Source organism: Corvus cornix, chromosome 5 (assembly GCF_000738735.6).
Source record: "Corvus cornix cornix isolate S_Up_H32 chromosome 5, ASM73873v5, whole genome shotgun sequence".
In the NCBI taxonomy this organism is placed as follows: Eukaryota; Metazoa; Chordata; class Aves; order Passeriformes; family Corvidae; genus Corvus; species Corvus cornix.
Window position 1 is genome coordinate 45760268 of NC_046335.1, and position 141022 is coordinate 45901289.

At 45.2% G+C, this 141022-nt stretch overlaps 4 protein-coding genes across 10 annotated transcripts in view; 3 read left to right on the top strand and 1 right to left on the bottom strand.

Annotated features, from left to right (window-relative positions):
- The first annotated feature begins 502 nt into the window (after positions 1-502).
- On the top strand, positions 503-29885 carry CRACR2B (calcium release activated channel regulator 2B). 2 transcript variants are annotated; one of them, XM_019281026.3, is made up of 18 exons: positions 504-570; positions 2912-3167; positions 4600-4711; positions 7211-7382; positions 9530-9676; positions 9975-10065; positions 10197-10289; positions 13224-13411; positions 14050-14121; positions 14552-14606; positions 18511-18590; positions 20943-21237; positions 21416-21557; positions 21786-21867; positions 24218-24332; positions 25815-25922; positions 26630-26706; positions 27733-29885. In XM_019281026.3, exons 1-18 carry the CDS (start codon positions 551-553, stop codon positions 27815-27817), a joined length of 2190 nt encoding a protein of 729 aa, XP_019136571.3. In that variant the 5' UTR covers positions 504-550; the 3' UTR covers positions 27818-29885. The 2 variants fall into 2 exon arrangements, 1 of the variants encoding a protein (XP_019136571.3); XR_002043673.3 differs by lacking the exons at positions 26630-26706; positions 27733-29885 and adding an exon at positions 25226-25330 and having other exon boundaries at positions 503-570; positions 25815-25901.
- A 2865-nt stretch (positions 29886-32750) lies between these two features.
- CD151 (CD151 molecule (Raph blood group)) lies at positions 32751-68844 on the top strand. Of its 4 annotated transcripts, XM_039553295.1 has the most exons (10): positions 32751-32856; positions 45809-45929; positions 48538-48638; positions 51187-51290; positions 52282-52473; positions 57012-57086; positions 59536-59640; positions 60492-60647; positions 61540-61626; positions 62396-68844. In XM_039553295.1, exons 4-10 carry the CDS (start codon positions 51207-51209, stop codon positions 62453-62455), a joined length of 759 nt encoding a protein of 252 aa, XP_039409229.1. In that variant the 5' UTR covers positions 32751-32856; positions 45809-45929; positions 48538-48638; positions 51187-51206; the 3' UTR covers positions 62456-68844. The 4 variants fall into 4 exon arrangements, with proteins under 4 accessions (XP_039409229.1, XP_039409228.1, XP_039409230.1 ...); XM_039553294.1 differs by lacking the exon at positions 48538-48638; XM_039553296.1 differs by lacking the exons at positions 45809-45929; positions 48538-48638 and having other exon boundaries at positions 32836-32856.
- Positions 68845-79616: 10772 nt separating this feature from the next.
- POLR2L (RNA polymerase II, I and III subunit L) lies at positions 79617-83126 on the bottom strand. Of its 3 annotated transcripts, none has more exons than XM_039553307.1 (3): positions 83035-83126; positions 82714-82821; positions 79617-80083 (listed from the first exon to the last, which is right to left on the bottom strand). In XM_039553307.1, exons 2-3 carry the CDS (start codon positions 82806-82808, stop codon positions 79975-79977), a joined length of 204 nt encoding a protein of 67 aa, XP_039409241.1. In that variant the 5' UTR covers positions 82809-82821; positions 83035-83126; the 3' UTR covers positions 79617-79974. The 3 variants fall into 3 exon arrangements, with proteins under 3 accessions (XP_039409241.1, XP_039409240.1, XP_039409242.1); XM_039553306.1 differs by having other exon boundaries at positions 83028-83113; XM_039553308.1 differs by lacking the exon at positions 83035-83126 and adding an exon at positions 82913-82937.
- Positions 83127-83305: 179 nt separating this feature from the next.
- Positions 83306-141022, top strand: part of TSPAN4 (tetraspanin 4) — a 428081-nt gene continuing 370364 nt past the window's right edge. Inside the window, exon 1 of the mRNA XM_039553304.1 lies at positions 83306-83434. The gene's annotated coding sequence lies outside the window, so the exon portion shown is untranslated. The remainder of the gene's footprint in view (positions 83435-141022) is intronic.

The window sequence follows — 141022 nt, forward strand, 5'->3', positions numbered from 1 at the left end:
GCACTTGTTAGACTGAGATGTGCTTTGTGCCCCACCTGCACCACTCAGTGCCCTTACAAACAGGGATAGAGAGGAAGAACTTCTCAGTCACAGGCTTCTGGGAGAGAAGTCCATCAGAGCTGCAATGTATTTTGCTTGCTGGGGCTCTCTCTTATTTGCTGCTTTGTTCTCTACAAGTGCTGTCTCACCATTGAAAAAGCCACATCTGGCTTGAAGCCACTTGAAGGAGCTTGGACAAGAGACTTCCTGCTCTGAACATTGAATTAATGGGCTTGGTCTTTTACACGAGTGAAATCCTTTCAGACTTTTGTCCATGTCAGGCTCCCAGCTCTTCTAATTAAGAGGCTTTTAACTCAGCCAGTGTTTGGGAGCTACAGTGCAGCTGGGCTTTTGATAAAAAGAGGAAATGCTAGAGGTAGGGATGTAATGAGTTGGATTTCAGCTTCAAAAAAATGTCTCAGAGAGAGAACACAACATCATCCTTGCACCACCTTTTATTTGCTGCAGGAAAGATGGGGAGACGTCAACTGCATGGGCTGCTCTAGAACTGATGGAGATGAAAATTAAAAAGTAAGGTCATCTTTACTTCTGGGGACCTTGGTGTCTCTTAGGCAGCTAGAGGGATGTTTTAGAAAACATTGCTTACTCGTGCCTTTTCTTATTCTGGCTATTTTCTACAATCCTGTCATGGCTCTTGCTTTGAAATCCCTTTTGCTTTCCACCCCTGCTGCTGTCTGGTACAGGGTGTTGCTTGTGCTGAGGCTGTATCTTTGCAAAAGGAATGGGTCTGGAAAAAACCTTCAGGAAGGTGGCCTGTAGGAGCCAATAATTATCATTCACTAGTGTGGCTGTTATTCCTCACCATAATCACCTGTAAAATATAGTCAGCATAAGAAATTTGGGTCCTTTTTTGTTTTTCTTTCAAGGCCAGCTTTGCCATTTTTACTTGAACATGAAAAGCAAGCTGGTGTTGTTTCTGACTTCTTTACTGCTTACACAGACTTGCCATCAGAAGCAAGCTGACTGTCCAGCTAATGTATAGAATCTAACTTTAGTCTCCAAATTTTGCTGTGCTGGCTCCATAACACAAAAAATGCTTGGTTGGAGGGTTTGTTTGAGAAAGAGCAAGAGAGAAAAATGTGGTCTGCTGTCTTATTTTTTATGCTTTCTTCCTTTCTTTCCACTGCTGTATTCCCCAAAGCTTGGGTCCAGCTCTGTGTCCGTTGCTTGCCAGGGGTGTTTACTTGACTAGAAACATATAATAGTACCCATTAATAGGTAGTCTTCTGCAGAGTTTAGTGTCACTTGAGCAGATATTTATTTGAAACAGAGGCGCCCTGGAAATACACTGATTTGAAAGGGGGAATGAAGTGTTCTGCTTGTTCTGTGAAGCAGAACCACCCGCTGGCTCGCAGAGCTGCAGTAATAAATGGAGTCAAATAGCGTGGGGCATAATTGCCTTCTCCTTTTGTGTCAGCTTCATATCGTTCTCACATGTGACATTCTTCCTGGCCATCATGCTCTTTATCCTCCCATTGTACCAAGAGTGCAAACAGAATTAGTTTGTTTGTTATCGTGGCATCTCTACGTGGCTTTTAATGTCTTGGAGGTTAAAAAACCCCAAGCAACCCAACCCTCAAGCCCTCTTTGTCCAGCACTGTTTAAATCTGCTCTTAGCCTGCTTGCACAGCTCACTTCTGCCCTGCAATGCAGAAAACAGGTCTGCATAAGGAGAAATCTAAAGCAATCAGTGCAACAAGGCTTCAAAAATGTGGTGGTGTTGCTGAAGAGGAGCTGTCTGGAGAAGCTGTCTGATTCCATGAGATCAGTAAGTCAGGAGGTGACTTGGTGTAGGGATGTAGGCATTTTTACAATCACAGTACTGTGCTTAAATGGGTGCTCCCATTCCTTTTTGCTTTAGGTACTTGTAAGCGATGGGAAATATTTTCTTTGGCCTCTGAAATGTCTCCATAGTTTTGTGGTTTCCTTCCTATAAAGGTGAACGTTTCAGATTAAAATTCTGTTTGGCAACTCATAAGTTCTCAAAACAGAGGCTTGAAGGCAAGGGGTCAGGAGTGTCCAGCTTATTAAATTTTTCCCAGTGTAGGAATTGTCTGACCTTTCTTTGTTACTGTAACAGCATTAAATAAAGATGTAGCTACTATTTGGAAAGTGTTAACAAGAAAATGTCAGAGGTGGAAGGCCAGACAGTGGACCTGGCTGGGAGGGGGCTGGGAGAGACATTATTCTTCTACCACTTGCACAGATTATCCTGCTATCTGCTCTCGTCCTGCTCTGGGCTTTTGGAGTTTTGATGCAGGTTTGGTGCTCAGAGGTGTGGTGCAGAAAAGCAACAAGAGGAGGAAAAGTATGTGTTATTGCCAGAGGAACCAAGACCAGAGAGGAGCAGCTCGCAGTGTTTGGGCCCCGTCTCAGCTGATATGGGACTATCACTGTGCTCTCACGCAGATTTACCTGTGTGCTTTAATATTCCCTTCCCACCCTCTTGTTTCTGCTGAAACCTTCCCTTGGTACCTGGCTTTCACCAGCAAAGAACTCGGACTGCCCTGTAGGTCTGAGGCAGGGGAGGAGAGATGGCAACAGAGCCTCCTTGCTTGGTGGAGGGTTACAGGTGTGTGGAAGGCTTAGGTACACTCATGTTGCGTACAGGGTGTTCCTACATGTGGTGTGTACCTCAGTGTGGTGTCTGACACAAACTCCCTTCCCCCCTCCGCTCACTTCATAGAACCATGGAATATTTTGTGTCAGAGGGGACTTTTAAAGGTTATCTAGTCCAGATATGGATGCTGAATGTTGTTCTTTCAACCACTGAGGCATTTAACTATATCATGTGTGGGTTGGAAGTGGAGGGTCATGTTTGACTGTGTTTTCTCTGTTTCCTGCGCCACAGCTCTTCTGTTTGGCCCTGCCCTGGGGGAAAAGACTTTGAGAAGATGGAGAACCAGAGTGGAATGCTCTTGGGATACGTCCGCTGGGAAGGAAAAGAGGAAGGGGGTCAGGAGGATGAGGTGGCTCCTCATCTTTCTCCTCCTGGCCAAATGAGCAAACTGGAAGATGTGCAGGTGGAGATGCTTGAGAAGGCAAGGGAGCTCTTCCAGCTGTGTGACAAGGATGAGAAGGGTTTTATCACCAAGGTGGACATGCAGGTGAGGGAAAAAATTCTTCCTCTGTCCTGGGAGGATCTGTAAAGTTGTGGGTGGCAGAACAGGGGACAATGTGGCATGCCTTCACTCTTGGCATGTGTGGGTGTGCATGTGGTCTCTGTCTTACTCAGATTTCTAAGACCAAACTCTGGCACAGCCAGCTGTTAGGAGCTAAAAGTCCCAGGAGGACCTTGCACCTCCAGGGAATTCCTGAGACAAGTGGGACTGCAATTCCAAATTTTTAAGGAATGCATAAAATAAAAAATGTCATGACAATTCTTACATCAAGCATGCAGTAGATAGGAAAGCTGGAGGGGAAAAAAAATCTTTGGTTTAATTAAAAAAATAAAACCTCAAACAACAACTCCCCCCCAAAAAACCGCACGATGAACAATCTATCAACCTCTCACAAAAAAAGTTGAGACAAAAAAATTATACAATCATAGCTAAAGCCCGATCCAAAAACTCACCTTAGTCCTGAACTATAATTTTGCTCTACAATAATGTGTTTTGGTGCATTCTGTTAAAAAAAGTACTTGTTAGCAAAAGCCCTGTAGTTCTTTGTGAGTTTTGTTTTGAAGGATTATCAGGAAGGTTACATGTGGATTGTTTTTCTCCTGCCCCATCTCTCCCCACATCTGTAAATAACACCTGACAGGTTCATGCTGCTTTAAATATTGACTCACTTTCTTTGGGTTGTGTGATGCCTAATTTTTATAGTTACATTAATAATTTTTTATTGCACATTTAATGGACAGTTACGAGGTTTTAGCCTACACCCCTTTGTTATTTGTTTCTTCGGGTGTCCCTCCACACTGGGTGCTCTGCCCATGTATTACCAAGGGGAATTGCTCTGCTCCCTGTCCATGTTGTGGGAGTAGTGATACAGTCCCAGAAGGCAGAAGGTGACAGAAGAAAGCTAACTCGCTGTTATGGACCGAACATTTCCCTTAGGAGCTGCAAGATTTCCTGCAAGAGCTTGGAACTGAATCCAGATACCCACAAGTCTGACCTCCCTCCCTGGCCGAAGAGATGGAGCTGTACCTGATGTGCCCAGAGAGAGCTCTCCTGGGAGCAGCAGTGGTCACAGGAGGCTGGCAGTGCCACCTTTGAGCAGGAATGGAGGGAGGCAGGCAGTGAACTAGAGGCAGTGTTTCTGTAGTGGGGGAGGAAACAGGCTGAACTTTCTCCAAACAAAATAATTCCCTCTCTGAAGTCCTGGTTGAATCATCCAGTAATGGAAAAAGTCAACATATCAATGGCTCCAGACAGGTGTTTGTGTCGTCACTCAGCTGTGCTGGCAGACTGTTGCACCCTGGGCAGGATGCAGTGCTGAAAGGGCACATTGCCGTGGGCCAGAGCTGAGGATGGCAGGGACAGTCACAAGGAAGACTTGAGCCATGCCTCAAGTTTGTTCATTCTTTTGTCTTTGCAGCAGCTCCAGAGTGAACTCCCCCTAACCCCTGAGCAGCTGGAGACAGTTTTTGACAGCTTGGAACAGAATAATAAGGGATACCTGACACCTGTGGAGTTCAGCATGGGTCTAGGTAAGGACTGTACAGAGGTAGAGGAAGGAAAAAGCCCACCTGTGACAGGATGTTTTTTGGTAAGAAAGTGCAGTGGTTCTGCTGAAGCTGCACCAGCTATGCAGGACAATGCCCCATGCTCATGTGAGCATCACTGGAGAGGGTGGGTGTGTATCCTCCTCCTGGAGGCTTTGTGCTGCCTTCTCCCACAGCTGTTACCTGCCTACCTAGTAGAGCCAGCCACAGAACATCTCCTGCTGGAGAGGGTACATGCTGTGAGCTGTGCCTGGCTATCTGATCCACAGTTGTTCATCTGCATGGAAATATGCCTCTTGGCAACAGTCTCCAGCTGGTAGCAGTGCTGTTCAAGGACATTAACACTGGCAAATAAGCCTTTATCTTCCTTTTAATGCTGTCTTTTCCAAACACTAGGAGAATACTAATCCTTGGCCAGAGTCCTCACCCAGCAGCACACGTGCTCAGCTGCCTTGTCAGCTCTCAGAAAATCTGCACCTGTCAGTGCTTTCCTTGGACATGCAGAGGTGTTAAGTGGATCAGGTCAAAGCAAGTGAACACAGGTGGTCTAGGGTTTTCAGAAGTGATGGAAGAGGCTCCTGAATTTTGCTGTCCTGATTGCTCAGGTTGTGTTTGCTCCTGGATTTCTCACAACCTGGGAGTGAGGTCTTTTTAGTGCTGCAATTTGAATGCTCAGGAACAGCCACCGTGAGAGGAGAAGTTGCAAAGTTTTCCTCTAAAAAAACCCAGTAAACTGTGTCTTGGGTCAGCCTGTTCAGGGACTGTTTTAACCCACTGAGTGCTTGCTCACTACAGCTGTTCCTGCCCTGTGCTTCTGTCCTTGTTGGCTGGTTCCATTGCTTTTGGCAGAAACAAGAGTTCTGTCGGGAGTGGGGGCTTTTCAGTCCAGCACTATGTAGCAGGTGAATGGGCACCATTTGGGCACCTTGGCATCCACAGTGCCCTCTATGTTATGACTTGGTTATTCCCAAATCTCATTGCATGAGGCATTTGTCCCATGGGCACAGCCTCAGATGGACATCATGAGGGCATCTGCCTCAGTGCCATTGCTGGGAGAGGTAGGCAAGTTTTCTCTTTGTGTAGGCAGCCTGGCTCCATGGCACTTGCTCCAGTCTAGGCAAAACACTTAATTTCTGTATTTCTTTTCTTCACGGTTATTCTTCGTGTGTTGCATCACTGAAATCCTTTTCAGACTTTTCCCCTAACTCAAGACTTTGGCCTGGCTGTCTTTTTTCTGGAGTGTGCAGCGGGGAAATCAAGGGAAGCAGTTCAAGCTGCAATCAAGTCTGCTTCTTGAGATGGCTCCTTGCTTCTTCTAGGATATCAAAACAATCTTCAGATCATTCTCCACCTCAATTTTCCCATCTGCAAAAGAGAGATAATGAGACATAATGACTCTTTCTCAAAAGCAGACCTCAAAAGTGCCTGATCTAAACCCTTCTCCTTAATTAACTGTCTGATTATCAGGTTTTAACTAAGTATCTATCTCCACACTGCAAGTTTTTTTTACAGCACATTTTAGGAGTGGGAGAGAAGCAGCTAAATTCTGGATTTATGGAGATAAGAAGAGGTAGAGTTGAATCCTCTGAAGTATAATAATGGTGAATATATTTCCCCTTAGAGTAGTGTCTTGTTCTCATCTGTGCTCTGTGAACATCCTTGACTCCTGGTCTTAGAGTTGGGAAAAGTAATTTCTGCCTTTTGAACCAAGCAGATGTATTTTGGAAAGGAAGAGTAGCTGCTGCTGAAGACCTGACTCTGTATACAAGATGAGGGCCTGTGTTTCGGATAGGATTGCTTGATCTGTTTCTTTGAGAAGAATTTGTTCCCAGCACCAGTATTTGTCACATGCCTTGCATAGCAGGATGTTCTTGTGGCATTAGCGTCTCAGCATGAAACAAAATCCAGATAGCTGGAAGCTATCCGTACGTGGGATGGGGCAGGAGGAGGTGCTTAGAGGGCGAGTTCATTCTGTTCTACACAATCCCAACAAGAGGCTGTCCTTGTGTAGCGCTTGACTCAGAATGGATGTAGCACATGAGGAGGGAGGGGTAATGAGCCCCTCCTCTCCAGTTTTTAAGCTGAGGAACTGCAGCATGGTACTATTCGGGGCCGGCACGCAGTCCCGGAGAGAGCCTGTGGGATCGGTGGCGCCTGAACCCACAGCGCCGCTCTGTGGGAGTGGAGTGACCGCTCGCCACATGCTGAGCGCCCCGGGCCGAGGGTGGCAGCTCAGATGTGAGCAGAGCCCGGCAGCCTGTGGCTGGGCTGGGAGCCAGCTTCAGCCCCAGCACTGTGGAACGGCCACTGACATCACTCAGGACGTCAGAACAGAGGCTCTTCACTGACCTGGAGCTGTATCCTACACCAGCAGCATGCAGGAGGCTTCTCATGGAGCTCTGTCAGGCTGCCATGTAAATAGCAGCGTATTAAATGACATCCAATTTGACTTTCTTTATTCTTCTTCTCTTCACCTTCCACCAGGAAAGTTAATAGGGATTGAATTGTGCCAAGGGGCTGGGAGAATGGATCACTCCAGACACGAGGAGACTTTTGAGTCAGGCTGGTCAGATGACTTGGACCCTGCAGATGATGATGAAGAGAAACGATTCTGTTCCATGATAGAGCAGCTTGGAGCAGCCCAATTGTTTGAAGAGTAAGTAGGGGAGTTGCATGGCATTGCTTCTACCTTGTTTTGGTCTTGCAGTACCAAAACTTCAAAGTACCAAAACAGACCAAAGAGGTGAACTGAGCTGCTTGTTCTCTGAAGCACTGCTTGGGATTTCTGTACTGCTGCCTTGGATTTCCAGATGCTTGGTAGCAAATGCAGTGTGGTCTGGGTTTGCTCATCGGTTACCAATTACATTTAGCTCAGTGCTTTTCGCAGTTTCCCAAATTTGAGTTCATAACACAGCTGTAAAATGGAACAGCTGGTGGCATACAAGTCCAGCCCAGGCAGCAAATGAAAAGAAGCATGGGAGGGTTAGATGAGGTAAGGAGGATGAGTGTGCTCTCTGTTGCAAAATGGTGTGTGACTGTTCACATATTTCCAGACAATCATTTGTAAGAGTCTCTGTGAAGGATCTGTGTTCAAGGAGCTGCTTGGGGCTGGGCTGATCTTGAAGAGTGTGAAAGGATAAACTGGGAAAAGGGGTGCTCCAGTGAGATGCCCTTGCATGTAGCCCCAGTAGAGTCTACTGGCCCCAGTGTCATCCAGCCTTTTTTTAGGCTTTCCAACATGAAGCATTATGCATAACTGGTTCTTACTGAGGCACACCTGCAGGGCCTGAGGTGCCCAACTGCATCTGGGCTGTCCTTCTTTTCAGGCACTGTACTCCAACTGTGTTGCCAGTTTGCAGGGAGCAGTCCAGGTTAGGGAAGGAGGTGGACAGGATTGGAGACAGAAGCTGAGAGTGATGGAGTTTGCTGCTTTCAGAGGTGCATCTGTCACAAATCAGACATTTTTTCCCCATATTTTCATTGTGATGCAAAGCACCTGCATGTTTTTAGTGCTAAACAACTTCTGTCTGGAAAATATTCTGGGAAGCTGTTATGTTTTAAACAACAGGATGACACTGTGAAAGGCCATGCTACCTTTCTGGGAAAACAGTGTCTACTGTTTATAACTCTGCTTTGACAAGCAGAAGTCTTAAAGTGGAATTATCTTGTGTTTTATTTTGACCGTTTACTGGCAGTTTTATGCAATGAGTTCAGTAGCTACTTCATGTCACAACTTTGTGCAAACCAGCTGTTTTAAAGCAGTAATATCAAACAAGATAATTGGGGTGAGAGCAGGAATCTGAAATATTTTCACTGCTTTCTCTAGAAAGAAATGGTTTAATTTACTAACAGGACTCAATATGTTCTTTTATCTAAAACATGAAGTTTTGATGAAGTGCTATAACTTTTTTAACTTGGTACAGAAAAAGAAGGCTGTCATGCAATACTGGCAGAGGAAATCAAAAGCTTTTTGGTTGGTTTGTTTTGCTTTTGTGTTTTCCCAAAGAATACTAAGGGAGACAAATACATAGGCAAAGAAAAATACCTATTTGGATACTGACTATAATTATTCTGTATCTTTCAAGGCAGTTTTTCCAAAGCGTTTCATGATCTAAAAAAAAAAAAAAGCTCTTCCCTAAAAAGAAACATGAAGTGATGTCTGCAGGCTTACAAGACACTTTGGGAATGCATAAGTTTGTAAGTGCTGTGTTCAAGTTGCCATGAATTAAATGTCAAAACAGTGTAATCATTATTGCAGGGTCAGAAAAAGACGTCTTTGGTTTTCCAGGGCTTTCTCCACTGTTATTGTATTGAGCAAATCTGCATCTTTTTTTTTGCCTCAGTTTCCAAACCTGTAAAAAAGATGAGGACAGTAGCAGCCAGCAGTACAGTCTGAGTGTAAGAAAAACACCAATGATGTGTGATGTGTGCCAAACTCTGTGTGCTGTAACAGTTTGACCATAACACAGCAAATTTGCTGAATATTCATTTCTTCAAGTCTTGATGTAGACACCAAATGTATTATTGATGAATACTTGGAAAAGCAGTCATTCCATGTTTGCTTCCTAGATTATTTTTCTTTTCTTCTTTCAGATGACTTCCTTTATTTTGACCTCACAATAGATCCCACTCCACATGCATGTTCTGTCACCGTCCAATTTCCCCCTTTGCTGTAATCGTGTAACAGAGATCATCACAGGAGAATGGCAGTTTGTCCTGAGTGCATGCTGGAGTTGGAATAACAGTCCATAAGATGACACAGTAACTCTTTTGCTTTCCTTCTCTTTTGTATGCTTGCTCCAGCCCACATGAGATTCGGGAGCTCTGGGCTCGGCTACGAAAGGAGCGTCCAGAGCTCTTATCCAACTTTGAAGAGTTTCTGTTGCGTGTTTCGTCATACATAAAGGAGGTGAATCATGAGAAGGAGTCTATGGAACAAGCACTGAAGAGGTAAGGAGGATATCATGGCCATCTGCTGCCAGGAGCCAGCTGATGCTTGGATCCTGTCTCAAATGCAAGGAGAGACTGGGTTACAGGATGCACAGATATTTCTTGCTGTAATAGAATGACTCTATCCTGGTCTGATCCCCATGGGTTTGCTCTGCATCTGTGCTCCCCCATAACCTTCAGTCTGGTTAAAATCCCACTCAATGCCACACAGCTGTTAGTAGGAATCTGTTTCCACCCTCCTCTTTCCTTTCTGTATTCTCTTTTTCTCTCCTGACCTGCATGCACCTGTCTTTTGTAGGAAGGAGTCAGATCATGATCGAGAAGTCAGGTGCCTTTATGAAGAAATGGAGCAACAGATCAAAGCAGAAAGGGAGAGGCTGGTCTGCCAGGTACCTTCTCTCTCTCTCGGCTTGAAGGCAACGTTCCTTTGGTCTGAAGTAGAGGTGGCGGCTCATCTGGCCAAGGAACAGCTCTTACTGTGCTGGGTGTTGTGCACAGCTGTGTATCTTTACCTCTGCAGGAAGCACTGAGGCATGACAGGAGTAACCTGCTCCAGAAGGAATTGCACAACAAAGAGCAGGAGCTGGAAAAAATCCTCTACCGCCAGAAGAAGGTATGGGATCCAAACCTTTTCTAACAAAGCACATCCCCTCTTCAGTCTTTCTGCTGACCTGTTTTCTGATGGACAATGGTGTTCAGTGCTGAGGGTTGGCACTAGATAATTTGGCTCTGGCTAGTGTAGTGCTCTCGTGCCTCTGAAGGTGTTGAGATGGTTTGTCAAATAATTGGTTTGTCTTCAGCTATAATGCCTTTCTGTGAATGTTTTGTGCATGCATTTTCTTACCTGCTTTGTGTTCTCTTGGCACAATCTTCCTATCAGCTGTACAATACTGGCAAGGAAGATGGGGTAAAAATTTCAAAGTTATGAGTTTGAAGCCTTTTGTCGTTGTGTAGGGAAGATGTGTATGGACATAAAAGAGACAGATTTCTCTAGTTTTTGTATTCTGGCTGCTCCAAAATGACCTGGAATGAACAGTTCTGTGACACTTAGAGGTACATATTGTACACTTGCATTTGGGCACTTGATGACATACTGATTAATCAGTCACATAAAAGATCAAAGCACAAGCTTTCCTTTAGCCTGCCATCCTGGGCATGGACATTTGTATGGGATGGTCCATTCCAGATGTCTTTTTTCACTTGGTATCTCAAGAACTGAGATGTGACCCCCACAGAAACAAGTCATGGCAGGTACCAGCAAGATGCTGGAGACTGGGGGTATCCCAGTTGGATACCTAGCTGTGATGTGGATGAAACAGCACTTCTTTGAAATCACCAGCTCATTGTGCAGCAGCTGGAAAGGCCAGCACAACTGAGGTGCCATCAGGAAGGATATCAAGAATAAGATAGAGGATGTATTTTTCCTGCTGCCCACATCTTCGATGTGCCTCATTTAGTGTGTGCAGTTCTGGTCTCCTCTAATTCTACTGTGTCCTTCTCAAGTATGAAGGTACAGAGTGCTAATATGATTGAGCAAACAGAAAATTTGCCTTAGGAAGAGAAACCAGGAAAGTTTAGACTTGGTTTTGGAGAGAAGGGAACTGAGGGAAGAGACATGTGAGATTTATGAAGTCAGAAAAGTGATGGATAAGGTCCACACAAAACTGTTATTCCCCAAATCCTGCAACAGCAAAGGTGAGGGACACTCAATGAGACCAGTATGAATTTGATTTAGAAGAACACACTTCTTTATACAGAGACTAGTGCTGGATTTTTGGCCACAGGAGGCAGGCAATATCAGCAGTTCAAAAATGAATTGGACAAACAAATGGACAATAGGCTTGTAAATATTCATTGAAAGGAGGAACAGTCAGAGGTGTGGCCTCTAACATCCCTAGTCCAGGGACCTTAGATGGGAAGGCTGTATGAGGGGAATGGACCATAGTTAGGAGCCCAGGCATGCACTTCCTAGGTAGCATCTCCTCTCGCTGAGGGTCAGGGCAGAACACTTGGGCTGCATGTACACTTTCTGTTACTCAAATGGTCATTTCTGGTGCTCTTAACTCTTGAGGCTTGTACTGAGCTGTGTGGATAATCGGGTCCCTCTTGTGGCCTAAGACCAGTACTGTGATGGTGCTATTCCACAGTATCACTTTCAAGGACAGACCACATAAACGGGAGAGTTGTACGTGATGGAGATTTCATAGGGAGGGGCAGGTGTGCTTTATTTAAAGCCTGTTCCTTGGCTTATTGCAAGATCCAAAGGCTGTAAGCAGGGGTTGCTGGTTTTTAGTCTCAGCTCCACTGCTCAGCATATGTAGTCTTGCTGAAATATTCCCCAGTGTCCACAGGCCTGGAGGACTCCAGACAAAGCTGGGTGTGGCTTGCTCTTCTAGCCTCAGTGGGGAGATATAGGTAGGGCTTGTGTTTCAAGGAAGCTAGGAAAGGTCAGATCCATTCATTCCTGCTCTTGACTGTTGTACATGTGTGCTGGCAGAGAGGAGGGTGGTAGCAAGAAAAAAAAAAAAATCTTCTGCCATGGTGTGCTGCTTTATCTTTCTTTTGAGAGGGAAAGAAAGTAGGCTGAGAGAAAAGGCAGGCTGAAGGTGTAAATGTGGAGGCTGACTCTGCCACCTGCTACCCTGATCAGACCTGATTTCTGGTGCTTCTATAAGCATGGATTGCATACTTTTATTTTGGGCTCTGAGTTCTCAGATGGGTACTGCAGTTTCTATGTAGCAGCAGCTTCAGCAGAGGGCCCTGGTTAGCCAGTGTGGCTGGCTGGATGCTGCAGTGTCAGTATGATCTCCCTTGGAATGCCCTACTTGTCATCTGAGATGGGCAGCTTTGGTGGCTCCCTGTGACTCTTTCCCAGCCTATGCCAGCCGTCTGTAAGGAATTGAGTCACTGGCTGAGTACACGGCAGCAGGCTTTGAACTTCCCAAATCAGGCTCTGTTAGTTGTGCTGCGGGCTTGTGCTGCCTAGAGTGCAGCTGTGCCGTGGTGGCATTTAAACAACATCTCTAGCCCAAGGTCCTGTCTCCAGCAGTAGTAAAGGCCACCCAATCACTTCACTTTCCAGGTGTAGTGTGAGATGCCCCTAGTACCTCAAGATATCCTCCTCTCAGCTGCCACGGGCTCAGGAAAGCCCTAAACCAGAGGATTCATTTCAGCAGCTGTGCTTAATAAGTCCCAACAGACACAGTCCTGCTTCCATCCAAATTTTTCCAGTCCACCTTTGACCCTCATTTGCACTGTGATTCCTACAGTACCTGACAGCATCAGGCTCCTCATGCTGCCTGAAGCACTTCTTCAGCTGTGCCTAATTGCATTGCTTGGTTCCCCAGTGCTGGTGTGATGAGAGAGAATTCCTTCCAGTTCATCTTCCTGATGCTGCTGGTGGCCCTGTAGACTTAAGTTGTGTTTACCCCCTTCTACCTCAATATTTACATATGCTTTTTCAGCTTGTTTTTTAGTTGTGATTGCAGCACAAACCGCTTCCTCTCTGTGTTTAACTCCTCCTCATCCTCCTCCTCTCCCACTGCAGCTGGAACATCAGCTACAATCACTGAACTCGGAGCAGCTGGAGACCCGTGTACAGAATGAAAGGCTCCGGCACCTGAATGAAAACCTGCTGGAAGAGCTGGAGAAAAGCAAATGGGAGCTGGAGGCAGTGAAGGGACAATTACAGAAGCTCCAGAAGGAGGCTCAGCTTGAGCAAGAGCAAAAGGACAGGTGGGGAAGGGCAGGAAAGGGTGGGTGTTGGGGCAAAGACACAGAGAAGGAAAGGTGGCCAAGCAGTTAAAGAATAAGTATCCCTAGTTAGGAGCCTTGGTGTCATTAGAGGATTGCCTGTCTCTTTTTGGCAAAAAGGAGAAACATCCCAATGGTCTTATGGGCCTAAACAGAGAGTGATACTGCTACCTCTTGCCTACCTTTTGTGGGAAATGAATATGTTCTAGAAAATCAGTACAAAAATACAGATGTTCCTCAGCCTAAAGGAGGCTTCTTCCAGTTCACCATCACCTCTATAATGCTCTTGTTAAAGATCCTCTTCTAATCACTTGTGTTCTCATTTCTGGGTTATATCTAATAATACATATATAAAACATTGGAATGTTTCAGATCCAGATGGCAGTAAGCATGCTCCCCATCTTTAGCAGCTGAGGAAGTGGAGAGGATGAATTGCCTGCTCTCATGTTGGAGGAGAGCTGTGGTACAACCCAGCCATCCCAGCTCCCAGAGCAGTGCTGTTTCCTCTGAATTCTCCTAGCATAGAGCAGGCCCTTATCTTTGAGTGCCCCTGAGAGAGGGATGTTTTTATTTTCTCTCCCATTAATTTATTTCCCCTTTTTAAAATGCCTTTTGCTCAGGGATGTGTTTAGAGTCTCCAAGAACATGCAGAAGGAGAAACAAAGCCTCCTTCGGCAGCTGGAGCTCCTCAGGTGAGAACTGGGGAAGGCTGGAGGGAAATGCCAAGCTCTTATGCCTGTAAGGGGCGGAGGTTTCAGTATTGCACTTGTTTCTCCCACGGAAAGCTACAGGATTGTATTCAAGCAGTGTTTAAACTCTGCTTGTTTTTCTGGGTCCAGACAGAGTTGTGCAATTTGGCCAGCTCTGGCACATTACAGACTATGTTATTTCATTAGATAATCCCTCCTCTGGAGGAATTTTGTCTTTCCTGCTGGCTAAGGCAACCATGTAGAGCCCTTTACCTCAGCTGGGTTACATGGAAATCCCAACATGTCTGGCCATAAATAACATTTTTATCTCTGTTCCCAAGCTCTCTTTCTGTTCTCACTTTCAAGTGTTGGGGTTTACTTCATTTTTCATAAGCATCTCATTGTGTCTTTCCTGTGTCTTCCTTTTGAGCAGGGAAATGAACAAGAAACTTCGAGATGAGCGAGATGCTTTTGAAGCCAAGAAGCTGGTTAGTCTAAGAAAGAAAACCCTAATTCCCAACCACCCTCCTTTCATCTGCTGCTGTTGCTGTCACCACTCGGGGGCCTGTCACTTCCACGGGGGACAATGACAAGAGCTCATGGGCCTGGTGTTGTGCTTAATACAGACTTTGCAGCACCTCTGTGTCCCTGCTGGAGGCAGGCTCTGCTCATTGCTGCTGCCAGCTGCCCGGGTTTAACCCAAGGCACATTGGCTGGGGACTGTCACACAGCCCTGTGCAGGGCTGCAGTGGGTGCTGCCTGCTGCACACGTGGGGTCTGTGTGTTGTGCCAGGTACTGGGCACATGCAAGGGAGGGAAAGAAGCTGGATGCATCCTGGAGCTGGGTGGTGAGGAAGAAGATGGATTCCCAGATGTGCTGCTGGTTGACTGGCATGGAGTGGCACAGGAAGGTTTTGGATTTTTTCTGACCCCCTGAGTTTGTAGCAGATGTTTTCAAAGGTTTCTCTGGGGCAGCTCCCCATTCCTATGAGCTCTGCTGGGTACAGCAGTGAGCCTTGTGTCAGAGAACCAGGAGAAAGCAGGATCTCTCTCATCTGGAACTGTCAATCTGGCCTTTCCCAGTCACCAAGATAAGCACAGTGGTCTATTTTTACTTCTTATTATTTTTTCATTAAAAAGTTTTTGTATTCCCAAATGTCACTTGCACAGCTGCTCTGTCCTCTTGGACCCATCCCTGCCACCATGTCTTTGCCTGCTCTGCCACCATGCCCCATGTGCAGATCTGGAAGTAGGTGACTTGCAGGAAGGACAGGCAGTGATAGAATGTGAGAGCCTTTCTGACTGGTGTGTAAGGGACTGTGGAAGGAAACACAGGGATTGTGCCCAGATAGGAGACAAAATGCCCTGCTCTATCCAGAGGCTGGAGTTCTCCAGGTGGAGAGCTGTATAAAATAATGTCAGTAACAATTTTGGATAGAGGTGACGTGTGTGTGTTTCTGAAATCTGGAGGATTTTTTTTTCTTCAGTCTTGATTTTTAAAGCTGCTAACTATGTGTGTGTACACCAGAGCTTCCTGCTCCCTCTTGGAAAAGCCATAAACACAATCACTCTAGCAGAGTCCAGTGCAAGCAGGCAAAGAAAATGGTTTCTTCCCCTCTTTCCATGTGTTGTGCTTCATCAGCTTGTGGGTTCCTATGGGCGGGCAGGTGGCCTGTGGAGACCACTCAGGTATGTACCTCTGTGTGTGCAAAGCTTGTCTGCTTCTCCTCTATTCTCTTCTCCCGTTCCCTTGCTAAGACCTGCTGCTGCAGGTGGACCCAAGAGAGAGCCTAGCAGAGAGAGTCATAGCACAGAAGGGGCTGCTTTCTCCCTTCTCCTGGCACTGGCAGCAGGGAATGAGGTGCAGGGTGAACTCCTCCTACCACCATTGCTCATCTACCAAGGCTGTGTCTTGCTGGGCAGTTGAAGCCTGTACTGGAGTAAGGTTTTTTTTTTCCTTTGGCCACTCTCATTTCAGCCTGCAGGGAAGCAGGGCTCCAAGGGCTTGCAGAGATGCTGCTATCATCATACACCTGCAGAAGATCTGCTCTCCAGCCTGTCTCACAGTAAGGGGGAGAGAAAATGGCAGTATTTCCCTGCAGAAGCAAAAAGGAGAGTCCAGCCTTCTGATGGGGATCCCTAGTGTGCGACACACTCTGCCAGACACTATCAGTGCTTTTACAGGCTAAAAAGAAACCCAAGGCCTTAATACCCTCTCTTAGTGCTGGGAAGAGTTATTTCCATGAAATTAAGGTGTGGTGAACAGAGGTTCTTTCATAGCAAAGATTTTGAAGTGGTTGGAAGGAGGAGTTGGGCTATATGTGGCTGATAGCACCCAGTCACTGCTCCTTTGCTCTTCTCAGTTCCCAGCTTAATACCTTGCTCTTCATAAGAGTTTCTGGCCTTTCCAGGGTGGGCAGACCCTGGCCCCGCTGCACTGTGGGGCACTCTCTTGTCCCAGATGAGAGGCTGGGTCACAAATAATGATATATGGCTATTTCTGCCTATGTGCAAACCACTGATGGGTATTTTTAAGACCCAGGGGTTCCAGGTTCAGTTTCACACCCATGACCCATCTGGCTGTGGAGTTATGCTTGCATGCTTTATGTTAACAGAGCAAATTTCATGTCTGCTCATCATGAAGAGTGGTTTTGGTACTTTGACTATATTTGACGTGTATTTTTATTTCAGTGGTAAACCAGAATCTTTCCCATCCAAAATGCTTGTACATGTGCTGTTGTGGAATCCTTGTCATTGTGTGTTACACAGCTGTGATGTCGCATCTGTCCCTTTATCATCCCAGTGAAAAGCCAAATGTTACACAAACCTGGCAGGCCAATAAAGCATGGCAGAACCAATGGCAAAACATGCCCCCTTTGTTCCTCCTTTCTTACCTGAGTACGTGCTCTGCAGGCTGTTCCCTCTCCAGGTAAGGTGCCAGAGCAGATTGTGTGGGAGTCCTTTTGCTCCACAGGTGACTTGAAGGTTGTGAGTCTGCTCCAGTGGCCTGTGACACAATTTCCTTCTTTCTGTGTGGCTAGAGGGTGCCCTCGAGTGAAGCTGCTCAAACACTGAAAACTTCCTCTTCTGTCCCTGCTGGAGAACCACTGGTTGTCTGTACCACAGCCTGGCTGTGTTGACTGGAGTGTTGTTATACACTTGGGGGTCGTTTGCCTTGGAAGATTTGTGCTCCCCACTTGTGAGCCTCTCAGTGCTGGATTGTTGCTGTGGCTGGAGGTTCTCTTGAATATCAGTTATATATGTAAAAAATGTTTTGTTCTTTCCCTGCAAAGTTCCTAAGTGGGTCAGGCCCTTTGTGGAGCCCAGTGTCTCCTTTTGTTAGACTGCATTGCAGTAAAGGTGTTCTGGGAGTACTGACCAACAGAACAGCTTCTTAATTTTTTTTGCCTTTTAAAATAAGCCTTCAGTAAGGGTTATTGAAGAAATAATCTTTGTAGTCCTCCGGGCTGTGGGAAGCATGAAGGAAGGCCTGTCCAGAGCTGCCTGCAGGTGTTTGGTCAGTTCAAAACTGCTGTGAGAAGCAGATCTGGCAGACTGCAAACCCTTATTTCTCCACCTTTTCCCCCAGAAATAACTTGTAAGGACGTGTTAGAAATCTTCAGATTCGCAGACTGAATGCATCTCCCTTTCCCCCAGTGCCAATGCAATGGACACCTTTCCATGCTGTCTCTCACTTCATGTTTTGTGTGTGTGTGGCCAGAGCAGTGACTCTGCTGGGAATGGCAAAGCTGCTTGTATGGGGGGGAAGAGGGTTGGGAGAGAAGTTGTCCCGCTTCCTCCTTCTCTGGGGAGCTGGTAAATACTGGCTGTAGGAAGTGTTCAGTCTGAGGTAAGTAGGAGGAAAGCATGGAGAGAAATGTTGCTGTAAGGCAGAGCATGTGCATCACCCTTTGCAGAGCTACCTCCTTCCTTTCCTGTGGTTTGTGTGCAGCTCTAGGTGAGTACAGGTGGAGGAAGGGTACTAGTGTCTTCTGAGGAAGGGGCAATTGGTCTGTCCTGCAAAACATCAGCATAAGAAAGAGGCAGGTGGGAAAGAGAGATTCAGCTGTGAGACCAAGTGGAGAACCAGCCATAGAAATAACTCAGGCTGGCTAGAGGAAGAATTCAGTTTGGGGCATCACCAATTTTGATGGATTTAAAACTGAAGGAGAAAGCAGCAACAGTGATGGCTTCTTGCAGGAATTAAATTATCTGAACCAAGAAAAGCAAGCCCTGTGCTCACCTCTTGGAGCCTTCTAGTTAGGCACTACCACTGCACAGTGTGGGGCTGCCAGGGCTCCAGCCTTGCCTCCCGAGTGCTCTACAGAGGTGGGGAGTGGTTGAACTGGGGCTGCAATCACATTCTTCATTCCTTCTCTTTTCAACTTGCAGGTGCCTCAGAACCAAAAGCCCCTGCTGAAGAAAGAGTCAGTGCTAGGCAGTTCCCTGCTGGAGGACAAGCCTGTCAAACGGTTAGATGGGCGTTGTGTCGTGTCCATGGTGTCAGCCCGTGCCCACTGCAGTACCCTGTCGTCAAGCTGTGTCCTGTGTCTGGTTCTCCCACCTTGGTGCTGGCTGGTTTTGGGAGCATGGTGGGGGGTGCAGTTTTTCTGTGGCTCTAGCTGTCTCCTGGCATCGGGTGGTGTTGGCTCAGCATGAAGCTGAGGATACTGTTCACTAATTTCCACAGGGAGGTGGCCTCGCTGCTGCTTCTGCCTGCAGCAAGGGGGGGGAGCAAATCTAAATCTCACCAGAAAGTTTGGGACTGTTCACAGGCTGGGAGTCACAAAGACTGCCTCTCTCTGAGTCAGACAGCTCTTTGAAATGACTGAATCAACTCCCAAGTGTTCCAGTTCATCCTCAGGCACAAATCCTGTCCGCTGGTGCCTCATGCCAGAGTTCATATCCCCGGGGCATGGGAGAGGGCAGGAATTGCACACGGGTTGGGTTCTTTCTGGCAGCTGAAAGCCTCGAGGAGAGGACCTGGCTCCAGATGGGTTCATCTTGCCCATCTCCCTCTACACCTATGCAGGTGCTCACCTGGTACACCAGGCCTCCCTTCAGCCAGGGCAGGCAACACGTCTTTGTGGCCAAGGCCTTTTCTTTTTTTTTTTTTTCCACTCTACGTGCAGAATATACAGTGACCTGGCTTGGAGCTGGATCTCACAACTGCTGGCCCCAAACAAGTTTTAAAGGCAGCACGTTCCTCTGTTTCTTACCAGGTCTCTGCAGAAAGTTCCATTGCTCCCCAGTTTCTCCTGGTGCCAGCCAGAGACACAGGTCTAGGCTCAGTTTCTTCCAGCTTCAACTCACCTTTAATGCTTGCAATTCTGGTAGTGGCACTTAAGAATTTAGCTCCAGGCTCCTTGGCTCATGGACTGATGGAAAACCAGGCGGACTGTGGAGGAGGGGCTGATTCTTGAGCCCAGGTGAGAGGTTGCTCGGATAGGTCTGAGGCAGAGCTCTTTCATGGTTGTGTGACTGACACCCACTCAATATCCATCAAATCAGATAACCAACTTTTCCCATCTTCCTCCCCAATTCTTTCTTGCAAAGATCCTTCTAACTGCTACTGGCATAAACCCACTGGAAAGGCTTAACAGCTGGAGAAGTTTGGCAATGAAGGTGATCACAGAAGAAGGGGAGAAGTAGTTGTTGGTCCTGTCTCTGTCCCAGCGCTGTGTCACACCACATTGCTTGAGAAACATGAAAAGAAATCCACTGGATCTGGGGTCACTGTTCAGAGTTTTGTGTTTGTCCCTTTGCCCCTACTAAAGAGGCTTTTGAGGGCCCTCATTGTGTGACTTTGCCAGCCCTGGGAGCTGGGCACCATTCCCCTGGGACTATGTGTCCATTTTCAAGAGAGAACAGTTCTAGCTGGCCTGGCTCTGGACTTGCATTTGGGGCAGATGCAGGGAGGGAAACCAGGAATGTGAGCTCCCTTTCATGGAAAAAAGTGTAGGCATGGCAGCAGGTGAATTTTGCAACCCAGATGAAATGTACTTGCTGGAGTGAGAAAGAATAGCCTTGATTCCTGCACTAATAGCAAGAGAAAAATGTTGCAGGGTGGGGTGGGATGTCCTGCCTCTGAAGACACTGAGTGTAGTAAGCTCTGGTCACTCTAATTTGCTTCGAAATGCAATCTGCTGCCCAGTGAAATCAATGGAGATATCTGTGGTGGATAAATCCCTCTGGTTGAGTTCTAGGTCTTCTCACTCCTTGTCTAATTCTTTAACAGTGGAAAACCAGTGATGCTGCCTTGTTCCTCAGCAATAATTCCAATAGTTTAAATTGGTTATTCTAGATGTTCTTTTGAAGGTTGTTCCTCTACCTACCATGTCAGCTCTACCCTCAGTGAGCAAGGTGCATCAGCCTGCTCTTGTGTGGGCACAGTCTGTTACTTCTTTTTGTATTGTATTTAGTAACAAAAATACAGGGGTAATTGTTACTTTTTTTTAAAAAAAAAAAGAAAGGTTTTCATTTTGCTACTTTTATATGCTTTGCTTCATTTTTTTCACTACTGGGGAAGTGGAAGGCAGAAAACTCTTGAAAAATCCAAAGTGGCAATTTTTATTAAAATTAATGACATATTTGTCAGTACATATGAGTACAGCACAGCTCTGGTGAGCTGTCTCTCTTTCCTTAGGGGAGCCACCAATGTCTTAGTCACAGGGAGTATGGGGAGTGAATATATGGAGTTCCTGCAAGAGCTTTATATGCACTAATTGGATTGTGTTGGTTATTTGGGAATTTGCAACCTCCTTCTTTCCCTATCTCCTCACCCCCTCCCACCCTACCTGTGCTGCCTGTGGGCTTTAATACAGACAACTGGCCTCTGCGGACCCTCCCTTCACCTTCCCAGTGGATGTGGCAGTGGAAGAACCCAACAGAAAGAACTGTAAATACTTCCCAGGCAATGGGGTATGGATGAAGACAGGAGAAGGAGGCAGCACAAACTTTGGAGAGAGCAGCAGAGATGAGGAGAGATGGCCCTTGGCAGCAGATCCTGAGTGGTTTAAGATGACTTGGAAGGGTGACTCTGACTGCAGAAGAAATGCAGATGGCTTGGATGCTGCTCCGCTGCCTCCTCGAGCACAGCCTGTTGGCACCGAAACCAGGGTGAGTGCACTTACCTGGGGTTATTCCTTAAACACCTGTGCTAGGGCCTTGAGGGTGTTTGACTGTCTTCCCATCTAACTCCAGTTCCATAGGTTTATAGTGCCGGGGTCCAATGCCTAAATCAAAGCACCACCTGCAACTGTGCTCTTCAAAACCTCATCCCTTTTTTCCATTGCAGCTCCCAGCACTGGAACGAGCCAGCTGTTTCCCAGATCGCATCTTTAAAGTGGTGTTTGTAGGGAATTCTGGTGTTGGGAAGAGTTCCTTCATCCACCGCTTCTGCTATGACAGGTTCCTGGCTGAGCTCAACGCAACCATTGGTAAGTAATAGCGTGCCTGGCTCATCTGGATAAGGAAGGTGGGAAAGTCAGCCTGGGCAAGTGTTTTTTTGCCTGTATTATAGCCCAGATAGAGGTAAAGCTGGTCCCTCTCCCGATATTGAATCAATCTGGCAATTTCCCTGAACTAAATGGAGTTGGCCTGGCTATTGTAATGGTGAGCTGCTCTCGCCCCATACTACCTTACAGTCATTGTTACCTTCCCGACAGGTATCGATTACCAGGTGAAGAGTTTGATGGTGGATAACACCCAGGTTGCCTTACAGCTGTGGGATACAGCTGGACAAGAGAGGTAAGATTTCTGCCAGGCTCAGTGGAGGAAAGGGAAAGAGTACATGCAGCTGGTTTCTGTCCCTGGGAAAACTGTCAGCTTCAGAAGGACCAGACAGGTTCATGACAGCTATTCCAGTGCTGAACCTGCAGCAAAGGTCTGCTTTAGAGATTTCTAGAAGCTGTGGCTGTGAAGCAGGGCTCGGGGATATCGCTCTGAGGATTGACAGAAAAGTAGTTTTCCATGTGTCTGACCTGCATGCTTGTGGCTCCAAGCAGTCTGTCCATAGATGTATTCCATGGGGTTCAAAGGGTGGAAAGGACTGTGAACCTTTGCAGATCTGATTCAGCTGTCAAAGCCAGCTGAATTAGCATGACCCGTGGGGAAGGTGATTTGAACTACCCTGCTGGACTCTATCAGTGAGGTTATCAACCCCTTTCACATTCACCCCTTCTGCTGACAGACTTGTGGAAGTGATAATCCTTGGTAGAGGGATTGCGCAGCTTTTTGTGACAGTGAACACTGGTTCCCCATTTGAAGGCCTCTAGTTTCAAAAGCATGGGATATCTCTAGATGTTACCAGCACTGTTGGTGAGGATCAGAGTAGCAGAGGATACATTTGACCCTTATCTGCTACCAGAGGTGAAGGCCCATCACTGCCTCCATGTAAATTACATTTTATTTGGGATACAATTTGAAGCTTAAGATGAAAAGCTATTTCAAGGGGACCATGAACCTCAAGGGCCTGACTAAAGTAAGTACTGGGTATTTTGAGCTAAATACGTTATGGGGGCAGGCCTTCAGGGGGCAGCCAAGGTCATGGGAATATTCTAATCCTAAACTGTGCCAACGATGCTGTCTGTCTCAGTCAGCTAGACCATGCAGAGCTGGTGGGAATGTACTAAGTAGGAGTATTTATTGAAAAGTAACTCTCTCTTCCAAAATTAAGCTTCATGCTGAAGAAATAATTATTTCTGAGGGGACTCCTGTGGTTATTTTGATGCTGAAACAGAGCAATAAGGGGAGTTGCTATGACATAAAATGTGACATTTTATTGAGTCCAGATTGCAGCAGAGGCCAAATTCAAGATATTGTCTCTGCAGAAGGACCTTTAGTACAGGCCCCTGCAGCACTAGCAGGTCTTAGATGTGTATCCACAAGAGAGAGCTTGACTCAGTGCTGATACCAAATAGGAGACCTGGGAAAAAGCAAAAGCCTTTTCTTCTGGAGAAATATTAATTCCTTCTAACTAGAGGTGTCCAACAGTAAGTATCCTAAGGAAGAGATAGAAGAACCCCTTGGAGCATGTAAGACCTCCTTGGTGACTTCCCTGAGACTGATGCATGCTACCTTTGATGTTTCTTGTGGAGCATCTGGCGTGGCTGGCAGTTCCAGAGGTGCACCTTGACTGCCAAAGATACAGTCTGTGCTTTCTCAGTTGGGTAGGTGCCAGAAAGTTGTGTCCTTATTGTACTGAGAAAGACCAGGCTTCAGGCAATAACCTGAAGAGTTCAGGAGGGTAACAGCTGTAGGTATTCTTGGCTCCTAATAGGAGAGTCTGTTATCCTGTGCAGGGCTGAAGTACATAGCTCTTCAGTGAGATCTCAGTACTTTTGTTGGAATTTATTCCATCAGTTTGCAATCAGTGCAGTTATATCATGGCTCTGTCACGAAGTACTTACAGATTATAAGCTTTGGGTTTGTTGTTTTGGTTGTTTAGTTTGGTTTTTGTTTGTTTGGTTGGCTGGCTTTGGTTGGAATTTATTCACAAAAGACAAGTCTGTGGTTTTAAGTGGTACAGACAGGAAAAAGTAGATGTCTGGCAGGAGTTTTTCCTGGAAATTGTGTCTAGCTCCTGATTTGTTATGTATAATGGGATTGGTTTATAGATTCAGTAGTGGAAACAGACTGTACTGATGCTGAATTCTTAATTGCTGTTTTGGCAGCACTGGGGCAGACATTATGCATGCCTAGTTTGTACTGTGGTACAGCTTAGTCTGCAGATTCTTCCAGACCATAGAGAAAGATCATGTTTTCTCCTTCAGTTTCCCTTTTAATAGGAAATTACCTTTTCCTATCCCACCTAAACAGATTCTTCTACTTCTTTCTTCCTGACCTACAAAGGCCTTCCTCCTTGCTTTCTCAGCACCATGCATTTGGCAAGATTCCTGCTCACCTATGGCTGCCTGGCCTGTCTCAAAGGTGGAGGGGTCTGACCTGTCACCTGTGTGTAGGCACCGGCCCTGAGGGACACACCATGCACGGGGGCTGCCAGGCCTTGCAGAGAGCCTGCACTAACAGATAATCCCATTCTGTGTCTTGTCATTGCACAAGTGGTGCTGAGAGTGCCTTTGGTTTTGTCTGGGCTCAGGTTTCGGAGCATTACCAAGCAGTACTTCCGGAAGGCAGACGGGATCCTGGTGATGTACGACATCACGGCCGAGTGCTCCTTCGTGGCGGTGCGCAACTGGATGAGCAGCATCCAGGTGAGAGCGGGACCTGGGCTGCTCCAATGCTGCTGCTGCTGCTGCTCCCTTGCTCCAGACCAGCTCCAACAGTCTGTCTGGAAGTGACATTTTTCAGTGCCCCGGGAAGTCCTATTGACCTTGTGAAGCTGAATTATCAAAGCACATGCCTGTGGTGGTCAGCTTGGGACCAGGGGCTTTGTGTTGAAGGTAACAAAGCCAGTGGTGGCCCATTAAATCAGGGAGAGCTGTTTCTGTGGCAGAATGTGGTGGGACCTGCCAAAACAGTAGTGTGGGTTTGTAAGCAGCTCATGTGCCCTGGCTACATCTCCTATACATGGTCACATCCCACCTGTGCTCAGGCAGGGAGATCTCCTTGTGTCTGGCCTATGCACAGGAAAGGGAGGTGGCCCTTTTTATTTCCTTTTTAATCTTAAAATTTGGTAACAATGTGTTGATACTCTTGGTTTTCCACCAAACACTCACTTAAAGCATTTATCTGTGGCTTATATCTTCTTGGGGAGACAAAAATACCTTTCTTTATAATTTAAATTAGTTGTGTGTAGATGATCAAGAGATGAAGGGAAATTTTCAAGGGTGGTTTTGTTTTGATTGTGCTGAGTCTCAAAAAACCAAGATCTTAGTGAAATGAGTAAGTATAGGTTGGAGGTTTCTAATATGATTAATTTCCACAAGCCTGTTGGGGAAAAAACCGAAACAAACAACCACTTATGCCTTTGGACTCTGAAAGATCAATGGTTAAGATCTTTAAAACTAACCAGGCTCTGAAAATTGGGTTCCTTTCAGGAGGAAGGTTAAACTGAGCCCACAGAAAATCAAACCACATGAAATCTGTAAATTTTAATCTCTCTCTTCTTTTCCTCTCCCCATCTGTGTATTTATTTTGTTTTCAGGTTCTGTATGTCATCCAGGGCACTAGAGTGTGGAAATATGTTTGAGCCCTGTTCTTCTGCCCATGTTTTAGTGAGCCAGTGGAACTGTAGAGAGTTTGACCAGAGGTACGGGGGCTCCAGGAATTGCCTAGGAATAACAGTTCCTGCAGAGACAATTTACAAGGGTTCAAGGTTGCTTAACTTGCTTGGCCAGTGGATTTTCAGCATGGGATCATTGAGTTTAGGACAGCACATTAGACACAGTAATGCACATACAAAAATTACTGTGCTTATTAAGAAGCTCTGCCTGATCCCAAATTCTGAATAGCCTATGGGGCAAGCTGCTTTTTTTTTAGGCATTTTGTTATTTTCCTGAGAGGCACTTATGTCCTGCCTCCCCTCTGTCACCATCCCAGCTGAACATACCAAACATTTGGAGTATGTTTCCCTAGTTCAAGCTTCCTTCCACAAATCCCTGGGGCTATTGAAGGAATGGCCCTTTAATGATCTAATGGGCCTGATCCTGCTGCCACTGAAGGTCTTGTTTGCTTGAGCTGGAAGGATCTGCTCTGAGTTGCTGGGTCTCTAGCAGTCTTTATTTCTCTTGCAGGAAGGTATCGAGGACGGAGCTGTGGTCTTTCTGCTTGGAAACAAATTGGATGCTGTGCAGAGGGAGACCCGGAATGTGCCCAAGGTGGAGGGGGAAAGGCTGGCAAAGGTGTGACTCAGTGCTCTGCTGCTTGACCTGCTCTGCAGCCACCCTCCAGCTGGCAGATAGCCCTTCTTGGAGCCATCTTCCAGCATGGTACCTTCCCTCTCCGTCCCACCCCCTGTTTCTCCAATGTGAACATGTACCAAGGTCCCTCTGGTACCAGGGAGGATGAGGTGGTGGCCTGTATGTGGCATACAATGGCCCTTGAGGGAGGCTCATGTATTTCTCTTGGGGCTTGATGTCCCATTACAGTCTTTCTGAGAGCAACATGCATGGCTGATTTCCCATTTGTGGGCTCCTTAATGCAACATTATCCTGCCTCTTTCCTCACTCCCTTGTCTGCCTGCCTGCTGGCACCTTGGCCCCTGGGTGGGGGGAGACAGGGTTTCAAAGGTGTTTCCTGCCTTCTGGACTCACAACAGAAAGGTAAGGGAATCAAAGTACCCTGGATGGATGCTTTCTCTTCCCAAACAACTCCCCCAGTGCTCCCTTTTGGACACTCTGGCTTGGCTCCAAATGCTGAAAAAGCATCTCCTTTTCCTGGGTTGGTGAGCAGGGTGTGCACCCCACCAGGGTAGCAGCCACCCTCCTGGCTCCAATGGCTCTTGGCGGGGTTCCTGGGGATGAGGGTGGGCCAGCTCCCAAGGCTGTGGGTGAATGGTGCTGGTAGAGAGCTGGCAGTCACCGTGGGTGCTTGCTGTGCTCTCTGGCAGGAGTACAAGGCTGTGTTCTACGAGTGCAGTGCGATGACTGGCTACAACATCATGGAGCCCATGCTGCACATGGCCAGGTCAGTGAACAGGAACAGTCACCCTGGGATACTTCCCCAGCTGGAGGTGACTGGTGTGGGCTCTCCTGGGGAATGGGCCCAAGAAGAGAGGGGCGTCAGAGATGGACTTTGTCACATCCCAAAAAAGACCTGACTCCTCTGACTTCAGGTCCTTGTCTTTTGTGCCTGGAGAGCACCAAGTGTAGACTGGATGTTTTTGCATACAAAGCTTCACCTGGTAGATCTGGCTGTTGCAAGATTAGTAGTTTAATTTGAATATTTCATCAAAAAATCCTTGCATACTCCCCCAGATTTTAAGCTGGTGTTTTCAGTTTGAAGTCTGCATGCAGCTCTAAGGGTTCTTTCTTCCCTATCTTAATAAGCATTGTACAGACTGAGCTATTTCAGTGGCAATAGTTTAAAAAGGAGATAAGATACTGTTTGGCTGAAAGAAGTTTGCCCTAAGATTTTTAGTTTTTTAAAAAACAGGTAATTTTGGGGAAAAAAAGGTATTTTAAATCTTGCATGAACGCTATCATTTTGTTTTCTTTTATCCCTTCACCACCTCCTGCATCATCTCTGTTATAGCCACAGCAGGACTTAGCTGTTCATTAACTGGGAGGATTTACTTATCAGCTAGGTGAATTACATCTCCCATAGCACGTGCCTTCAGCATGCTTTATTACCACGCTGCTGCCCAAGATGGCCCACACAGGTGGAACAAACAACCTGGGATTCTGACATCAATGGGGGAGCTTGGGAATAAGGCACAGGCCACTCACATGGGTGCTCTGATTACTACGCCATGGTGCCCCCTCTTGTATGTGTCCAGTTGCTTTCCCCATTCCCTGGAAATTCATGCTCATTCTCTGTGTGTTATTCATCTAGCCTGACTTCCAGAGAAGTCAAGTCTTTGGGCCTGTTACTTCTTGCAATCCTAAATGTAAATCCTAAATGGCTGGTGGAGAGCAAAGAGCAGAGGCAAGCGTCTTGGAAGGAAGATCTCAGTAACCAGGTTGTGTTCTTGCTCTGTGCTGCTCTTTCCAGGTTGCTGACAGCACAAGAAGACAGGCAGAGGGAGAATGCCCTGCAGCTGGAGGATATCAGCAGAAGGAAAGGGTGCTGCACATAAAGCACACTGATGTGCCAGCAAGAGACATGTGCCAATGGTATATCATGAAGCTGGGGATTCCTTTCAAGCAAGCTGAATTTGATGGTATCAGCTCTCTAGAGACTTGGGGAAGGTTCAGCTTTTCCCAGTCTGTGAATTTTGAGGCACAAATCAGGCCAAAATGTGCATATTATCTGCACTGTTCTACTTCCTAACTCTGCATGCAGCCCTGGTCTCTGGAGGCCTCTGCTTCTTTGGGGGAATTTGACTGGTCTTAGCTAGTAGCACAGATTGGGCCTTCTGTCTGGAGAGGTTGATTCCCTGTAAAGGGATGAAGTCTTGTTCCTGTTCTTTTTGGCAAAGAAGTGGCCTAGTAGCAGTGAGCAGAGGACACAGTGGGTCTGTATTAAATAGAATTTCTATGTAAGAGATAAAGAAATTATTTTAAGTTTGGGCTAGCTCTAAGTAGTGATCCAGGTCCCAGAGAGTAGCATCATCTCTTAGTTCTGCAACAGCAGCGCTCAGCTGAGAGCCCGCTGTGGTGAGCGAGAACACTTCCACCACTTCTGGCAAGATCTGGATCAGGCCCTGTATTTACTGCAGGATTTGGTTGGGCTTGTCAATATTGTAGTTAACAGATTCCATGTGTGATTATAGTATGGACTGATAGGACTAGTCATCCCAATGGCTTTCATGGCTTTGTCACCCTAATGGACATTTTCGCTGTCCTACTGTATATTTACGGAACACAGAGCAGTTGCCCTGGGACCCGCAGGCACTGGCATGTGCTGCTGATTCATAGCCAATTGCAGGAGCTGTGCTATACAAACCAGGGGAGCCATATATAGCCTGTTTTAAGGCTGAATGCTGCCTGTTTCCTCCCATTCTCTTATCCTTTCCTGAAGAATCTCCAGCAACTCGGAACTGCCTCACCCGCAGTCCTGAAAGATCCCACCGCAGTGCTTTCAAGTGCACTTGGGCTGGAAGCACAGGGCAGCTGCCTGTGGGAAATGTACCTTTTTCTCTTGCAGTGACCTTGAGCAACAGCCTCACTTTACTGGTGAAGGGCCTGAGAAAGAGCTGGATTGAACCTGTTCCCATTGGGAAGAGGCCTTCTTGTCGCTAAGGGGTGGGGCAAAGCAGGGGGAGGAGAGGCACGGGCAGAGGTAGAAACTGTCCCCAGAGGTGCTCCTGTCGGCATAGCTGCCACTGTGCCTGGCCGTGGAGCTTCTGGGGTGCGATGCTTTCGGGTTTGCAGCTCAGTGGCTCTCAAAGCCTTATTGGGACTAAGTGAGATTTTTGGTAGTGCCCTTTTCCCTTTTGTTTTCGAGGCTGTTTCTGTGTGTGACTGACATTTTAGGCACAAGATGTGATACTGCAGCTGTGAAGCAGCCCCCCAGCCTTGCGGCATAGGGAAAGCCCGTACTTTGCCATGGTCTTTCCTCTCTTGGGATAAGGCGGCCACTCTGAATGTCTGTTTATTGCACAAATTTCACTGGGAGTATCCCATGCAAGTAAAGTGCTCTGAGTCATTTACAGCCCATCAGTATTACAAAGAATTTCCATGGTTCCTCCTGGTACCCTTTACTTCTGATAGGAAAGAGGAAGTTTTTCTCTGGAAGAGCAGGATTTCTGAGTAAAAGGAAGAGCTGAAAGTAGTAAGATCCTGCTCAGTCCTTACTGTTGGCTGGCTGTGACTCACACTGTTTAACTGCACCAGCATCTTCTAGAGACTGGGAATCAGAAAGCTACAAGAGGTCCAGAAGGAAGCAGGGTAGCTGGTGTGGAGCCTGGAGTAAGACCAACAGTGCTGCCAGGGAACTGCTCGTGTTTGCAAGGAGCGATGTTTGGGAAGGGAAATCCGTGCTAAGGTGTTCTGAACATGCACCTCCCACACTCTGTACACAGCACACCCGAGACAAAGGCGTGAAATACAGCTGACACGCAAATACGGGCCAGTGTGTGTGTTACCTTTATCAGTGCTGTCATACTGCAAAGGCAAGAACCATCAGGTTCTTTTAATGTACAACCTTGAGTGGTTTTCTTAGTGTGCAAACAGTACAGACAATAAAGAAATGCTGTCTTAGAAGCGGTTGTGTTGAGAGATTTTTTTCCAGGCACCGCAGGAGATTCAGCCTCCCATCTTCAATCACTGATTGTAGTGTGACCTTCCCTTTTCACTGCTCAGGAAGTGGCCTGTCCCCCATGGTGGTACACAGGGGTTCTTACAAATAGGGAGAGAGTTGACCAGGACCCCACGTTTTGGAGGCAGAGGCTGTTTTTCAAGCAGCCAGAGTCCAGCTGTTCAGGGAAGGCAGAGCATGGGGGAGAAAAAGGTGAGACACTTCCCCAGTGTCGGGGGGGTAGTGCTTTCAGAGAGGGCAGGTTCTCACCTTGTTACCTATATTCATAGAACTAAATCTTTATTTTGTTAATATCCCATGCATCCTTTTCACTAGAGTTAGGAATTTGGTTGCTTTTAATCCTTGTGCCCTGGCATGGCTCCAGCTTGGATGTTCATGCCTTACAGAACTAATCACTCTGCAGTTTTGACCAAACAAATTATTACTCATTTCCCCTGCTATAAACTGACAGCACAAGTAGTTCATTGTAACATGTATTTTTTTAAAGCAGGAAGGGTGGATTTTTGTTTCAAGGATGACAAAATGGCACAGAATTTGAGCAGGCTGAGCTTGGACAACGATAAACAGCAGGGAGGGGTTTATTACTGGAAGGTCTTTTGTTGTCTCTCAGCACAATAATTAAATATCCTGTTAGAAGGCCAAGATGCGGTCTAAAGGGGCATGCTGCTAGTTTTTAAACCTGTCTGATCTCAGACCCAAACTAGACCAGAATTTCCAATAAATTCATTTTACTACATCCTTCTTTTTTACCAGAATCTCTCCTGCCTCTAAATGGAAGCTCTGTGAGCAGCCACCCTTTGTAAGTGACTGCTGGAAACTGCAGCATAAATGCAAGTAATGGGATATCCTGAGGGGGCATGAGATGAGGGAGGATGCAAAATATGACTGCCTGGGGGCTTATTCCTTCACCACATTGGCTCCAGCCTCTTAGTGAACAAGTGACTTTTTGCACATAATCTGTAAGGTATTTTGGAATCATATCACAAGAAAGTACTCTTCTTATAGCCTGGGAAGCCTTATCCTGGCACATGCAACAGTGCAGCTGTGTACACAATCAGGTTGAAGGGCAAAAGCAAAAAAACCCAGCTGCTCTGATAAGCAGCCATGGTCCCACAACTCTCTGCAGGCCGGCAAAGGGACCTCACTCTGCTTTGCTTCCACTTGTCTCTTTCATGTTAATATGCTAAGGGTAAGCATAAGAGGATTAGGCTGACAGCATCTCTTTGAAAAGCCAAAACAGGGCTGAAAAGAGAGCATTAAGCCACAGTGTAAAGTTTAAAGCTTTTCCACAGGACAAATGCAGGAATTGCAAAGGTTTGAGATGTTGTTTTCCACTACCTTCTTTATTCCAGCAGCCTGAACTCCAAGGGACACTTTCCATATACACACAATTAATGAGTTCCTGCTATGGGGATCATGCAGTCACTCACACATTATTTTCTGTCCTGTCACCTTCTGTTTGTGTCTTTTCATGATCTTTTTACTTGTTGATTGCTTAGACTATAAATATATATAGACCAAGTACTTCATCTCCAATTATAAATGTACCTCACAGCCCATTATACATCGTCACATGCTCTGTTTGGCGATCTCCCTCTCAGTGCCAAGAGACCCGCGGCGCTGCAGTTCAGAGCTTTGCTAGAAGGCACTCATTACTTACCTGGCTGTTGATGAGTTACACGGAAATTTCGGCTGGCGAGGCTACAATAACCCGACTCCAGCCTCTGCAGCCTGCGGGGCGTGTTTATATACGTATATACGATGCTGCAAACACAAGTGTAGCTGTGTGCTACTTCTGAATATACTAGTCCACAGGAGACCTGACCAGGTACAATTAGTCTTCTCAAGGTAAACAAGTATCTGCAGTAAGTATCTATTACTCCAGCAATAAGCTGAGGATGTGGAGGTGGGGGGGGCCTGTGGTGTATCTCGCCTTTACCTGCAGGCTCTCCCAAGCGCAGGAAGCACTTGTGCACGGTCATACCCATTTGCTGACCCAAATCTGCCACGGTGGGAGGGTTCTGTGCTTTCCTGTTTGTGCATGAAATCCCTGGACATGGCAAGAAGGCAGTGGCTCCACCAAGGAGGGCCAGGACCTGAGCAGGGGCCAGCATCTCTTGCGGCTTCCAGGTTCTGCCGCATATTCCCTGCAACAAACCTTTCAGTGTGTAAGCAAGCTGATCCTCCAAGGCTCTATTTGACCACTTGGTTCTCCAGCAGCTCTGAACTAAAGCTTAGGCAGGATTCTCATGCGCTGAGAGAGAGACTCCTTGGGAAGGATGAAGTGATTTTTGAATTGGGCACATGGAGAGCTTAAGGCAAGCAGGAGGTTCTAAACTGGCCTTTTCCTTCCCTGCCCAGATCTCCTCTCTCCATCCCGCCCCTGAAAAAGCATGTGCGGCCACTCAGCCGTGGAGTGGAGAGGGCGTGGGTCTTTTCCTGGGAGCATCCCCCGCTCAGGGCTGCTGCTTAGCACAGAAGTATGTGGGCTGCGGCTCAAGTGAGGTAATGGGAGGATGAGACAATGTGCCAGTCAGGGCTTGATTTTAATTTACAGGGTGTTCCATGGAAAACTCTTTTAACAAGCGGGTCTGACGCCTTAAAGAAAAAAAAAAAAAGCCGCTCCAGCAGCAGTAGTTCGCTGTAAGGTGTTGCCTGCGGCAATGGAAATGGCAACGTGAGGCGCGGGAGCCGAGCCGGGGCTGCGGATGGCGCCGCAGAGCACGAGCAGCCCCGGGCGCAGGGGGCGAGCCGGGCCGGCCGGGAGCGGGGGAGGTGGCCCGGGCTGGGGTGGGCCGGGCAGGGCCGGCCGCGCCTCCCTCCCGCCCTCCTGAGAGTGCCTCCCGTCCCTGCCTGCCTCCCTCCCGCGCAGCGCGGCAGGTCGGGGCGTGCGGCGGCGCGGAGCGGCGGCCGACGGTGAGGCGGAGCGCCCGAAATGGCGGCGCCGGGGGGACGGCGGGAGGCGGGGGGCGCGGCGGCCCCGGGGAAGCGAGGCCGGGGAAGGGGCTGGGGCGGCAGCACCGGAGAGCGGGGCCGAGCGCGGCCCCTGGGCCCCGTGTGCGGCAGCGGGGCCCGGCGCTCCCTCCCTGCCGCCGTCCCTGCCGGCAGCCCGCACCCGTGGGGACCTGGCCGCGGCCACCCAACCCCGGCCCTGCCGCAGCCCTGCTTTGCTTCCCCTGCACTGCCCTGTGGCATTGCACAGCTTCGCAGGGGCTTGGCCCGTGTACGCTTTGTTGTGGTTCTTCTTTTTTTTTTTTTTTTTTTTTTTTCATTAGAAAAGTGTTTTAACCTGTTGCAGGTGGTGTCATAAACTTTGCACAGCCCGCGGAATTAGTGAAGGTGTTCTGAATATTGCCATAAATCTTGTGAAACGATTATTATCCCCCTCTGTCTTTTGTTCAGTTAAATTTCCCTGTTGTACAAATAAAGACTTGGCCTTTATGCTGGGCTTGCAGGACCCGAGGAGGAGGAGGAGGGAGAGAGTGAGCCCTTGTTTACCACGCAGTCCAGGCGGTGTTCTGTTCCCTTCATTTTCTGGAAGCTGCATCAAATGGGGAGCTGATGACGATGGGTTATTGCTGCACCGTGGTGCTGCTTGGCATGAGGAATCTTTACAAGTAGCTGCTTCTTCTTGTCCTCTCATGAAGAACATAAACTGCTGTAATTTTTTAAATCTGACTTTTCCTGAGAGCTTTTGTAATCAACTTGTTGCAGTATCCTGTTGAATTTTAGCAATGACATGTCTTTATTTCAGGCTACTGTGTAGCATCCCTTAAATTGTGCTGCTTCACTTCCTTTGTCCTCCTACAGCGCTTCCTGGCTTTCCCTGAGGGTTCATGTGGTGCCTCGTAGAACAAGGGTTGATTGAAATAGCATCACCCGTCAGAGGCCATTTAGTTCAAACAGTTTTGAAAGATGGTCCTTTTGCAAAAATGCATTTCCTTTGCCACCTAAAGGCCATTGGCAAGGTTCTAAGGGAAGCTTTTGGTTTGGTGGATGGTCTTACTACCTGATCCTGTGGAGGCCGAAGAGCCTCTTAGCATGCCACCAGTCAGACAAAGTCCATCCCAGTCCTCCTGGCTGACTGTTGTTGCTGCCAAAGGGCTGCCTGTTGTGGAGGGAGTGGAACGCCTGGCTCCATTGAGCTGTTGCTGAGCTCATGGTAGCTAGAAAAGTCAGTGCAGAAGTTTCAGTGTATTTATATTCTCTGAAGCATTTTGCGTGCCTAGGACAGGCAGTTCCCGATCTGTGGATTGCTGGAAGCTGGCCAGTGGGGAATTGGACTGTTGGAAGCTGGGGTAGCATCACTTACGCTTTATGTGGCGTGTCTGGTGACAGGTCCCTGTCAAAGGCACAACACTGGCTTGCACAGGTGGGCCTGGGCTCTGGTTTGCCACAGCTGCTCTGGGCTGCCAGTACTTCTGAGTCAGATGTCCTTGCTGGAAGCTTGAGCTGTGAGTTGAAGGAGGTGGCAGCTTTTGAGTTCCTCTGTGTAATTCTCCTCAGATCACATCCTTGCTCTGTAGTGTGCTGATGATGTATTTTGAGTTCCTGGCCTGTATTTCCTTCTGGCCATGTGCTGTATTTCTGCAAAAAGCATGTTTTATTCCAAACTGTTGCATGTGGCTTCTGCAGTGGAGGAGAATGACTTCCCCTGTTGCCTGGTAAAAGTCCTGGCACTCCCTGCTGTATGCTGGCTTCAGGAATCAATAAGAAAACACCTTTTCTGAGTGCTTGAAATAATGTCCCATGTATAACACTTCATTTTACTCTGGAGTCTGAGGTGGTTAGTCCCTCCTGTGGTACATTTTGTGAGAGTTTAACACGTTTTCTTTCTCCTAATTCAAGGCAAGTGTGTTAAATGGGGTTTATTTGCTACTTTCAGTGCAGCCTCTGAAAGTTTGTCTTTGGGTGTGAGAGATTCTTCAGTAAGGGGTGGAAGAAAGCTGCTTGTACTCCCTTGTCAAGCAAAAATGCTAGGTGGGAGTGGCTGATGAAGGGCTCTCTCTCCCTTTAGGAACTTTCCAGCAGGCCTATAATTTCCAGTAAATAAAAGTTGTATCTCGATTCTGGCTGTTTCCATTAGACGTGCACAGAAGGCAACAACTCCCCTTGCTCTTGAGACAGCCTGAGGGGGTTGATTAGAGAGCTGTGTCTCTTCTAGCCAGGCCATCCCACTGGCAAATTCACTTGTTCCTTCTATGTAGTTTGGCTTCTGCTCTCAAGAGTGCATTGGACTATTGGTTATGCATGGAAGGAAAAAGTGTACTTGCATGTGCTTGTTTGTGTAACATCTCTGTCACCGTGTGTCCCTGTTTGTGGCAGACTGTCCTGTCTGGCATTTCCAGGTAATTTGGTCATTTGTAAAGCAATCATACTGTCCCTCTGTTCTTTTTGTGCCTTCTGTTTAAGACAGAAGCTTAGAAAGAAAAAATTGACAGACTCTGAAAAACAGAAAGGGTAGCTGTGCTTTTTCCTGTCGCAGTTTACCATTACTGTCCCCAGTGGCCTCATCAGCCTTGTTCCTTAGGCCTCCTGAGAGGATGTTCTACTCCTCACTCTACTTTCTGCTCCTGAGCTCAACAGTGGGTTATCTCCAGCTCTCCCTGTGTGCACTGACAGCTGAGGTCATGAAAAGCCTGAGGAAGGGGGACTCCTAGAAATGACAGCTCATCTCAGCTTCCTTGGCTGGGAGGAACAGAAGCCTAAGTCTCCCTGGTTGTTTAAAAATCTTCAGATCCTAAGGGTGAAGGTCTCCTTCTGTCTCACTCACTCGTCCTGCCTTTCAGACTCTGATGTGATTTTTCTTTTGTCACAGCAAAGCTGAAATGAAATGAACAGTGTCACTGTAAAGTCATCCCATTTTCCCATCCTTTTTTGTACTTGCATTTTGACAGAGCTTTCCCCAGGATGGTGCCCATCTTCCCAGTCTGTGAGAAATGTGCTTTTCCTGGCTACCCTGTGTCTGAAGCCAAGGTGTGGAGGGAGAAATGAGGAATGGCAGGCATGTGGAATGGAGATGAGGTGTTCTGTCAGTTCTGTGGAGAGTGCCTCATTCCATCCCTCCCCACGGCACAGAAATTGTTGTCTGCCAGGCCCTCTTGGCAAGGATCTGCCCTGTAATAGCAGCACTGCTGATGGGCATCTTTCTTCAGTGTTTTGTCTGTCCTGCCTGCCAGACTCCTCTGCTTGTGATCTCAACAGCCTGGGATCCTGGGGAATGGATTCAGGGAATCCTATTAAGTCCTGTGTCCTGGCTGCTGACAGTAATAAAATTCTTGGCAAAATGAGCAGGAGGGTGATGACTGTTTTGCACTCCTGGAATTGCATGGCTGAGTAAGAGGTGTGTTTTGGGGTCTGGTCATTTGTATATGACCAACTTGGTCCACGTTTCTAGCCTGAGTTTCTTGTGCTGGTTGGGTGGTTATGACTCCAGCCCATGCTGGAAAACTGCTGTGCAGCTCTGTAGGGCAGGAGTGCAATAAGCTCAACATGGGACTGAAAGTGTGTCCAGCTCCTTGGAAGGATACAAGCATGAATTGATGCCATGACATGCCAGCTGGGCTTTTCATGGAGTTACACACACACACATATATATATGTGTGTGTGTGTGTGTATTTCATGCATGCTTTTGATGCCAGTAGTGGTGGGCATTATTGGAGGCAGGATACTGGTTTAGTGGGATAAGGAAGGACATCAGGAATTATATTCTGCAACAGTTGAGGGAAGGTCCTTGGCAGCTGTTTAAATTCATTTGGGTGCTGACCCACAGGCACTGTCTCGAGGGTGCAGCCAAGCAAATACACACTGTGCAAGTCTTGATTAACATTGCATTGCCTGCATCCCTGTAGGCTGCTCTGGAGCCGCCTCTCCTACCTGAGTGCATCCCAGAGAGGGAGTGTGGAGGATGTGGGGTGTGACATGGTCTCTTAAGAGAGGTGGAAATGAGACATGTGGGAGGTGCAAGAGAGGATGTTGCTCAGACCCACAGGTTGTTCCTGGCAGCGGTAATGAGGCTTCATAAAGAAAAGCTGAGGCAGAAGTCAGTGACAAAAAATGTTTGGCATTGACCATTGTTTCTTATCTGTGGCTGGTGCCAGATCTGAATACAAAAGGAGCAAAGTTCACTTATTCAAGCCAGGTTTTCTTTACTTTTGTAAGAAAGACAGCAGCAGTGGGGAGCTGGGGCAGTGGGAAGAGTTGTAAGGGTAAGTGCCTCTGCTTTGGTGAAACTTGTCCTTGTAGCTGTGATGTGGAAGACAGATGCTCCTAAGAAACAGTGGAGTTGGGCTGAAATTTGCAGCATGTTTCCCAGATGTCTTTGCCATTGTAGGAGAGGGATAGGTTTAAAGGAAGAAACACCTTTTGGAGATACTATGGAAGGAAGATCTGCTGTGCTGTACAAATGGACAAGGTGAAAACTTGTCTGATACCTCACCCTGGAACACTTCTGCTCCTATGGGGAAGAAGTGGACAGGAGAAAGATCGAGCAGATGATTGCTATTTTGCACTATTGGCATTGCATGGTGGAATGGGAGGTGTGTTTTGGAGTCTGGACTGCATTTGGGTCTTGCTGGTTGGGTGGTTATGACTCTCCAGTCCCAGCCAGAAAAGCGCTGTACACTTTGGTAGGTGCATCTCAGGCAGGAGTGGAATCAGCTCAACACAGACTGAAAGTAGTCCTTGGCAGCTCTTTCAGTACAAGTGTATGACTTACCAGCATAGCTGGAGGATGAACAATGGATTCATTGGCTCCTTCACTAGTGAAATTCAGTTAAAAGTGGGACCAGGAGTGGTTTGAGGTAGGAATTACTGTGGGAGAGGTTTCTCTTTTGTCTGGAGTGCATCGCTGACTTGTTATCTGCTGGAGTAGGAGCCACAATGCCTGTGGGGTTTTTAGGGAGTACTCTGATCCTCAGTGTCAACTGCACTGCAACAATAAAGAAAATAAGGGGGAAGGATGGTTTTGGTCAAATTTATCTGCTGTCAGAGCCAACTGGCAGATGCCAGCCACGCTGACATTTTTGGCATGCCAGCCAGTGAGCAGGACTTCTGTAGTGCCTGACAAGGCAGGCGTGAGTCATGGCTTGTGAATGTCAGTATTTCTTCTTAGCTTTGGTGGAATCCAGAAGGGAGGAATTCATGTCCCACATCTCACCCCCACACTGCCCTGGGAACAGAGATGGTTGGCTCTTTTTCTCCATGGTCACTGTAAGCTCCATGCAGAGCTCCCAGGGAAGAGGTGGGGAGCTGTGTGTGCCATCCCAGGGGTGTACAGTGAGTGTAGAAGCCAGGCACGTGGGAGCAGGAAAGAGTCTTGGGTGTGCGTGTTGAGTGCTGTGTGCAAGAAATGTGCATATTGGAAAGTGTTGGGCTTCGTGCTTGTGGTTTTGGCTGTTGAAGCATAGAAAGGGTGAGTCCAGTCCTGTGTGGAAATACCACTTGGTGAGGAATTGACCTGTGGCTGGTTGCAGGTTCCCCTTGCAGTGTGGAATAGCTTCTTCCATCTTTGTTGAGAGACTTGGCTAAGGCGAGAGGTCTGCCGGCGGTGAGGAGACATTTGGTGTGGTCTCCAATGTACCTTGTCCACTTGGAGGGTTTTTTAAAAGGACATATTTCTTGTTATTGGGAGGACCTGTTTCTGTGTTTGGGGAGGAAGAACTGTCAGGCTAGTTCCTGCACCTCTGAGTCTCAGCTGTCTGGGGTTTTTCCTCCTCCTGAGCAGGGAAAGAGTGCAGGTGTCCAGCTGAGCTCATGTGTGGGGAATGAGGTTGTGCTCAGCCCAGAGATGGGCTTTGGAGAGCCAAACAAAAGCCTGCTCTGTCCATTGTGCGCTCCCCAGAGCTTACCTCTGATGTATGCAGTGTGTCCAAGACAGAAAAAAAAGGGAACTTAAACCGCTGTGCTTAGGCCAGGATGAAATCCTGGTTGCTGACTTCACTGGGCTGTTTGCCCTCAGGCCCTGGGGAAGTGTGGATCCTAACTCACAGGTGTGCTGCAAGAAGCCTGGGAGGAGGGAAAAGCAGATAGTTGCAGAGGGAAACCTCTGCTTTCACTGATGTCATGAGCTTTACTTTGGCTGCATCTGTCTCCATGTGAAAGAGGACCCCCTTGTAGAAAAAAGGGTTTTATTGTTTGTTACTTCATCAGGAATTTTAACAGTCTTTTAAGAAAAAAGGAGGGGGTAAGCCAGCTTGGGTGAGAGCAGTGAGAGTATCCAAAATCAATTATTGTAGTTAAATCAATATGATTCTTATCAACATTGCATTTACAAGTGTGTAAGTGGGAAGCTGATTTCCCTGTGTACGAGGGCACAACTGCTGTGGATCAGCAGTATCCTCATGATTTTTAACACTGATAACCATGTGTGGCCAGCTCTGGTTCCCTCTCCTTGCATTATCCTGCCCTGGGCAGTCAGAGCTAGAACACCCTTTTGGCTGAGTTGAGTAATAGGAAGATTATTTTCTGTGCCAGAATTAACTTGGTTACTTCCAGCATGAATTTTAGATTTTTTTTCTAAATGCTTCAAAAGCAAGGGGGGCATTTTGTTTTCTGGGTTCCTCTATGCCTTTATATCCAGGAGGAACCTCATTTTCACAGTGGGCATTGAGTACTGAAGGTAGTTACTCAGTTTCTTCAGAAACTTGACTGTGTTGTTCCTGGATTTTCTCTTGGGTGTGTTTTGCTTTTAATACTTCAGGATGTCCTGAGAGTCTTAACCTACAAGTGCGCCATGCTATGGACTGCTTTTCCTCTCCTGCTCACTAATGGCATTGGATGAATTGAAAGATGGATAATGAGTCTGCCCAGAGACTGAGAGCAAAGAGCTCTGCTGCTTTCTGCTGAGCTCAAAGAAGTCTGAATGCTGGGGATGTGCCAGTTACGTTTTTAGAGGCTCCTGAGGGAGCAAAATATGTGATTTCTCCCATCTCCTGAAGTGTTCTTGGGTCTTCTTGGGATTTGAGGGTTAATCCAGGGTAGAATGTGCTACTGTAGAATGTAGACTGGACTACTTGTAGCCTTTAAATTTTAACCTTTAAAATAACAGGAGATCAGATGAGATGGTAATGGTTCCTCTTGACTTGAAAATTGACCTCCAAGATGGAGGGGTGGTTGTGGGGAGGATTAAGTTTCAAAGTAATTTTAGGCTTTCCTTTATTGAAGCTTCTTCATAGAGTGCTGAGGTAACAGGAGGGTGGGTTGGTGGAGAAATCCCCTGCAGGATTTTCCTGCTTCGTTTGAAGTCCAGCTGTTTTGTGCTGGCGTCTGTTAGAGGAACCTGTTTCCAGGTTCTTTTCCTTGCCAGCTCTAAATGCAGTGGATGATTACACTGTCATGGTTTAACCCCAGCCAGCAATTATGTACTACCCCTCCTTCATCCCCCTGCTCATGTGCGATGGGGAGGAGAATCAGTAAAATAGTGTAAGTTATGGATTGAGATAAGAGCAATTTATCAATTGAAACAATGTAAAATAAAATAACAGTAATAATAATTTTAATAGTAACAGTAATAGTAATGCAAAGGAGAGCAAGAGAGGAATAAACATCAAGAAACGCGAATGATGCACAACACAACTCGGTAGCTCGTCCCCCAGTGGTGATCAGTGGCTCCAGGCCAACTCCCCCCAGTTCATATCCTGAGCATGACATTCTGTAGTAGGGAACATCCCTTTGGCCAGTTTGGATCAGCTGTCCTGGCTATGCTCCTTCCCTTCTTGTGCACCTCCTCACTGGCAGAGCGTGGGAAACCGACACGTCCTTGATCTAGAGTAAGCACTACTTAGCAACAACCAAAACATGTTTGTTACCGACACTGTTCTCATACTAAATCCAAACCACAGCACTGTACCAGCTACCAAGGAGAACACTGACTCTATCTCAGCCAAAACCAGGACGTACACTGACACAGCCTTGCCAAAGTTGCTGTACTGGTTATGGCTTTGTACCCTTCATGGAGAGCTGCCCTTTGCCTGTGCCAGCTTGAAGCTGCGGAGAGGACCAGAGCAAGCGCAGCTCCCCATGCAGCCGGCGAAGTAAGGTGTTTCGGGGAAGTGGTTGTTGGCACGGGGCTGGGGGATTTCTTTGGAGCTTCGTGGTGCGTGCTCTGGAGCCAGAGACTTCTTTGTATCTTGTCCCCTGTCGCCAGCCTTGGTGAAGGGCCAGCAAGTAATTGCCTGGAGGCAGCCCTTGCCTCCCGGTTGTTTATTCACATGCTGGTGCCTCCCTGTCAAGTTTGCAGGCTGCTCCAGAAACAGCTGTGTAGATGGTTTTGGTGGAGTCACTAAAATGTGCTACACAAGGGCAAGGTGGAAGGGGGAGGAATGTTTGTTTTTGGCCAGGAGTTGTTTAATTTTACTGGAAGAACGATCTTTTTCAAGGCAGCCTTACGCAGCATGGATTGAGCATTGTTTCCAGCACTGCTCCTATAGCAACAGGAGAGAGACAGCTCCTATGAACTTCGACTTACAGCTCTGGGAAATGAAATGTCATTTAATTGCCCTTGACTGTGCTTGATATTTGATCTGACTCTAATAAAGTGATTTTAGCTGTGGAGAGGAATATAACTCCTCAAATCGTTCAGTGACTGCTTCAGAACACCTCCGGAGACAAGGATACTGGGGATATATAAGGACTGATGGTCAGAAGAGATTTCTTGGCCTTTACTGGCACTGCTGTTAGCAAAGTGGGTATTTCCAGGTGTGAGTGTTCCTACATGAGGATGTTCTGGGTAGAAAGGGAGCCTCCTGAAGTTGTCACTGGCATCTGTGGCTGCCATAGTGAGGTGAGAGTTGCTGTTGCCCCATTCTTTGTCTGCATGATGTTCCCTTTATCTCTTGGTGTGCTAGGGCACTGCAAAGTGCATCACCCCATTCCTGGTACTGCAGGTACCTGCTCCGCTTTCTCTGGCATGGCTGGCGCCAGTCCTGAGCTAATCAGCAACAGGTCTGAAGCAGTAAGAACGTTAACCTTGGTTTCCACTTCCAAATCCCTTTGTCAGCTGCTTTTAAAATACGATCTTAGTGGAGTTCAAATTGAGGCAGGCTGCCTGGGGAGGATGTGTGGGATGACTCCAGAGACTTTGGCTTTGCTTGTTTGCACCACAGAAAGTGAGAACAGGAACAACCTGCTCAAAACAAAACAAGTTTTGTAGAAAAGTTAAAGCTGATGTGGTATTTTGTGCACCTCTTGCTTTGTGCTGTTTGCAGTCAGGTGTCGTGGGCACAGGCAAGGCAGTGCTAACAAGTAACTTGAAAACTTTGTGTTTTATAGCTTTGTGTTCTGTGTTGACAGGACAGCTTAGCCGCTGGAGGATGAATGTTGAGGAGGGCAAATTCACCCCTTCTCTGTGCTGGGAGAGGCACTTAATCTCTCTGTGCTCCTATTATAATCTGCTCCCTTTTTTCTTTATTGGGGTGCTTTGAGGAGGCAGAGGATCTTTTAGGCAGTGAGATTATAGAACACTGTGTGATTGAGAGGCTGGAAATGTACCTTGTGGTGATACACCAGTTGCCTGCCCTCTCTTCCAAAAACTGCTGCATATTTTTGACAGTGGGATTTAAAGTCCCATGATTTGTTTGTGAGTTTGGTGCAGTGAAGATGACGGCCTGCCATGGGATATGCACCTGATACGGTGGGGAGGCAGAAAATCTACTGGCTTTTAGCTGAGCACCTTTTCAATGTAGAGATTTGTAGGGAACAAAAGTGCACTGAGACTGCAGCCAAATTCTGAGTGACTGTGTAGCAGCTACAATGCAGCACGTGTTCTTTGGTTAGTGTTTGCCCTCAGTTCAAACCACTGTGTAAAAACCCAGCTCTTTGTAGAGTGTGAAAAAATGATTGTCACTGCTGCATTATTTGGAGAGCACTTTGAATTTGTGTACAGAATTGCCTGAACAGGCTTTGTGGAGTCTGGGAGGATTTCTATCTTCCCAGGACTTTTAGTGCTTGTTGACTTGGTCCTAGTACTGGCATGGCTACAGGTCAGGGACGTTTTGTGAGCACTCTCTGAAAACACTGAGAACCCAGTGGCTACGCTTCTGAGAGCTGGGATGAAAATGAATGTGATGAATAGGAAGATAATGAATAGGAAGGGATCAAGCAGCATGCTGATTTGGCACAAAATGTTTTGTTTAGAAATGTGGTTTAATGCTACTGGTAAATTCTCCAGCACAGACAAAGCCCTGCTTACAAAAAAAAAAAAAAAAAAAAAAAAAAAAAAAAAAAAAAAAAAAAACCAAACAAAAAGAACCCCACAATGCCCATGAGCAGAGTTGGGAAAATAGAATTTAAAATACCAATAGTAGGCTGCAGTGAAGAGTTTGCCTTGTCTGTTGGCTGATCCTGACCTATCTGAACTATTGCTCCTTGTTGTGTCAAACCCTCATTGCTATGAGCTCTCTGCAAACACAGCCAGGCACTGATTTCTGGTGCTTCGAGTGAGAGAAAAGAGTGGGTTATTGTTCCTCTCCTCAGTTCAATGACTAGTGAAGTGGTTCCTGTGTATAAATAGTGTAAAGTGCTTTGGGATCCTTCAGGATAAAGGAGGCCTTATGGAATACAAGAGGATGTTGTTTGACGCAGAAGGAGTTTCCCTTGGTTGCACAGTGGGTGCTGGTCTCTGGCCCGCCTTCCAGCTCCCAATGGGGACTTGGAGGGGCTGCTTGCTTCCCTGCTTATCCACTTCTGGGAGCAGGAGATGTGGGCTTTCTGCTCTCACGTTGTGGCTGACTGCATATGTTTTGCCAGGGAAGGGTTTTTTGTTTGCTTTGTAGTGAAACAGTGCTAGAGTATGAACACACAGTCCCAGGCATGCTCAGTCACTCTTACCTTTCTCTCTTATGCTTTCTTTTCTTAATGGTTGTAAAATTGATTTTGTGCCAAGGTCCTTGTTATCCTCAAGGATCCCACAGCCAGGCATTGCCTCGCCCAGTTTGGCTAACCCCCTCATAAAACACTTAATTTGCAGGTATGTGGGTGGTGCTGAATGTGTAAATCCTTACTGAGTTTGAAATTTATGCTTATTGTTATTTATGCTTCAGTGAGCCCCTCCCCTGGGGAGTAAACAGTATTGAAAATGTGAGTGGAAGGGGTGAGTGCTCTTCTCCGGAGAGACAGCTCTTGTCTCAAAGAGCAGGCGACTCCTCAGGTGTATTAGGCATGCAGATCCTCTCTGGATACCTGGCTCTCATCCAAATTAGCAGGACTTAAGGGTCTCTTTTGAGGGGTCTATTCAAAACACAGCAGCTTTAGCCAGGGCAGAAGAAAGGAGGGATTTGGCAAGCATCCTGAGGAGTGACATCAGGGCTCTCATGTGCCCATGGAGATGTTGCCTAGACACAGTGTTGATATGACATCCTCCCGGAGTCCCAGAATGGGAACTTAGCCTCTCTCACTTCTTTGGAAGAGTGCTCTCCCAGTCAAGAGGTGGGGTCAAGCAGGGTCTGCCAAAGATGTCAGGGAGGAGGGGTTTTGACCAAGATCTCTTCTGTGTGCCTGCTCCCCCCCCCCCCCCCCCCAATTTAAATGACAATTCCTTAGAAGGAGCTTTACCTTCTCAGTGGATGTCTGACTTTGTTTTGCATTCTCCCCAGCCTTAGGCACAAGTACTTTGACTTTGCAGCACGTTCCAACATGCTGAGATGGAAAGCAAAGCACTGAGCTTTGTGTTCCGGGTCAGCTTTCCCTTCTGAAAAGCCAGGAGTGTGGGAGCTGCATGAAGCAGATGAATAAAGGACAGGGCACTAGGGCTGATCTTGGAGAGTTTGGGCCCAGCCTCAGCAGGATGCTTCAGAACTACTGCTTGCCTTATAGATGACTGTGCCTTCCCTCTTCTCCCTGGTTCCTCAGAAAGTTCCCTTATATGATCTTTAATTAATGAACCCAGTGAAATTTTTTTGGCCTGCTTCCCAGTGTTTGAAATACCAGAATTTTCACTTGTTTCTCTGAAGAGATGTTTTTGTGGTGTAGAGGCTGTGTAGTAATGTGAATCAACAAGTTTCTGGCTCTTATTGGCACATTTTTCATAGGGAATCGAAGCAGGGGTAAATCCAAGCTGGTTATAAATGAAGGTGTGTTATCCATACTGTGCTGGGTAAAGGCCTGCAGGAACCACTACTTGAATATAATAGAAAGTTAAAATGGCTAGGAATTGTGAAATTAGATCTGCTAATAAAAAGTACCCTTTTTCTCTTCCCAGGTGGTTTTCAAATGCTCCATTATCCCACCCAGGCAAGTCAGGAAGTATTACTGCTTTTGTATCTCTGTATGGGCAGTAGATAGGAGCTTAAGCCTTAGACTGTGAAGTAAGTTAGTGTCATGGTGTAGATAAAAGGATCATTAATTCAGCATCCAAACAGGCTAAGGAGGAAGACTTGTTATTCTGTCAATGGCTACAGGCTGTTCAGAAGGGAGAGCTGAGGAAGGAGAGAGGGTGGGATTGCCCATGACCAGGTTGAGAACTTGATCACTTCAAGGCACTAACACCAGCTAGGGCTTCGCACTGCACAGAAGGATCTTCCTGAGCTTTCTCATGGAGATGCTTCCAGGCCTTTTGCAGCAGGATCAGCTGTCATTTTGTGTACACAACCTTGACAGAATTGATAGCAGCATTTACAGGATGCAGCAGTAAATACAAACCTGTTCTGACAGCTTTCTACCCGCAGAAGATGTTCATGCTGCAGTTTGGCTCTTCCCTGTTATCCAGTGCATGCTTTGCAGTTTAATCAAATGCATTCACAAGGTGTATTCTGAAATCATGTGCTCTCTACTTAAAGGACTTGATGGCAAAGCATATAATCATATATTGATTTTAGAATGGCTTTTGACATAGTTCATGATTCTCTGCATCTCTCTTCCTTTTTTCCTTCAGCTTTCTGCTTTCCTAAATCCAGCAGCAGACTAGAGCCAGCAAGAAGAGAGGGGGTGAAAAATAGCCTTTGAAGAGGACTGAACGTTTGCACTGGTGCTGTGAGCTGCGTTGGTGGTGAAAGGTCAGTGTCAAGGCTGCTGTTCCATGTTGGCTATCAGTTTGGGGGTGGATAATGGCACATGGTGTGAATTTGAGCTCTTCACCTGCAAACTTTAGAATTCCTCTCCTGGGAAGGCTTTACTTAAATTACTTTTAGCTGCTTTCTGGAAGGTGATAAGCAGCTGGAGGCCCTTTCTGAGGATGTTCAGTGGAGTAGGTAAAGTGTCAGTGGTAATGTTTTTATCTTACAGAGAGGGAACTCAAGAGAGGTCATGCTTTCAGAGGTTGGAGTTTAGCCTTGGTGGAGAATGTCAGTGAGTTTGCTGAAGATTAAAGTTATTGGCCCACACCTGCACTGCACATACCAAGGGGAGGACATCTGCTTTGTTTGCTAATGACTACCAGGGTTATCTGGCCCAGCTCAGATAGTCCTCAGTGGAACATTTCCCTCCAGGCCAGCAGAGTGCCACGTGGTTGCATTAGGGGTCTACTTTTGTTGCAGCATAGGTGCAGTGGGATTTCCTGCAGCAAGTCTTTCTTGTGTGCTTTGGTGAAGATGTTAGAAGTTATCTAAGTTGTGGTGTATGAGTTATCTGTGAAATAGTTGTCACTGATGTGTTGGATACCAATTTGTTTGCTATCACTCAAAAATCAATACTTTTAAATAATGATGATTTTTCTGGCCTAGGAGCTATTTAATTTGCTTTGGCATTGTTTCTTCCCGATCTATCAGATGCTGCTTTAGGGCAGGTTGTGCAGAAAAAGCCTGCAGGCCTGGCTTTCTTTGCTGTTTAATTAAGTGCTGTTACTGTGCAAGTTGAGGCAGATGTACCAAGCAGTGTCTGGGGTGACTAAATGAATGTCTAGCCAGCAGGAGTGTGTGTGTGCATGTCACGTGCTTTCTGAGCTGGGCTGTGTGTGCATGCCTACGTGTGCCTTTGGGTCTGCAAAGAAAAGTACAGTGGTGTAATGTGGAACACCCAGAGCAAGTCCTGCCATTGAAACTTTAGGTTTCACAGCTGCTTGTGCAGTGCTTGTGTTCCTAGATGCTCAGCACCCAGAACTGGAGTCATACCACTCAGCTTCTGGTGAGTTCTTGTGGTGCAGTTTGTCCTAAGGGTTCAATCGCAGTAGGATGAGAGCCCAAGAAAATCAGACCATGGTATGGTTTCATTTGTGAAGTGATCCCAGCCTTGCCTGGCAGTCATGCACTGTGTATTCTTCCCCTCCTAGGAGTGAGCTGACGCTTAATCTTTTTTATCTTTTCGAGATGTTTGCATAGGTTCCTCCTTGCTTCACTGTTATTCCACTGTTATTCACTGTTATTCTTGTACTTCATTATTAGCATCTCAATCTCTGATGCATTTGAACCAGCAAGGCTCATAAATTATTGCCAAAATTGCTTTGCCAGGCAGTCCTCTTATTTTAAGTATGTATTTTATTAATCACGAAAGAGGTTGTTCCAGTTCACTGGACAAAGTAGTCTTTGCTGGCAAAAGCACTTTTGAGTCTGTGAAATCGTGTTGCTGTCAGGCTTTTGCCAATTTGCCAGTCACCTAGAGCCTGTCGTGCCCCTCAGCTGGCATTCCTCCATCAGCAGGGCTTCTCGGTGCAGATCCTCATAAAATCACTGGGTTTAGAGAAAGGTGAGGGTCTTGCACTGGGGAGGAAGAGAGAGGCAAGGGTCATACTGAGGGACTTGCTCAAGTCCATGCACAAAGTCTGTGTCACAGTGGAAAGTTGGATTCAGGCTGTTCAACTCCCAGTTTCTTGAATTAATCTTCAAGCTGTTACCCCTTCCTTTTTATCTACAGGTTCTGTCACTTGTGTTTTCCTCTCAGCTTAATGCATTTTGTTTCCCTAGAGAATTATTTGTCTCTGTCTCTTCTCTTGCAGTGTGTGTGGGCATAGTAGGAACCCTTGATTCTTGTTGATTCTTGTGAATTACATAAAAATACTTCTTTCCATTGTGTGACTAAATTTCACAGCCTGTATTCTGTGATTGCTTGCTGAAATTTAACTTGCTGATGAAACTGCTGTCTGTTGGACTGGACCAAGTGAGCTTCATTATGGAAGTACTTTTACTCTTCTAACCACTTTGTCATTTAGCAAAATACTTCCCATTATGAAGCTCATGTTTAATTAATATGTTTTTATGTATTTGTAAATACACCCCTGTGGCAGAGCTTGCCATTTCCTGTTCATCAGAGAGCTCATTTGTAATTACTGATAATGATTCAGAACAGGTCTTTACCTCAGTGTTTAAAATAGAACAGAATTATGTGTGTTAAGTACTGTTGCTGCTTCTTGTCCAGTTTCAAGAATGATTCATATCAGTTCTGAGGGTTTGTTATAAGGATGACTGATGGCAAGAAACCCTGGTTATGTCAGTGAATTCAGGATGACGCTCCCATATTCATCCTGGTGCTGTGACGCTGACCAACACCTCTGTGCTTTTTGGGACCATGAGGCTCAGAGCCTGAAGTGGCCCTAAGCTTGTGAAGCAGATTGTGGCTCCCTGCTTCCACTGCCGGGCTCCTTGGGAAAAGTGTTTCACTGTAGTCTCCTGCCCTCACTTGCTTTCCCTGAAGACCAGGATAGCTCCCTGAAGCCTGACCCTGTCTTTGCAGGTGATGGGAGGCAGCAGATCGCCCTGTGTGAGGCAAGGAGCACAAACACGACTTCCAAAAAGAGGGTCTAGAGAGCTGCCTTTCCCTGAATAGTTGGCTGGGTGAGTCATTAAGCATGCAGAAGCAGCCAGTGCCATCGGCTCTGCTCCTGGCTAGGAAGGATAGATCAAACAGGAGACAGCCCTGATTGCTTTCTGATTCATGGTCTGCCATCCCTGGTGATTCACCCTGCTTTATAAACCTGCAGCTGTTCCCTGCCAGCTCTCTGGAAACAGGCGTATCCTCTCCTGCCAGCAGTGAAGCCAGGCTGCCTGAAAGGCCTGTACCCAGCGCTGCGTGGAGCGGGACCCGCAGTCTTGAGGGGGATTTCAGACTGTTACCTGGTGCAAGTGCAGTCTCAGCCGTGCGTCTGCCCAGTCCTCACGCAGGACGAGATGGAGCTGTGACTGGGATTTCTGAGCTCTTGGATCAGAAGGAGGGACATGTTAGTATCCATTTCTGGGGCCCAGCACCTGCTCTGTGGCGATATGTGAGGGAAGGAGGGAAGGTTCCTAAAATCCTCGGGAGCAAGAGGGAAACTGGGTCAAGGAGTCTTAAGGACAGAAAGCATTGTTATCATCCCCTGGTCAGTGTCTGCAAACCTGCAGTGCATGTTCCTCTACATACAGCCCTGATGTTAGAAGGGGTGTGGAGAAGACCTTCTACTGGAAGGCATCTCTCACGTCAGGGCTGAGGTACCTGTTAGGAGTTGTGCAGGCGTGTGTGGCTGCCTTGCTGCTGCTGTTCTTGGTCTGTGGCTAAATGAAGCCTCTGGCAGCTGTAAATCTGTCACCTTTCATGAATGTTGTGTTCTTGGGGCGTCTTCTCATGGAGAACTTGCAAGCCTGATCAGTGCATACAGTACCAGCAGCATTCATTCCTTCCCAAAGCCTGGGCCCCTTTTGTGCTGCAACATGGTAATTAATCTGAGCATTGCTGGAGGTTCTGATCTCTTCTGAAGATAACTCTGAAGAGTTGTTCTCCTTGATCTGTGCCACCATCTCAGAGCTGCTCACTTTGCCAGTGAAGCAGCATTCTGCTGCCAGCTGCTGTTGCCAGATGTTAATTCTGGAGAAAAATGTTTCCATGTGAAATGGTGACGGGGATAGGCATGGGTGGGACTGTTGGCTTGTTCACACTCTTGCTTTCCTTGTTGGCTTCATTTGTTAATTTCTAAAGCACAGGCCTGGCTGGGGTTGTTGAGTGAGCTGGCATGAAGCACAAGGAAATAGTTTCCTGCAGATAAAATACAATTATGCTGCAGAATGGGCAGCTGCTGTTCCCAGCCTTGGTTCATCTGGCTCTGAAGCCAGACATTAGAAGTGTGGTGACAAAGATAATGCTGATAGTCACCTGATGTGCAGCCTGGCTGTGTGTACCTGTTTCTCAACTTCCTTTGCTGTCAGGTGTTTTGCCAAGGTAGTTGAGTGTCTTTACTGTAGCTGGGTGCAGCTGCAGTGGGTCCCTGGAGGGAGCTTGCATCACTTGTGTGAAGAAGTTTTGTAATTTAACTAAGCATGAACTCCATGCCTCTGGGAAAATGTAGAGGCTGTTTGCCTGCCTGCTTCCAGGGAAATTGCTGGTTTAGGAAAACGTTGCACTCTGACATGAGTGCACAGTGCTTGCATCATTCCTTGCTGCCTGGTGGGGGACAAAAGGGATGATTTTTTAATTGAATGCAAGTGGTGAGGACTTGGTTGCACTTCTGCATCCTGCCTCACACAGGTTATGCCGGCAGTGATACTCTGGGCAGTGCCTTTGTCTTGTCTGCCCATCAGGCAGTGATGAGAATGTTTTTTTGAGAGGTTCAGACTTTGAGGTCTGAACAACAGGCAGTGAAGTGACATGGAGCTGTGCTTGCTGCAGACCTTCTTCTGAGGAACCTTCCCCAGGCTGTAGCAGATCTGTAACACTGCACTGGGACTGACTCACAACAAACTCCCATTCCTTACATATCTGCAGGGGCATTTTATGCTGTCAGATCATCTGAAGCTGATGGTTGTATTTCTCCCTCTTAGTAGCTAGGAGAGTCTCTTTAGTGCCCAGGAGGACAGCTAGCCAGTGAGAAGGGCCATGAAAAGTATGCGGTGAAGAAGAGAATTAATTACTCCAACAGACTGCTGGCATTCAAAAAAGATAGGAGATCTGAACATATAACAAGTAGATTCCCAGTTCCAGTTGTAAAGATTAAAAATAGCCCAAACTTAGAGAAGGTTCTGTTTAAGGCAGTTGTAACTAATGCCAGTGAGAAAATAATATTCTTTGAAGACAGTTTATTCCATAAATATCAGAGACCGAGGTTTCTGTTGCTGCCTTCAGAACAGCCACTACAGGCTGTAGTCAGGAGCCAGACTGGGATTTTCTGGAGAACAGCTCTGGGATTGTGTGAACTCTTTTGTGTAGGTCACCCAGATGGATACGAGAGCTCTTTATCTGAGCACTGTCCTGTGTCCCTGAAGTCAGTTGAATGGCTTGTTCACTGGCTTACTTCAGCAAAAGATTGGAGGTGTTAGATCTTGCAGGAGGAGAGCAGTAATGCTGACCTTCTGGGAGAAGTGGTGTGATGACTGACTCACTCAAGCTCTCCTGGTTTATTTATTTTTTTTTTAGGAACTTGGTGAACCAGAAAGATGCGTGAGTATACAGAAAAGAAGGAAACATGTGGGACCATCTGTCTCAAGTACCTGCTCTTCATCTTCAACTTCTTTTTCTGGGTAAGGAAATTCAGTCTGTGTCAGAGGCAATGAGATGGCACTGCAGTTTTGGTGTCAGGGATGCAAAAATGGGTGTGATGAAGTCTTTGGGAAGAAGTGCTGATGTCAGTAGGACACAAGTCTTGTCCTGTTGGGTGAAATGCCACCCCTTGGGCTTGCCTGCCCAGGCAGAAGTTATGGTTTGACACTGTAGCATGTGGCTGTTTCTAGGTCATGTTACCAAGTATAGAAAATTACAGGAACCCTGAAAATAAACTTTGGTTTTTTCACGTGGTTTACTTTTTCAGGGAGCATAAAGGCTCTACTGTGTTGCCGTTCCTCCTCTTGAAATAGCAAGAGGGAGTGCTGGCAGTGAAATGGGACAGCTAGATAACGCACACCCTCTTGCAGCTGGTCCACACTAGAACTTCCCAGAGTTGTGCTTTCCACTAGAAAAGTTACTGATGCCAAAGGATTGTGTTTTACTTTGGTGTATGGGACAGAACAATGGAGTGTCCAGGTCAGACCTTTAAGGAGAACTGTCTGAGTTTATCAGAAGCTGCCTAAAACCCTCTGGAAATGGAAGGCTTACAAAGATGAAGTGGACTGCTAGGGGTGTGGTTGGGTTCTCTGCGTTCATTTGCTACCAGGGTAAGAGTTTAGCCAGCCAGGCTGGTCGTACAGATTTGACATGTTTTATTTGCCCCAAACCCAATGTGGCTACATTTGGGAAGACTCTGGTCTGAGTATGAACTGCTGTGCACAGGTAGATGGTTTAGAAAGCTTCCATGTCAGGCTGCCTGGGGTGCTGAACTGGGTGCCTTGAAGCTCAGTCTTTCCCACTGCACTGGGATTTGTTCCAGTCCCAGTGAATCCATCCCTTAATGTAGGTCATCTTTGGCTCAGCTGATAGGGCTGTGGCACATCCTGCTGTCCCTGTCCAGTTGCTCTGAGAGGTGAGGAAATTCATGCCTCAGACACCCTTCATTTTCTTGCTTTTTTGTCTCCCCAGCTGGCTGGTGGGGCTGTGATGGCAGTGGGTACCTGGACCCTGGCTGAGAAGAGTGACTACATCAGCCTGCTCTCCTCCAGCACATACTCTGCTACTGCTTACATCCTGGTGGTGGCTGGGGTGGTGGTCATGGTCACTGGCATCCTCGGGTGCTGTGCCACCTTCAAAGAGCGGCGGAATTTGCTAAGAGTGGTGAGTTTTGCTTGGTTGTTTTGTTTGAGGGAAATATCTTGGTTGTGTTGTGTGCAGCCTTATTTGTTTGTCCTAGAGCAAATATCACTAGGGTCTCCAGCTCCTGGCAGCAGTGCTGTCCATGTTCCAGGGGACAGGTTTTACTGCAGAGCATTTCCTCTCATCCACGCAAAGAATGTGCTGCATGGTCCAAGAGTAAAAAGTGTAGTTGTAGTACCTATGCTTTGTGTAAGAACATCTATTTGAAACTATTCAAAGCAAAAGCTTGTGGCTTTTGTCTCTTCCTTCTTCCTTGCCCATTCTATATTCTGTTTTGGAAAATGGGAAGAAGGAGGAAAATATGAGAGACCTGTAACAAAACCAGCTTTTAATGACATTAGGTTCGAGCCAGATTAACACACTTTTTCACTTGGTTGTAAAAGATCAGAACATTTCCAATATTTTCTTCAGTTGCAAAAAAATTACTTTAGTCTTGCTTCCACAAAAAAAGAGCCCTACTGTTTTGATAATCTGCTGCTGCTTTTGCACCGTTCTCTGTATTACTTCCTGAGCTCCCTGCTCACCCACCTACACTGAAGTTTTCTTACTTGGGGTTTCTATTTTGCTTGCTCTCTCTCAAATCTCCCTTTTAGTCTGGAGTGTGGCAGCAGTCTGTTTTAGTGTCTGGGCTGCAGTGGTGAGTGCAGTGACTGAAATAACTATCAGCAGCTTTTGGCTTTCACAGGTACAGAAAAAGATACTTCAGCCGCCAGCTCCTCCCTTTGCAAATCCTCGTTGACCTGACCGGCCCCATTTCTCCCCTTTAGTTTGGATAGAGGAGCAGAAACAGGAGCTGTGAGCAAGCCTGATGCTTCACTGCTGTGCAGACCTGATAATCCCTGTGAGAGGCAGAGCAGGGCCAGGAAGGGAGAATAAAATACAGAGGGAGACACAGTGAGTGCATTGCTGATGCTTGTTCAGTAGGCTCCTGATCTGTAGCAGTTGGTTTTGGCCTTGCTTCACTGACTCTCCATGCCAAAGAGATCTCCCTTTGTCTTTTTCCCTCATCCAGAAGCTACATATGAAAATCCAGGGGGGTTTTCTTTGTTATTCTGCCATAGAAAACTAATAATTGTCTCTAGGGAACAAAAGGTCACTCTGTCTCCTTATACCACTCGTCCTTTTGGAGTGGCTGCTTGTGACAGGCCTATTGTCTCTTCTTGCTTGTGCTCTGCTTTGGTTGCCCTGAGTAATCTGAGACAGGGCTGTGCTTGCCAGGGCTGGGTGAGCCTGGCTGGGGCCCTCTGCCAGCTCTGAGCTCAGACAGTAATCCTGACAGCTTCACAGTCACCCCAGGGGCTGTGCCAGCCGGTCCCACTGTCTCTCTGTACAAGAGACCCATGTAAGTATGGGAGGCAGCAGTATAAGCAGCACTCTCTGCTCTCCTTAGTGATGCCTTGGTGCTTTTAAAAATCGATTACTGACGGCTTTGGGTGCTGTTTGTAAAATGCATATCTGGTTTTTAGTTTGTTTATCTCTTTAAGAGTTGGGAAGCTGTGAATTATTTTGCTGCCTTGTATGTAACTGTGAGTTTTATAGGCCCACTTCTAGGCTCGTTCATAGTATTTCACTCATCACTCACAGCTGTGCTACTTTTTTGTCATTTCTTATCGGCCTTCCTTAAGCATGTGCTGTGCTGAGGCTTGGGCAGCAGGGGTGGAGTTTCTCTGGCTCCCTGAGTAGGCAAGGCAGTGGATCTGCAGCCTGGCTGGCTGTGATGCTGCAGTCCAGCTCTTTACAATGACAGACGACTGTTATATCATACTTCAGTCAAAATGCAGCAGTAGTCCCAGGGAAAGATCTGTCAAATAGAAGACCTTGCTTATAAGGAGAGAAAATGACTTTCTATAGGCTTGGCCCCTCACATTGCCGCTTCTAGTCAGCTACCTTGAACAGGGAGAAGGGAACACACGTGCTTTAGGATTTCTGTTCCTGCTGCATTTCAGCCTGGAACCCTCCCACTGAAATGAGGTTGCTGGTTTAGGAGTATTGTTGCTATCTGTCTCTTTTTCAGGTAGTAGAAAGATGTCTCCAGATAGTTATTTGGCTTGTAGGTGGATTAAACCATTTTTTGTGTTATTCAGAGAAAACACACTTACCAATTGGTACTTCACTCAGAACTGGATGGAAGCAATTTGGACTCTGTAGATCTTGAGGAGACACTCAAGAGCCCTGACTCTGTTGTGGAGCCAGAGCCAGGGTAAATTTTGCTTAGAGCCCACCCAGGTCCAGGCATGTGTTTGCTAGAGGGCTTCTGGTGATCACTCATTTCTGACTTGGGAACCAAGTAGGGCATGTCCCTACAGTTCCATGCCAGAGCTTGGCCTACTCCTCCCGTAGCAGACCTCTAAGAAAGCCCTGCAGCTACGGCTGAAGAGCAGGGAGAGCTGCCCTGTGCTCTGTGTGTGTCCAGAGTGAAAGCTGCTGTTCCCCTATATGATACATCCCCCAGCATGATGCTTAGAAGTGGCCCTCAGGGAATGATGTGAGTAAGATAATGGTGGAGTGTATCAGCAGAGATGGGTTGGGTTCATGGGTGGTAGCTGCACTAACCTCCCTCACAAGGTTTTACTTGTGACTCAGATTTGTTAAGGTCTGCTGGATACATGTTTGTTTGTATCCACTGTAAGCCAGCACAATGAGCAGAGAGCTTATGGTGACATAACTTTAGCTCTACCTGAATGCATCTGACCTTACACAGAGCAAGGAAAAATAAATAAGCTTTCCAGTCCATTGGTTGTCAGCATCCTACCATCCTCCTGCCCCTCCTTGGCAGAGAGGTGAAGTCAGGCCAGTTAAGGCATAACAAGGTCCCAGCAAAAGAGAGACAGCCGTTGTGTCAAGGCCTGCCTACCCTTTCTTGCTGCTTTTCAACCTCCTGGGAGTGTTGGGAGCAGCTTTTAGCTATCCTGCACTCCAGTGGGTGACTCACTGCCCTGGGATGAATGGGTACCTTGTACAGGAGGCTGCAGAGATGGTCGGGATTGCTGTTGGGGGAGAGCCTGGGGCAGGGGAGTGAAAGGCTGAGATTGTGTGCTCAGATTAAAGCCCGGTCTGCAGATAAAACCCAGCTGTCCTTCCTTCGCAGCTGCTGAAGCCCCACAGGGGTGCAAGAGGAAGCCTGAGTGTGTCATTTTACTCCTGCAGAAGGGGCTTGGAAATACCTAGTGAAAAGAGCGCACAGTGAGGGTGTAACCCTCGTGCAAAAGAAGGCATCCTTGCTGTGTCTGCATCTTCACTGTCCTTCTTTGTGCAGGTTTGATGTCCAGTTACATTTGTCGGGAGCCATTTGCTTTGTCTCTTGGTAAGAGACCTTTCTTAAGGTTGAGGGTAAAACAGAAAAAGGGAGATATTTTGTTTGTTCTGTCCTGGGGAAGCCAGCTCTTACAGGGACTTGAGGTCCTTGTTCCTTGTGGCTGGAATTGGTGTCTCTTCAGCTTTATCTACAGAAAGATTAATTTAATAGCAGTCACAGAACAGCCTGAATCTGTAAAGAAGCTGTTCATTGCTGACCATGAGCAAGGCAGGGGCTGTTTGTCAGGAGAGGGGTTCTCCCTGAAAAGCTGTCTTTGACCCTAAGAAGGAAGTGGACGCATCACCCTGGCTCTTCAGGCCTACCTAGTCCTTTTAATCTATTGCACATATTCCTCATGGGTTTGGCTTCCCTACTTGTTTGTGTATAGATCAGGGCTTCCAAACAGTTTTCTGTACTGTCCGTTTGAATCTCCTTGTGGTAAGCAGGGCTTACTCTTTTCACTTCAGTGCCACCAAGCTCTTTTAAGAAATAGTCACGGTCACCTATTCATCTTCTAAGAGTTCTTCTCACTTTGGTTTTGAGATGCTGAGCTTTTCCACCTAGGTCCCACTTCAGGAGCATGTACAGTCCCAGTGCTGAGTGTGACTCAGTGCTAAAATCCATCGACTCAGCCTGTGGCTGAGCTCCGCAGAAGTCACTGGCAGCACAAATGATGCTTTATGCTTAGCTGCTGTGCTGTATATTTGGTGAAATGGGCTCTCTGTGTCTTTACTGAATCATCTTTATAACATACATTGCTCCTTAGTAACTTGGTGAAATGCCCTAAACAATGTCAAAACAAGCAAAAGTTTAAATTTTTTTGGTATTGATGTCAGAATCAGATATTTTGTATGATACTGAGTGTAGTCATTAGGTTATCTAGCAACCACTTTCTTTTGTACGGTGATCTTATCTTGGTTGCCTGCACTTTCCCATTCTCTATATCCCTCTGGCTCTGAGAGTTAAACACACACTTGCTGCTGCTTGTCTTCAGTTATTCTGTGGTTTGATGTTTTTTTGTTAATCTGTGGGATTTTTCCTTTCCTACCCTGTTGGAAGTCTTTATTCCAGCCCCTGCCTTTGAACACTGCTGCAGAAAAGCATGGGTGAAGACAGTCAGGCATTTTACCAGGTAAAGAAAAGCTGCCTCCCAGCATCTCCTTATGTTCTGTTCTAATGTGCTCTTTTTCCCATTATTTTACAGTACTTCATATTGTTGCTATGCATCTTTCTCCTGGAGATCATTGCAGGAATCCTGGCCTATATCTACTACCAGCAGGTGAGTGGACATTAGACCTTGGAGACTCAAACAAGGGAGAGAGAGCAGCTCATTATCATCCCATCTCTCCAGCCAGAATTTGGCTTGGATGCTTGGGACATAGGTCTGGTTGTGGTTCACCTACTCGCTCCCCTCCATATACAAAAGACCTTGGATTATTTACTGGTTTTGACAAAGTGGTGGTCATTACTCCAGGGGGCTGCTCAGCCCTGCTGCTCCGCTCCTTCCTGTGGTGCACTTTGTGCCCTGTTTTTCTACAGACCCTTGTAGAAGACAATTTTTGAGGCTGTGTAGATCTAGGGACTCTCCTAACAGCCTTGAAGGCGTAGTGCAAACAGCTGAAATCACCTTAGTGCCACTTAGCAGGTTAAGGACACAGAACAGTTCCTGCTGCATCTAGCAAAGGTGATGAACGGTGCAGCTGGGAGGTCCTTTCAGGTCAACAAGTTTTTGAGAGCTTTACTTAAGCAGCCCAGCTGAGGGGCTGGAGAAAAAGGACAGTCTCCCAACAGCTGCAGGTCTGGCTTGGCACTTCTTGCAGTTGCTGAGAGCAGAGCTTAAGTCATCACTTTGTTTTCAAAGGGAGTTTAACTGCCAAGGCACAAACAGCCTGCAAAGTTGCTCTCATGTCTGGAAATTGACTGGAAGTGGCAAATTAGGATTGTTATCAAATGACTGTCTGAAAAGCAGCTGAACATCCCATCTTGTTGACTTCACTGCCAGGACTCCTTGCCATTCCATTTTCTCTTGGACCTTCTGTGCTTTGCCGTGGATGGGCACTGGTGGTTTGCAAGAAGCCAAAGAACTGTACTGGCTCCTGCCAGGAGGGATCTGGGATATGAGTGTGCATATTTAACAGGAAAAGATCAATCCTGGCAGGCATGGCAGGAAGCCAGGATCTGTCCATCCATCTGTGCAAAGGCATGAGGTTCATATGTGACAGTGGATGAAGAGGAGCTGATCCCTGGGTTGAAATAAAGGACAGCATATTCAGAACTGTACCCTTGAGTGCATCTCTGATCAACAGCTGCATATCCCTTTGCCCTCTGGCTGATAAATCCCCCTTCTCTCTTGGTTGCAGGCTGCTTGCTCTGTTTGCCATTGTTTTTATTTCAGCCCTTGCTTTGGTGTCTAAGGCTTGCATGTGTGTGTCTAAACTGGTTCTTTTGTTATCTCTGTTCCATGCTGCAGTTCTTCCCCATGAGCCTGCAGGTAACTGCTTTTCCCTCAAGTAATAATTCTGCTAATGGACTCTCCTCTTTATTTCCCTCCGCCTTCCAGTTGCTGAACCTTTTCCTTTCTTTCTATTATGCTAAGTCCTTTGCATTTCCATAGAGCTTCCCAGCCCAGGATCTCAAAGCATTTTGCAAATATTAATGAATGACGCCTCATATCATCTCTGTGAGGTAGGTGTTGTCCCCATCTGACACATGGGATTGGAGAAAACAGGGTTTCAAAGTGAGAATAAACTCCAGACTGTATTTTGCAAAGTTTAGCGTAACCAGATGTTTGACCTCTCATTTACTACTTACTGTGTAGAATAGAAGGTATATGAAGAGGTTGCTCAGTTGTTTCATCCATTGACCCCATCTAAAATGCATCTTGATGTTGTTTATTGGTATAGGAAACTTGGAATTTCAATTTAGTTGGACTGAAGCAGTGTTTCTGCATGAACCAGTATGGAAAAAAAAAAAAAGATGGAGCTCTTTGGCACTTTTTGGCTGTCACCAAAGGGTGAGAAAAATTCAGCTAGATTAAAAGAGTCTTCATAGGAATACGTGTTTGAATCCAATCACCTGAACATGCCAGTGGTTTATGATGATGCTTTCAGAAATTCTGCTCTTGCAAAATCAGACTTTGTCTCTCTATTATTAAGAAAGGCCTTGCAGTGATTTTTGCAATTACACGCTTTTAATTCCCTCCTGTGGCATCCTTTTTGAAGATGATACAAGAGCTGTTTGGTCTACGTGGCTTCAGTCCACCATGCCACAGACTCCAATTTCTTCCTGTTTCTGGACAGAGTGATTTGTATTTTTTACAAAAACAGAGTTCTTAGTATTTTGTTACAGGTTTTAGAGGGAGAAGACTGCACATGGTCTCACAGGCATATTCATGTTTAAGCAGGCACACTTTCATATTCCCTTTCATTGCAGTCATGTCTTGGCAATCTGGCATATTCAAGGTGAGAAGCCACGTGGAGTTGTGTAACACAGGCTGAAATTTTGTCCCAAAGCACCTCCCTGCAGTTGTTAAAATAGAAGCCTGGTCTGTAATCATTTGGAAATAAGCCTGTCCAGCCTTGGAGGATGATCTTGAAGGAAGCTGTAGCTTCCACTAGGTTCTCCATCCTCCTCTTGGAGCAAAGGCAGTGGAATGTATGTAGGACTTTGGGTCGTTCTGAGGAATGAGTTTGCCTTGTGATTTTATCCCACTTGTCTCTTCCATTCAGCTGAGCCTGGAGCTGAAGCAAAATTTGAAGAACACCATGACCCAGAAGTACCGGAGGGAGGGAGAAGAGAGTGTTACCAGCGCAGTGGACAAACTGCAGCAGGAGGTAGGTGTCTCTGGAGGCAAAGAGAATTAATGCAACTGCAGGGCTGAAAAGGCATCTCTTGACATCCAACCTAGAGATATTTCTCCAGTATGCTGAGTGTATGTTCTGCTTGTTCTCATTCAAGACAGAGTTGGGTGAGGTGCAGGGCCTGAGCCATGCAACTGGCAGAATTGCATGGTGTGATCACTGAATTGCATGACCAGTAGCACTGGGGAAACAATATCTGAACTGCTCCCAGTGAACTGGAGCTGCCAAGTCACTCTGACAGCTGCTTCTACTTTCCCTGTTCAAAGCTTTGGAGAAATTGCTGACATTTTTCATTAAGCTTCTCAGTACTCTGGAGAGCAAGATGTAATGAAAGAAGATCTCTCCTGCCACTGTTGCTTGCTGCGCCTGGCTCAGGGGTGGTTCAGGTTAGGGCTGCCACAGTTCTGACAGGTTTTTCCACAGAAACAGCCCTTGTGCACAGGCACTTTCAAAGCACAGGGACTACTCTATGCATAGTGCCATAGCAGGTGCATTTGTGATGGTAACTGGTAATTAAACTTATCCTGTTGCCATCATTAACACGCAGTTATGAGCTGAGGCAGCTGCAGGTGCACTCTGGTTACAGTTCGTCCCAGCAGTAAACAAAAGTCACAGCTGCTGCAGGATGGATGAACTTGATATTTAATGGCAGTTTGGGGAGCTCTTAACACAAAAGTCGCTAATAATTATAAAAAAACCAAACCCATGAGATAGCTGTAGTGTCTGCAAAGGCGGGTGAAGCCCAGGGCTCGGTGTGGGAGGCTGGAGGGAGAAGAAGGTTGCAGTGCCTGCAGGCTCAGATTTGGCTCTCCGTGTGTGTACAGTTCAAGTGCTGTGGGAGCAACAACTACACGGACTGGGCCGACAGCCTGTGGATCAAATCTCCAGAGGCCAGTGGGAGGAAAGTCCCAGACAGCTGCTGTAAGACGATCACTGACCTGTGTGGCCGAAGAGACCATCCTTCCAACATCTACAAGGAGGTAAAGAGCAGAAAGGCTTCAGAGCCACCTGTCACAAAGTGTGTAAAGGAGGTGGGCAGGGAGTGATGAGGGTATTGTGTTATTACTGCCAACTGTCAGTAGGCTTCAAAGTCAGTAGCATTCCTTGGAATGTAGAATTCACTTCTTTAGCTGAGTGTTCAGCTCTGTAGACTGTTACTTAACAGGTAGATGTAGAGGAAAATAAATTATGTTTGTTACCACTGGGTACATTAATGATGGGGGGAAGCAGGAGAGGTTGTTGGTTCTGGCAAGAGACTTGGATGCAAGTCCTGCATTTGACACAGCTTCCTGTGGTTGGAACTACTCTGTGAGGTGCAAATGGAGATACTTCTGGTCCTTGACTGACAGTTGCAAGGCAGAGGCAGATAGAGCCTGGCTTTCCAGGTTCACACCAAAACTCACTGATGTAATAAATAGCAGCGGGAAGAATTTTTTTACTCTTCAAAGGCTTCAGTTATGTTAAGAGTTCTTGGTACTGGATGCACTCAGCAGTATTTCCTTAGCCTTTTGGCCTCACAGGAGCAAACGTCCCCTCCAGGCAGGAGCTAGGCAGTGGGTGAGGGAATGTTTCTCCACATACCTGAGAGAAGAATGACACTCTGTGATGTGGCTGGTTCTTCTGCATTTCTCCTGCTCTACCAGCAGCCACCTTGGGTTTGTTCAGAGGTTCCTGGGCCAGTTGGTCCTGAGCAATACCAGCCATGATGCAGTTCACATCATCTGCGTAGCTTTTCCAGAGATATCAGGGGAAGAGATTGCTGACAGACGCCACTTTTTGAAGTGCTGCTTTCAAGGGTCGCAAACATTGGATTAAAGTGAACAAGAAGTTAAAATGAAGCTGATTTTCCATGTCCCTCCTTTCACCCTGCAGAGTGGTTGCATTACGAAGCTGGAAAACTTCATTCAAGAGCATCTGAAAATTATCGGGGCAGTGGGCATCAGCATTGCTTGTGTGCAGGTAAAAAGGGCTCTGGGGACTTTTTGGGGTGCTGGGCAGAAGTTGAAGGAACCCCTGAGCTGAGGGATGGAAAAAAGATGTTTTATTGCTCTTCCCTGCCTGGCAAGGGGAAGTTGCCAGGTACTTCGGGGACTCGAGGATTCACCAGCTGCAAAGCAAAAGTCTTTGTGCCAGTGTGGTGAATTCGCTGCAGGTGACGGTGCTTACGCTGCGGGACCGGGGAAGGAGTTGTGCTCCGGGGCCATGGGAGGCCACGGCTCGGCAGCCCGAGGAAGCCCTCCTGTGGCCGTGTCCCGTAACTGCCCGCCCCGCAGCCAGGACCTTCCCACCTGGGATCCTAAGGATTAGCTCGGGCCATCCAGAATTTTTCCTTCGGCTGTGCTATGTTGAAGAACAGCCCCGTGGGTCTGCGATGATTTGCAAGAGAGTGATGAAAAAAGGTGTAGAATGTGAATGTCTTGCATTCCCATTTTAAAAGGGGAAGGCACAGGATATTCTTTTTTCCCAATGCAGACATGTCTGGGACTTCCTCATCTTCCCCTTTGTTCTGGCAAGCAGCCACATTACACCCCAGGAAGCTACTGTGGTTAATTATGAGGATTAGCACAGATTGTTTTTTCCTGCTGCCTATTGCAAGCTGGAGCATGTTATCCCCAGGCAGGAGCTGGCTGACACTCCAGCGGGTCTGAACTGTCAGTTTGCAAGTTGCTGGCTCCACTGCATCCATTCTGTGGTTTTAATGTATTTCTTTCTTCCCTTTACACTGTAGATCTTTGGGATGATTTTCACCTGCTGCTTGTACAAGAGTTTAAAGTCAGAACCATATTAATAGCTGTGAGAGCTCTGTCGCTCCCCCTCTGCCACTTCCCTTAGCACCCGCCAACCTGACCACTCTCCGCCACCACCACCAAAGTGTCTGTAACCTGAGGACTTGGCTCTGTAATTGAATGCCTTTAGAACCATGCACTGCCTTACCTGCCCCTCTGGGGAAAGTCATCCTCCTTGTTGTGTACGAGGCAGCCGGGAGTTCAGCGGGTCCTCTTCAGTGTCAAGAAGCAAAAGAGCTGTGGATCTTCTGCTCGAAGCTTTAGCACAACAGTCCCTTGATATAACTACAAAGCAAGATTTATCCAAGGCCCTTTCCCTTGAGGCTTTTCCCGAGCCAACATGAAGCTCTCAGGATGCTCAGGATACAAGAATCATGGTTTGCTCTCCAGAGAAGTGGCTCCTCAGTACCAGGCATTGACTGTGAGGACAGATGATGGTTCTGAGCTGGAGCCAGAGCTGAGTTTCTCATACATGGAAGATTTCCCTCCCTCCTCCCGAGTGTGCACCAATGTCCTAACACAGCTGTTGTCCACCAGAGAGGATGCCTGTCTGGTTACTTGGGCCAGGAGCTCCTTGCCCTGCTGATGGGGAGCACAACTTGGTGCAGCTGAAATGCAGTCGTGACACTCATGTTGCCAAGATGTTGTGGGTGCCTTAGGATTTCTCAGCAATTCTTCTTCCTCTTCCTTGAAGCCTTCTCCAACACAGTGCCATTAGGAGCCACAAGAGGCCTTCTGCTGCCCCGCAGTTCTGGAGCAAAGATGACGGACTGCCTTTTTTGGGTCTAGTCTGTTTTATTGAGTGGTTCCCAGCATGAGTGAGAACTCTTACTTCCACCTCCCTGTCCCCTGATGAGGTTTGGTGAAGAACTGGTCTTTTTGTGGGGCTGCCATATCTTGCTACCCTTTGGCCTGTTCAGTTAGTGGAAATACCTTTTTCATCTGTTACATGTTGAGAGGTTCCCCTGGTTTGATTTTTCTAACTAAAACCTCCAGGTTTGCCTCCCTTGGGCAGGAAATGAATATATACCAATGTTTTATCAGCCTGCAAAGAGCTTGTTAGTCAGCTGAGGGTTTTCTGGCTTTGTCTGGAAGCTCACTTTACTGGTTACTGCCGAGAAGGTCAGGAGAGTCAGTTTCAACCAGTTTCCCCAGTGTACTTGGTAAATTGATAGTGCTGGGTAAGCTGTTTGCTGCTGAGGAATAGGTTTTAATTAAATCTTGTCTCTGCACTGGGGTGCTGGATACATATGGGACACAGACATTGCCATGGACTTGGTGCCAGCAGGATCTTAGCCTGAGTTCATGGGATCTTGTGTTCCTCTTGTCTTGTTCCCTCCTTCCTGGTATGCCTGTTACACTCATGAAGCAGCAGAAAAGGGAGTTTGGTGTTTCTGAGCAGTGAAGACAAGCTCAGACCTTCATAAATTTCTTCCCTCTTCTGGCCTTTTAGTAGTGCTGGCTGAGCTCTGTCCCTGGCAGCAGACAGCCAACATAAGCAGAATCATCCAGACCAATCGTGGGGGTTTTGGTTCACAAAGCAGAAATCATGGACTGGAGCTAAAGGGCAACATGTTAAAATTCAGAGCAGGTCAATCTGAAACTCCTCCATTATCAGTCCTATGAAATAATCCTCAACTAATGCAGAAAGAGAGGTGGAGGAACTGAGGTGTATCCTTGGTTCCACAGCAGTAGGAAAGAGAGGAAAGAAATCTAAATGATTCTGTAATGATCTAAAGGAGAAACCTCTAAATTATTTCTTGTTTTATAGTAAAGTTCCTTAACAAGTATTGACTACTAGCTAAGAGGAAAATATTGAGCATGTTGCTTGAAGCAATATTTCTGATTTCTTAAGCATATCTTCATAGCTGCCTTTGCCCATTCCCTTCAAACACATTGTACAGGGTTGGGAGAGGCCAGGAAGAATGAGACATGAACAGTAAGTTGGCTTGTCCCCACTGAGTTGTTTTATATTTTTTCTCTGTGTAACAATATTCATTGCTTTTGGTTTTTTTTAACCCAGTTTAAGTTGCTGGCCAATAGAAAAATAAAGCTTAAGACTCTGTACTGACTGTGTGCAGCAAAATTGAAGGGCTACCATGAGCCAGGTGAGTTCTCTGGCTTGCTCAGATCCTGCTGCTGAGGAGCCGACTCCTCAAGAAGAAGATGAATGGAGGGAGGGAGGGAAGCTGTGGCAGAGTCTGCTTCGCATCCCTGCCCGTGCCAGCCTGGTTGTGGTGTGCTACTGTGGGGTGCTGCAGGCTGCTCCCCCTGAGAGCTGAGGGTGCAGAACCTCAGGGGTTGCTTGAGGTCACAGGGGTTACTTGAGGTCATTGGAGTACCTGGGAAGGGTTACCTGAGGTCATTTGGGGTTACTTGAGGTCACTGGAGACCCTGGTAGGGGTTACTTGAGGTCATTGTAGTCCCTGGGAGGGGTTACTTGAGGTCACAGGGGTTGCTTAAGTCTCTTTTAATTGATTGCAGGATCAAATGAGGGCACAGGGGTTACTTGAGGTCAATTGAGGCTCTGATGATTGATCAAGGTGTCAAATGAGAACACAGGGGTTAATTAGTATGAGCTGGGGCCAAATGAGAAGGGGCACTTTGGTGTAATGGGTCAAACACTGCCAGTGCAGTCCAGGGGAGCCCAAGGCCTCAGTGTCACCCAGTGGCCTGCAGTGTCACCCATCACTTGCTCTCTGTCCTGTCAGGGTTGTGATAGGTGTGCTTATTAGCTCTATTGATATTTATTATTAATTAGCATTATTAGTTTATTTTATTAGTGTTTATTACAATCTCCTGCAAGAATTAGCATCTATAGTATTGGTATTAGCTATTAACACAATTATCAAAAGTTGTACTGCTGGGATCTCTTAAATTCTATTTACAGTATTACCTTTTAGGATCCAGTAGTAGAATCACCTATTGCAACCTAAAACTATGATTATTTATTAGAATAAATAGTAGATTTATTAGTACTGGTAGTTATTAGTGTATTATTAGCTGTCACAGGGGTATAAATGTGTCCTGTTGGAACCTCCATGGGATTATGGAATACTTGTCCCACCTTCTGCATCCCATGCAGCCGCAGTCTGTGCACGCAGGTGTGGGCACCCAGCACTGCTCCAGGGTCTGTGGAGGTGTTAGGTCATAGGTTGGACTTGATGATCTCAAAGGTCTTTTCCAGCCTAGTTCATTCTAAGATTCTTTGTCACGTGGGCTACTCTTCTTTGTCACAGGCCGAGTGCCCAGGCAGGCAGCACAGGGCCTTTACCTTCCCTTCTCCGTGCTGCCCAGCTGCCGTCCGTGAGCATCGGTCAGGTCTGCTTCAGCAGACCAGCTGGGGTTGGAACTGGCTCAGGGCTCTGCTGTTCCCACTTACCGAAGGCGCTGGAAGTCTTCCATCCCCACCCTTCGGGATGCAGGGGTGGGAATGCCCTGTGACGCGTTCCGCGCCGGCGGTGTCCCCGCCCGCAGTGCGGAGCGCGGCCGCGCGGTGGCGATGGGAACGCGCGGTGTCCCAGCCCCGGGGAATCCCGCACGGGAAGGGAACGCCGCTCCTTCCAGCCCCAGAAACGGGCCTGGTTCTCAGGCTGCAGCACCGCAAGACAGGCTGACAGCGTGACCGGGCCTGCACCCGGCTCTGAGCAGGGATTTCTGCCAAAAACACCCGCAAGCGTGTTTGCCTGCGCAGGGCAGACAGGCCCGGCTGGCTCGGGAGTGGAGGGGTGAGCCGGTGCCCCGCTGCTGGACTGCTGTTCATTCCTGGGATGCATTGGGTAAGACAGGAATGTGACTGTGTACGTTTATGAGACCTCCTCCCAAGCCCCGTTTGCAAGAGAAGTGAGTTGAAGGTGGAACACAAACCGAGAAGGAAGGGCTGTCCTGTTCCCCTCTCTGTCCTTAGGAGTGCAGTGTGGCCACAGCCACTCTTTCCCAACCCCAGAGGGAAATTAGCACCCCTTCTGCCAGACTGTCATGGAGTGGTGTCTGAAGTCTGAGCGCAGAGTGTCTGAGCTTGAAGATACTGCTTAAAAGCGATTTCTCTTTCTCTTTGGAAGGGCTTCTGCAGTATTCATGATCAAGGTGCAATTGCCATCTTACAGCATCCCGCAGCCTCAGGTCTCATCCCTCTCTCTCGAGACAGGAGCACAGGCTTGTCTCCCTTTGAACATGGAGATTTCAGCTGTGCATAGCCCTTTGCAGCAGTTAGCACAGCCCGGGGTCTGCTCTCCTGGGGTGGCCATGTGGTCAGCACAATTTGCTTAGGAATAAAGGGGAAAACAGCTGTAGTGGAAGCAGTTTCTGCAAGGGTCCAGCTTTGGGCAGTCACTCTATTCCTGCAGTTTCAAACAAGACAAGAATTTTATGCTCCCCTGCAAGGCTGCTTCTAACCCCAAACCAGTACAGACATGCCCTTTCTTCTGCTGTTTAACTGGGGGGAATTTTCCCCCTAGGGAGGCTTTGGTGTCCCTTTCTTTTGCCTTCAGTGGCAGCTGTAATGTCCTTGTTTTCCTGATGGGCTGGGACTGAGCACTGCTGCAGCAGTGGAGAGAAAGTCGAGGCTCAGGCAGTGATACTCTCCTCCCTGGTGAGATAGGACAAATACCGCCTGCTTGGGAAATGGCAAGGGGAATGCTCTCTCCTTTCCTGCCAGTGGCACCGCCCAGCAGGCCACAGAGGCGACGGGGAGCAGATTCATGTGGTGCCTTCAAAGATGACAAATTCCTTGTGGGGAGGGAGCGTAATGCTCTCAAACGAGCTGTAATCCCATGAGCAGCAAGGATGCTGATGCCCCCCAAATGCATTCAGTGACTCATTCCAGCATCGCTCCAAGTTCCCCGTTCTGGGGTTCTGAAGTGCTCTTACGCCCTGCAAAGGAGGCTGCTCCTCCTGCGTTCCGGCTGCCTGCATTAACAGAAAGGAAGCTGCACGTGCCAAGCCCATCAGGATCAGCAGCTTTTCCTCTCCTGATTGCGGCTCCTCTCTGCAGAAAGGGAGCTGCTGAGCATAACGCTTTTCCAGGCTTCATTCTTCTGGGTAGTGAACTATCTTGCTGACAAGAGAAGAGCACTTTCTACCCACATGGAGTGTAGGGAGAGCCCCGTGCCCTGGCAGGGCCTGATCCTGCCACGGGCTGCTGTCTCCCCGCATTGGGACAGAAACAGCCAACCCTGCCCCCCTGCGGTCCCAGATGTGACTTTGACTGTCACATGTGTCCCTGGCAGCCATGGGGGGAGCATGAGGGCCACACTGAGCCCCTTGCACCCCTGGGGTCAGAGACAACCAAAGCAGGCACTACACCGGCGTGCAGACGTGTGGGGGGATGCTTTGCAACTTTGACCATATGTGTGTGTATGTACATCTGTAGATCTCCTGCCATGCTGGAGGATTTCCACTGCCTGCAGGAGCCTTTACAGGTGAGGTTTATATTTCTTACTTTGCTCAGAAAGGCTGGAACCTCTTTACCCCAGAAGTCTGACACCACAAAAATGTGCTTGATCCTTCCAGAGTCATGGTTCCCCTCTCCCTTCTCTCCAGTTCCTGGGCAAGCTTCCTGTTTAATGACCTTTTTACCCTCCCCCAAGCAGTCTTTAGTGACTAATTGCTTTCCCATGTTGTTTTACATGCTTTGATTCCTTGCTGCCCATTTTGGGATGCAGAATTGAGCAATGATGACCTGAAATGTGAGGCACCAGGCTCAGGTTTTGGGACTTCGCTGCTATCTTCACTCCTGGAGGATGTCAGCTGAGTTCCCCCCAGACTGAAATAACAGCTAATAGTACTACAAAATGACATCTGAAGGCATGTTCCTCCACAGCCAGCTCTTGTGGTTCTTCTCTTGTGTGTTATTCCTCTGTTATATACTGAGCATCATCAGGACCTATTTTATATTTACCTAAATTAAATCTTGTCCCATTTAAATGTGCCCAATTCTCTAAGATATCCCAAGCTAATTCACATATTGTGCTTGTGTTTTCCATCCCTCTTCCATCATCGCTCCACAAACATGATCAATATTATAATTTATTTCCTTTTCCTCCTTCCTCCTTCTCCCACCGCCCTTTTTCAGGTTTTTAATAGCAGCCAGTTAAAGGCTGACGTGCTCTTTCCTCTGCTGAATGCCTCGTGCTCTGTGGATGGGCTCATGAATGATTCAGTTGTTTAGGCTCTAGCTGGCAGTTGTGGCAGGATTACTCAAAAGAAACATTTGAGGTTTGTCTACAGTTCCAGATTGACAAATCCTGAACCCCAAAAGAGGGAGCCCTAAATCATGGAACAGCAAAGAAAGTTGCATATGTATTAAATACATTTTTCACGTGTATTTTACAGTTCACTTACCACAGGTAATGTCATGGGATCAGGCTATTAAAATCACAGTTCCAGCAAACGTGGGCTCTTGGCCTCTTTTATACCAAAAAACCAACTCTGCCTTCAGGGAGCAAACTGAATTTAAACAAATGTGGGTGAGAAGAGGCAGCATTTCACAAGCAGAGCGGTGGGTTGGCGGGGATGTGGTTAAGGCTCTGACTGGAATACAGGAGTTGTGTCCCCAGTTTGCCTGGAGGTTTGAGGAGACCTCTTGTACCAGGGTTTTTTGGCAGAGCTCATGACCCCTTTGGGGAAGTGAGCAGCTACTCAGATGTTACTGGTGCTGGATGGGAGTGGAGGAGCAGACAGCAGTGCAGGAAAAGTCCCTCCTGCACTTCCTGAGTGAGAGCTGAGCTCCTTCTCACCCTTGAGCCCTCCACCAGGGCCTGCTCAGCACAATGGACAAATTAATTACTAACAGTGTTTCCTTTTCCTTGTCCTCTTTGATTGAAACTTCCTTTCAGTGCCGGTTGAAGCTGTGCCAAGCTCTGTGGAGCGTCAGTCGCAGCTGCACCTCTTCAGCTCCGCCTGTAATGAACGTAACAATAAAAATACTGCTCCAAAGGAGTTACGACCCCACAAAACTGCTGAACTCTGGTGGCACTTCTAAAACCAGCAATAGGAAATGCACATCACTGGTGTCAACTGCAGCTTCTGGTTTAGAATCAGTCATTTTTTCTGGTTTCTCATAGCCTGGAGCTTTGAGTAAACTTGATTCTGCTCTTGCAGGCAGAGGTTTCTGGAATGTGAATGCAAATAGCTTCTGCTCTCCATGCACTGCTACTCTTGTTTCACTGCTCTAGGATTCAGAGTCCTTCTCAGAGACAGGGTCCAAGGACGCTGCTTGTCTCCCTGAGGGGGACCAGGCACTGCCAGCCTGTGGGTTAGCTGTTATCAGGAACTAGGCTGGAGCAGAGAGGCAGTTTGGGGTTTGGGCAGAGGGAGACAGTTCCTGCTTCACCTGCTTACAGCCAGTTCAGGGGAACAAGTTCACCATTCTGGTCCAGTTTTTAATACCATTTTTCCCCAGGAAAGGGTCCTGGGGGAGGCAGCAAGCCACAGCCCCCTCAGGTGTTCCCACCTGCCCCACACACAGACCCTGCAGGTAGGGCAGCCTGGCTGACATCACCTTCTGGGCAGGGGTCAGAAACAATGGGCTGTAATTAAGGCAGTTATGGTTTGAATCAGGCACAGTTGAACTAATGGCTTTTTTTCCAGTCTATATCCTGGATAACCTAAAAGCCAAGCTCTGAGGTTACTTTTGGGTGTTGTAGGAGGCAAATGTTCACCCCTTGTTCCTCCAGCTAATTAATCCTGTTCCCAGTTCTGCTAGATGGGGCAGGAGATGCCTCTGCTTGCTCTTAATGAAGTTGGTTGGTGCCTGAGAGTTATTTGAAGGCTTGAAGCTGCTCCCCAGCATCTCTTTGCAGGGCTGGGTCTTCCCTTCTGCTCCTCTAGTCCAAGTGAGGGTCTCTGGCACCAACCATATGGTGGGAGATGGGGAACCACCATCCTTCCCAGCCACTGGGGTCTTGCCCCCTGGGCCAGCCTGCAGGATAAGGTCTGTGCTGAGAGAGGCTGGGAAGCCCAGCGGGCTTAATTTGGGGCTGCTGTTTGCAGCACTGACAAAGCTGAGGCATCACCTGCAAGTGAGGCCAACCTTAGGCCTGGTGCTCCCAGCTCGAGTTCTTTGTGGTGGCCCAGATCTTGGTAGGAATACTTCTTCCCGCTGGGAGCCTGGTGGCAGCCACCCTCTCCTGCAAGCCCCCTTGCACCAGTTGGAGTGGCAGCTCGGTGGTGGCCCTCTGGAAGGGGCTTCTGCTGAGGGCTGGGGATGAGCAGCAGAGCCAGGACCAGGCACGTGGCACCTGGCCCAGCACCCTGTTCCTGTGCTGCCCCTGTTTGTTGCTGAGGAGCACCGCAGCCACACTCTTCTGCCCTCGCAGGCAGCTTGCAAAAGCATCTCAGCTCTTTCTAGACATCCAGCCCCAGTCATCTGGTGGGATTAAATCCTGCCTGTATTACATCTGCCTAAAAGTTTCCTGGGGACCGGGGCTCAGCTGCTCCCTGGAGTAGCATCTCGCAGTGTCTCTGTAACTCAGGTACCAACATGACTTTAATACAACTTCTTAAAGTATGCATTTGTACCTAGTAAGCCCTTGAGTACAGCAGAGTCCCTTTTATATTGAAATTCAGGATTCTCAATAACATTTTATTATGAGGATTGCTATTTTTGGAGTTGCTGTTACTCTGTTATGAGCAAGGCACCTAACATCCTTCAATATGAAATCATTAAGGGCACAGCAGAGTTCATTACAGGGGCATTTCTCTGGATTAAGAACAAATCAATACCACACACTAATATCACAGCCTGCTACCTGACTTTGGTTGCAAATAGCACATCCAGAGGCAGATGCTCTTCTTTTGGCCTCTTGTGCTATTCTTCCAATATCTTATTTACTGTTTTCCCCCAAGCTGTTGTGATGGATTTATGAGCAGACAAAATCCAAAAGTTGTTTTTCCTTGAGCTACCTGAATATTGTAGCTTTTAAAATAAAGAAGAAAGAAATAACCAGCTTAAGTTTGTGATATTGCAGTAACCTCATATGCAATATGACTTCCCTGCTTCTGGAACTTGGCTGAGGGAGCTGGGGTTGTTTAGCCTGGAGGAAAGGAGGCTCAGGGGTGACCTTATTGCTCTCCACAGCTGCCTGAAAGGAGGCTGTAACCGGGTGGGGGTTGGTCTCTTCTCCCAGGCAACCAGTGACAGGACAAGAGGATACAGTCTTAAGCTGTGCCAGGGGAGGTTCAGGTTGGACGTAGAGAGGAATTTCTTCACAGAAGGTGATTACACATGGGAATGGGCTGCCCAGGGAGGTGGGGGAGTCACTGTCGCTGGAGGTGTTTAAGGAAAGACTGGATGTGGCACTCAGTGCCATGGTCTAGTTGGCATGGGGTGTTCAGTCCCAGGTTGGGCTTGATCCTCTCACAGGTCTTTTCCAACTTAGCTGATTCTGCGAGCCCCCCTGGAACTGGATGTGTAGAAGGGAGTGAAGGCCTGAAGCTCTCTCTGGTTATGTTTAGTTGATCACATTCAGAGTTTATGATAAGTTTCAGGTATTTTGAGTTAGGAATGTACCTGAGGGAGGTGGGATGGGAGGGAAAAAGGCTGATAATTTATAAGGAGTCTCCAGTAGAAGGAAGAACTCTGCTGTCCAGGTATCCCCTGGAGAATTTCCTTCTTTTGTGGAAATGTGCCCTGGTTGAGATGTGGAAGCAGAGGAGTTTGTTAGCCTCCTGGGCATGCTGCCCTGGCTGGGGGCAGGGGGTGAGGGCAAACCCCACTGTTGTGGTGGGTCTGGGCCAGTTTGGCCCCAGCCCCCATGAAGGACCTTCAGTCAGGCAGTGCATGACCACGTTGATCCTGGGTGGAGGCTCCAGCTTTGTTCTGGACAACACAGATCCCAGTCCTGCTTGGGACCTGTCCCGAAGCAAGGTTGCCCATCATGGTTTGAGACAAAGGCAGGATAACAGCAGTTTAGCTGTGGGGATGCCAGGCTGGCAGGAACCACCAGCTGCCCTGGCTGTTGCTCAAAACACCAGGAATGGTGTCCCAAGATGTCTCTGGCTGTAGCTGAAATGGGAGTTTCTCCATGGTGCTGCTCCCAGCTCCTGCAGCACGCATTCATTTGGTTCAGTAGCAGCTCAGGTCACTGACTGAGCTGAGACCAATGGCATCTGTTTCTCTTTATTTATTAGAAGCAATTTTTCATCAGTGGAATTTAATTATTAGTCTTTTGCTTTTAAAAATGTTGCTTAATGGAAGAAATCAGCCATTTTTCTAGGCTGCATTTAATGCTGAGTGGATCCAAAGAGGGTTTTCTTTGAGCTGTTTTGACAATGATATTAAAAAAAAAAATCAAGTTGGTGAAGTGTGGAGCTGTAGGCCATCTCTGTAATGATCTGAAGCACTCAAGCCCTTATTAACTTAATGCTTTCATTTACTAGCTCATTCCTGGAGGAAGACCTCCTAGTCAAACTGCTACTGCTTTTTAAAAAGAACCTAAAGTTAGTAATTGCTTCAGCTGCACATCTCATTACAAGGAAAGGCCTACAGCCTAGAGCAGCACTCATCTGATTTTTGTTGTTAAATTTTTGGGGGGAATTTCAGCAAAACCTCTTGTTATACCTCCAGCCCAAGTGTTAGCCATGGCATTGCTGCCTATGAATTTATAAACTTAACTATAAAAGTTCTGAATTCCCACTCTCTTTGGAAATGGGAGGCTCGAGGGCTTGGCTGTACCTGTTAAGGTATTGGTGAGGAGCTGGACAGAGCCCATCAGCTGGTGGGTAGGGGCTGATCAGTGCTGGGAGGAGCACATCCCGTTGCATCAGGGCAGCCTGTAGCCCTGAGTAGGGGCCACTGCTCTGATTACTCTTTACCTCCTTGTTCCATAAAGTGGATGTTTCTCCCTTCTCCCTCCTATCACTGCCTGGGAAGGAGCACACTTTCACACACACTGCTGGAAGGAAGACTTCGTTAAAAAGGAAAAAAAGAAGGGGAGAGGCCCTTTAAGGCAGCTTTCAGTAAATAGCTGGGGATAATTGGGCTTTAGCTGTGTTCTTATACCTTCTGGATTGCTGGGGGCAGTGATGCTGCTGATCTCTAAATTACTGCAAAAGCTCAGGGCAGTAGCTTTCCATCAGTACTTCCCACACTGGGTTCTGCTTAGTGTCAAAAAGTGATTTTTAAAATCGAGTTAAAAATACTCCATTAGGATTTGAGGGTGTATGATAGGGGTCGTTGATAAGAAGTATGCAAGAAGAAGACACCAGGGGTTGGGTGAGGTTAGGCTGCTCCTTGTTGCCCATCTCTGATGATTTCTGAAGAGTGGGATGAGTGCCATCCCAGAGGTACAGAAAGGGCAACTGGGGCATTGCACTGATTGCCCTAGGCTCACATTAACGAGCCTGTATGTTCTTGTCAAGGCCTGTCCTTAAACAGACACCGTGAGCTGAAGCCTTTTTCTGTTCTTGAAAGACACGAGCAATGGAGATGGGCAAAGGGAGTCTCTGCTGCTGCTGTGGACCAGCCTGGAGAATGCAAAGAGAGCATGGAATAGGATGGACCCAAAGTACTTCAGGAAAGATTCCTGTTGAGCTTCATGCACTTGGATCAGGTTTCTGGAGCGATGTTGGCAAGGAAAGTGACATTTAGGTAATCTCTGAAGAAATTCAAAGCTTGTAGATACAGCTGTGGTGAACCACTAGAAAATGTGGAAAGCAGCAGCTCACGAAAGGTCAGTATGTAAAAGTGGATGCTGAGCGCAGCTGTCCTACTCCTGGCACTGATTTATTTAAAGTTTTTTCAGAAGTAGTTCATTTTTTGGAGTTCTCCAAGTAGACTTGCTTTTAAAAGAAGGAGATCTGATTCCCAAAGAGAGAGCATTCAGTATTTATTCTTCCTAGCTCTACATCCAGCTTGTGGGATGGGGAGTGTGTTAATTCAAAATCATCAGTGCCTACAGAAAGGCTTGACCACAGCCTTTGCCACTTGCTTTGTTAACTGCCAGGGTTCTTGAGCCCCCTAAAGTCTGTGGGCTTTTAGCTTTTTGCCAGCTGTTCCATGCCTTTCTTTGATCATTAGTTGTTCATCTCCTAAAGAGCAGGAAATAATGAACCCGTTTTATTAAAACACTTGCATTGTATTTGGGAGGGATAAATGAAGGGCTTTCCTGCACGAATTTTCTGGCTTGGCTGTTACCAGACTCAGTGTTGAACACAGGAGCAGATGTATCCTGAAAGTAATTGTGGGGAAACTCATGTGGTGCTTGGGATCTCGGTGGCTTCACCCCAGCTACCTGTGACCTACAGCACAAGACAAGGTGTGGCTCACCACAATGGATGACTGACAGAGTCTGGAAGATGTGTCTTTGTGGAGAAGGAGAAATTAGATGAGGGGTGCAAACCCTAACATTTTCTGCATGACTTGGCTCTACATTCCCTATATATTTCTGGAAGGGAGTGTGAAGGAGAAAGCAATGAGGGTTTAAACAAGAACTACTCCCATGTAAATATTGTGCTGCTTCCAAACACCAGCCCGAAGAAAAGCCTTGCAGCTGCCCCTGAGTGGCAGGAGTCACTGCAGCCAAGGGTAACTTTTTACCTTTTATTTTCTTCTATGGCCTTATGTGGTAGAGGTTGAAGTCTGCAGCAAGATCTGAAAGTTCTTTGAGTGCCTAATGCTTGGGCACCTCAAACAGCTTTTCTTAGCAGAACTTAACAAAATGAATTAATCCTGGACACCTGAGTGGTGTAGGGCACCACAGGCTACCAGGTCATTTTAAGTCACACTGAAGTTAATGAAAAGACTCCCACAGACTTCAGTGGGTGACACATCAAACTGTCCAGCATGGCAGAGCCAAAGGCTTGGCCACATGCTCCCTGTCCTGGGTTTTCAAATTGTGCTGCCTCCACTGAACAATTAAAAATGCTTCCTCACTGGCTGGAGGAACTGAATAAAAATTGGAGCTGAAATTAAAAAACACAATGTAAATCATGGTGCAAATGCACTGAAGGGGAAAGCAAATCTATGTTCATATTCTGGGCAGTCAGAGCCAGGTGGAAGCAACATTATCTTGGAGATGTCTCAACTGAGAAGTTGCAGTAATAAAATCTTTCTGGCTAATTGAGCTCAACTGGATGTACACGGGTCTGCTCTGAGAGGGGTCAAAGTAGAGATGCTATTTTCTTACTAGGATCCATACTGAAGTTAAAAACTATTTGGAATTAAACTGATTTTAGAGGCAAATAGGCTGTTTGGTTTTGGTTTTGTTAGGTTTTTTTGTCAGGGCAAGGATTGATTTTTCTTGTAGGACCATTTACAGTGGAAGAGGTAGCTCCTGTTCTGGATTCTCACAGATTATTATCAGTAAAATGTAGCTTTGTAGCCACAGGGCTAGTTAGACATCTTGATGGAAATACACAGCTGTGGGGGTTTGTGTGATGGTTTTAATTAGGATTTTGAGAGTTTTCATATTTCTTTATATAGACAAGAAACATATACAAGAAGTCAGACTTTAGTATCTAATTCTAGACTGCATTTAGGGAAAAGTCATGGGAAGAACAAAAGCCCAGCACACATCTCTCAGTAAATCACCCTGGGGTGAGACCCTCACAAGAGGCGGTTTTTCAGAGCAAAATTCCTTTTGAAATATAAAACCTGAGGCTCTTTACAGATTGGCACAAAAGCACTTCACTTCCTTCCTGCAGATGGACTCAGAATTATGATCAAGAGGGTTTTTTTGTTTAAAATTGTCATTTCAAGAAACATAAAGTTTTCCAAGCGCACACAGCTTCGTGCTGATGCTCCAGGTAGCAGCAGGATGCTGAGCTCCATAAGCAGGTTCCTCTGTACTTTCATGACCTCAGCTCCCACCGTGTGTCACAGGCACCACTTCGTTATTTCGGTATGATAGTGATGTGTGAAGGGAGGCTGTGGCCTGGGTGACAGAGGGTCTTCTGTCACACTTGTGACTGTGACTGCTTGCTTTTCCAATGTCAGGTGTGCTGGCTTTGGCTGGGCTAGAGCTGATTCTCTTCACAGGGGCTGTTTTGGATTTGTGCTGAACACAGGGTTGATAATACAGAGATGTTTTTGTTATTGCTGAGCAGGGCTCACACAGAGCCAAGGCCTTTTCTGCTTTTGGTACTGCCATGCTGGTGAGGAGGCTGGGGGTGCACGGGAGGTTGGGAGGAGACAGTCAGGACAGGTGACCCCAATGGACCAAAGGGATATTCCAGTCCAAATTGTATCACTATATAAAGTGAGGGGGAAGGAGGAACGGGAAAATATTTGGAGTGATGCCACTTGTCTTCCCAAGAAGGCAAGTCTTCCGCCGTGATGGGGCCCTGCTCTCATGGAGATGGCTGAGCACCTGCCTGCCCATGGGAAGCAGTGAATGAATTCCTTGTTTTGCTTTGCTTGCGTGTTCTGCTTTTGCTTTCCCTATTAAACTGCCTTTATCTCCACCCACGAGTTTCCAGCTTTTACCCTTCTGATTCTCTCCCCAGAGAGAATCGTTCCTGCTGGTGGGAAATGAGGGAGGCTGTGTGGGGCTTGGTTGCTGGCTGGGGTTAAACCACAACGTGGGTTAGTGGGAGCCCTGCAACAGTTTTTCAAGACAGACTTGAAAAATTTCCAAAATGTTTTATATGTAAAGTGAGTAAGTGACTGCAGAGGAGTGGTGGGATTTTTGTATTTTTCAAAAACCTTCCAACTGAAGAATTCTTCATGTAATTAAGGACTGCATATTCAGTACCATTTCTCTTATTTTTTTTCCACTGCTGCCTATCTGTTGATTTTGTTAAGGGCTTCTTTTTCTGGTTGAAGGAAAATGGAGGCTTTTTTATTTCTTCTGTGTATACACGTCTTTTACATTGTCTTGAAAAAGTGTGGTTATTGTGAGCATATTTAATGGCTCTTCCCAAAGACATTTGGCAGGTTAGAAAGCAGATCCAATACTCTTATGTTATTAACTGTTGCAGAAGGTAGCACAGGGGAAGTGACAGCAAAAAGGGAATTACTTTACTAGTTACCAATGAGCAGGGGTGAAAGATGGGATTTATAGAAATCCATTGAAAATTTCAGACTCTCTCTACAACAGGATTTAAGCTTTGTTCTGCCCCTAACCCTCCCAAGGACAAAACTCTTGAGACAACCTTTCACATAATCACAATAAACTGTTTGCTTTGCCACGTTACAGAAATGGCTTTTTTTGGTTAATGCTGCATTTGCAAACTCCTGAGGAAAAGCTGTGATGCACACACGGTGTCAAGGGCTGCATGAGCTAATATTAATGCCGGCTGTGACTTAGTCTTGCTACTCAGGTGTTTTTGCAGCTCCTTGGGTAACAGCTCTTTGATGGAGTGATACCAGACTGCTACTGGCTCCCACTGCACCCTGTTTTTGAGAATAGCAACGAGAGCAACCAAGGTGGGTTTTTCTTTTTCCTTCGCATTTTTGAATGAGGCCTGCTGTGGTTTTTGCAAATTGCATTTCCATTATTAAGTATCTAACAGCCATAACATTTCATATCAGACAACTTGGCACCCACTTTGAAAAGAAACATGTTATTCGAAAGCAGAAAACGAGATTAGAAATTTGCTTTTGCAGATAGAAAGCAAGTCCTGTCAGCTCATCTAATCCAGTTCCTTGGCAGTGATGCAGGCCAGCTTTCTTCACGGCATTCCTGCACGGCTGCCTCTGCCAGACGTTCCTGTCTGGGCTGCTGCGCTCCCAGCGCGGCTCACGGAGCGAGCGCGGGGCCTGCCGATGGATCTGTGAACAGGCTGGCACACAGGGCTGTGTCACACCCCACTCTGACAGGGAAAAGCATCCTACACGAGTTCACTTGGGAAAGCTCATCCTCTGGTTCAGTGTCACTTTTACAAAATAGCCTGAAAGAGAAGTGAAGGGCTTTTTTTGGTTTGTTTTTCTAAAGTGCATTCAGCTTGCTAATACAGCAGGCATGCAGAATGCAAGCTACCCAACCAGCTATGAAAGAAATGGTAGAATTAACTGCTTAATTCTCTTTGCATTAGGGTAAAGCATAGGTTTTAAGAGGAAGAATTCTTCAGTGAAGAATTGCTGAATATGAGGAACATCTACTACTGCCTTGTAAATTGAAAAGCAAGTTCCTAGTGTAAAGATTGGTGGGGTGATAGCCAAAGCCAAGCAGCAGTCCTGCCTCTTGTTTAGTGAGACAATCTAGTTTTAAGCTTTGTGGTTGAAGTTTGACCCAGTAAGCACATTAAATAATTACTATTTCTGTAAACTCAGGGTTTGTTCAAACCAGATTCTTCGTACTACAGAAAAGAATCCACAGAGATATTTCTTACCCTGCAGCTCATACACTAGTTTAACTGCACCAAGGAGCAACAGACTGTATCCTGAGGAATTACCAGCTTTTCCAGCCCATTCTCTACTGAGCTGCTGTAATGATCAACTAATGCATTTGCACAGAATCCTAAACCCACACAGGTGTAGGAATGGGCCTCCTTCACTTTCAGGTAAGATGAGTGTGTCTGCCTGTGCACATACCATGCACAACAATGCATTTTCTGGATGGCAGAGAACAGAGTGAAAATGTGACCCAACTTACAAGCTGATTGTGCAAGGGGAAGGTGAGAGCCCTGGGCAGGGTCGGTGCCTGTCTGGGTGTAGGTGACCTTCCCCAGCCCTGCAGCTCCAGCTGCCCTCTCTGTTTCAGCCTCTCTCTGCTGGGCCGGGCAGCACCGCAGCACACGTGCAGTGCAACGTGAAGTCACTGAATGATGAACGGTGGAAAGCGTCTGTAGCAGCCACAGAGGGGTGCAGGTGCTTGGCAGCATCTGCACTTTGATCCTGTTCACACCAGCACGCCTCAATTCTCACATCCAGTGCTCTCCGCGGAGACACTCAGACATGTTTTGCTTAAATGAAGGCACTGCACCATCTGAATCACTGTTTTTATGATACAGCAGCCCCAGTGTTTGGTAAGGATTGGGGTAGAGACCACAAGTTGACTTTAACTGCAGTGGAAAGTGTTCTCTACGGGCTGCAGCTGCTTTCTGGAGTAATGCCTCACAAACGTACCCACTTCCATGTCACTGGAACCACAATTCAGTCCTGTGTTTCTAACCCTTGCCTGCCTCGTGCAGGACACTGAACTGGGTACTCAGCAGTACCCCTAACCTCAGGGTTAAGCAGCAAGATCCGAGCATACACTTAACTTTATCCAGAAACTGTAGGAAGGCTACAAGGGAAAAGCTTCCTTTATTTCAACATTTTAATGAAATGTAATAGTTTTTCTACATGAACAAACATTTGTTTTTACTGGCAGAAGCATCTAGAAGTTCACAACTCCAAACACAGATTTAAGAAGAAGCATCCAAACTTGTAATCTCTAAATCTTGGTTAAGTGGACTTCACCATTCCTTTGTTTCCTTGAAAGAGGTTAGTGGCTTGGGGCTGTATTTTATCCAGAAGATAAACATCTCTTGATGGTTGCACTACAGTTGGCTTCCATCCTTTACTGCCTGAAGTCCAGTTTCAAGTTTAAATTAGAGATACGTTCCACATGGCTTGCAGCACAGTGCTTTTTCCATCTCATTTCTCCAGGGGTGCATAATTCAAAAGCTTCTCGATCAGATCCACATGGGCGAGGAGCATTCTGCGGCAGCAGTATCTCTTCAAGCCAAGGGCATCCAGGGCATCTCTATTAACGAACAACAATTAAAAAACGTAACGGATGAAGTGAATCACTTGTAGGCGTTTCCTAAGCAACACAATGATTACTTTGAGCTCAGTCATAGAGGAAAAGTTGTTTGCAGTTCAAAGACAGAAACTCAGCATGTGCTGTTAATGCCCTTTTCCACTTAGTGCTGTTGACAGGGTGTTTGCCCGTTCTTGGGCTGGCCAGAGCACAGGACGTGCTGCTGCAAAGGGTCCCCGCCTGCCACAGCTTTCAGAGGGCACTGTTTTAACATGTTTCTGTAAACTGAGGATGATTCTTGCCTATTTCACAAGATAAATTTAAGATCTGAGCCACGCTAAAAAGGTGAGATATACAGAAACTAAAATAACTGAGAACGCAACCTCCCCCACACAGGGATGCTAATTCTGAGGACGGCTAAAATCCTTCCCAGTTCCCATCAGAGAAGGCACTCAGTTATACAACCTGCCCCCGCCCCCCCCCCCCCCCCCCAACACAAGTAAGTACGTGCAGACTGGTCAGAAATCAGCGTTTTACAGTCTTTTCACTGAATTCCTTCCAAGTGACTGCTCCAGATTCTTATGTTTGGGTAGAGGGATGTTGAGTCATCCTAGCCTGAACCAGTGCATGTCTTCCATGGCTATGGCTATCAGACCTCTTAAAGATAATGATACTACCAAGATCTTTAACTCCAACCTATTAGCCATGAAGCCAGTCTGATACTCCTTCAGAATGTGACATTCATGAGACATGACTGATCTCAGGTCTTTAGATTGATATAATGCAGTGCAACAATAAAGCGTTCACTTAAAACAAACTTAATTTCCTAGACCTTGTAATTCTCTTGCAGGAAGAAGCCAGTGGATACTTTTCTAAAATACAAAGGACTGAAAGGAAGCTTCTGTCTAAGCTGGACCATGGTAAAAGGTCGTTTGGCTTCAAGCAGTACAGTCTAACTGCAGGAACCAACTTTCAGCAGCTTCTCTGATGTCACTCAGTCCTTGCAACTGTTGATAGTCCAGCAGGGCTGCTCATTCTAGGACAGCACCTGCAAAACTTGTTTTAGAGAAGTGTAACAACACTGTGGGGTTTTTTAAAGAACGTTTATAAATAACATCACATGATGCCTAAATTTTCCAAAACACTTGAGAACAAAAGCATCTGATGTCTGTTGATAGGTAAATTTTAAGAGCTATCTGGAGAGTTCTGAACTCTCAAATGCAGTTATCAGAGATGCAAAATACTAACGTTAATCACCATTTCCAGTCATACTATATACTTTAAGACAACTTTAGTTGTATTTGCCTTTTCCTCCAGCTTCCAAGGACTTGTGGAAAAAGAGCACTTTTAAGGGACAAACAGAAGGGTGCGGGTGTCTTTTTAACTGGTAATTCTTTAGACAAGTTTTTCCATTTTGTCCATCCATTTCTTAAGCCACCATTAACAGTGATTCCAGTACTGCAGTGTAAGAGTTTAGCTGTTTGATATCCGTAAACTCGACTTCTTACGATACCATATTTGCATTAGTTTGAACAAGAACCCCAGAATCAAGCCAGTAACCACAACAATTGTTTTCAAGTGAGCATTTGTCAATGACAACACAAAACTCCTATACAAAAGCAGAGGAATAATGACAATGGGGAAAATATTAAAATTTAATGCCTAGAATATAAGTCAGAAGCACTATCAAAACAGTCCTGGTGAACTGTAGTATGAGTGAAAAATAATTAGCAACCCATTGTATTGTAATGCTTTTAACTCCATATATGAAAGAAATGGACTTAGCTGTAAGAACTATTAGGATCCCCAACCACTTGAATGCAAACCAAATTATTTTCTTTCTACTTAACCGTTTCAACATCGCTTACATTTCTAACTTCTTTTTCACTCCTTTGAACTGCAAACAGCCATGAATTTTTTTTATTTCATACTTAAATTGATGAAAATGTAAGCATTTCTCAGGTTTCCTTCTCAAAACTTTTGAGGTAGTGTCACCATAGTTAGACTCTCCTCGGACTATTAAAAGAAACTCTGGCCATGCAAAGGATGCACAGACTTCTTAACACAGAATTGTTAGGACTATCAGTGGGGTATCTAAAACAGTTAAAACTTCTCCTTTCTCCAGCAAACCAGTATTTACAAATAAGGTTAGCGATCCTGGGTTAAAATGCTTTAAGAAAAACCGCTAAACACTTCTTACACTTGTAACTTTTTTTCCTTCTCTCCCTTTAAAAAACTCATCGTGTTGGTGTCAAAGTTGGGCGTACAGAAGGGGAAGGGAAGAAACCAGCAGTAGAGAGTTACATATTCGGGGAATGTTTTGGGTACAAGGGCTGTGACTTGGCAACTTCCATACTGCTGCCCTGAAAGATTCAGTGGGGAAACAAGTACTTTGTGGCCTATTACAATTTCTAACCTTTGGTTAAATAGCCTCAGGATGTACCTGTGGTTTTAGCCCCTCTACGGCTCTTTCGTGACGCCACGACCCTGCACTTGTGCCTCTGGCCCTACCTTAGCAGGGAGGTTGGACGACATGAACTCCAGAGCTCCCTTCCAACCCCAACAGGTCTGGGATCTTATGCACTGTGTAATCTCACCTAAGGCGAGTCGAAGAACACAGAAATAAAACCCACCCTTCCGTGTACTCCGCCTGCAGAAGGCCAAGGTAGGCTTCCCACTTGTTCCCCACTATTTTGCCGCACGTGAAGCACCTGACCGGGATGATCATTTCTGCGCTGTGGCTGCAACGACACAAACACCGCGTCAAACCCATGCGAAGCGACCGGGCACCACGCTCAGCCACAGCGCGCTCAGGGCTGCGCTGCCCCGCACCAGCCTGGCGGCGGCTGTGGGACACAGAAGCCGAGTCCTGAAGGCTCCTTGGAGGCGAGCGGTCGGTCCCGGTCCCGGTCCCGATCCCGGTCCCGCCCTCAGCCCCCTCTCCCACCCGGCACCTCCGCGGCCCCGCGAGCGGCTCCCACTGTGCGGCTCCTCCGCTAACGATGGCCGCCGGCCGCTACCACCGTGCCGGGCCGGGGGAAACCACGCCGCCGCCGCCGGCGCGACACGCAGGGGGCGGGTTGAACGGCTCGAGTCTCCCCTGTGGTACTTGATGGTAGCGGCTCGGGGTACGGCGTCCTCGGTGGCCCAAGAGAGCGCGCGCGTGCGGGGGGGGCGGGCTCGCGGCAGCGTTGGGCGCGCGGCGCGGTGAGTGGCAGCCGGGCGCCCCGAGCGCTGAGCGGCGGCACCGCGACCGCCCCCGCGCCGCCTCCTCCCGCCGCGCCCGGGCGGGCACTTGTTGCATTGCGAGAGGGCTTCGGCAGCGGGCGGACTTCTCATCCTGTCCTGGCTGAGGTACCGCAGCGGGAAGCGCAACTGGTGGCTGCGGCGCGGCACCCGCCCGCCCGGTCCGGCGGAGGGTGAAGGGTGGGCATCCTGGCGGGCCAGGCTGAGGGGACGAGCCGGGGCGCCCCGCGGCAGCCCCGCGCTCCGCTGCGCCGCGGGCAGGGGCGCCGGCGCGGTGTGTCCTTCGCTCCCCCGGGGCAGGGAACGGAGGGCGGTGGGACCCGCCGCTGTCGCCTTGTCGTGACCCTGTCAGCGCAGCATCGCGGCGTCGCCCGGGGCTGTTTGCCCGCGGGTCGGGGGCTCCCTCGGGCGGGAGGCGGCGGCACAGCCCGGCACACAGTCCGCTCCCGCTCTCGGCGCTGCGGGGCTGTGCCGCGGCTCTGCACAGCCCGGACCGGCGATGTCTCTCCGGTGGCACTCGCCGCTCGAGTCTCGGCCAAGTTGCGGTGGCTGCGGATTTGCCGAGAGTTTCCAAACTCCCGGGCCAGATGGGACGCGGCGCCGTCCGGTTAACTCGCGGTGCTGCTCCGCCCTGCTGTGACCTGCGCGTGGCTGAGTTCCCGGCGGTGTGCGCTGCCCCGGGTACCGCCTGCTGTCGCGGCTGTGCCCGCACCGAGAGGAGCCTTTCGGCGGTGTCCGGCGGCTGGGGCCGCTCCCGCGGCTCGGGGGGCAGTCAGCGGCTGGCTGCGGGCAGCGCGGCCGGTCCTGCGGGGCGCCCGCGCCGGGGAGGTCTGGTGGCAGAGGATAATGCATCTTGAAACTGCTTTACTCGTATTTCGTTAATCTAAGGATTGGGGAAGCATTAGGCACGGGCTGTGTGTGCTTAGCAGAGGGAAGCGTGCTGTGATGGGTACAAACTTTGGGGACAGGTACCGCTGTTCTGGAGACTTTGGGATGAAGCGTTACTCAGTCAGTCCTTATTGCTCTCTCGTTTCAGCGTTAGCGTTATGCTAATTGTCCTTGGGAGAGCAGAAATTCTCCCAAAGTGTTGTTACTTTCCTGCTAAAGTATCTGTGAGTTGATACAGTGCACAGCGCAGAGCCATTACTGTCAGGCATATAAATAATTGTGTCTTAATGCACAGCTTATGTTAATACGTCTTTCGTGACTATTTTTTGAACGACTGGATTATTGACCCTCTGCACAGAAATGCCAGACCTAACATGAACCGTTAAAGAGCAAATAGTTTTCTTTTAATAAATAAGGGCTTGAGGTTGAAAGCATTTTTACAATTCTATTGCTAGTGAAAAGACAGTAATTTTTGCAGTCTCAAGGATAATTATGCACAGTTGTGAATGGAGCGAATTGAGTTGGCATGGAGGGTAGATGAACCTCCTGCGATCTCTAGATTATGATTATTACTGTTATTGTAAGCCAGTGGGAGCCAAACTGTGTCTTTCCTTTTTATGCTTTGATTTCTTTCTCTTTTTTGGGGGCTGGAGGGGGTGGGGAGTTGAGAATTTGAAGATTGTGCTTTGATGCATTTTCAGCACCAGGGCTCCAAAGTAATTTTCTTACTGAACTGTGTGGTAAAAGGCATTTGTGTTTGGAGATGGAAATTTGCAATTGAGAGTGAGAAAGAGGGGCTGGAGCTTGGCTTCATAGCCAAGCCACGTCATTAGATATAGGTTAGCATTTTATAGCTGCCTTGTAGAAATATGCTAGCTTATTTCTTAAAAACAAAACTGAACTTTAACTTTTGGATCTAGTTCACATATCTGACTTTGCTTAGCATCTCTTTTCAAAGAAAAACATACTCTGCTTGTTCGCACACCATTACCTTAACTTTTTCATGTCTTTTCTAGGTAACCTGCTTTGGCTGGGTGATGGACTTAAACTAATAGGTCTTTCATGGCTATAGCTGCTTTGATCCTAGAAATTGTAAAGATTTTTATGATCTATGACCTAGAGAGACTGCTACATACCGAAAACATTCTCTGCTTAACTTGATATATTCTCTGCTTAATCTGACCATTTGCCAAACTGCAGAAGTCTGTTTAGATGAGCTGTGGGGGAATGTGCACACATGTGACTACTTGGGAATTAGTCAGTGTTTTATGGGCTGTAGCTCACACTGATTAGGGGGACTGCAGCTTGAGCCATTTGTGGTATTGCCAGCTTTCCACTCTTGTTCAGGTGAGCTGGTACTGATGACACTCAGCTGTTAGTGTTTAGTGAAATTTGGTCTCTTCAACCATCCTTTTGAAGAGGGTGGAAAGAGTTCAAGAATTGGGTCTTTTTAAGTATCTGTTGAAGAAGAATTGCAAGAATTGAAGTCCTGTCTCCTAGAACTAATCCTAGACGTGTAGCTCTTTCTCACAGTAAGTTCTTACCACATTTCTGATCTCCTGCCACCTTCAGCAAGCAGCAGTCCCAAAAATGCTGATTCCTTGGGCCTTCAGGTCAGCCTGCTGGTCAGAAAACCCATTGGAGCCCTCATCAGCATTAAGCAGAAGAGACTGCCCTAGAACTAATCGAGTTGAAGAAAGCTTGAAAACTGTGGGCTGCTTTCTTCATGTGCAGCTGGAGCATCTTCTGTCACGTGTGGATTTGTTGTGAGGCATTGCAGATAATACACCTGCCTTCTTCCTGTGATCTGAACAACTTCTGAAAGCTGGCAGTGTTCAGTCCCACTGTCACTGTTGGGATGAGGCTTCTTCTTGGCATTTTTTGGTGGATTTAGCCCTATAAAAAGCAGCTAGGCGTGACTGCTCCATGGCATTGTTAGTGATGTGTATGGAAATCCTTGGTGGGTGACTAAGGAGTAGACCCTGCTTCCTGTTCTCCCATCCACAAAATGCAAGAGAAAATATTGCTGCTTGTTTAAAAAACAAACAGAAATGAAGTCAGTTAAGTGACCTGACTGACTGAACTATTCCTAAAATACTTCTGTAGCTACAGTGGCCATATGACCTCCTGCAGCTCATGCTGGCAGATTGTGTCTTTTGTGACCTTGTCTTTGTAATTAGGGCTGGAGGAAAGACTCATGAGATCTCTGCACTTGCACTGGTAGCGTGAGAAACTGGTAGCTGAGAGGTTTTTTTTACTTTGTGGGTTGCAGTAGGTCAGCTTTAGGTGTGCACCCTCACGAGTCTGGAAAATTTTGACCTTTCATCGCTTTTCACCTCCTGCCATTGTTCCCCTTCTTCTGACTTTGCTTATTCTGTGTATGTGTAGATAATGACCAGAAGTGGAGGCACAGGTGTTTCAAGATCTGACTTGCCAGTTGTATTCAAGGGTAGTGAATTGTTATTTAAATTGAGAACTTTCTAGGAGAACTTTCAGTGAAGGATTGTTTTAGTACTATTGATCATGATGCAGACTTTTATAAAGCTGTGGGTAGCCCTGTTGGCCCTGCTTGGAGTTAAAAGCTCTCTGCCTTGTTGCTGCCCGTAGTCACTTAGAGAAAGAATACTAACAATTTTCTCTCCATCTCCGCCTAACACTCAGATCCTGTGCATGATTGCCAGAGTGCCATACTCAGTGTTTTACTCCTCAGATCCCAACAAGGCCAGAGAAGGAAGAATTCTAACAGGAAGAGACTCACATGAATTATGAAATGAGTGGTTAAATAGGACATTAGTCAGGGACTGAAATGTGACATGGAAAGTTTAATGTATATAGATAATTTACATAGTAGTAGAGAGTCAGAGCAAGAGGGAAAGATACAAAGACAAACATGCACGATGAAGCTTGGCTGTTATTTTTTCAGGCACATTTTCCACTCCCAAGTTTGCTAAATCTTGCAGATTTACTCTTGGGCTTTCTCTAGTCCTGGTTAACTACTCAGAAGTGTGTCACTCATCGTGTTCCACAGAAGGTGAAGGAAAGTGGCTCCCTCTGGAGCTAGCTAGTGTGTCTTTGGAAGTCCTCCTTTCCCTTCTAAAGCATGAAGGTTTAAGGAGCAAAGAGTGAGACGGAATATAGATTTGTTTTCTCCTTGATTTTTTTTTTTTTTTTTGGTTTTGTTTTAGTGAGTGACTTTCTTCCCCCAGCCCCACAATGCAATTGGATGTAGTGATGTGATTGTGGGGAGGTGGAGAAGGCCTCCTGTCAAGGAGAGGCAGGGATGATGGAAGCAGGAAAGACTTGTCTGCTGTGTAGAGCTCTGTATTGTTAGTTGCCCCACACACTGTTTAAGAGCTGCTCAGGCCCCTGGATTTAGCGAAACAAATACTGAAGCTGCTAAGCAAGGAGAAATGAGGAGAAATCTCTCTAAGCTCGGGATGTGACTGCAGCTCTACTGTAATACCACACAAGCCTGATGCTGCTGATTTCATTAAAAGCAACATTTGGGGCCTCAAAGCAGGTTTTAATACTTGCTATATGTTTTTTTTTTAAATATGCTGACCTTATCTAGTAAGCCTGTAATATTTGTTGCAATGAAGAACAGCTGCTGCATAAATACATATATAATATCAGTTGCCAATTCTGTAAGCTGTGCTGAGACTGTGACTTGTTTGAAGTGGGGTTGCTATTAAAAGGCAGGTGGCAAGATGTTTATTTTGCACCTTGTTAATTGCTTGTTTTTCCTGCTGTAATTGGCTTCCTAGTGGGGGCAGAATGCACTTGGTTTTGCACACAAAGCTTCATTAGTGACAACTGGTGGAAAGGATTCAGAGGGTGGGATTTAGATGAAATATATATACATGTAGAGTAACAGATGTCCCTGCTAAATAGGGTATGTGAGGAAGTCCCATAGATGCATCCAAAAATGCAAATGTTTTGCCATAAAACTATTTAAGATGTTCCAGTGTTAGGTATAAAGATCACTGCCTCTTACTTGAGAAGGGGGCAGAGCTGTTGTTACTTACGTTATTTTTGTGGGGCAGAGATTTTGTTCTGCTTCACTGGACAGGAGTTAGGATGCTGGGATGGTGTTCTGTGCTCGGGACTCTGACTGCATCCAGGTATTCATAAAGATATCTTTGATGCTCTCTGTGGCATATTTAGGGGTTGCTCCTGCCAGCAAACTGGGAGGAGATGGTGAGCACTGGTGGTCTTCTGTAACTTTCTAAGATTTATGGAGCCGTCCCTGCCTCTTATGAATGTTAGAGCTGTTCCACTGGGCCCTTGGAGGGAGAGCATTGCTATGGAGAAGCATAGCTGGACCATCCACGATCCCAGCTGTGCTTACAAGTGAGAGCTGAGGTGATGTTCCGGCTAGGGATGGATGCTCCACAAAGGCAGTTCTTCTTTCAGTAATGAATTTTTTTTAATGTGGTGTAAGAGAGTGGTCTGAGAGTCATCAGGATGGTCATCTGACGTCATTGTGCCTGAGGCCATGAATAGATTTTTGTGCTGTTCAGTTTAATATGCTCTTGTTCCTGTAGAGGTTGCTGTAAGTGAAAGGTGGGTGTACTTGAGTGTGTGTATGTATGTACATGTATATAAAATTAATAATGAAAGGGTGATATGGCTCTTCATGGAAATGAAGCCCTCCTGCCCCCTCCTTTAAAAAAAAAAAAAAAAAAGGCACTGTGATGGGATTGAAAAATATACCTATTCCCTATTTTTCTGCTTCCTCATACATTATGCCAGTATTTAACTAGTGTAAGACTGGATTTACCTGTCATGTTTCTTCTCAGTAAGGTGACTTCAAGGCAAAAGTATTGCAAGTCTTGGATTGACATATTTTATAAGAAAAAGTCTTTATTACATGAATATATCACAGCCTAATTGACTGTTTCATGTTGAATGGGGAGAGTAATATCCTGAGGCAGCATTTTAATCAGAAAGATCACAAGGCTGCCCATCAGCTCTGCTCTTCCATGTATGTGTCCTCAGATGACAAAATAATCCCCTTTCTTGGGATAATGCTTCTAATTTCTGCAGAATCTTTTTTTCCCCAGAGTGAAGAACTGACTGTGTAGTTGAGGTGAGGCCAGGACTTGTCAATTGTTAATGCTTGAAGGGAGGAGCCTCAAGGTGGTGGTGTTCCATGGTGAGAGGACTGTGTATTCTCACGGAGCTCATGGATGTGCTTTTGTCTCTGATATGCCTCCTGCCTTTGGCTAGGAGCCCTTTTCTCTGGGTGTATACACAGGTTTATACATCAGGGTTTATCTCTAAAGAGACTGTAGGAAGCCATGCCTCTTGTAGTACTTTACCATGGCATAATACGAGCTTCTGAACTCCAGTGAAAAGGAATGGGGGGGAGATGTTCTAACTTCTTTTTAAGTCTTGTCTCTGAGGTTCTCATAAGTGGTGATGGATGTATTTGGAGCACAGGATTAAAGAGCAGGCTCTGCTGAAGGCTGTGCTTTGGGCCTTTGGAGGATGCTTATGTCTGTATTAAAACTTGATGCTTGGACTTTTTTTTCCATTTGTCTTCTGGCCAGTCTTGCACCTTGCAAGCCTTCATGGGTGTGGGAATAGAAAGTGGTTGTTATAGGCAGGAGCAAAGATCCATCTTGCTGAGTACCTTATCTCTTGACAGCGGCCAGCAGTGGCTGCTTAAGGCAGCAGGTAAACTTAAAGCAAGTGTGGAGAAGTAATGAAGTGGGATGCTTGCATTTTGTGTTTCATGTAAGTCTGTGTCTGTAATCTAGTTCCAGAAGTGGGCAAGTAGGGAAGAAAATGTATTTTTTCTGATTGAAACAACTTCTTCAGGTTGGGCATGTCAGCATGTTGTGTCCAGATTAAGGTGTGCTAGATGAATGCTGGAGGTCTTAAACCATTTTCAAAGCTGCCTCTGCTATGCACTGTATTCTGGTGAAAGACAACTATTTCTGGAAAAGTCCCTGTTGGTGTGCAGAGCCTGAGACCTCCCAGGGTACAGGCCTTCCAGCATGGATGTGGGGAAGATGATGGAGTTGCTGCATTGGGTATGATGTTATCACTCAGCAGAGTGGGCTGCTGTGCACCTATCACAATGACATCCACAGGGAATCCTCCATTGCTTTGTTTATTGAGCTGCTGTTTTTAAAATTAAAAACAGCCAAATGTTTCATAAAATATTAAAAGGTGCTGCTTTAGTGCCTCTCATCAGATTAAGTATGTCACTTTCTATGTCCTTAGGGTGATGAAGCCCATCAGCTTGGTCGTTCTGTCACCTTAAGCATGCATTAAGGTGACATGCTTCATCTCACAAGGGGTGCTGAAGCTATCGCACTGCAGAACTGGGAACCGTAGGGGTCCTGCACTTCAGCTGTGGATTCTCAAATGAAATTTTGCAGAAGTAATACAGTTTGCTTTGTACGAGTGAATTCCTTTTTGTTAGGGAAATGCTTTTTTGAGCAAAAATATTGAGGTGATACAGTGGTAGACACATGCACAGTGACTGCGCTGCAGGAAAGAAAGAAATTGCGGCATGTTTTATATGAAAGACCAAATACTGTGGCGTTTGAATGGGTAAAGGAGAGAGGCCTGTACATTCCTCAAACACTTTTTATGAATATGGATTTTGAAGTTGTTTTGCTTGCAGGTGAATTTCTTTTTTATTCAAGAGCCAGTTCTAACATTTTAATCATAACAGTGTGGCGCTGGTGTAGCAGAGCATTGGGAAGCTGGGGGGTGTGGTAGCCCCTGGTCTGAGTGAGGGTCTCCAGCTTGCTGCAGAGAAGCCCTGAGGGCTGCACAGTGGTGGAACACAGCGTGGTGGAGCTGGGACCGAGCTGTGGGGGGCTTGCTTTCACTGAGTTTTCCATCATCTCTCACCTCTACCCAGCAGTTCATCGCTCTCTGGCATTTGTATAGTGTTTGGGAATGCTGCACCATACCAGGTTAAATAGTCTAGAAGGTCTAATAAATTCAGGATACAAGACCAATTTGACTTCTGATTTTCCTGGATTGGGGTTGTGTTGCCTCTTTAAGCTCAGTCAGTCATGGCACATGTGGTGTGGTTACTCTGGTGTTCCCGCTGTGCACAGCAAAGTCACACCCGTGTGCACATCAGGGAGCACTTACTCAGGAGTCTGCTCTGAAGGGCAGCGGCTCCTTTGTCTGATCTGATACTGCTGCTGCTGCTTCGCTTGGTCGTGGTGTGAGGGAATAATAAAGTACAGCCTTCAATCATACGACCTGATCAGAGGGGGTTGTCTGTGGTGATTGATAAGTCCTGCTGGAACAATAGGCTGCTTGAGCTGTGCCCAGGGACTGCTGGGTTTGGTTGGGGTTTTGCATTAATTTTTGGCCTAAGTAAAAAGAGCTGTGAGATCAAGGTTGCAGTTTTGTTTGCAGCTTGCCTTCAAACCTAAAAATCCTGCCTGATCTAAAAGGATACTTTACTGTATATCTCTGCTCTCCCAAAAACTATCTGGAGAGCACTTTGGCCCTCTCCTTTAGGATATGCTGAGTATTTTAGGCACTCCCAGATTATTTTGTTTCCTTAAGTTTGCTCTCTTCAAAATGGGCATAAACAAAGAAATCTTTTCATATTTCACCCGTGTATCCACCTGACCTGATGAGTGACATGCTGAGAGCATGGACTTGGGTTCTTTACCCTGAGATGTCCCCCCAGTCATGGCTTTTTCCTAAAAGCCCCTGTATGATCTTGTCAAGCTGCTTTGCTTCTTTTCTTGATTTATCACATTTGCCATTCTCAGTAGAGAAGCTAAAAAGCTTAATATTAAGAAAATGCCTGTATCCTGTGAAAGATAGCTTTTTCTGTTGGTACTGAGAAGCCTTGGAAGATGGATGTGTGTATAAATTCTGTTTAGCTCTGTAATAACTGAGTTGTGCAGCCGTTTATCTGCAATATGGGTGAACTTAGCCATGGGCAGTGTTACACAAAGGATGCCACCTGTCTTCAGTGGGGCCACAGGTGTGTTTGGGTCTATTTGCGTTTCTGCAAAGGAGAGGTGTTTTTCTGCTTCTCTGTTGAGTAACATCCACAGTGTGAGGGGTCAGTTTAAAGCAGAAGTGATTGATCTTCTTAAAACACTTGCTGAACAAATACGTTTTTCCTTCTGTTCTGCAAAACAAAATGGTATGTGGGTGAAAGAATGGCTTTCACCCCAGCACATGTGCAGCCACTTTATGGATCAAAGAACAGTCTTTGGAGCACAGAAGAGCTATTGCTGTGTAGAGAAGTGCCAGCATGGTGCCCTATTTTCAGCATTCTTAACTTCAGTCGTGGTGGTAGTGGGCTGGAGCTGTGCTGCAGCGGCTTTGCTTGTACTGCTGCTGTTGTTTGTGCATTCTGCCTTTGTCACGGAATCAGGACATCTGGAGGAAAGGGATTCTGGGATGACTAGGACTTCTTTGTCACACACAAGAGAATTTCGTACTTGGAGAATGGATAATAGAATGCCTTTATAGCAGAAAGCGAGAACTGCCCAGAACATCCTGATCCCCTGCTAGAGGTGAGGACACAGAGAGTTACACTCAGAAGTAGAAGAGGAGCTTTCTTCATCTAGCTGCAGTGTTAGGCTTTCTGAAATTTGTCTGTGATCTCTTACTGTTCTATTGAGGTTTTGTGTTTCTTTGCTTTCTCTGTCAGTAAATGACCATTTCATTTTGGCAGTGCCCTACTGTTCAAATTATAGTTGGGGCCAGTTTATTGTGGATCTGTTTAGCATCAGTTTTATTGCTTGCCTGCATTCCTGCTCTGCTGTGGGATTGTCATTGCAGTGCCTTTTGGGTATCCTCTTTTTGCTGTCACTGGCCTGACTCCTAGGGCTTGAAAAGCTGTTTGAGGATTCCTCTGGGAGCCTAAGGGCCTTATTGGAAGGAAGTCAAATTCTCCTAAGTTTCCGAGAAAGCTGTCATAAGCCTTGTGGCTGCTGGGTTATCGCCAAGGCCTTAATTCATGGGACACACGATAAGCCATTGCTGGACAATATTGGTTTCAGGTTCTTTTGTATTGTATTATGAAAGGAGAACCAGTTCTGGGCCATTGTTTTAGCCAGTGTAAGAACACACAAGATTTTCTGTAAGAAAGTATTTACAGTTTATTAAGCCTTGTCTTCTGGCTTTTTTCTTTCCCTTGCTAGAGTTCTTTCTCTGTGCACCCAGTTCACCTTTGCAGGTTTCAGTCCTAGCCAGGAATCATCCAAAGTCAGACTTGACTGCTTTTGCACCTTGTGGCTTTTGGCAATGGAAGCCTCACTGACCATACATGGGAGTCATTCTGAAGGGGAGTGCTGCTGTGGGTGAGCCAGCTGTCCTTTACTGCTGTCCAAGGTGTTTGTTACAGTGAGAAAAATGGCTTTGATGACCCCTCCTGATGGTATTTCCTTATAGGTATGTAGCTTGTTCTTTTGGCAGGCTTTTGATTAAGTTAGAGTTGCTCTGGCCCTTCATATTCGCTCCACATTTTCAAGGCATTTGGTACTTAGTTGTCCCCTTATCTGCCTCTGCAGTGAAAGGGGTGGAAGTCAGAGCTAGCTTATTTGCCTCATAGAGTTTCCTTTTGCTGCTGACTCATGGCTGTGTCCTGCTCATGGTGGACAGTATTTGGTACAACCAAATTTTGAATAGCTAATGATGAAGTTTTAATTTCACATGGGCAAGCAGTACTCCACCCAAAGAGCTTTCATTCTGTCCTGGTGGAGTTTTCTGGTTTTAGTTTAGTCCCACTGCCCTACACTCTACCCATGGGGTAAGAAATGGGTGGATTAAAAAGTTATCCGGAAGAGTATTGAAATGTCATGAATGTGCCTTCAAAGTAATTTCAAATACTTAAATTCAAAATGAAATGTGTCAGTGTGTTGAAACTGTTTGATACATCTTTCTGTTTGGGACTGAGCTGGCATGGAATCCAAACCAAGCCATGAAAGATCCCTGGAGGGAAAAGTGCAATGCAAATTGGAGGTAGAAAAGTCAGTCTGAGCTTTGGTTTGGCTTTACTCTTTGTAGTCTCTGAATGTGTGCCAGCTATGGATGAACAGCAGTAGGACAAATATTTAGGTGCTGCTGTACAGCCTATGGAAGTTTTATTCACTGGCACACTTTACCAGATCTGAAAAATTGTGTTTCTCTCAGAACCCACACCACTTAATTTCAGCACAGTGTTCTGCCAGCCCTGAAACGTGTCTATATTTGCTTCTAGAGAGCTTGCTCAGATGCAGGGCTTGGTTCCATCTATTTCTCTGTTTTCTTGGCTTGCCTTCTGCAGATAAGATAATAGTAATAATAAAAAGCCCCAGAAAAATGCTCTCCAAAGTGCTGCTATTGCAGCTGATACTCTGATGGTTTTAGCAGTCATTTAAGTTGTTTGGAGTTTTCTTTCCTTTTTTTTTTTTTTTTAATTTTTATTTGGAGCTTCTTGTTTTGATTTGCCATATGTGAGGATTTACATATGATGGTGCTGCCGTAGAGCTAAGCATTTGGTGAGCTGCATGGATGTTGTGGCAAACAGGACCTGTTTCTGAGCCACAGTTTGGAAGAGCTGGTGTGCAAGGGACTCACTGAAAGCTGTAAGTATTGTGGAGAAAAAAGGTTTTTTGAAATCAAATATGCCAAGCTTGCCTGAGTGTTGAGTCTTAAGGGTCAGAGTGGACACAACAAATTTGAGGGACTGGGAAACGAAGAAGTTAGTGAGGTTGCAAAAAGCCAGGCAGGTGTTTTGTACTGTGAATGCAAGTGCATGCCTCTGTGCAGGTGATGAGAGCAGAGTGTGCCTGTTGGTATTTCTAGATTTACTGTGGAACAGTTTGAATTGCCACAGATGCACAGAAAGCTGTTGCTCACTAGTTTGGCCTTGATTTGTCAGCAAGGATTGATGAATTGGGATGAATCTGTTAGGCTCTATGCAGCACCCAGCCTAAAACTTGTCCAAGTGGTGTGGACTGGACAGGGTGTAACAAGGAGAAAATGATGTCAACAGGGTGGGAAAATCCTCCTGTGACTTTATAGGGCAGACTGCTGTGGAAGTCTAAGAGAATGGGGAGATGATAGCCATGAAGGGGGTCAAAACAGGCTTTTACTTTGATGTAGCAGCACACAGATGATGAGTATGGAAGGTTGAAAATTCTGGCTGTAGATGCCTTGGTTCATCTTCTGAAGGCAAAGGTCTCTGTTGAACGGTTTCCTTTTCAGACAGGGTGTGTGCAATGACTGTGTGAGATGTATGAATGTGTTATGACTGTATGAGGTACATGTGCAAAGTTGCCTTTCACAGTGTCCTGCTGCTGCAGGGTGGATCCAACTGGCTCTCCTTCTCTGCTCATGCCAATGAAAATAAATTGCCCCATCGTAAGTTGTGAGGAAAGCAGTGTTCTGTCATCCTGTGTATAAGGCCACCAGCCAGTAGTGTCAGAAACAAAGCCAGCCTTTCCTGTGGTGTTGGACGCTGCTTCTAGGCAGGTCAGAGAGCCAGCTGGGCAGGGAGGTAGCAAAGCTGTCACTTCTGCAGTCTTCTTATTCATGGCTGCTGAAAGGAACTCTTCTCTGAACAGTGGGCAGTGTGTGCTTTTCCTGACCCTTTCCTCTCCCTCCATCCCCTGATTATGTAAGACAGCCCTGTGGCTCCTGCCAGAGAAGGTGCTGTTGACTTTTGCAGTTCATGGAAGAGAAGAGGCGTTGCACATACGATATTTTGATCCAGACACTTTTCATGCCCCTCCCATTTAATTTCATTTCTGTTTTCTCTCTTTAAAAACTTCACAGAGAAAACGACGATACTTTAATGACACAGGAGGAGGAAGGGAAAAGAAGGAGCCTTCTCTCTTAATTTTATTGTTGCTTATGTATGTCACTGATGAAGTCGAGTGTGTGAGCGGCAGTGTCTCTCTGCACAGTGGTGTGGAACAAGTGCCTCAAATCTGAGTTATAGGGGGATAGCTGAGAGCGGGGTCATGGGCAGGGCTGAAGAGAGGCAAATACTGAAAGCTGGAGCTGGGAGCAACTGAGAGAAGGGGGCTACAGCTGGCCTAGTTCTGTCCACTGCCTGTTTGGTCTTATTTTATTTTTGCCAATTCAATAGCAGAGGGCAGGAGCAGATACTGAGGGTGATTTAAGGGGGCTAGCTGCCTTCTGCTTGCAAGAGGACCTCAAGCCTTCCAAGCTTGTTTGTGCTCTCATTTCATGCTAGTCATGCTGTTCTCAGTGATCAGCCTTGCCTGCCCCTGTTTTCTCAGGTTTATACAGCTGCTCTATCTCGAGTTTTCCTGCATTGCTGGAGATGTTTCCCTCACTTCTTCTGTGTGTTTAGGGCCAGGAATGTTGGAACATAAAATCTCCCTTTGCTGTTTTCTTTGTCATCGGTATGCCATGATCAGCTTGTGTTCTGAGAACACCTATGGTTATCAGTAATATTCACGAGTAGGTCAAAGCTCTGCTAAAACAGGGCTTATTTTATGAGATGTGTGGTGCGAGGCAGAAAGTGAGGTGCCAGCAATTCAGTGTAAGGAGCTATGGCTCGAGTCCAGGTTGTGCTGCCATGTTGCATCTGTTTGGCTGGTCCGTGTCCTGTTTGATGCCTTTGTTGTTTCCCCTGAGCATCTGAGTTGATTGAGCACGAGTGAGTCACTGCAGTGTTTCTGGGTTACTAGTGCTGTTGCATTTCTGAGCTTTCTGCCAGGGAATGAAACTGTTCTGAAGTCTCTTATGTAGAATGATCACAGTAAGATCACCCACTCGTGCACTTGACCTGTTACTTTTTCCTTGGTATGATGTTGCTATTTCCAAAAAGCACTGTTTTCTTAGAAAAATTACAATCCAATTATTTAAAAAAAAATAAGTTGTCTTTGCTGGAAATTGGCATTTGGGTGAAGGTTGCATTTATTTCTGTGCATGTGGTATGGGTTGTCAGCAAAGTTTATTGTGCTGTTTTCCAGAAGGAGCCACAAAGCAGCTTAAAACATGGATTTCTGTGTTTCTCTGGAGAGTGCATTTACTTTTATCCAAATTGAGCATTGCTACTCAGATTTAACAATAGTGCAGGCAAAGTAAGGGAGCATAATATTAATCCTATCTAGTTGACCCTGTGTAGTTCAGCTGTTCCTAATACACACCACTGAATTGATGGGTCTAAAATAAAAGGTGCAGAGATGCTAATGTATAGATGATGACTTCCATCCCTCTCCATTTACATTAGAGGAAGCTGACTGTGGTGATCTGCCTAACTTGGGTATTTCATGAGTGCCTAAAACTGGATGGAATCGAATGTAGTGTTGGAGAGCAGTGCATGGGAGGCCCATTGTGCATGTCACCATCTGCAGCTCTGCTGCTACTTGGGTTAAAGAAAACTCTGCTTATACTTCTGTAGAGCTACTAAAAGCTGGTTTTGAGTCAGATCTGTTTCTCTTATCTTTTTTCTAGTACAGTGTTTTTGTAGTCCTATGCTGCTAGTGATGTGAAGAAGGATGCCTTTTGTTTTGCATGTATATCTTGACTAGTTGTTGTTGGGCCATTAAATCTCCTTTAAGTCAGGAAGCATAGCTGCTGCTGGAAATGTTAGCAGCTCAACAAGCAGCATTTAGCTGACACTTGACCTTCAGTGTGGCATGGCACTTGCCTCTATCTCAGACTGCAGGTAATGATTACCGAAACTCAGCCAGAGACCTCAAATAAGGCAGAGTCTTGACCACAGAGACTTTCTTAAGAAAGGCCAGAGGATGTCGGTAACATCTACAGCTTAAAGACAATGTATAGTGTGAAACCTTGCTAATTCCTTCTTTCCCTGCACTTTCTTGCTGTTTGTCACTTGTTCAGAATCAGGTCTTCCTCCTAGACTTTCTTATCTATTCCCACACCCAGTCTGAGAACTGGAGATGAGCAGAGAAGCATCGCGTCAGCCCAAGGTTGTACAAAATAAACCAACTGAGGAGATGCTTTCCTTAACCCTCCCACTCACTACATGTGCTTGTGATGTACCAGTCAACCACTGGGTGTCTCTGGGCCACACACAGCTCCAGGCAACATCTAGTCCCTAGAAAGCTGGCACTGGTTCCTCTTGTTTTGGTTTGTGGCTGCAGTTTTGTTCTTGTTTTGAAGGGCATCGTGTTCCTTTCTAGGCTGCCCACTCAGAATGTGGCTTCCCCACTCCTGATCATGGAGTGGGGTGCACTCTGTGGTAAGGCAGCATTCTGGATTGGCAGTAATTGCTGTTCAAAGGACAGCAAATTCTCCAGCCTGATTTTGTTCTGTTGCTGTTTCTGAACACCATACCTCTTATTGCACTGGGCTGTGTGGAGGTCTAGAGGAGGAGAATGTTGCACAGCTGCTTTGCTACCTTTCCCTTCTTCCCTTAGTTGTGACAAGCTTACTCTTGCATGCACACCCAAGTAGATAATTAATCTGTCTCTCAACAGGGCTCTGCTCGCTATAGTATTTTCTTCAGTTCCATGGAAAAAGTTAGTTTTTCATGATGATGCTGAATGGGTGAAAGGCAGCCTATTCTTTACTTCAAAAATGCAGTGATAGAAGGTAAAGCTTTCATTAAACATGCCTGGCTGAATTTATATGCTTAAGTATCTGAACTGTAGCTAATATATTTTGAAAGACAAGGAAAGAAACACAGCTTTTTAATAGCCAGCATTTTGTGTTTGAATGGTTAATCAGTAGTACAGAAAAATAATTTAATTAATTCTTTCATAGACTTAGTCCAGAAAAAAAATCCAAAATATTAATGCCTGTTGCAGTAGGATAGTTCTCCTTTCCATCTTACAGCCATTTAGGGTTGATGTCTCTGTGGTTTTCGGGTGATGGTATCCATGTTGCAGCTTTTTTTGGTGGTGAAACAGCTGACCTGTACCAGGAGCTCTTTCCTGCTGTCTTGGTTTTGAGTTGGTACCTGGTTATGCTGAGTGGTGCTTTGTCATTAAATAGATAAACTCACCAGCAGTGGGATGATGCATTGTTTGGTTCCAGCACTTCCCTATGTGCCCTTTGCATAGAGGGTAGGGTAGGATTTTGCTGGTCTCAGGCTGGGATTCGAGCCTACCCGAGGTGGGTATTGGTAAGTTTTGGGGGCGCTTTGCTGTGGAATGTCTGGTAGAACAAGCGCTGGAGCTGGGACTAACTGATCTTACAGATTTGTAGCAGTGATTGAAGTAAGATGAGCAAAGGTGGGTATGTTGTGTTCAAGACTGAATAATATCAGTAACTTTTTTTTTCTGAATTGGTTTGATGGCAGCACTCAAATACTGCAGTGGATAGATAGAACACGCTGCACATAAGCTGCTGGTAATAACTTGCTATAGCATTCAGAGCAGCATGCTTTACATTTGCATGGGAGCTGAAAGTTCTCACTGTACAGACATAAAATAATTCTGGTCGGCTGCTTGTGTACAGGGCTTAGCTTTGCAACAACATAAACTAGAGCTCTGTCCATAAATTAAGCACTTAGCTGCCAAAGATTCATTACCAGCTTGGTTACAAGCTGCTGTGTAGAGACAGCCATAGTGTTTGGCTTGGATAAACACCCTGCTTCTGGATATGTGAGAGGGGTGGTTCTGTGCTTGCCCAGATCATTTGGATGTAGGATAGCGGTTCACAGTCTGTGGCAGAAGACCAGGAGCTGGCAATCATGACAGTGCTCTAGGTTTCCATACTATGGAGTCAAAAGAGGATGTCTGACCAAGTAGGATGGGGTACCCAGGACTTTTGGAACAGTCAGGGTTGAAAACCATAAATCCAGTAATTGTATTGCAATTAAAAAAATTATGTTTATAAATCTGCCCCTTGTCTTGCCTTGGATACTGTCAACGCTCAACCACATGCAGGCAGAAATATGAGTTACAAGACCTGACATTGGTTTCTGTTTATTCCTCCTCCATTTTCAGTCTATAGAAATTATTTCAGTTCCATGGAGGCAGAAACTTGTGTTTTATTGGCACCAATCCATGTGGCTGTGTAGCTGTATTTGGGAAGGAAGGGTCATGCTGCTGTATTTTCCTGTCACCAGTGTGTCTCAAATAAAGGACTGATTTGCTGTTGGAAGGTGCTACATAAACTTTTTTTGTTTAAGTAGTTGAAAATGCCATATCATGGCAAAGAATGTTTATCACAAAAACAAAACATTCCTTGTATCACCTGCCGTGTAACCCTAACCATAACCCATGGTAAGAAAAGGAGCTGAATGGAACAGATCCACATGGATGTAATGTGGATAAATTGCCATTGCTGAGGCACTGAAAGAAAGGGGGAACTGGGCAGAAATATTCAAGGAACAGAAAATAAATATCCTGTACCGTTTATGTTCCTGTAATCTGGATCCCTATTCACCAAAGTACTGACAAATCCCTGTTCAGCTAAGCATTCAGAGGTGCATTTCCAAAGGTTTTCAAGTTTGTGATGGCACCGAGAGCAGCACTTCAAAGGGCTTTCAAAATGTATTTGTTCTAGATACCCTTTACCTAAAAGGTGCGTGGAGAATTTCCTTCTAAGTCCTTGCTAGTCCCTTTCCTTGGCTCTGAGATCTGTCTTGCATCTGTCTGCCTTAGCCAAGGAAGAGCAGTATGTGCCAAAGAATTTCTCTGAACTGAGGCCTTTATGATATCACAGATCAAAAAAAAGGAGTGGTGGGGAGCAGTGACCAGAACAGGGCTGTTAGTAGGGCCAAGCACACAGGTAAGTGAGGATGCCAAGCCCAGTGCTCCTGGGGACAGGACTGCCCACATGGGCAGCAGCTCAGGAGCTTGCACTGGGCTGGTGGGGCCACTTCACTTTGTGCAGATATTCTGTGTGAATACTGCAGAGATTTGAAGGTGTCACAGCGATTAACTAAGTGGGAACTTGAATGACAAAACGATCCTGTTACGCTGCTTAGGCTTGGCAGGAGGAGAGGTGTCGGGGTGCTGCTGCCGCTGCTGCAGCAGCGCGTTTTGGAGCTGTGGGAGTTTGTGACAGAGCGGAGCAGGTGTGAACACTCCAGATCATGACTAAGTGACATCTCGGCTGATGAAGAGTGCTGTTTTGTTCCTTTCCTTTCAATGTTTTCTTCCAAATATAATTTGCCTCCATTATGTATTTTTTCTCTATTTGCGGTTACCAATGGCTTGCAGTTTTGTCAGCCTATTCCTGTTGCAGGCATGGAAAGGAAGGAAACAGTCTTTGCTCTTTTGGTTATCAGAGACCCTGTAAGCATTGAGGCACTGCACAAGGAAAGAAAGCTCCTCGTCTGGGGAATATGTCCTCTGAATGGAGGAAGATTGGCAGGGACCATCTCTTGCATACCTGGAGTTTGGAATGGAATCCAGGTCTCCTGAGTGCTTAATCCAGCTTCCCAGGTTCTGATGGGCACATAGTCTTGTGTGGCAGGCTTTGCTGGCCTGCTGGGTTTTTATTTTTTTATGTGTTACATATTTTAGCTGCTGCTCTCTGGAAATAACTGTTATGTTGTGGCAATTTCAGCTGGGGAAATTTTCAGCTTGGGTGTGCAAGTAAATGCAATGAAAATCCTTAAGACCTGAGGTTCCTAGTAGATGCTGGGATTCCCTTCCTGATGCTTGTGGATTGACACAAAGTCTGGAGGAGGTAGGCTTACAATTGTCTTTCTTAGGTTTCCAAAAGTGCCCCAGGCTGCAGATTTGACTGTTTTTCAAAATTGTATTTCAGTACTGAATTCCCATATAGAGTGGCCATTAATGCAGCTGACATCTGTTTTCCTTATGCCAGGGAAAAGCAGAAAAGAGTAGGGCGAGGAGGGCCAAGGATTTTTCTTGCCCTTTTGGTCTGAAACCATTTCTTTTGTAAAGTAACCAACTCATTTCTTAATCTGTGTAGGTTTACTGACTGTTTTTCAAGGCACTGGGTCAGGGTATTTGGAACAGCTGGCACAAGTCATTAAGAATAGAAGCTGCTTCATTACACCTGCAACTGGGATTTCCCACTGCCTCTCAAAGGTATGTTTGTATAAAGAAATAGGAGATAAGTTTGAGTTCTGGATGAACAGAACTGTACTTATTAGATTAGGCTTTTTAGTTATTCTTATTTTCCTCATTTGAAGATACATGCATAAAACCAGCCGGTTGCTTTTTTCAATGTACTGAGTTTGTGTGGCAAGGTTTTGGTACTGGTGGGAGGCTACAGGGGTGACTTCTGTGAGATGCTGCCAGAAGGTTCCTCCATGTCTGACAGGGCCAGTGCCAGCCGGCTCCAAGATGGACCAGCCAGAACCAGCTGTCCCAAACTGGCCAAAGGGATATTCCAGACCATGTGATGTCTGCTCAGCAATAAGAGCTAAGAAAAAGGAGAAGCAGGGTGGCATTTGTTACTATGACAATTGTCGTCTCGAAAAACCTCTACACATAGTGAAGCCCTGCTTCCTGGGAAGTGGCTGGGCATTTCCTGCTGATGGGAACTAGGGAATAAATCCTTTATTTCCCTTGCTTCCACACACAGTCTTTGCTTTTGCTTTATAAAACCGTCTTTATTACCCATAATTTTAAAAAATCTTATTTTCTTCTCCCAGAGTCCTGTTGAGGAGCAGAGTGATAGGGCAGCTTGGTGGGCACCTGGCATCAACCCACCACACTGAGACTTTTAGACTTTAAAATACAGATATTTTTAGTCAAGTGTGCAATTTAAGAAGCACTTTCTGTGCTGGATCTATCTGTTGTACTAAGTCTGTCCTGTAAACAGTGAGGGCTCTTGGAAAGCTGACCTTTAAACATGGAAATAAGAACCTGATTTTCAGTTAATAACACGCAGTGCTATACATGTGAGCACAGACCTGCTCCCCGCATGTATATATACTATATGCTATTAACCTTAAACTTTGGGTAGGAAAGTGGATATTAATGTTCATTTTTTTTGTCTAGTCAGAGTGCACGCAGAACACACTAATATTTGCCTTAAAGCCTTTTTTGGCAGAATTTCCTGTAAAAAAACCCAAGCAATGTATCTGGCTGGAGGACAGGGCATTGTATATTACCATAAAATAAATTAGTAAATTAGCCAAAATGTTTCCTAGTTCTGCAAATAAAGCAGTGGACTGGTGGCCAAAGATTTATCTTTATTCAGCCTGACTTCCACTTAGTGTGCCTGCTTATTTCTAACCTGATTGTGTCCCCTTAATGTGTTGCAAAAACTTCTATGTACTTCTAGTACTTCTAAGTACTTCTGTGTCATAAAAATAAAAATAATTCAGATGCCACTGAGGTGAAACAGTTAAAATATACTACTTGGTATAACTTCTTTCAGTTACTTTTAAACAAGCCTTTTGGAAGCAATACCAAACCTTTTGTGTGTTGGGGGTTTTGGGCAGATACCTACATTCTGGAAACTGAGACAAGATTTCTTTGGGTTCAGGTTGGCTCACGTTGCTTTCTGCAGAGCATTTTGCACCTTCCAAGTATGTAGTAGTGGCCCTTTGTAACAAATGCAGTATGAATTCGACTGTGGGCTGCTGTCTGTGCACTGATGTTGGACAGTGAAGTTGCATTAGGAGTATGTGTTTGTAGTTAATTCTTCTGGTTATCCCACCTAACTGCACTTAAAGTTGAATAATGGAGTAGCTTCAGAGTGTGTATTTGATTCATTTTTGGATAAAACTAAACGGGAAGCTCTGTTCCAGGAGCACATATGGCGCTAGTCTAGTCCAAGTGCCGCATCCCAAACTGCGAATGATGTGGATCATGGGGTCCTTTGGAAGAGCTTCTTTGCTTTACAGGTTCGTTCCTAGACAACTTACATCTATTTCTGGTTGATGGGAATAACTTGTGTGAGGTTGGTGGTGCTCATGTGGGGCCAGAGGAGAATGCAAGTGCGGTGAACAAGCAGTGTATGGAGCAAAAGTGCATTCTGCTTACATACATACCTAAAACAAGGAAGGTTGAGGCTGTAAAAGCTGGGTACAGTCTTGGTTGCAGTGGCCATGAGATTAAGCTCAGGCTTCTGAGTGGAAGAAACAAGACAAAAAGCAGAATCAGAATCCTGGACTTGAAATGAAGTGCCACTAGACATTTCTGGAGCTTAACAGGGTTTTGTTTATATACACTGAGCAACCAGAGAACATTAGAGTGAAAACTAAATTTTCAAAACCTTTTAATGTGCTTGTATTTGTGTCTAATTCATAGTTTTCTTGGGAGCACTGCTCTTTTACTACTTTCTGCCAGAAAAACCTGTTATGGCTTGGGACAAAAAATGTGCTTTATTGGGGTCAGATGCATGTGAAAGAGGGTGCTGGCTCTGGCTGTTGCTAGGCTACACTTGTCTACTCACATAGTAAAAGAAATCTTTATATATTGTGAGTCTCAAAATATTTCACTTGATGCATGATGTCAGTCAATGCAGTTGTGTAATGAGTAGATCCTGTGGTTAATTTTTCATGTGATTGGCAGTTGTTGAACTCACTTCCAAGTGAGTCTAACGACTGGTAATTGAAGGTAATGGAAATACTTTCTAGAAAAGGTATTTTAAATTAATTAATAGATGTTTCTGAATCTGTGTTTTAAAGGATGACCCTGTTCTCACAAACCAAGACAGTTTGTTGATATTCAAGGATATTCATTTCCTTGAGGAATGCATCCTGATGAGCAAAAATGTTGGGCAAAGGGTGCAAGAAACCTGTGTGGATGAAAAAAAAGAACTGTCATTACTCAAGCGCAAGCAGGAAATACACAGGAGATGGAAGCAGGGTCAGGTCACTTGGAATGAATGTAGGGAGGTTGTCAGAGTAAGTAGAAATGAGACAATAAAGGCCAAGATCCATCTCGAATTAAATCTGGCCAAGCATTCCTTGTTGTCAAAGAAAACAAGAAGGGCTTCTTCAAATACATCAATAACAAGAAAAACTAAGGATAATGTGGATCTGTTACTAAATGGAGGAGGGACCCTGGTTACAAAGGACACAGAGAAGGCAGAGTAACCAAACACCTTCTTTGCCTGAGTCTTCACTGACAAGATCAGCCCTCAAGAATCTCTGACTCAGAGACCAGAATTAAGGGAACACTGGAAGGAAGACTTTCCTTTGGTCAAGGAGGATTGGGTTAGAGAACACCTAGCCAAACTTGACATTCACAAGTCCATGGGTCCTGATGGGATGCATCCCTGAGTGATGAGACAACTGGAGAGTGCCATAGCCAGGCTGCTCATGATCATCCTTGAAAAGTCGTGGAGATCAGGAAAGGTGTCTGAGGACTGCAAGAAAGCAATGTCATGCCCAATCTTTAAAAAGGGTAAGGAGGACCCATGGAGCTACTGGCCAGTCAGCCTTATCTTAATCCCTGGAAAGATGATGGAGTGCCTCATTCTGGAGGCCATCACTGTCCACATGGATGGCAAGAACGTGGTCAGGAGCAGACAGCATGGATTCACTTAAGCTAAATCATGCTTGTCCAACCTGATTGTCTTCTACAATGAAACAACCATTTGGATGAGGGGAGAGCAGTGGATACTGGCTGCCTTGACTTCAGCAAGGCTTTCAGCACTGTCTATGAGGATGTTGTGAGAGACAAACTCAGGAAGCATGGGCTGGATGAGTGGACAGTGAGGTGGATTGAGAACTGGCTGAACGGCAGATCCTAGAGGGCTGTAATCAGTGGCACAGGGTCTAGTTGGAGGCCTGTCACCCAAGGTGTCCCCCAAGGGTCAATATTTGGTCCAGTATTGTTTAACTTAATTCACCAATGACTTGATGAAGGGGTACAAGAGTCTCCTCAGCAGACACGAAGCTGGGATGGTGCAGCCCTTCAGAAGGACACCGACAGGGACCTTCTGAAATTCAACCAAGGCAAGCGCAGGGTCCTGCTCCTGGGGAGGAACAACCCCCTGCACCAGGACAGACTGGGCCTGAGCTCTCGGAAAGCAGCTCTGCGGAGAAGGACCGGGGGGGTCCTGGTGGACAATGAGCTGTCTGTGACCGGTAGTGCCCTTGTGGCCAAGAAGGCCAGTGGTGTCCTGGGGTGCATTAGGAACAGCACTGCCAGCAGGTTGAGGGAGGTGATCCTGCCCCTCTACTCAGCCCTGGTGAGGCCTCAGCTGGAGTGCTGTGTCCAGTTCTGGGCTCCTCAGGACAACAGGGACATGGAATTCCTGGAATGGATCCAGAGGAAGGCAACAAAGATGACTGGGAGAGTGCACCATCTCTCTTAGGAAAGGCTGAGGGAGCTGGGGCTGTTCGTCCTTAACAACAGGTGAGTGAGAGGAGACCTCATCAATGTTAGTAAGTATCTGAAGGGAGGGTCTCAAGAGGATGGAGCCAGGCCCTTCTCAGTGGTGCCAACCAACAGGTCATAACAGCAACAGGCAGAAACTGATGCACAGGAATTTTCAGCTGAACATGAGGAAGAACTTTACTGTGTGAGTGACTGCACTGAAACAGGTTGCCCGAAGAGGTTGTAGAGTCTCCCTCACTAGAGAACTGTCTGGATACAATCCTGTGCAATGTACTCTAGGACAAAGCTGCTTGAGCAGGGACATTGGACTAAATTACTCACTGTGGTACCTTCCAACCTTTACCCATTCTTTGATTGTGATTCTATGCAAATATCTTCATTCACACTCTGAAAGTGAATAATGCATTCTTTTCTGTGAATTTGCATTTCTTACAAACTCCAGAAACTTAGGAATAGCAGCAATTGTGACTAAAGCAGATCTATTAAAAGAAATATAAATTGGATGTCTCATTCAAAACTTTTAAAATATGTTATATAGAATGTGTCATTGCCTGTCCTAGCTTCAGTATGAATCGGCATCGGGATGCCATTTTTCAGTGTGTATATGTATTCCTGCTATTTGTGTCTCTATTCAGGAACTCAGAGTAAGGTGAGGGCCAGCTTGCATTCTTTCACCCCTGACAAGAAAATGGAACAATGCATAGAATGCAAAAAGAGTTACAGTCTTGTCTCTTTTTCTGAATGTTCTTTCATCACATGTTATTGTCCTTGAACATCTATTCTGTGTGATCACTGGAAGACAACTTAGGATATTGAGGGGTAACTGAGCAGTCCTGCTTCCCTAATTCAAATGAGCTGCTCTGTTCTCAGTGCAAGCCTCTCGCTTACACTGTGTGGGGATAACTTGAATGTCTTCCAGATATTGTCCTTGTGTCTGTCCTGGGAAAAGTACAAGTAATTTCTCTGAGCAGTCTTGTAGCACTTTTATTTTTTGTTTCAGCCCTGTGTTGATGGGATTATGAAAGTTATTGCATGTTTAAGCTGGAAGCCACATAAAGGAATACCTATGGGTTATGCCACTTACAGAACAGTATGGTTTGCCTCCTCTGGGACTTCTGGGCTTTTGTTCTGTTTGTAGGCTTGATGTCTGTCTGGAATCACTTGTGATGCTGGGAGGGCAATAATATAGGAGGCATAAAACCATTAAGTAACACGGTTTTCTGAATCATGTAGTCCCAACCTGCCACTGCCATGGGCAGGGACACTTCCCAGTAGACCAGGGTGTTCAGAGCTCCATCCAGCCTGGCTTTGAACATTGCTGGGGTTGGGGCATTTATGGCTCCTCTGGGCAACCTGTTCAGTCCCTCACCACCCTCACAGTAAAGATTTTTTTCCTGATATCTAAGCTAAATTTCCCTTTTCAGTTTGTATCCATTACTCTGTGTCCTGTCACTACAGCTCCTGACAGAGAGTCCTTCTCTGGCTTCCCTGTAAGCCCCTTTCAGATACTGGAATGTTGATGTGAGGTCTCTACACAACCTTCTCTTCTCCAGGCTGAACAGCCCCAACTTAGCCCCTTACAAGGGGCCTTGTCTTACAAGGGGGTGTTGTAAATTCTCCGTAGGCTGCACATCTATTCCTTTCCTGCCGCTTCTAAATCAGGTGGTGGTTTCTTGCTCTCACTAATATCATTTGGCTTTGAAATTCACCTGCTGCAGGACTAAAGCTGTGAGTCTGTGGAAACTATGGTGTGGAAACTAATGCATCTAGACAAAATAGGAAATAAAACTGTCTAAGGAGCTGTGTATCACTGCTCTTGAGCATCAAGCTTCTGCTTTTGCTTGTGGACTTAGCTGAACCCAGAGGTGACATCTAGAAGATATTTCTCAAAGCCTTTCATCTGAGCATTGCAGTGCTGCTGTGTTTGCCAATGAAGGCTCCTGGGGAGGTAATGAAGGACTGTTAGAAGCATTAAGTGCTCGGTGGGAAAATAGCAATACCTCGTGTGCTGACGAACATGTAACCTAGAAGATCAAGTCTTTGCTTCCCCTGCATTTTAAAGGAGGGCAGTGAGCAAGGAATCCCTGAGAAGTTCAGCATCATGAAGGAAAAAATGCCAGTCATTTCCCAATCACTTTTGAGGCTGTTTGTTTTGAGTTTTTGATTTAAAAAGATAGCAAGACCATTTTAAGGATGCGATTTCTAAACTGTAAATATTCTTGGTAAGTAAGAATTTTTGTCTTAAATTCAGTTTTGTCTAATTGCTGCCTTCTGGTATGGACAGAGGGAGAGTAAAGTGACAGCTGTAGGAATTTTGCTAGAAGTGACATTTCAAGTGAATTTTGACTATGAGGACAGCTAAGAGCTTATCCTAATGCATTGCTTGAGAGGTAATGGGACTGTCACAACATTCATATCAACTGCCGTTTGTTTTAATTGTTCAATGTGCATGATCACTGGAGCTCATAATTAGAAAATAAGTTACTTTTAGGAATATGCCTTATAAAGCAGAACTCAATATTAGTATCATTATGAATACCACTGTGTCTATGACTCCAACAAATATGAGCATCTAGCCATTGTTTGCTTTTTTCCTTTGCAATCATCGTATTATTCCCCTTGTGGCCCTTAAATGTTGGCCTGATTTTTGACTTCTGTAGATAATTGTCTAATACAATTCTTTTGGAAGGGAAGCTAACCTCAAAGTTAATTTTGCTCTCTGAAGTGTTCAGCTTCTTCGGCAGATCTATATTTAAAGGCTTGGGTTCTTGCTGTCATGACTAAACCATGGGGGAGTATTGTACACACAGAAGTGAACACATTCACTTGCTCACTCACTCTGATTGACCTCCTGTGGAAAGATGAATTTCGAGATGCAGTGTTCTCGTGGCTTTTGTCCATCTGCTTTTGTTTAACATGTCACAGTACTGATTTGAGCTTTGGTTAATGTTTGTGTAGGCCAGACCCTTTGGTAGTGTGATCTGTGCATGTGACTGTGTCAGCTCACTGGTGTAGTGTGTGTGTATTTTGACTGCTGGAGATTCTCTTGGTACGTGCACTCAGATCTACTGTCTGTCTTGCAATTACTGTGTTGGCTCTTTTGATGAGAACCAAAGGTGTCCCATGGGAGAATTGTTGGCAGAGGGCAGCTTTGGACGCCTGCAGCAAGGCTGTTTGTAGCCTAATTCTCCTCATTTCCATTTGATGGCATAGTACCAGGCTTCTTGTAAGACTTTGATGGTCAATTAATTTGTTCTTTTCTGTTCTTGAATTGGAAGCTAATTGAGTAATTGTGAAGGGTGCCAGATTAAACTGTTTTTACTTGGAGTGCCAGTGAAAATGCCTTTCCCTCACCTATTTTCTTTGGAAACTACACTTGAAAAAATGAGCTTCCACGATCATGCTTTTTGCTGGGTTGTCAGGCATATGCAGACAATTACCACATGTTGGTGATGTTTGACTCTGTCAGCTAATTTTAATCAAATTTGTCAGAAGGTGGGGGTCCCATCTTTTCGCCCAAGTAACCTCCTGGCATCCTTTAGCTTTGTGGAAGAGCTAACTTTACTGCAGTGGTGGCAGCACAGAAGATCTAATAGGTGCCAGTGTCTTTGTATGTTTTGGATATGAGAGACTCAAAGTTTGACTCTCCTTCTGAACATGTTTTGTGAGTGTATGATATTACCGTTTTCCTCCTCCTCTTCTTCCTTTTTCCAAAAGACAGTCTTGGCTCTAAGGAAGAGGTCTGGGGCTGCAGTTACTTGAAACTCTAAAGCAACATTTTTGTCAGCATTTTAACTATGTGTTCTTGCTGCAGTGGTAAAGATGAGTAATTTTTGATTGTGGTCTGGCATAAAAGGGGGGAAAGCATTTTCTTATTCAAAACTCACAGCAGGATCAGTCTGTGTGCCTTAAACAAGGAAGCTTGTAAGCTCTTTTGGTGAGTGATGATGACTTGCACTGCCTTTAATAAAGTTCTCCCTCTTGCCTTGTGATAAACAATGTTCTCTGATTTTCATGGATGTCAACCACCACTTTCCTTTTTTTCAGACCACTGGCCTGTATGGCCATGGGACAGCAGACAACGTGTAGTCCAATGCTGAGGCCAGACCAGTGAGGCCAGTCAAACAGTTCAGGAATTGCAGGATTCACATTTGCTAGTGTAGACTGGTCTGCTCCCTTGCAAGCTTCGTAGGACACACATGAGTACAGACTTTGTTATCCTTTGCTTTGGTGAAATGTGTGATTATGGTTTGGATTTGGTGTTTTGGGATGAGAAGAGGCTAATAAACTGCAGGGCACGTTACTGTGGGATTGGGATACAGTCCTGCAAAGGGAAATGCAGCCTTGCTAGGAGGCAGTGGGGTGTTGTAGTCTGCCCTCCCCCATGTTCCCCCTTGCATCACAGAGGGGAACGTTCATGGAGGGAGGGAAGGAAGATTGGTCAGGCTTCCATAATCTGATAGGTTTTCAAGAAAAATCTTGTACTCCACTAAAATATGCCAGAGATTTTTTTTCTTTGCTGTATGTGACATCCCATTTCTTGACCTCCCTCCCACCACCGCCCTTACATACATTAACCTTCTTTCTGGGAAGTCCAGGCTGTTGGTTGGGTTTGTTTTGTTTTGTTTTTCCCCCATTTAATGTAAAATTTTTTCCTTATCTGATGTTTTATTGCTATTACTTTAGGAGATGCTTAAAAAATATCTTGTTCATGTAATGTACCTGCTTTTGTTTAGGATTAAATGAACAAGCTGAAGTAAAGAGGATACATGTTGCCTTCCTGCTTTCTGAAGAGTACTGATATATTTAGAGACCTTGTCACTCCACCATCAATACATGAATTCTGTATCAGTTGTGCAAAGACAGCCATTGAAATCTTTTTGCACTAGTATGTTTCTTCGATTTCTGGGCTCCTTTTCCTTTTGCAAATGAGGAAATAAGATCCTTTGTACAATTTTGTAAAGGAACATGTAGTAGGGGAACCTGAGAACTTTGAAGAGGCAGATGTTAGCTTTGGGGATAGCTGTGTGTTGCTGCTGACTTACGGACTTGCAGTTCCTCTTCAGATTTTCCATGGGGCAGATGCACTTCCTCACTCCTGGTAATTGCTGACTCTTTCTTTAGGCCCTTTTCTGTGGACTTCTGCTCTGGGGAAGACGCTGATTTCAACAAAACAGGAACACACAAGCAGCCTCATGAAGGGAGTGTTTCTGGGAGAGCAGGAGTGAGGTGCAGGAAGGGAAGGAAGGAAGGGTCTCTGCTTTGGACAGTGGTGGCTTGCACGGTGCCTGGAACCTGCCACAGCTATGTCTTGAGTAGAATGTGCCTCTTAGGAGGAGGTGGTAGCAGATGTCTAGTGCTAGCTGTGGTATCTTTCCCATAGAACTGACTGCAGGGACTTCCCGAGTGAAGGTGCCTCTTGCTTCTCGTAGCTTTGAGATTGTATTTCCTTGGCACCCACAGAAAAAGGTAGTTCTTGATTTTTTTCGTTTTAAAGGAGGTTGAGAAGCAGAAGCTACTGTGGAGGTATTGCAATATGACTTTGAGAAAGAAGGTGCCAGGGGAGTTTGTAGTATTTCTTCTCCTCCCCTCTTCTCCTGTCTGTGTTTTAGAGGTGATGTTTCCTGGGTTGCCTGCTGGGTAACTGGTATGGGATGGAGCAAGAGTAGAATAGAGCAAGTTCTGTGGACGTACTGACAGCTGGTGTCATATAATAGTGAGCAGCAGTGATTCAGGAGCAACCCTTCTGTCTTAACCATGCATTTCTCCTGAATTCTTGAGTGTTGCAATGCTGATGCCACTGGTTCCTGATTCATGTGACGTTCTACCAAGCAACACAAGAGATGACAAATGAAGCAATAGGAATTTCCTTGACCAGTGTTTGTTAGTGACTAACATGCCCTTGCAAACTCATTAACTTGCTTTTAGGTCTTGCTCTGTAGCTGCATTGACTGAGTTTGTGGCCATGCAAACTTGCACACAAGGAGCACAGCCCAGTGCAAGGAGTAGGACTGTGGTTGCTGTAACTGGGGAGAGCCTGGTCCTGTCTTGTCTTACCTGATGGTGGGTTTAGCTTTGGGCAGTCATGACTGTGCTGAGGTCAAAGAGCAGCAGCTGACTGGCTGTTTTCTATAGAACTGCTGTCCTGTTAGTTTTCTGGTTGTCCCCAAGGCAGACAGGATGTTGGGTGTGCACTCCGCTTGTTCTTTGGAGGCAGCTGGCCCAGTGTCAGTTGTTAATGACCGTGGTAAAAGTATAGAGGAAGAAGAATCTGGTGGTCGATGTATGAAAAGTTGCCCCAAGGAAGGCAGATGTGAATTCCAAAGTGGAGCGTATGTGCTCCAATACCTGACTTACCACTAATACAACAGGCACAATAATGAAACTGTAAGGGTATTTCGGTGGAGTAGTTAGAATATGAAGCAAGAGCTGATGAAATCTAATAAATAAAGCATCTTGATCCATTAAAGCCTTTGCCTTCACTGAAAATATTAATATTCTTAAGTTCTTTATTGGATTAGGGTAATATCCTCTAAATAACCTGGCTGATAGAACAAAGGAAGGGAATTTTAGGAAAGTATAAGCAATCAGCAGTAATAGGAATTTTTTTTTTCAATTTGCTTCTGAGGTTAAAATAACAGGAACCAGATGTAAAATAGCAGATATGTTTAGGACTTGAATTCATTTTGTCAATTACCATGTTATGCCACTGAGAGAACGGGGGGCAGAAAGAGCAGTGTGCTTTGCCAAATGGGCAGGAATTTTAAATTCTCTTCTGTTTCTCACTTTTGAGAAGCTGAATCAAAAGTACCTGTTGCTTGCACAAGTACCTCTGGCTCATCAACTTGAAGATACTTTCCCAAAGGAAGAGTAGTGTTCATAGTAATTCTCATTAGATAATGTGCATTGCTTGTTATCTACAAGTAATTGAAGGTCTATAAATGTTCTATAAAGCATAACTTTAGAAAACCCCTTATTTTCAACAGAAACATTAAACAAAAGCTGTATTAGGCTACTATCATTTTAGTGATACTGTAATTAATTTGCTATTTCCTGCCTCTTATTTAGAAGTTGGATGCTCAGCCAAAATACATTTGGAAGATGAACAAAAGGGTTTGATTTGCCAAGAGGCACAACCTCCTTTGGGGCAAAGAGTGAACCATCACTTTCTGGTCTTTCTCTTGAAAGACACTTCCTTCTCATTGCTGTAGGTCTCACTCAAACTACTTTCCTGCCTCCTTCTGTTTTGCAAGAGGCTGAGTTGCAAATTATGACACTTAATAAATTATAGCAGGCTGGAAAGGAGGGATGCTGATGGAATTGTGCCTGTCAGTAGGATGTTGTGAAAGTGCATCTTTTAGGGCTGTTTACCTAAATTTTTAAGGGGTATCCCAAGAAAAGGATGATAAATGTACCTTACACAAAGACATCTTTTCCCGTTAAAGACCTATGATGCCTGTCATCATTTGTATACCACAGCAAACTAGAGGTCAGAAAGGTACTGACAGCATAACTTTGGTGTGTTGTTTTAAATCAGCTCCGTTTCTTGGCACCCTCTGAGTTCTGATTAGACCAAGTCCTCCATGAAATGCAGGTGGAGTGGAGAAAGACATGGACTTGTTTGCAAGTGTTGGGCTGACTACACCATAGTGTCTTTGTAGAGCAGCTAACTCTCCAGTTGACTGAGAACTTTGTTTCCTGGCTTCCTTGGGTTTCCACAAGCCCAACTAGAAAAATTACAAAGCTGGGTCTTGCCGAAGAACAAAACGCTGCTGAGTGAAGTGATTTAAGTACGTGTGTTACAGTTGGGCAATACTGAGGTGTGAGGGAAGAGGGGAGCAAGGGTCGGTTCCTAAAGAGAAGTGCTTGCTTCAGTCTTGATGATGATGATGAGCGTGAGAGCTGAATCCCTTTCCTAAGGGAAAGAAAGGGTGTCTTTCTGAGTCCTGTTAGCTGGAAGGTGCGGAGAAACCCCCTGCACTGGGTAAGTTTGTGTTCTGTCCCTGCACAGAGCCCTTCCAATCCTCTGTGTGTATGTGTGTTTGTGTGAGACGACTCTCAGGGGACCTTAATGTTGCGGTTACCATGGGAGCCAATTCAAAGTGGCTTGTCATGCCATCAGAACTAAAAGATATGTGTAAATCTGTGGTAGCATTTTGCAGAGGTTTGGGATTTTGAATATTTCTTGCAAGAAAAGTATTTCTCTTATTTACATTGGGATATTACTTCTTTGCATGTTAAGCATTTCTGAAATCAACCTGACTGTGATAGACAGGACAGATAGATAGACAAGCTGGCATGAGTACAGTAGAAGAATTTTAACTTGGGATAGATGTTTCCCCTGGGAATTGTTCTGTTTGGTTGTAGTGTTTCTGAGTTACTTCTACCCTATTCCTATAGTGCACTCTTCAAAATCTAAGAAGAATATTTTCTCCTTGCATATCTTCATCCTTTCCACTGCCCTGTTTGTGTTGGCTGACGCTTTCACCTGCCACAATTATCAAGAAAAATCCTCAGCTGAGACTTGGAGGTGCTCATTCTAGAGAAGACCACTGTGATAAGCACAACATGTTATGCATCTTGGACTTTTTTTTCATCCATGGAAATCAAATGGTTATTCATGCTGGACCCCTATGGTTTAAAACGTCTGCTTGTCACCAGAACTTGCTCAGTGACTTTGGACTTAACAGCTTGGGGGCTGAGCTCTGGACCTCCAGGATCTCTAGGTTCCTGTGCTGACAGTGGTTCTAGCACTCACAGCATCTCAGGCCACCAGCACAGCAGAGATGGCAGATGTGCTTCATTGGAAACTTTTTTGTGTGAAGTTATATCAAATCTCTAAATTTTAATTGCTAATTTATTTTAGAAAGAACAGTTTGTCTCTGACCTACATATGGGACTCAAATGTGACTTTCTGGCTTTTAGAAGGCTTTTTATTGTTGAAAATCTGAAATAGTATTAAGACTACAGGGATGCTGTTGTCTCTTTACTTGTAACTTTTTGTTTCTGCTGGTAGTGTGCACTCTTAATTCTTCATGGAGAAGAAAGCTGCATCAACAGGTGGAGAGTTAGTAACTGTTTCATCACTTGCTGTTTGTAGGTCCACGGGGGAATGAGAGGAGAGCTCTTTTTGAGCAGAACAGATTAGGGTTTTTTTTTAATGCCCTCTCTGTAGGATTATTTTTTAATTGTTCTTGAGGAGGGTTTTTTCTTTTTTCAATACAGAAAAAACCTGGTATGTGCAAAGAATTTTTAGTATTAAGGACTGTAGATTTTGATGACTTCTCAAAAAGTAATAACAAAACCCTCAGCCACCTCTGGAGACCGTTCTTGTCCTATGCAAAAGTTCTGCATTGAAAAAATCTAATTCTTTGTTCCAATGTTATTGGAATAGTTTAATTTGGTTTCACTCATTTCTTAGGAGGAACTGTTTTCTGTGCATCAGGTGCACAAGCTATTAAGAAAACTTTACTGTATCATTCCCTAGACATAATGGCATTTTCATACTAACATTACTATCCAGGAAATTTCATCCAGATTTTATCAAATAGGCAGACCTGTTTCAGGAACTGGATGTACTGATAAAGATGTGTACACCAGAGGAAGCCAAATTACAGTAAGAAGTAGAGCATTGCTAAGGAAGTGGAAAAGAGCCGTTGTAGTTCAAGAAGAATATAAGCTTTTGTTGCAGGTGACATGAAAATGAGGGAGTCTGCAAAACAGAGAGGAAACAAAGGCTGATATCCTCTATTGGATAATGAACTGATAGTTCCTCTCATGCAGGAATCTCAAAATACTTCACAAGCATCAGTGAATGATTTGGTTGTACGATCATGGTGTAATTCAGCACTTGTGTGTGTTGTAAAAACTGCCATGGACGTTTATGGTAGGACAGTGGTTGATGAATGGTTCATGCCCAGGGGAGTGGTAGTGTCACCATCCCTGGAGGCCTTTTAAAAACATATAGATGTGGCAGTGCTGGGATAATGGTTGGACTCAATGATCTTAAGTCTTTTCCATCCTAAACCATGCAGTGGTTTGGCGTTTAGTTCAGTAGAATATTGTTGCAAAAGGATGAAGCCATTCTTTGCGGAAGAGACTGTTTTAATGGAAGGGAGAGGAGGATATTGGTCCTAGTCTGTGAAATGAACTTTTATTGAGCTTGATGTGCCTGAGCACCTTTCATTCAGGGCACACGATTTCAGCTTCCAGCAGAAGCTGTTTGTACCTGTTCAAAAGCTGTTCCTCAAAACAATGCATACTGCTGTGCATATGATTCTCCCTCAGGGAAGAGAGAATAAACTGAGCATCAGATATTAGCTGCAGCACTTAGTGCACTGCTGGGAGGCACTGGGATATGACAGCGATATAGGCAGTGTCAGAAGCGCTGCAGCACAGAAGAGAAAGTGTCTGTGCCAGCAGATGTGTTTGATGTGCACCACAGTGTTTCTCTAGAGCACCGCCAAAGCATGTTTCATAAGCACCTAAGCCAAAAGCATTTTTGCTCCACAGCCCCCAACTACTCTATAAGTACAGTTAGAGCACCTTGTGGCTCCAGCAAATGCCAAAAAGTAGAGAGGTAGCTCTTTTTAAGATTGAGGCAAGCTATCTCTGCCAGGAAGACTCCCCTCAGTATAGCTGGCAAACCTCTGCCTTCCCTGTGCTGTTTGCTGCTCAGAGCAAGCTTGACTTCCTGAGCTAATACAATACAATTTCTCGATTGATTTTTACGGGCAGGATTTTTAAAGAACTTGCTTTGGGATTTAGGAACCTACTTGTCACTGACTTTCCTTGGAGCATAGGCATTGATTCACTGTGGCTATCTGGAGAGAGTCTGAATGCTGTTACAGCATCCTTCTGAAGGTGCTGGCAATGCTGTATAAGCGATTCATGAGGCCTTACAGGCAAGGGAGATAAATGGTTTGCTTTTTTATCAGCCGTGTATCTGTGGGGGTAAAAAAGGCTGCCTCCATAATGCCAAAAGAGCAGACTCTATAGCAAGGGTTTGCAGTGGGAAATGCTGCCAAACTGAAGGAGGATTGTTGATATTACAAGGGGTGCTGGTATCAGAGTACCTGCCTTATATACCAGATTCTTGGTCACTATTTTTTATGTAAAATTCAAATGCTTAGTCTAAAGTAAACTGTAGTTACATAGGTCTTTGGAGAACATGAAAGATGTTACAAGACTATGGGTTTTCTGTCTTTTTTTTTTCTTTTTTTTTTTTTTTCCCTCCCCCATAACAAAGCTACTCTGTTCAATCTGGGCTTTTGATTTTCAAATTCATTTCTGAAAGGATTTCTCAACAGAGAATTTCTATTCCTAGCCATGAAAGGCTGAGCTTTAGAAGTACTGTTTTCATTTAAGAAATTTGATCTGTAAAAATGCTATGTCTTCATGGGCACTGTATGTTAGCACTTTGGGTACGTTCCTGTGCTGATTTCTTGTCAAAGATAGTCTTTTCCCTATGTCTTGTTCAAAGAGTCTTTTACTTATTTTTGAGGCCTGAAGCCAGTACTGTTGTAAAATATGATAATGTCTTCAAACTGACAATTACCGGGAGATATTTTTTCTTGGATAGATTTCTCTGCTGTTACCTTCCTGTCCTATGTGCAGGAACAAGGCAGCAGTATAATTCTTACCTGCTTTCTGTTTTGTTTAACCCCGTTTTATGGAAACCTTTCTTCAAGGATCACAGTCATGCATTTGAATTGGGACACCTGATCTCAGCTGTGCTGGAAGGGCAACATAAAAATGACAGAAGCGAGACAAAGTGTAATGTGAACAAGCTCCAGTAGCTTAGTTTTGAAAAGCTTTATTCAAGGTATCACATAAATATGACAGAAGATAGTTTTATGGCTTAAAAAATAAAGAGAGAATTATGCAGGTAATCTTTGCAACCTAGTGAAAGTATCATAGTATACAGAAATTGAAATGTTACAGCTTTCTATGATCTAAATTGGCATCTAATCTTAGTCAGTAGGTGAAACAACACTTGAGCGTTTTGTTTATAGTGATTGCTTTTTTTTATCACTTAAGAACACAGTGGTGTTTTGAAAACCTTCATAATGTGAATCTGGCAAATAAGGCAATTCAGGTAATAAGTAAAATCTTTGAAGATCAAAGAAACTCAGTGCTTTACACCATATTTATAATTGGCCCAGACCTCTATTTTAATGTTCTGGCTCTAAGTCTGAAAAGTGCTTTGGGTGGAGGAATTACTCAGACCAAAATCACTTTCTGTTTTGAGCCTAAAACTGTGTTTTGCTTGTTATCTGGGAATTTTTTTTTTTTTTTTTCAAATCAAGAAGTTGCTTTTCTTGAAAAGGAGATGCTTGACTTAACAGGGACTGCGGTATTTGTGGAGCAATTTTTTTTCTCGTCAGCATAAAACCTTCAACTGATGTTAATTCTGTGTAACTAAAGCTGTCTAAGAATCTATGTAGACATCTGACTAGTCATTTAGGGCTTTCTTCTGCAGGTGACAGGGGAAACAAAGGCGAGATTCATCCCAAAATGATTCAGCTCAAATATGGCTGTTGAGCAATACCCTTAGAGCAGGTAGCTGGGTGTGCAGCTGCAGTGGGAGCTGCAGGTTGTGCCCTGGCTGGGGAACATGGTGGGAGCCCCAGGCAAGGGGCCCTGACCTGGTGCTGACCCTTTGCATGACAAAGTGTGACCAGGTGACTGGGCTCAGCAGGATGACATCCTTACAGTCTATGGGCTCAATAGCCTGGCATGTAGCGAGTCAAAAGAGGGTCACTGGAACTGCCTGTTGTGAAGGGGCCTTGGTCCCAGCTGTGAAAGTCAGGGGTGGTAGGAGTGTGACTTGCCAGAGTGGCTCCTGGATGGTCAGACAGGGCAGTTTCCCTAACAGGCTATACTGGAGTTGCTGTTTCTTTCCTTTGGCTGTGCAGGGAACCCAGATGTCCTTCTGAGACTGACTGTATCCGACAGTTAAGTGGCTCAAGTTGTATAGAGATGTTTGTGCAATTTGAATCCCAAGCATCATCCTTAGAGCAAGACCTTTTTAGGTTCCAGCCGACATTGTTCCTGGTAGCTTGTCATTCATTTGGAAGGTCAGCCATGTGAGTGAGTGCTTATCTAGCAGTTCTACCAATTTTTGTCAATGGGGGTACATTCTCTCTTCAAGTTTTGTGTCCTGGAGCTGGCTAAAGCGTGCATGAGGGGCCCTGCTATAAAGACTCCAGCAAATTCAGTAGTGGTTTGTTAGCCTCTCATGTATAGGTTGGGTTTTTTTTCCCCTCCAATATTCTTCCATTTCTTCCTTTATTCTCATCCAACTATTTATTTTTAAATGAATATATTTTTAAAAATTAATTTAAAAATTCTAAAACTGGTAGATACATAAAAGCAAAAGTCAATCTCGTGCAGCTCAATGCTGAGCTGCAGACTTGCTATTTGATAAAGCCAGATTGTGTATGGTATTGCTTACCTGTCAGTGAAAGACAGCTACCTCCAAGGGGCTTCTGAAGGGAAGTACAGTCAGGATTTTAAATTCATATGCTGAGTGCCCCTAGGAGGATAGAGAAAGGAGAAGGTATTGCATGTTCCTGTATAACCAAAACGTCCACTGAAAAGTCGCGTAGAGTAAATCCTGCTTTCTTTTCTCCTCTTCCACTTTAGTGTTTCTGCTTGAAGATTCTGAAAATATTTCACTGACAAATTATAACTTTGAACAGAGATGAAAACTCACTTGTTTCGCTTTTTCTGTTTAAATTTCAAAAAGCATCATGGTATCATAGGCTACTAAGCTGACAAAAGAAAGGTCAGTAGGAGAGCTAGTTTTCTCTGGGCAAATTTCCTGACCCAAGACAAAGGCAGCAAAGAGCTGTCAGAATACATTTTTGTCACAGGAACAGAAGAGGAAGACTGGACACTTACCAGTTGGTCTTCACAAATGGGTTGCTCTGAAGAATAGAATCATTCCAGCTAAAGACTGGGATCCTGTACTAGGCCTGTAGTCATAGTGAGAAAAGATCGCTCTTGGGGCTGTCATATCATTCTTGCTGCTCTGGGTGCTGGAAGCGTAAAATGTCTTGATGGTGGACACAGAAACCTGATCTTTGCTCTGGAATGACCAACAAACGTGATCTCTTTTCTAAGAGAAAAGAGTGTCTTTCTCTTCTGAGTTTTTGATGGATGAATTGAATTTCTACAGAGCCATTCCACCCTTACCTGTGACTGTCCAGGCCAATCACTTGCTCATTCATGTAGCTACAGAGCTAATTCTGCTTCAGCTGTGGATAGGTTCTGCTGGACCTGTGCTTGATTACTAGCTCTGTTTACCACAAGGGAGCAGTTATTAATGGGCTCTCATTTTTAAGCCTGTTATAACTCCTTCACGTTGATTAATTTCATTGTGGAGCTCTTTACTCTTTTACCCTGTGTAAGATGTAATTCTGACTGTAGAAGCGCTTCCGTTGTTTCCATCCCAGCTGAAGGAGGAGGCAAAAGGGCTATTGATTTTTATATAAAGATGAGTTTAATGAGACCTGGGGGTTGGGCTTGATCCAAGGCTTACTGGAGTCGGTGGCCATCAGTCATTAGATTTCAGTGGATTTCAGGTGCTGGAATCTGACTTACTGCCATGGTGTTCAGCTGCCTTTGTAGGAGGGGTTTTGTAGGTCTTCATAAATTGTTCAAAAGCAGCAAACTATCATAGCGGGGGAGGGCAAGCATGCTGACCAGATACCTAACAGCTTTTTCTTTTATTCTTGTGATCTGTTGTCTCTTATTTCTGTACATTTCAATGTTGAATGTGTGGTCGTGGGATGTGTGATAGCAATTTGTAATGAAGCACACAACCCCAGATAATACAGCAGAGCTCTAACAAGCAGCTTTCAGAGAGAAAAGATTAACTCTGAGCTGAGTTGTAATTTGGTGGATATTAATGCATAGATTTAAAAAAATGAATAGTGTAATCAGAGATAGAAAGGGCATTAAAAACATAGGCATGAGCTATGAGTGATGTAACTCGGAGGTTCAATTGTGCCAGATCTGACCTGCAGGCTAGTCATGTTCTGTTTGTCTTGCACACATGTGCACATATTGATGCTTTGCCTACAAGCTTCTGCCTTTTCCTTTGAGAAGGAAAGATTCTGTGACATGCATCAGAAGATGGCCCACTGCACTGCCCCGCCCAAGCCAGCTTGTGGCAGACATCCCCGAAAGATCAGACCATCTTCTCAGCCATAATTCTCTCCACAAGTGACAGTAGCAGCGAAGCTTAATTTCCCCCCCCTCTCCCTCTGCTTTTTTTCTACTGACTTTTGGTTGACTGGTACTCTAGGTCAACCAAATGCCATCCATTTCCCCTAATACGAAAGTGTGCATGCAGTGCCTCGCTCTTACCTATTCAGCCCCCAGGAGCTTGTTCTGTAGAGAAGCAGGCTTCCTCTGTGCTTTGTTCCCGCAGATGTAATTTCCCAGGCTTCTTCACTATACAGTGTTAAGTAATGTATTGTTGGCTGGAACAAGTTGGTGTGGTTGTCCATTAAAAATAAGAATAAATGTATTATCACCATAAGATGCCATTCATAGAAACGGGGAGAGGAGAAAGTTTTCAATGCACCTGACTTTCAAGGAACACAGCTATTGCCTTTACAAAAAGACAGATTTAATCTGTATGTCTAAAATGTAGTAAACCTAAAGAAAACAGCGAAATGGAGTATTGCTTCTTGGAGCTTACTCTTTTTTTGTCAAGAACACAGAAGGAAGATGGATTTTTTTTTTTTTTTTTTTTTGTGGGGGAAGGATCATGGACTTGTTTATCTGCTGTGTTTACTGTTAGCAATGGAGCTGCACAAATAAAAGGAACAGAGTTCATATACCCTGTGGGTGCTAAATGGAAGTAGGATCTAGATAATAGCTATTGTAAAATCCATGCCTTACCTTGGCTTACAAAGCTGCTGGTCACCCTCTTAGATCTGTCATTCAATAAAGCGATGCTGAGCATCTATGTAAACTAATAGCTTTAAAACTTGTGACAGAACTACTTTGTCCTTGACTCTCTGTCTTATTGGTAGCCGTAACAGTCCTTCTGGGCTCTTCTCTCTGTTGTCATCAGGTGCCACGTGCAGTGCCATCAAAGGACAAGGCAGCTGGCAGGTTTCTCTGAGACTTTCCTGCCTTTCTGCAGAGGCTGTTGTTACTCTGCACCTCTGTTTGACTCAACCTTCGGTGTCACACAGCTGCCCAGAAATGCACTGGCTGTTGTGCTCGTTATGGACCTGTTGAATCTCTTCAGGCAGCCTGATGGCTTGCACACATTGACTTGTGTTTGGATGAAACAACAGTGGGAAGAGACCTCCTTCTCTGGTGAGAGTAAACTTACTGAGGTGGGAATTTGAAAACCTTAGCCCTGGCCATTTCGATTTTGTCATGCAGAATTCCAGCATGGCACTACGTGCCCAATAGCTTTGTCTTACCCTTTGTTGTTCCCAGTTTACAGGTGCAGTAACTCGGAGGTCAGACTGGAGGAGGGGAGTGAGGCAGTGGTCTACCATGGTCTTTCACATGCAGCTTGTGAAAGTGAGATGAACAAGACAGCTCTAAACTTTTTGACCACCCCAGAGGATAGAGCATTTATGTCTCCCAGTCATTTTGAGGCTTGCTTTAGACTCATGCATTTTTGTGTAGAGGCTGTATGTACCCTACCTTCTCCCCTCCGAAGAAAAAGGAGGTAAAAAGATTGTAGAACTAAAGAACAGAGAAAAAGGGGAGGATGAATACTGGCTCAGTACTTCTTTCCTTTGAGTAGAAGATCCCGACTAGGAGAAGGAGAGGGCACCTGTGGGCACAGAGGTTTTGTACACATGCTTGAGGATGTGTGCAGTGGGTTAACGTGCTGAAGATCAGCACACAGAATATGTAGAAATAGTTCTGTGTTCGTTATTTGTACGAGGCATGACACTCCACAGAACTGTGCGAGTGCTTGCAAGACTCTTATTTTCTTGTGAGTGTAAAGGGCGGCAAACCTGGACACGCATGTGATTTGCTCTGGCTGCTGAGCTTTTGTTGAGAACTCAAGGTGCAACTGTGAGCAAGAGTGGGAGGAGGCTGTAAGTGCTGTTGTGGTGTTGAACTGGGGAGCGGAGGACAGAAAGGAGGTCTGTTCATAGCTTTGACGTTCTCAGAGGGTGAACAGCTGCATGTAACCTGCAGTGAGACCTGCTTTTCCATGCCAGTCCTGCTGCTGAGCAGTGCTGAAAGCCTTCAGGGAGAGAGATGCTCCTGCAGAACAGTGTCACAGGTAACTGAGGGCTTGGTGAATGCCGCTAAAATCACGTCACTTCCAGCCTTGTGTGATGTTTTATGGTAAAGGTACTGGAGAGTACGTTCATTTTGCTTGTGGGATTTCCCTGCTTACATGATTCCTGCTGACTTTCACTCCCCTCAACCCCTCAATACAAAAAGGGAGGCAGAGCTCCTTGGTAGTGCTCAGTTCTGCGTGTGTACAGTGATGCTTCATCCCGTGGTGGCCTCAAATTGCATTGATTACGGAGTGAAAGAGGTGGTATTGGGGTAGAAGCACCTGACTGTCTAGCAGCTAGTTTTTTTTTCAGGGTGTGTGCTGGGTGTCTTACTGAGAAAGTCTCTCCATAGTATTCCACTGCTGAGTAAAGCTTTTCTGGTGCCTGCTGGGAGCAGGGATAACTGTGTATGTTTTACTGTGTGTTGGGTCCAGAAGTGCTGTGTGGGTGGTGGAAAAATGGCAGAGATGCACATGTGCTTTTCTAGAACTTGCATTATTACTAACTGTGTACTTAATACTGATCTCCCAATTTATATCACATTATGGATTTATTTATTAAATGTACTTGCGGCAAGAGGCCTCTGACCCCTCATGCTTTTTATATCTTTTTACAAAGTTAGTAGAAGTAGAGATAAACTGATATCTGGAGGCACATGGGAGGTGATGGCATAGTAGAGCTGAAGCCCTTTCTTAATGGACTTGTGCTCTTTCTGCAATCAGAATTGGCACACATGACAGTGCTGCTGCTGTGCTTTCTTTTGGCCTAGTTTTCTAGGTGCCTTTGCCCATACAAATTTCTGAAAATTGATTCTTCCAGGACCTCCACAAGCTGTGCTGTGAGCTGCCGCAGAGCATTTTGCTCATTTGTTCTAGGTGACTTTCCCAGGGTCAAGGTGAGTCGATGGCTGAGCCCTGAGTAGAACTGAGAATATCAGATTCCTGCCTGTTTGACCTGTGGAAGCTGCTTTGATAGATTGCTTTTTCAGGTAGTGGAACACTTGGTATTTTGGGTACATTTAGAAAACTTCCACCTGTGGCTTTTGGTAGTATGTAGCATTGTTTTTTCTGTAGTATGAGAAAGATAGGTGGGAGTAGGATGTATGATTGCACTGGGTGAGGTTTTTCAGGGGTTAATTTCCTTCTTCCAATTATTATTTACCATATGAATAGCCCTTCTTCCTACGAACAATATTATGCTTTCAAAGACTTATAGTCTAGACATACATTAAGCTACACAGTGCTAGAAAATCTTCTTCCTTCCTTCCTCTCCAACAATCACCACATACATCTCTTTCCTTGCCAGTGAAGGCTCAGCATGGAACAGTGGTATCAAGGCTATTACTACAATCTGAAAAGTATGAATTGAGAAGATGAACTAGATATCTATGCAGCGTATTTTCTAGGTTATTCTTAACTTGAGAACGAGATGCATGCTTTATTAGTTTTCTGTATTTTGTGCCCTCATATTAACCAGATGAGAATATTAATGGAATCATATAAACATAATGGAAATAATTAAAAAAAAATTTCATAAGGAGGATTGCAAAATATCAGATGCAATTTCATAGTTAAATATGGGGTGGAAATTAAAAGTTTGGAAAGCATACTGCAGCAAGCACAGTGTCAGGCTATGACCTTAACAAGGTACTGTCAAAATTAAAGGTGGTATATTGAAAGTCTGCCCCCAAGGACTCATATCTTTTGGAGAGTTTGAACTCATTAGTGCTTAAAGGCTACCTTTCTGGTATTTGAAAACATTTTTAGAGCTATTCTGTTGTTTTCTTTTATATTTTTCTCTCTTCAAGCAATTAAAGCAAGTTTGGCTGCATAACATTCTCTGTGTTCCCACCATCTACTGTGTCCCCACCTCTTCTCTCCCGTTACTATTTCCTAGCTTTTCTGCACTTCAAAATGATACTGCTTTTCCAGTAATGGTGTAACTCTTAGAACTACATGAAAAAATCCCATTAAAAAACCTCAAAAAACAGAAAACCTCTCTAAAACACCACAGGAATTGATTTCATTTGTGTACAGAAAGAAGAGTGATTAAATGTGTGTGTTTAAAGGGAGAGTTAAGTGTCTTTTACTGATTTGGAGCTTAATTGGAGTACTGTGATAGATATTGAGTTTTTCTGACGTCTTTGAGTATGTAATAAGGGAGAAAAGGTTGCTTTTTATATTAAGGACAGACATACTTGAAGAAAATGAAGATGCTGGTTGCAGTTCCTGTTTCTGGGATTTCCCCTGTAATTGTACATTTAAAGCAGTTGCATGCACAACCCATGTAAAGTCACATGATTTAACATGCTACTTGGTGCAGTTTGTTCCCTTTTTCTTCTGCATGCATTTTATTAACAAACAAGTGAATTGATCTTATGCCAAATGCCAGTGGTTGGCAATCCCTCTAAAATCAAATTGTCTTTGTGCAACTCATTGGGAACATTTGCTATTAGTGAGGCAGAGCTCTCGGGGGAGTAATATTAGCATTCCCAATAAGCAGTAGAGAAATATGGAAGTGTATGTTATAAACATCAGGGATTATATTGTTTTCTCTTCTGTGTCTAGGACTAACGTGGCTTTATTCCAGTTGACATATTTAAGAGATTTTTTTGACCCAAGATGATAATGAGGGGTCAGTTGTTTAAGTGGTGTAAACACCCAGAGCTCCAGAGAAGACAGACTCTCCTGGTTTAGCCAAGCAGATAACTGCAATTTTTTTGTTAAGTGTTTATATTGCCCTGTTGGCTCAAATGGTGTACTTCAATTTTTTGTTTTTGTATGTGAGGATCTGGCACCACAAATTCAATTTAAATTCTAATGGGAGCATGACCAGAGCTGCATAAATGACATCTGTCTCCACATTAGAGTGGTCATCTATGGCAAAGATTTCAACATGGATTCTTACCTTGAAATGAACATCCTGATGACTGGCCATGAGTTAATGGTGGTTTTTTTTCCCTGTTTCCTCTGGCTGCCAAGTATAGAGTTGTTTATGCCAAATAGCTCAATTTCTCTGGGAGCAATTGTGAACCTTGCTCCAAACTGCCCAGTTGCTAATGTACTCTCCTAAATTGTGGCTCAAATCCCTGCTCTGTTGATATGGGAAGGATTTGACCTAGGTGTTATGACTCTTTTGGTTGTGGGAGAAGAATCAACTTGAGCCCACTCTCTGGGACACTTGAGAATCTAACCATGAGGCACAACTGGGATAGAGAGGGAGGGTCTGTTACCCAGGGGTTGTTTTTTTCTTAAGCCAACGCAGCCTGACAAATTCAACCTAAATGCATCTATAGCTTTGGGATAGTCAGGTGTTTTCTCACCACCTTATTTTGGTGAAAACATTGTTTGCCTGAAGCTTGGAGAGATTATGCAGGCTTTGTACTTCTATGTAGAGAGTTTCCAAGAGGACAAGCAGAAGGGGAATAACAAGAATTCTCATCCTTAGCTTCTGACAAGGATCCTCCAAGATAATTTTCTTTCTTCAGCAGAGAAAAGTCTGAGGTTAACTTTTCCAGGCGAATAAGGTGACTGGCAAATGTGCACAGGGATATGAAAGGTAATACAAATGTAAATGTATGAGTGTATCTGTTGTATTTTGTTACTGATGAGTATGTAGTAGAAAATACCAGGGGAGGATTTTTATTTCTTTGCAAATATTCTTTATTTCTTTTATATAAAAGTAAACCTTTGCAAAATTATATGAAATGCAGCTGCATCTAATGAACTAATGCAGACTCTACTTAAATAAGACTGTAGTTTCATATTTTAAAAAAGTATTTATATATAAATATATATATATTCATACTATCTTTATATAGTAATATTTATACTTTCAGGAAGTATTTATACTGCCAGGAATCAATGCCTGATAACAAAGTTCTGTAGTTTGATCAGGCATACTGACCCATAGCTGAAGACTGAGCTGGGCAGAGTGCAGAGACTACCTGTCTGTGTCCTGATCTGATGAGCTAGCATGATAAATCATCTTCTTCTACTCCCTGTAAATCACAAGGTATTAATGAAGATTTATATGTGTACACATGGTATGTTGGGAGATAGACAGATTGTTGCTAGTCCTCTCCCCCTCCTGTTGTGGCATTTGAGGAAGGGCAGGCCCTAGGGAGCAAATTTTGAATCTGGCTATTGTTTCCTGTTGAGAATAGGAGCAGATGTTGGTGTCTTGGCTACACGCAGTGAATCGCAGTGAATTCCTTCACTATGCTGAGGGATCTAACTGAACGAGGAGAGCTGATGGGAGGATGGAAGTGTTTGCAGCTCCATGGGAAATGAGAGACTTCCCCTGCTGCCATGTTGGTGTAAATTGGCAGATTCCCAATGAAATTAGTAACCCCCCTAATTCATACACTGGGATCTGGATCTGTGCACAGGGTGTGCTGCGTCTCTCAGAGGTTATGTAGTTCCTCCTTGCAGAAACAGAGTTTTTAATTGCTTTAATTGATCTGGACAGTAGATATGATTCTACCAGCATGTCTGCTGCTAATGAAATCTGTGGTATGGAATCGTTATTTATAAGTAGTCTATTTTTAACAGTGCTGCTGTAACAATTTAAATGCTCTGAGCTCTATGTACCCTAATGGGCTTTTTGTGTATGTTTATTATATGGGAACAGTTGGGTATTTGAGAACACAATTTGTTACCAGGGTTTCTCTAGGTGGTAGAACTGTAAGACTGTTCCCCTGACTCTACTGAAGTTTGTTATGAAACCAGACCCTGTTGTATCCTATTCATAAGAAATGTGAAAAGAGTATGCCATTCTCCTGGCTCACTAGCCATCTCAGCCATTACTTCTCTACAAGTTGATCTGACGTTGTGGTTGGAGAGATACGCGAAGCAGGCAGTTGCTTGTTGCTCACTCATCTCTTTGTAGGTTATCTGTCAGGTTTGTCAAGAGCAAAGAAGTTCGAAACATTATTTCCTGCAGAATGATGAATTTTCTTCTGTGATAGTTGTCCTTTGCACAGGGCTATTACCTTACTTTTGTTCTCTTTCTGTGAGCAATGTGTTGAAATTGCAAGGTTGGAAAGCCAAGTTTGTAGATTCTCTTTTTGTCCTGATGCCAGTGCAGGGCACTGTCTCCTTGTGTCAGTTTGCAGATGTGGAGATAGCAACTCCATGAGAATTACTGCTATGTAACAAAGTTTGACTAAAAATTATAGCTGTCTAGTATGAACTTGTAGTGCGTGATTTATGGGGCATGGGGGCAGTGGCAATGTCGTCTGACCTTTTCCACTGGGAACTGTGTAACCCTGTGTCCTTACTGCCCTGGGAGCTGGTCCTCCTGCTGCTTGCCTGGTGGATGCAGATGCCATCACAGGACCTCTTTCCTGTGCAGAGTGTACAACAGCCATGAGGCCTGATTAGGCATGTGGAGTATCCTGATCCACTTGGGATGCATGTGTTATGTGTTGTCTTGAATTCAGCAAGCTCTCACATGCTTCTCCCTGCTGGTGTTTTGTTGTATGCTCGCAGCAAGCACCCAGGAATGTAATGGTTGAAATTACTTTGGCCTTTGACAGGATTTTGGCTGTTTCATTACTACAGGATTTCTTTTGCTGAGTTTTGTGCTAACTCACATCAGCACAGAGGTCCTGACTGAAAGGCTGTCATTGCTGTGTGAGGGCCTGTACAGGCTAGGCTAAATTACCAATGGTTATTGTTACACACAAGTTTTGGAATGGGAACAGCAGAAGCTCAGAAGCAGTAAACTACCTCCTACGGTTTTTTTTTTTCAATTAAAAATCCCCAACAAAACAACTAACCCCTTCCCCCACCCCTCTGGAAACTTCTCTAAGCAAACAGAGAAACACAACATGTACAGTGCGGTTGATTTTTTTCTGCCTTGCTCCAAGACTTATCTGATCATCATGTCCTCAAAGATATTTAAAAACTGCTGGCTGTTATTTAAGGATGCTATTAAAGTCCTTGCTTTGGAGAGTTTGGATAAATGTAGAATTTAATTTAATTAACCTTCATCAGTCTTTCTTTCTGCATGAAAAGGTGACCTTTATAAAATGCCATTTACATACCCAAGAGCCTGCTGCTTGCATTTTTCTATGTCTATATATCTATATATAAAGGCATATTAAAACATATTTACATATGTTTTAGGTATTTAAGGACCATTTATTATGAACATTGGTGTTATATATACAGACATATATTGAAAAACTGTACCCAGTGGTAGGCTCTGGTTGTTCTAAGTATTATGTAGTTAAAATGGGTGTAGAGCTGATGGATTCATCTAGGAGTCAGGTTGTATATGTCTGAGTTGTAGCAGAGTGGACGTGAAGGCTATGGAGTAGCCCCAGGATGGGTATATAGTAATAGAAATTCTCTGATCCAAAAAAGCATGTAAACTCAGCAGGCTGTAAAATATCGGGAAGACCATGGCTCAGAGTGGGAAGATGACTGTGCAGGTCACATTGCTTCACTGCATTTTGTCTGAATCCCTGTAGCAGGGATGCTGTCCCCTAGACTGACCTGTATTTTCTTGTTCTTACATTCATCACTCCTTCACGTGAGCAATTTTTCCTGTTTTCTCATGCCAGGGAGTCTAGAAGAGAGACTTCTTAAAAGCTGTCCTCAACTAAGATAAGTGTGAATAAACACAGTTTTTGGGGACTATGAAGCCTAGTATGCTTGTTAAGTTCCTCAAATTGAATTTGCCTTTATTATGCTCTTGGGGTTGGATTTCAAATGTATTTAAGTTTCTAAAGATGTGAACAGATGCTTAGTAAAATTTTCAAAGCTTTTAACTTGCTTAGGTGCTTTTGAAAATCCCTTTAAATGTCTGCGTGCCTTTAATCTCCTCAGTAAATGTGCAAATCCTTAGAGCCTGTTGTTCAGTGTTCAGGACTTGAACAAGGGCTGGAGTCTCTGCCTTCTGTCCATGTTTCTGTAGGTGTATTTATTGCAGCTAGGAGACTTGCGTGCTCACTGTAACTGTGTAAATCTGACCCTCAATAGTGCAGGTGTAGGATGTTCTCTGAATAACTGTTTTAGACACAGAGGGCTTATGGATTTTGCAATCGACATCTGTCCTGTTGCAAAGAGGGTGTTCTGCTCTCACTCTTGGAGAAAGTCCCTTCTTTAAACAAAGTCTGTATAAAAAAGAGGTTCCTTGACTGTTAAAATATGCTTGCTGTGATTTATAGCACCATACAGCTTGCACACAATCACAACCTCACTTTCTCCTGCCAATGGAAGATGCATGATAGTAACCAGACATGTATATTAGAGGGAGAGAATTACCCTAGTGTTGGTATCTGTTTCTTGCCTGCTGAGTAACTTAACAGTGGAGATCAATGGCAGAGCTAGTGCAAAAGTAGTGCACTAATTTATCCTTGAAATCTAGCAGGCACACTGAGATTACTCAGAAATGTTCCTCTGTGGTTTAGAGCTGGAATTAGTCCTATTGTGATCATAGCTCAGTGGTAGAGGGAAAGAACTCTTAAGTTTCAGGCAGAACAAAAAAGTTGATGGATTTAATTCCTTCAGTGTGTTTAGTTTGAATAACTTACATTTGAGCTACTCATTTTAGGACCCATCTCCATTTTAGAACCTGATTTTGAAACCCATTATCTCCAGTAAGCTTTGGAAGAGATTGCCAGAGAAAATATGCAAGAAATACTGCATGCCAAGCAGTGAGTATAATGAGGTTTGGTGTGATAGCTGGGAACTGGTCCATTGCTTTAAGGAAGCCGCCATCTCATGTTAGAAGCTGTCTCCAGTGTTTCTTATTGCCAAATAAGGTTTTTTTTGTAAATGAGCACAAGAATGATATCACTTAGGATCATGGAGGAAATTTTAGCAAACTTACTGATCTAGCAAATATGGTAAAGGATTTCAACTTCTAGAATGCAATATGAATTTTATTTTTTAAGTGAAAATGCTAAGGACTTCAGTGACAAATGGAAGCAGAGTATGAATAAATCTTCTTGAGAAAGCTGATCTGCCAATTAAGCTTTGAGAACCAGTTGTTATTTTTTCCCAGTGATTTTTTTTTGCATTTTGCAGAGCTCTGCTTATGTAATAAAAAAAAATCACTATTAACCCAATGCAATAAAACCTTGCAAATGTTGAAATGATTGCTGGGAAATAATTGTCTCTGAAATTTGTACCACACGCTACTTTGTTCCTGACATTTGCTCCATCATGTCTTATGAGTACTCCTTACAGAAAATGAAATTGCCCTGACCAGTTAGCAGTAAAAAGTAATGTATTCCTTGTCTGGGGTATGCACTAGATGATTAAAGGAGGGACCTCTGGAGGCTGAATTTAGTGATGCTCTAGCCTTTTTTACTTCTGATGCTCTCTGTATATCTCTGAGACATTATCTCATTTCTTCATTTCTGTTATTGCACAGTGTCTTTATCTGTAGTATCCGACACTGAGACTTTTTGAGAGTTGGTGACAGTTTATTTTGACAGCTTTGGAGAAAAAAGACGAAAGTATCTGAACCACCTGGAACTTTCCACTGACCTCTGCTGCTTCTGAGCTTTGCATTAGGCCCTGGAAGGACCTGTGTGGGACCACTGCACTTGTCCCTGAATTGTTGTGCAAGGCAGGATTAAATCCTGGCACTGAAAGGAGTCTGTGCCACTTAGGCTCGTGTTGTCTCTGCAAGGTCTTGGAAGCTGTGCTGCCCTTAATTGTGAAGGCAGGTGACTCTTGTACATTGTGGTGAGGAGCCAGGCTGGAAAAATGTCTTGTCTGATTGCAAGGGGCTGTAAATGGGGGGAGTGAAGGGGTGGGAGAGAGGCTATGGGAATATTGAGGCAGCTCAGTCAGAGCTGTTGATTTTGAGTGGGTATTTATACTTTAGGGTGGTGTGGTTTTTTCAGTAAAGTCTTCAACTGATTTTTGCATAATTATCAGGTAGCTTGTAGCTATTTCTTTTCCTGAGACTTAGATAAGCAGATTGCTCTGCATACGCAAAGGTATTACTTTATCTGGGACTTTACTCTTGTATAGAGGAGAGCTGTTCAGATTCTTCTGCTCAATGCTTCCTGTTTGTCTGTAGCCTTTCTGGTGAAAAAGGGTGATTTTTGTTTTGTTTTATTTGGTTTTTAAAATTTTTTTCCCTTTCTCCCTTCCTCACCTTGGTGGAATTCACTTCCCTTCTACCTTGAATTATTCTGTAGAGATGCCTTGGCTTCATATCCTGGTGCCAGGAGCATGACTGCGATACTGCAGTCTGTCACTAGTACCTCATCTCTACGACATCGGCACCTTGCTGGAGAGGCTGGTCTTGCTGATTGAGAGCTGCTGTTCTGGTTCATCTGCCTGCCAGTGCAGTGTCCCTCCATCCAGGATCTTTTTCTCGGCTGCCTGCAGCAATAACTCGAGATCTGCCTGCCATCTGGATGGCACTTCCCACAATATAACCTGGTGTTCGGTTTTATGTTGGTTTATTGTGTAATGCTGTAAATACTTATGGCTGTGTATAACTTTTGCCTAACTGCTGCAGCTGTAGCAGTGAGAATGGGGGTTTGTGAGGCTAAGGAGGCTTTGCGCTCTGCTGCTGATTTGCTCTGTAAACTAAGGTGTAGGATGCTTGCTCTCATTGAATGTAATTTTTTTTCTTTTGGCCTGATTAGAAAATTCTTAAATCAGTGTCATTTTTTTTTAAGTTTCTAAATATGTTTTGAAAAAGGGGCTCTTTGATAGCATTCCTCTTATGCTATCTCTCATGTTGATGAGAAGTCTTTAGATGCAGCTGCATAATATGTTCATGGTATGCTCAGAAATTCCACATGTGCCCTGCAACACCAGAGAGAGATTTGTGTGTGTTAATCCAGCTGCAGATCGGGGCTCTAGCTAAGATGGGAGTGCTTCATCTCAGCAGGGGTGACAGATTTACTGTTGGCAATGTGATCAGTCACACTGATGGCAGAGGCTCTCCAGAGCTGGCAGAGGGCATGGGTCACTGCATGTTTTACTGCAAGAGACACATAAAAGCCAAAATGCTTGTATTGTCATAAAAGCTGTCTGTTGAACTTTCTTGTTTTTCTCTTGTGCTAGGTTACATCCCAGCACACTTGGGAAACATGTGGTTCTCATTAAATGTTTCTCAATACCTCAACAACAATCCCTAACTGGTGGAGGTCTGTGGTAACAAACAGAGGTTGCCAAATTGCTCGTGGCGGACAAAGCCAAAGTACTGGCAGGCTGGGAGCCAGCTCACCTATCACAGTCCTCTGCATTGCCAGCCTTGGAGATGTGGAGATGTCATTTGCTCCCCCTTATTTTGAGATGTTGCTTTCTCATGTCTTAGTGTCCAGCATGGGAATGGTGTCAGATGTTAGCAGCAACAGGGAAATCACGAGGATGCAGGAGGTCCATTCGTGCATGGTTATGCAACCATGGGATGAGTGCATGATTTTTAGAAGAGAACTGTGTCTGATCCTTCAAGGGCACTTGGTTGTCCTTCATCTTAATGTGAAACATATGGCTGTAGTTTGAAACTGAGGACAACAATTCAAGCCAGAGACACAGAACCCTGATGGTGACTGATCTCTTTTGATGGCAAATAAAAAACTTCAGCAGCCCCTTTAAATCTTTCGTTGTATGCTTTCTTCAAGTAGCTTTGTCATTGGTTGCTGTAGCTGAATTGATTTTACTGGTGATTTGAATACATTTGAATAGACTGAAATGACACCCATTCTGTGCTTTAATTTTAGTTTCACTTTAATTAATTTTCCCCGTGGCCCTCTCCCCTCCCCCACCTTTACTATTTTGAATGCTGCTCATGCACATGGGGGCTGGGAGGAAGATGGATTTATCATATTGTGTCCTGTATGTAACATTAACTAAATTTTAAACAGAGACATTACTAGGTGGCTGTTTCTCATCAGTTGAGAGCTTTGACTTACAAAAAGTATTTTAACACTAAAAGATGCAGCTGGGCACTAATTTAAAGACAAGACAGGTCCTGTGACATTTTGGTTTATAGAACAAGTAGGTTTCTGACTTTCCCTCCTTGTTTGTAGCTGTAGAACAGGAAAGAGAAACAAACTATCCTAACTTTTCAACTCTGTTTTTCAAGTGAAGTATTGACATTTGGGGAAAATGCAAATAGGAGCATTCACACTTTGGTACTTAATGAAAGCAGTATTTGACACTGTGCTATATTTGTAAAGCTTGAGTTAACCTCAAAAGTCAAAGCTGCATTATGTGTGCAACTTTAAAAAGAACCTTCTGTCACTGAAATTTGAGGTGGACATTGTTCTCTGGAGTACTTGAAAGGTTACTTGAATGTCCTAAATAGAATATGGAAGAATTAGGTTGTAATACAATTCCTTTAAAAAAAATCCTCATAAACTTAAAACTACGTTTGCATTCTAAAATAAGATTTAAGTAGAGATACTTCATATTGCTTTGAGGAAATAAACTTAACTGCTTTTTACTGGTCTTATGGTGAAGACCTTGTTTGTTTGTGTTTCAGTACAAGCTTGGAGGGGAAGGAATAACAAATGCTGCTGTCATGGCTTCAGTCCAACGAGATATATGAAATCAACATTAAAAGCCAGTACATCAGTGGCTGTCTCTGGCACACTGTTCTCTGAGGAAACGGGTTTCTTCCCACACAGGGAAGATGAATTAGCTGTGTGAGGAAATGGGTTTCTAGGATATTTTTCTGCAGTCAGCAAAGTTAAGTGAGATGATAGCATTCAACTTGTTTTGCTGTATTTAAGGTCTTGAGGTACCTAGAGCTTGAAATACTCAACACCCAAATAGGCTTGCAAGAAGCTGGTTTGTAATTTTTCAGGCTCTGTTAAGGTGTGTAGGGGGAAATCAGAGCCACACTAAGTAAAAGGTCTTCAGCAGGGACAAATACTTCCTTGTAATATAATTGGAGCACTTCATGTGCAATGACTGTAGCAGGATGTAATCTGCAAAAGTATCCTGTACTGCTCCTCCTTTGTAGGTCTCTTAAAAGATTGTTTGCTTGGATCACAAAATCCCGCCCCTAATGTTCCAATAGCGCGCTTTGGGATTTTCTATAATTCTGAGCTGAGATGTTGGACCTAATTACAGAAAAATCTCCATTGGAAATACCTTGTTTGCACCTTTGCATAACTGACGATGCTTAGTAAAAGTTATTTTTCCTTTTTTTCCTGCATATGTTGACTGGAGATTCTGAACCTACCTTTTGATAAGTTTATTACTGTCCAGGTTTCAGGTCAGGTAGAGTTAATTTCTTCTCAGTAGCTCTTACAATGCTGTGTTTTGGATTTGGAATGAGAATGGTGTTGGTAACACACGGTTGGTTTTTTTTGCTAAGTCGTGTTTATCCTAAGTCAAGGACTTTTTTCCTTTGCATGAGTGAGGGGGTTTGCAAAAGAAGCTGGGAGGGAGCACAGCTGGGACAGGTGACCCGAACTGACCAAAGGGACATTCCACACCATAGAACGACGTGCCCAGTATATAAACTGGAGGAGTTGGGTGGAAGAGGAGCCCATCTGGGCTTGGGAAGGGAGGATGAGCGAGCAATCTCTCAGAGAACCCTTCTGTTGTGGGGTTTGCTGAGGGTTGAAGAAAAATGGGAACCAGCTGCTACCACAACAGCATACAATCAGCAGCATCACACCAAGCCAGGCTCTGTGGTTCCTATCCTTATGGAGACTTGTGATCTGGAGAGCCAAGGAGTTATTAGCAGGACCCGCTCATCCTTTAATAGCCTCATATGGCCAGTGCAAAAATCTAGTGGAGAGCGAAGTCTGACAGACTTACTGTGGCCTGAATGAAGTCACGCTTCTGTGTGGGACGTAGAATCATGGACTGGTTAGGAATGGAATGTTAGTCTTGGAAAATAGTCTATGATGCACCTCATGGGGGAGTAAGGCTAGAGCTGCATGGATATTGTCACAGAATCAGCCTAGCCACTTTGCAAGCTGGCTCAAAGTCTCCTTAGCTTTTGTAGGCATTAGAGGATAGATGTTATCCTTGGCATGTGCTCCTATAATTTTGTGTATTTAACAGAAAAATGTCGCTCGGTGGCTATGCTGTATAATGTGTGCCTCATGCTGTCAGCAGGCCTTGCAGATATATTTATAATGCAAGGGCAATCAGAGGAACAACCCACACAATTGAAATGTTTTCAAGAGATAAAGGCTATTAAACTTCTTGAAAAGACCAGTTGGGTCTCTAGAGGGTGAAAAGCCAGTTTTGACCTTACAGAAACTTTACTTGCTGATTTTATGAAGGAAGTGTTTGCAGAAGAAAAAGATAAATCTATAATGGAATTATTTTCTGCTCTACAAAATGTGCCCAGTAACAAGATCCACAGAAGTTGTGTGCTCCTTAAAAAGAAAGTGGGAACCAGAGGGTAAAGCACGCTTTCTTCTCTTCCCCAATGGCTGGATTTTGTGGAATCCAGCTCTTCACATCCATACTATTTAACATTCCCTTGCCTGGCAGTGGGACTGTCCTGCAATATGTGAGGGTGATTACATCTGTGATTGAGGGAGAGGGCAGATACTGTACTGAACAGACTATAACATTTGCTGTCTCAGTTAGAATGTTATAAATGTGCTACTCTAACTTTCTCTTGTGGTAGTACAAACTATACCAGTTTCCAGCATTCTTATTCTGGGATAATTATACCAATGGCTATGAACTGGAAAGCTTTTTCAGTAAAATGTTATTTTGCAGTAGTTGGACTGATTCCATCAGTATGAAATGACTACCTTGTTTAAACATTGCTTATTTTTTATCTGAAGGAAAGTACTGTACTTTATTTGCCTTTCTAAGATAGTATCTTTATTTAAACATATTGATACTTTTCTGAAAGCGCTATTTCTCATATCCATTGCAATCCTTTTGTTTCATTCCTGTGATGGCTCTTACTGAAGAGAAAATACTCTTACGTGCCTTTACTGGCACAGTGGTAAGGTGGGTGCCCCTAATAGGGCAATGGAAGTGTTTATTCAGGAAATACCCTTGTTATTTGATAAATTGGCCAAAACAATGCTTGCTTTTGTATTAATTCCCTAACAGATGCTGCTAACCAATGTAAACATAATTCTATTTAGCAAGTGAGAGATGAGAGGAGTTTGATGAATTTGTTTGATGTTCTCTCTCTGCTCTGACTTCTGAACTGGAATTGTTGACATGAGGGTAGAACTGAGGCATGTGAAGTGTCTTCAGTTCTTGACTCGGGGTGTGTGTGTGAGGATTTACTCTGACAAAGCCTCTGAAAAGGGAAATACTCTGAAGCAGTGCATTATGGTTTTTACATTGTCTTTAGATGATTACTTAGAGGTTACAGGAGTTGTCCCCAAGTTTGATCATCTGCTAACTTCATTCCCATTTCAGAACTGGCTGGCATGTTCTCCGTATAAGTTTGCGTCTAATTACGTACAGCTAGAGTTGCTGAGAGGCTCCTGGGTATGGAGATGAACAATGTACCACACTGCCTGGCTAGTCCAGAATACAAAGTGGGGGTGGCTTTTGAGTACTGCAGCAAAGGCATTACTGGTAAAGCAGATTCCTTAAATTTGAATTCTCTTGTGGGCAGGAGCAAAGGGATCAGAGCTGTAATTAGAGTCACTTCCTCTCCCTTGCAGCATGCTGCCTTGAGCCAGAGCTCTGTAGCAGAGGATTTATGCCTTTAGTGTCTGTTGCTCTCACAGAGGGGGTTAGGATGTGTGGCACAAACCATTGCACAAGTCTTATGAAGTTGTTTTTGAGCTATGAGAGCACAGGATAAGAAGAGCTGTCCTGAGTTGCGAGACCAGCTTCCTGCTGTGTTCCATCAGCATGATAAAAAAGTGGCAGTGGGCTTCAGTCTCCTGTTCTTTCACTTCTTGCTTCTACTCAAAAAGATATCAGCAATGGACTCCCTTCAGGTAGCTTCTGTGAGGGGATAAAAGCAGGGCTTTCTCAGCTTGTTTTGCTGTGTACTTTTCCCACTTGCCCACCCCATCTCCCTGCTTGGTTGGTGTTTTCTTCTCCACTGAACCTTTAGACTGTTAGTTTATTTTATCTTGCAGACACAACTGAAGGAGTTCCCAAGAGGAAAGGGTCTGAAGGAATTTTTCTCACTATTCCTCTTCTTATATGTGCCTCAGTTTCCATGTATTGGTATATATTCAAATCCAGTAATTCCAGAGGCAAACAGCCAGGGAAATGAGTCTGAGGTGTTTTTGTGAGGCTGTTGCTTGGAGTACCCAAGAGAGCTGTTATCACAGGTATGAATAGGACATACCTTGCTTGTTGCATTAACATTTTTTGCTGTAACTGTTCATGTGTATGCATTCAAGTAATGAAATCCAGGAAAACATCATCCCTTCTCCTTAGGTCAGGGATCATGAGAGAAAAATCTCTGCAGCTCAAGTCCTTCTTGACCTCACATGGTGAGAAATGACTGGACACACTGCTCTTGAAAGGAAAGATGTTACTGGAGTCATACTAATGAATTGAGATGTATGAGTTCAGTTCCTTCTTCTGCCATAAATTTCTGTGATCATGAGCAAGGTTCCTAGTCTCCTGAAAACCTATAAATGAGGTAAACAGTTTTTTTTTCTCCCAGCCTCATCTGTTTAAATTGTGATGTTTTTGAGGCAGGAACAATACACATTGTGCAAATGCACAGGAGGTGAAAGCTATCCCGTTCTGTCTCCTGCCTTGTGCCATCTCTTTTGTGGTAAGTACAGCAGTGTGGATGTGGGAGAGACTGGAAGAAGCAGCCGGGTGGAATGACATTTTTGAGGGTTGTGAAGATGTATTTATATAGAGGGGCATAATAGAATGTCTTCAAATATTTAGATTTTGAGAGATTTTAGAAAGTGTAGGAAAACATTTTTTTTCCCGCATGAATTCAAGCTATGCCTTTATTCACGTGCTTTTTAAAAGTAGAGAAATTATAAACATTATAATGGCAGAAGGGAGAACTGAGTGGTTCATAGAGGAGGCAGGGAGGATGTCAGGCTTTACTTTGGGGATAATAATGAGAGGAGAGTGTTTTTTGTGTCTGCTTTTACTGAAAGCACTCCATGTGAATTGGTGTTAGCAAAGGCTTTACACTGTGTGCGTCACTGCTTTGTAAATGCTGGCAAGTAACACTTACAGACTGCTGGACTCTGTACAGTGCTGATCTATAGATGATTTTTCTTTTCCTGTAAAGGACGCCTCCAATGCTAGCTGTATTTGAAGGCATAGAAAACAGGTTTGAAAAGCTACACACAGCAGCTGTCATAATTTACTGTAATATCCTGCTGTTTATGATAACTAATGAGTGCGTCAGTTCCTTGGATATGTTGAGCCAGATCATTAATCAGTATCAACTGACCTTGCTTCATGGAACTGGGGGGACTTCCATACGAGTTGATACGCATCGCCTACATTGGGAGATTAATGTCCGGAAAAGAGATGGTGTAAAACTGCTGGCTGGGTTTGTGTTCATTGGAGACAAAATCCTGTACCTGGCTTAGTATTGGGAATATTACACTATTGGCATATCATGGAAAGCATGGACCAGTTACAAGAAAAAACTTGTATTTTTAAGTTTGGGTGTTGTTTCTTAAGCCTCTCTCCTGCTCTGTAGAACATGAACAACTTGTATCATTTAATGCTTCACAGGCTGTCTGTAATGAGGAATTATTTCCAGACAGGTCCAGAATTTGCTTGACTTCCTGTGGCTGACTTTCGGCTTTTGTTCCCATCCAGCTGTGAGGTATCATCCTTCTGCCTTATCCTCCCATGAACTGCCTGATGTTAAGGAGATCAGAAGTGAGAAGATGTTATCTTCATAGCAGGAGTTTACTTATATCTTAAGTGATACAACGTTTTGATACAACCACAGCATATTTCTTCAGTGTAGTCTCACTGTAAATAGCAACAGCAGCATTTCTTACAGTTGTAAATTAATTCTATGTTTTCACTAGAGTAGTGCATTCTAGTGTGGTAATGGATGGGCATCAGCCAAGCATTGAGTTTGCAAAAGAGAGCAGCACTAGCTGTACAAAGGGAATAACAACATGCATGTATGACCTATAAACTAGAGAGTAGTTTTAGACTGTGCCAGGCTGAAGGTGAGTCAAAAGAGCAAAGGCAGATGGCAGAAGCTGCTGGGGAGAGGCAAAGATAAGACATCATCATTGTTATTGACTTGTGGGCCTGGTGTGATTCTAACAAGAAATGTGCTGGTTAGCAATAATGCTGTAAGAGTACTAGTGGCCAGTGAACAGCTGTTATCCCTGCAAGTTTAATCTCCACCTGTAGCATTTAATCTACTTTGCCAATTTTTGTGTGATAGTAGCAAACTCCAAGACAGAAGGACAACCAAAGCAAAGTGCTTTAAATTTGTGGTTTTTTGGGGGTGGATACTTTCGGTCTTCTATGAACATC

Excerpts from the sequence above, each read along its gene's own strand:
- CRACR2B (XM_019281026.3), top strand. The coding sequence starts at position 551 with ATGGAGATGAAAATTAAAAA. Across the intron at positions 4,712-7,210 it reads GGAGTTCAGCATGGGTCTAG|GAAAGTTAATAGGGATTGAA; the intron begins GTAAGGACTGTA and ends ACCTTCCACCAG. Across the intron at positions 26,707-27,732 it reads CCCATGCTGCACATGGCCAG|GTTGCTGACAGCACAAGAAG; the intron begins GTCAGTGAACAG and ends TGCTCTTTCCAG.
- CD151 (XM_039553295.1), top strand. The coding sequence starts at position 51,207 with ATGCGTGAGTATACAGAAAAGAAGGAAACATGTGGGACCATCTGTCTC. Across the intron at positions 51,291-52,281 it reads TCTTCAACTTCTTTTTCTGG|CTGGCTGGTGGGGCTGTGAT; the intron begins GTAAGGAAATTC and ends TTGTCTCCCCAG. Across the intron at positions 61,627-62,395 it reads TCAGCATTGCTTGTGTGCAG|ATCTTTGGGATGATTTTCAC; the intron begins GTAAAAAGGGCT and ends TTTACACTGTAG.
- POLR2L (XM_039553307.1), bottom strand. The coding sequence starts at position 82,808 with ATGATCATCCCGGTCAGGTGCTTCACGTGCGGCAAAATAGTGGGGAAC. Across the intron at positions 80,084-82,713 it reads CAGGCGGAGTACACGGAAGG|AGATGCCCTGGATGCCCTTG; the intron begins GTGGGTTTTATT and ends GTTCGTTAATAG.